General features: G+C 44.3%; 2 protein-coding genes and 1 pseudogene across 3 annotated transcripts; 1 reads left to right on the top strand and 2 right to left on the bottom strand.

The window, feature by feature from the left end:
* LOC142006388 (cytochrome b-c1 complex subunit 7 pseudogene) overlaps positions 1-22,504 on the top strand; it is a 22,892-nt pseudogene extending 388 nt beyond the window's left edge.
* Positions 9,311-57,118, bottom strand: UPF3A (UPF3A regulator of nonsense mediated mRNA decay). Its single transcript, XM_074986206.1, has 10 exons — positions 56,756-57,118; positions 55,237-55,343; positions 46,983-47,089; positions 43,646-43,744; positions 43,405-43,515; positions 33,984-34,039; positions 33,732-33,890; positions 26,621-26,781; positions 19,556-19,850; positions 9,311-9,484 (listed from the first exon to the last, which is right to left on the bottom strand). The coding sequence occupies exons 1-10, from the start codon at positions 57,116-57,118 to the stop codon at positions 9,311-9,313; spliced, it is 1,632 nt and encodes a 543-aa protein (XP_074842307.1).
* Positions 57,119-77,937: 20,819 nt separating this feature from the next.
* CDC16 (cell division cycle 16) lies at positions 77,938-135,376 on the bottom strand. 2 transcript variants are annotated; one of them, XM_074990943.1, is made up of 18 exons: positions 135,203-135,376; positions 132,493-132,547; positions 130,119-130,216; positions 129,266-129,304; positions 126,322-126,456; positions 118,568-118,727; positions 118,030-118,124; positions 116,223-116,356; positions 113,754-113,833; positions 111,659-111,708; positions 108,650-108,723; positions 105,684-105,809; positions 100,466-100,618; positions 98,878-98,941; positions 95,353-95,414; positions 88,718-88,853; positions 86,857-86,947; positions 77,938-79,236 (listed from the first exon to the last, which is right to left on the bottom strand). In XM_074990943.1, the coding sequence occupies exons 1-18, from the start codon at positions 135,248-135,250 to the stop codon at positions 78,971-78,973; spliced, it is 1,866 nt and encodes a 621-aa protein (XP_074847044.1). In that variant the 5' UTR covers positions 135,251-135,376; the 3' UTR covers positions 77,938-78,970. The 2 variants fall into 2 exon arrangements, with proteins under 2 accessions (XP_074847044.1, XP_074847053.1); XM_074990952.1 differs by lacking the exon at positions 135,203-135,376 and adding an exon at positions 134,984-135,167 and having other exon boundaries at positions 77,939-79,236.
* Between the last annotated feature and the right edge of the window lie 8,803 nt (positions 135,377-144,179).

The raw sequence follows: 144,179 nt of genomic DNA, 5'->3' as shown, positions 1-144,179 counted from the left end.
AAAGTTATGATAAAAATCAGTAGAGAGGAAAATCTGAGGCTGAAGAAACACTTTGTTCACTGAATTTCAGTCCAAACAAAAATAAACATATCAAAGTACAAAAAAAAAAAATCCTTGCCATGCCATGCAGTGCTCCCTTTCAGCACAGACAGTGTCGTGTTCTCAGGGGTTCCTCGCAGGATGGCAGACTGCCTTGCCCAGGTGAGTGCCTGTGCTTATTGTCTTGCGCGTGTGACGAATCTGAAGAATTATTTCTTACGAGTTAGGCATGCATGCATTCGCAACAACGCAGTGTCCTATTTGCCACGTGGCAAGTAGCGAACTTACTGGACATCATGGGCTTAACGGCTTTCAATCCGTTGTCTGTGACAGAGGGGCTGAAAATGAACATTGACAAATCCATAGTTGGCATCAGTGGCATGCCCGTGTGTTTAGTGGTGTTAAACATAGACATTTGTGAGTATTGTTTGAGAGGGAAGCTTGGGAATTGAAAAAGTGTTCTTTTGGTGCACGGTTCTGCAGTATACACCGCAGTGCCAGGGCTCTGACAGTACTAAACTTTTGTTGAATTTTTAGATGAAGTATTCTCAATTTATTCTTTTAGGTTCTCATGATGTCACAGCATTAACTATTTCACTGGGTATTAAAATAACAAATTATTTAGATTAAGGATTATAATATGAAGATCTGCACACTATTGTTGTTACCTCATAGTGCTTTCAGAATATCACCATTCACCCACACTGTTGAAGACAGATCTAAATTAGGGCTGTGAAGCAATTAAAAAAATAATTACAATTAATCACGAGGATGCAGGGGTTCCCTCATCCCCAGTTGGGGTCCCCGCTGATCTGGGACTGCCAGTGGGGCTCCCCAGCCAGTTTCCAGCTGCGGGCTGCCCCGAACATGGGTCCCCATGGCTGTGGGACTCCATGCTCCAGCGGGCTTCCAGCTGCCGGGCTGCACTCCAGCTAGCATCATGTGACTGCGGGGCTGCCACTGGGGCTCTGTATCTCAGCAGCTTGGAGATGCTGGGCTGCTGGGAGTCTCTCCACACGGGATTCCTGCAGCTGCAGGACCCCGGCTGGAGGCAGTCCGCAGCTGGGAACCAGCTGGGACACAGAGCAGCCCCAGCTGTGGGACACGTCCAGGGGCAGCCCGGGCAGCCCAGGCAGCCTTGCAGCCACAGGTCCTTGGCTTGGGACAGCCCCGCAGCTGAAAGCTGCACCAGCAGCCCCAGTGACCTGGGCAGGGAACCCCAGCAGCCCAGGGCTGGGAGCCAGCTGGGGCACGGAGCTCCACCTGCCAGCACGCTTTAAAGAAGGGCTGTCAATTAACTCTCCTGCAATTAACATGTTAATTTTTTAATGTGTTAAATGTACCTTGTGTTAATTGCAGGCATTAACGTGAGTAAACTGACAGTACTAATTTAAATCAAAAGATCGTAGCAGACCCCAGGCAGCCTATCAGTAAGGTTTGCTTCACTTGAGCCATGTCTACACTAGCCAGCTATTTTGAAAGAGCTGGCCCAACTTCGAAATAGCGGCCGGCGCGTCTACATGTGCCGGGTGCTATTTTGAAGTTGAAATTGATGTAAGGCGGCGAGACATCGAAATCGCTATCCCCATCAGAAGATGGGAATAGCGCCCTACTTCAACGTCCAGTGTCTAAGTGGGGCATGTGTAGATGATCCGCATCCCGCTATGTCAAAATAGCAGGGTCCTCCATGGCAGCCATCAGCTGAGGGGTTGGAAGATGCTCTGTCCAGCTCCCTGGGCTCTATGGTCGCCGCGCGCAGCAGCCCTTAAAGTCCACGCCGCCAGATTTCCTGTAGCAGGAAGCTGAGAGTGTGCAGGCAGTAGCACAGACACATGCACAGCCTGCAAACTCTCTAGACACCCTGATCCCTCACCCAGCACCCATGGCAGCCAGCCAGCCCTCTGAGTGCCCCCAGGGCACACCCCCCAAGGGGACCCAGGGTCCCCAGCTGTGCAGCCAGAGGGGGAAGAGGCAGTAGGGCCCCTCCTGGTCGGACACCAAGATCTGGGACCTGCTGAGGTTTTGGGGCAAGGAGGAGGTGCTCCAGGTAATGGGGAGCAAGTGGTGGAACGCAGACACGTTCACCCAGCTGGTCGAGGGCCTGGCTGCCCGGGGTCACCCTGTCCGCACTCCTGACCATGTCAGGAGTAAGGTCAAGGAGCTGTGGCAGGGTTACGCCCGGGCCTGGGACACGGCCAGCCGCTTTGGGGCCACCTCTGCCGCTTGCCCCTTTTACAGGGAGCTCAGGGAGATCCTGGGCCCCCAGTACACCTCCTCTCCCCCGGCCACCCTTGACACCTTGGCCGATGAGCCCCAGCAGGCCCCGGAGCTGGAGTCCGGCCCAGAGGCCAGCCCTGCACCCTAGCGGCCCCCAGAGGAGGCCACCCCTGGGGCGGAGGAGGAGGGCTCCAGTGATGGGGGGGCTCCTCATCGACCTCCCCTCCCGCAGCTCCAGCAGGGTGTCCGCCTGCCGGATGTCCCCCGACCATGCGACTGGACCGTCAGGTATGTATCCCAGAGGCACACACCCCCGGGTTAAGGGGCAGGGGCAAGAGACACTACCAGGGTCCCACATACACCCAGCTGACCCTGGCCCACCATGGCCCAGCCGGACCACAGCCCCAGGACAGCAGCGGCACAGCCCCCAGGACAGCACCACGCCCCATCTTGGGAGTAGGGAGGAGCAGAACCCCTGAAGGGGGTCACCTACAGGGGGGACACCACACCCATCATTATCCCTGGGGGACAGAGGATGGGGACCCAGCAGTGGAGGGGTAGGGGGCACGAGCCACAGGTTAAGGCCCAGACTAACGTCTGTCTTCGCTCTTCCCTGCTCTTTTCCACAGCCGCGCTATCTGAGGGCCACGACAGCATGGGCGCTGCATGCATTGTACCAGACAGCCCACCTGGGACATTGCGCCGTGGCAGCCAGTGAACAGAGCAGGGACTGGCCCCAGGATGAGCCTGCCACTGCTGGAGCCAGCTGCGGGCAGCCACTGACCCCCAGCTCCTCGCCACCCCCTGGTGCCAGGTGGAGGTGTCAGAACGCTGCCTGCAAGTGGAGGAGCGCTGGCTCCACTTGCAGGAGAGAGCGCTGGCCTGGCGCCAGGAGTCTTGGGGGTCCTTCAGGAGGATCTTTGAGCGGATGCTGCTCCCTGCTGCCGTCCCTCCCAGCCGCTCTCCACCTGCCCTGGAGCCTGCTGAGGAGGAAGACTGCACGGCGCAGGAGCTGGCCTGGCCATACCTGCTGGTCCTCCCGGCCCCCACCCAGCCTTGATGGGGCCTCCAGCCCAGACATGGGTCACGCCCCCCATGCCAGGCGCTAGACAGTAGGGGGAAGGGGGCCAAGGACTGGGCCCCCCGGGCCCCCCCCATTATTATTGTAAATAGTTGCTTTTTCCCACCCCCCTTTAGTAGCTGTCCCCCCCCATGTACAGAGTTCCCCCATTCATGTTTACAAAGTTCATTGTTTTTTGTTGGGTTTCAATAATGTTTGCTTTATTTAAAACAAAACAAACGTGTCATGTGCTCTCAGGGCACAGTAGTGTGGGCGTGGGGGCTGTGTAGTGTATTGTGGGTGGTGGGGGGCGGTGGGTGGCTCACCAGGCTGGTGCTGCCAGTGCTTATCCCGCAGCCTGGTTGAAAGGGGCCCGCAGGGCCTCCTGGACCCAGATCCCCTCATGGTTGGCTTGGCGGCTCAGGGCGACGGCTGGCTGGGGGTAGGCCATGCCAGCCTCCACAGCCCAACCCTGCACAAACGCCTCCCCCCTTGCTCTCCACCAGGTTGGGGAGTGCACAGCACACGCCCAAAACCTGGGGGATGCTGGGGAGCCCCACGTCCAGGCGGGTGAGGAGGCACCTCCAGTGGCCTTTGAGGTGGCCGAAAGTCCTCTCGACCACCTGGTGCACGTGGTTCAGGTGGGTGTTGAACCGCTCCTGGCTGGCGCTGAGGTGGCCCGTGTAGGGGCGCATGAGCTAGGGCTGGAGGGGGTAGGCAGCATCCGCCACGAGGCAGAGGGGCACAGTGGTGTCCCCGAGAGGGATCTCCCATTGGGGGATGTAGGTCTGTGCCTCCAGCTGGCGGCACAGGCCCAAGTTCCTAAAAACCCAGGTGTCGTGGGTGCTGCCAGGCCAGCCAACATATAAGTCCTGGAAGCGGCCCCGGCTGTCCACCATGGCCTGGAGGACCACCAAGTGGTATCCCTTCCTGTTCACCATGCATCCTCTGCTGTGCTCTGGGACACAGATGGGGATGTGGGTCCCATCCAGTGCCCCAAAGCAACTGGGGAACCCCATGCCAGCAAACCCTGCGATGGCTGCATCCAGGTCCCCGAGCCACAGGAGCCTGTGGAGCAGCAGAGCGTTCAGCGCACAGACCACCTGCAGGGGGAGGACATGGGCACCTGTGAGGGGTGTGCAGGGGGTGCCTGGCCCTCCCCCTGGGGTCCACTCTCCCACTGGGGTCCCCTCTCCCCTCCCCCCGGGGTCCTGTCATCTCCATGACGACAGCCCCGACGGTGGCCTTGCCCACACCAAACTGCTGTCCTATGGATCGGTAGCTGTCTGGAGTGGCCAGCTTCCAGACAGCGATGCCGACCCATTTCTCGACAGTGAGGGCACGCCGCATGAGGGTGTCCTGGTGCTGCAGGGCAGGGGTGAGCCACTGGCAGAGCTCCAGGAACATCTGCCAGCTCATCTGGAAATTCCGGAGCCAGCAGTCATCGTCCCACTGCTCGAGGACCAGGCGCTCCCACCACTCCGTGCTGGTGGGGTACCTCCATTGCCGGCAGTGCACCTGGCGGGGGTGGGGGGGCTGGGAGGGCCACATGATGGTCTGGGAAGGCTCCTTCATCCCCCGAGGAGGACGGCTGATCTTCCAGGAGGTGCTGGGCAGCCTCCTCCGTGGCGCCGAGCAGGGTGGCCACTGCCTCGGAGACAGCCCTGTGGGCTTCTGGCTGCTGCTGGGGGTCCATGCCACGTGCACGGGGTCTGCAACTGGTTGTCAGCTCTGTGGACCTGTGCTGGGCAGGCCGAGTGTGTTTGGCAGGGGTCCTTTAAGAGAGCAGCTTGCTGTTGCCCTGGAAGGGCTAGTCTGCCCTGTGACCCTGTCCGCAGGTTTTCCTAGTCCTTTTATTCCGATAGGGGCTGCTTTTGTGTGTAGACAATCCCCTGCGGGGCCCATTTTGACGTAGCACTTTCGTACGTCGACAGCACCAGCCCTGGAGGATGTGTGGGCACTACGCATCAAAATAGCTTATTTTGATTTTCACATCCCAGTGTAGACATAGCCTTGATGTCTGCCCATCTCCTCCATCCATGCGCTAAAAGCAGTCAAGCTAAAGAAGCACAGTGGGGCACAGGAGTGTCCCTGAGGTGAAGCCAAGCCCAAGAAGACCAAAGACCTTGCATGGTCCTATTTTCAAACTGCTCTGAGTGGCATCTCATGTCGGTGGATCCCTATTTGGTGGATCTTGGAAGAGTACTACCATCTCTTCTCCAGCCCGAAATCTGGCCTCCTGCTCACTACAACTGAATTTTAGGTTCTCTTCTCATGACATCCGCTTACCACATATTGTTAAGCGTTCTATCTTCGTTAGCGTAATCATGCAGGGAAATGGCTAATTACAAAACCTGTTTAAATCCTTTGTTTATAAAATTTAAAACATCAACAGGGTTGGTAAAAAATTGAAAAACGAAGACAAAAAAACCCCCCAAAATAATGTGGGAAGCCATTTATAAATCAAAGGAAAAGAGAATACAATGAAGGCCATTCTCTCCCTGACTCCAGATCTCACCAAAAAGGCAACTGGTTATCTGAACTTCAACATATTGGTATAGGAACAAGTTCAGCAAAATTAATTTGCATCTTACAATATAAAAGGCTTTTTCTAAGGAGTGCTTGCTTGACATGATTTATGTGGCTTCCTTTCATTAGAATGGGTTCTGGTCATAGCCTGCAAAACCTCCCTCCCCGGTCCAAAATCTCTTGGAGTTCCCTTCTCTTCTTGGGCCGTTGGTATTTGGTTATAATCATTAAAGCCCGTTAGCCATTTTGCAGTTAAGATTACTATGTACAGCACAAAAAAGCTGTGACAGTTTTGTAGGTACAAATATGTGGAATCCTGCATGAATACAAAATTGGTATCCGCAACTGCAAAAATCGTATGTGGAGATCCACATCCACAGATGCGAATACCTGATGATATAAAGCAGGTATTTGGTGATTTTCAAGGTTCTAGGCACAAAATTTGTGCCTGCTAAATGAGCCATGGATATCTGCATCCATGGATGCAGAAACCCATGGTTATCTGTGGATTTGCTGGGCTCTACAAATATGATATTGTGAGGATAGTGGAACCTAGTTCTGGTTCTATTCATGTGGATAACAGAAGGATCTTATAATTCACTAGCTCAGGGTGGCTAACCAGATAGAAACTAAGAGCCAAAATGGCTGTGGATAGAGTGCAAAGAGCCATGTATTATATATTTATTTTTATATATCTACATAGAAAGATAGATGGGTAGATAGTACACAAAATATAGTGATAAAAATAACATTACAGGACCTGAACCTAGAGAGGAACCCTTCAGCCTGCTCACCGGCTGGAACTGTGCCCCCCACCCGCCCCCGGATTCTCTTGCACCCACCTGTCCCTGGGACTCACTCGGTCCCACTGTCCACAAGTCTTGACAGACAGGCAACACAGGCTGTGCCACAGATCCACACAGCATCACTCCCCTTCCTGTAGCCTCCATGCTGCTGCTCCCACACCAGCAGAGTAGGAAGTAAGGAGCAAGGAAAAGGCAGCAATTACTGTGCCCCAGGCAGGCGACCCACCCAGCGCCTCTCCAGCCCAGACTGCCGTGAGCCCCAGCAAGGTCACCCCTAGGAAGCGTGAGCTGGGATGGGGTTAGCAGCCTCAGAGCACACTGCAGAACATCAAAACCTCCTCCCACTGCCTCTCGCAACCTCATCCCCATAGCTAAGTGGAAGCGGAGATTGCTTCCACCCCATAACAGTCCCATTACCACCGCAGCCCCCGAGGCCAGGGAAAGAGAAGCAGGGACCTGGATCCTAGTCCACAGCCCAACATGGGGCCCCAATCCCATTGCGTCAGTGCTACCCACAGCTGCTTAAGTCTCCATGTCCCTGTGGACAGACAGCGGGGAGAGAGACTTAAGAACTCTGGGCTGGACCCAGAGTGCATCACATCTGTGCTTGGCGCTGTCTACAATGCGAGTTTGACCCCCAGTCCCCACCGCTCCTCATTAGTGTCACCCTCTCTCCAGTCATCTCTCCACTCTCACAATCAGCAGCCACCAACTCACTCAATCTCCTAATAATGTCCCTCTTCTAGTTCCCTAATAATCCCCCAATATCACAATTCCCTCATATCACCTGTCTGTATCTCCTACTAATCCTGCTTGCCCTCAGTATTCCACTCCCTAGTAATCCCCTATCTCTCCAACACCATCTCTCAAACACCCCTTCACTCACTCCTGACCAATTCCCTGCTCTGGCCCCAGGACTGCCACTGTCTATCCCCCTTCCCCCACCTGCATCTCAGACACAAAAAGAATAAAAAACTACGGCTCATTTGCAGCCTTGGCTGGCCTGTACCACACAGCGGCTGGGCAGGGCAGGGTAGAGGCGGTGTCTGCGCAGATGGAAGGAAAGGTGAAGGTTAAAGGCAGAGTGTACTACCTTGACAGGAACATGGTCACATCCAACAGCTCCCTAGCAGGCTGCACGCATCCTCGTGGTCCTAATGCTACTGACATCTCCGGTGCTATGCCTGCTGCTCAGGGCTTAGGTCCGTTCCCAAGATAAGTTAAACGTGCACCTGGCTCCAAATTAGCAAGAGCTGTCTTTCTTTAAGTAAAGAGCCACATGTGACTCCAGAACCACAGGTTGGCCGCCCCTGATTTAGTGGCATACTAGCTTCCTTGGTATCATTAGTGTACTAGGCAAAAGAGTTGAGGAAGATCATTTCTCAGGTCAAGATGTTTTTTTACTTTTTATTATGTTTAACATCTGGGAAAACACAACAATTTTTTTCAGTTTAGAACAGTCGGATATTACAGTTTATAATAAAATGTTCAAACCAGGATGTCAAAAATAAACAAATATCTTAATATTTAACTTCACTGATAATGCAGGTCTTGGTTTCAGACAACTGAGAAGTGCATCAGTTGAAAAGACAACTAGCCATGAACCACATTTTGCCTTTGGATGGACATGTAGCTGTCTCCCATGACACTGGGAGTCATATGCATTCATCAGAGGGTGGAATTTGATATAAGTCTGCAAAATGAAATGTTGGAGCTCCTATGTGCGGGTTTTTCAAAACAATTATATTTTATAACATAGGTATCATAGATATTCCAAATCTGGCAAATGCAACTTATGTGAAACATTTAACATAAAAAGTAATCACTGTACGACTGCTTTTTAAAAAGTCAGTACCAAAGGCAACACAACAAATGCAAAGTTTAGTAAAACCAGATATAGTATTTAAGCACAGAGATTTGCAATAGCTTTTTCTGTTTTAAACACAAGAATATTTTAGAACATAAAAGGCAAAAGTGGTAAAGAAAATGATCAGTTTTCTAACATACTGTAGCTTTAATTCACACTTACCTGACACTACAGTTAATTGAAAAACAGTGTAAACACAATGAGGTATGGATACCAACAAACAGTGGCAAACGATGGGCCCAATCCTGTAAATGCTACTGGAAACAGTGATTCTGCTGGATGTCGTCCCTTTGACTTCAATAAGTCAAATAAGTCCCTTTGACCCTCCCTATGTAATAAGTATTATGCCTGTTGGTGTTTGCAGAAGAGGGTCCTCTGTAGTTACTGCCATTCACAGAACCCATTTAAAGTGCCTCAGATTTCAAACTGATGCAGATCTACATATCTTTATTCCTCTCAATTTAATAAGCTAGACTAAGTGAAATATTTTCTGACAGGCTTTATATAAATATTAGTTTAAAACTAAAAGAGCTTTTCTAGCTAAAGGTAACTTGTAAAATACTGGATCAGTATTGAACTAGTTAAAGAGTATTTTATTCTGTTTTTTTCTAGAAAAGCAACTCAATTTCATTTGTTATATTTTATCTTTCTCTGATCATTTTATTCATTTTAAAGAAAAAGATGTATTATAATTTTATTGGTCCAATCTGTGGAATTTTGAAGTGGCCTTATATATTTTATGCAGAAATTAAACCTTAAATTAATTTTTTCACAATTTTTCTACCCGTTGTTTCATTCTTCCTCTTCACTCTTTTCAGAACCCCCTCCAGTTGAATTATCTACCTCATACTTTCTATCACAAGTATCTTCAGAGGACTTCCCACTGCAGTCATAGATCTTACTTGTAGATCCCATATGAGTTCGAATGCGAGCTCCTGGCTGGTATAACTGCATGGCTGGACGATCCTAGAAAGAAGTACATAAGGTTAACTTTTTGATAGAAGTATTGTTTATTCACATACGGGAATATGAAAGTGACTAACTTGAGTTTATGTAGCTAGTGAATTTTGTGTTAAATTATCTGCAGTTCGTAAGAACTAGTGTAAAAAGTTGGAATGTAATGACAACAGATTTTGTGTTTATTATCCACCTCTTTTATAACACTATTCTTGGGAGCCAAGACTTTTGAGTAAAATATAACAGTGGGAAACGCAGGATGGGTATATTGCATTTAATTTAAACTTGGAGAAAAATGATCAGGCAGATGTTATAACAAATGCCAAAAGAATTCTGTGGTAAATTTTGATTCAATCTACAGTACCAGCTGGGAAGGGACAATGATAGGTGCCAAGTTCACTTATGGCCCTATACACAAATCTCAGGTAATAAATACAGATATAATAAAATAAAGCTAATCTGGGGAAACCAGAACAATGAGGGCTTGGTAAAACTAGAGTAGTGAATTGCAAATAGAATTCAGCATATAAGCTCCTGTTGCTCCACCCTCATTGATGTGTGTTTATAGAGCAATATTAACCTACTCAGCCATGTGGGCATGAATGACACTGTAAGGCATGACATGGAACAGATCAAGAGTGACTACAGGGCTCCGGGAGTATGGGTGAAGGAGTGTGGAGTGCAGATAGTATTCTCCTCAGTCCTTCTGGCCAGAGGTAGGAGCCCAGGCAGAGATAGGTGCATCCTGGAGGTGAATGCCTGGCTGTGAAGATGGTGTCACTAGGACGGCTTTGGCTTCCTTGACCATGGATACTCTTCCAAGAACAACTGATAAGCAGAAATGCGGTTCATCTTTCTAGGAATGGGAAGACCATATTTGGAAGTAGACTGGCTAACCCAGTGAGGGGGGCTTTAAACTAGATTCGATGGGGGCAGGTGACCAAAAGTCCACAGCTAAGAAAACAACATGGAGACCTAGGAAATGGGCCAGAAATGGGCGGGAACATGGGCTATAACAACAGAGAAAAAAGAGGGACTAGGCAGAACTGAGAAGCAAAATCAAATCACTCTTAGATGCCTATATACAAATGCAAGAAGTATGGGAAATAAGCAGGAAGAACTCGAAGTCCTAATAAATAAACAAAACTATGACATAGCTGGTATCACAGAGGCTTACTGGGATAATACACCTGATTGGAATATTGGTATAGAAGGGTACAGCTTACTTAGGAAGGATAGGTAGGGTAAACAGGGAGGATGTGTTGCCTTATATATTAAAAATGTACACACCTGGACTGAGGTGGAGATGAACATAGCAGATGGAAGCACTGAGAGTCTTTGGGTTAAGTTAAAATGGGTACAAAAACAAGGGTGATGTTATGCTAGGGATCTACTACAGACCAGCTACCCAGGTAAGAAGTGGCTGAGGCTTTTTCTAAGCAACTAACAAAATCATCCAAAGCGCAGGATTTGGTGGTAATGGGGGACCTGAACTATGCAGACATATATTAGGAAACTAACACAGCGAGGCACAGACTATCCAATAAGTTCCTGGGCTCCACTGAAGACAATTTTTTTTCCAGAAGGTGGAAAAAGCTACTAGGGGAAAAGCTGTTCTAGACTTGATTTTAACAAATAGGGAGGAACTGGTTGAGAATTTGAAAGTGGAAGGCACCCTGGGAGAAAGTGACCATGAGATCATACAGTACATGATTCTAACAAGTGGCAGAAGGGAGAACAGCAAAATAGAGATCATGAATTTCAAGAAGGCAAATCTTGGTAAACTCAGAGAGCCGGTAGGTAAGGTCCCATGGGCAGCATGACTAAAAGAGAAAAAAATTGAAGAGAGTTGGCAATTTTTCAGTGGAACATTATTAAAGGCCCAAAAGCAAGCTATTCCACAGTGTAGGAAAGATAGAAAGTATGGCAAAAGACTGCCTTGGCTTAACCAGGAGATCTTGCATGATTTCAAAAATAAAAAGGAATAATTTAAAAAGTGGAAAATAGGACAAATTACAAAGGATGAATATAAGCAAACAATACAGATTTGCAGGAGAACGATCAGAAAGGCAAAGGCACAAAATGAGCTCAAGCTAGCTAGAGACACAAAGGGTAACAAGAAGACATTCTATAAATATATTAGAAATAGGAGGAAGAAGGAGGACAGAGTAGGCCCACTGCACAGTGAGGGAGAAACAATATCAGGAAACCTGGAAATGGCAGAGGTGCTTAATGACTTCTTTGTTTCGGTCTTTACCAAGAAGTCTGATGAAGGAATGCCTAACATATTGAATGCTAGAGGGAAGGGGATAGGTTTAGAAGACAAAATAAAAAAGGAACAAGTTAAACATTACTTGCATAAGTTAGATTTCTGCAAGTCACCAGAGCCTGATTAAATGCATCCTAGAATACTCAAGAAGCTGACAGAGGAGGTATCTGAGCCTTTAGCTACAATTTGTGAAAAGTTATGGAAGTCCAGACAGATTCCAGAAGACTAGAAAAGGTCAAATATAGTGCCCACGTATGAAAAAGGGAATAAGAATGACCCAGGAAACTACAGACCAGTTGGTTTAACTTCTGTGCCTTGAAAGATAATGGAGCAAGTATTTAAGGAATTTATCTGCAAACATCTGAAAGAAAATAATGTGATAGGTAACATACAGCATGGATTTATAAAGAACAAATCATGCCAGACCAATCTGATAGCTTTTGATAGAATAACAAGTCTTGTGGGATAAGGGAGAAGCGGCAGATATGGTGTACCTAGACTTTAGTAAGGCATTTGATATGGTCTCACACAATCTTTATCAATAAACTAGGCAAATACAACTTAGATGGGGACTATCTAAGGTTGGCTGGCCAACCCTTCTCAGATAGTAGTTTTTAACATGCTGGAAGGGCATAACAAGTGGGGTTCCACAGGGGTCTGTTTTAGGATTGTTTCTGTTCAGTATCTCCATCAATGATTTAAATATTGGTATAGAGAGTATGCTTAGTAAATCTGCAGATGATACCAAACTGGGAGGGGTTGCAAGTGGTTTGGAGGATAGGATCATAATACCAGATGATCTGGACAAACTGGAGAACTGGGCTGAGGTAAACAGGATGAAGCTTAACAAGGACAAATGCAAAGTACTCCACCTAGGAAGGAATAATCACTTTCACACGTACAGAATGGGAAGAGACTCTCTAGCAAGGAGTAATGCAGAAAGAGACCTAGGGGTCACAAGCTAAATATGAGTCAACAGTATGACGCTGTTTTACAAAAAGCAAACATGATTCTGAAAGGCATTAACAGGAGTATAGTTAGCAAGACCCGAGAAGTCATTCTTTCACTCTACTCAGTGCTCATTAGGCCTCAATTGAAGTATTGTGTCCAGTTTTGAGCACCACATTTCAAGAGGGATATGGAGAAATTGGTGAACGTCCAGAGAAGAGCAACAAGAATGATTAAAGGTTTCGAGAACATGAACTGTGAGGAAAGACTGAAAGAACTGAGCTTGTTTAGTTTAGAAAAGAGAAGACTTAGAGAAGACATGACCACTGTTTATAAGTACTTAAAAGAGGGTTACGAGGAGGGGGGAGAAAAATTGTTCTCCTTGGCCTCTGAGGATAGGACAAGAAGCAATGGGCTTAAACTGCAGCAAGGCAGGTTTAGGTTGGATGTTAGGAAAAATTTCCTAACTGTCAGGGTGCTTAAATGCTGGAATAAATTGCCTAGGGAGGCTGTAGGCTCTCCATCACTGGAGATAATTTAAGAGCAGGTTAGACAGACATCTATTAGGGATGGTCTATATGGTACCTGGGTCTGCGTGAGGCCAGGGGACTGGACTCGATTACCTCTCGAGGTCCCTTCCAATTCTAGGTTTCTATGATTCTAACCTATGAACTATTAATATATTTAAACAGGGGATGCAAAATGTAAGCCATCCATTCGGTAGTCATATCCCCAACGCTGCCATACTCCACTCTCATAGGGCTTGTCTATACTTACCCTTAGCTTTAAAGGGGGCATGTTAATCAGGGCGACAAGAGACTACTAATGAAGTACTGTGGTGAATACGCAGCACTTCATTAGGCTAATCCTTCCCCTCGGCAACTCTGAAGCTTCAAACTTTGAAGTGCCCGTGGCTACGTGCATTCCATCACTCTGAAGTTTGAAGCTTCAAAGTTGCTGCGGGGGAAGAAGAGCCTAATGAAGTGCTGTGTATTCACTCCAGCACTTCATTAGTAATCTCCTGTTGCCCTGATTTAATTGCTCCCTTCAAAACTGTGGGCAAGTTTAGACCCAGCCATATTCATGTAGACTGGATACCACCCAATGGCTACGTCTACACGTGAAGCCTACATCGAAGTAGCCTATTTCGATGTGGCGACATTGAAATAGGCTATTTCAATGAATAACGTCTACACGTCCTCCAGGGCTGGCAACGTCGATGTTGAACATCGACGTTGCGCAGCACCACATCGAAATAGGCGCTGCAAGGGAACGTCTACACGCCAAAGTAGCACACATTGAAATAAGGGTGCCAGGCACAGCTGCAGACAGGGTCACAGGGCGGACTCAACAGCAAGCCGCTCCCTTAAAGGGCCCCTCCCAGACACAGTTGCACTAAACAACACAAGATACACAGAGCCGACAACTGGTTGCAGACCCTGTGCATGCAGCATGGATCCCCAGCTGCAACAGCAGCAGCCAGAAGCCCTGGGCTAAGGGCTGCTGCACACGGTGACCATAGAGCCCCGAAGGGGCTGGAGAGAGAGCGTCTCTCAACCCCTCAGCTGATGGCCGCCATGGCGGACCCCGCTATTTCGAAGTTGCGGGACGCGCAATGACTACACGGTCCCTACTTCGACGTTGAACGTCGAAGTAGGGTGCTATTCCCATCCCCTCATGGGGTTAGCGGCTTCGACGTCTCGCCGCCTAACATCGATGTTAACATCGAAATAGCACCCAACACATGTAGCCGTGACGGGCGCTATTTCGAAGTTAGTGCCGCTACTTCGAAGTAGCGTGCACGTGTAGACACGGCTAATGTGAATCAGGAAACAAAAACAAACACAAAGAAAGAGGCTAATTGTACAGGCATCATGACTAAATCTATCAAAAACTTGCTGATCTGAATACCAAAGAGCAGCCAGTTCATGAGAGAAAAGCAACTGAAACTTATTGTGAACGGTTACTGTTTAAAAGCCTCTGCCTATTGAGGCTATTTATTTTAACTTTCATAAATATTAGACTTTAATGTTATGGAGAGATCATATTTAACAACTGCATGAAAGTGTAAGGTTCAGTCTAAAAAATGACATGGAATAGGCAATTTTTAAAAAAAAGGTAGAGCACTAAATTCCGTTCCATCTCAATCCTTATTTTTTTCACTCCCCTCTTATAATTTTCAGTCCTTTTGAGCTTGTTTTTTATCTTCTTTTCCCTTTCACAAACACATCCTTCATTATCAGCTCTTCTCTTCCCCCTTTCTTGCTTGAATTTCAGCCTTGTTTCACTTTGCTTTCCCTTTATTTTCTGTTTTTTTAGATAAGGCATCAGACTTTTTATTTAGGATGTTTAATAACAGGTTGCCATAGTAAGTGCTTTGTGGCGATACAAGCAGCCATATCAACATGCTGTTTATCTCTCTTCATCACATCCAGCCAGTCAACACCTATCATGCAGTCCTAAACCCTGTGATCAGCAATGAACATAGAACCCACTAGAACAGGGGTCAGCAATCTTTCCCTTTTGACCTTTATGTACGGTCCGAGTGTCGATGATACTTTTTACATCACTAACAGTCCTACATACAACAGCTTCATTAATAAATAAATTAAGATGCAGAGCTTTACTATCAGTGCATGAAAACTGGCTGGTGCGCTGCTTTTGGCACGTGCTGGAGGTTGCAGACCCTTGCACTAGAAGATGACATGGTCTCACACACTAAGCACATTACATGCACCAGCGTGCTAGTGAGCAGCAGTGTTCCCTGTGAACTGAGCGCTTGGGCTGCTGTCCAGGAGAGATTCAGGTGCTGCCAAGTTGATTAGCAGAGTGCCCACAGCAGCAGCATGTTCTTCTATTGGTGGTGCGCATGCTTTGGTGCACAGAACAACATTTATTATGGCTGCAGATGTAAAAAGTTAGAGGGAACACCGGCCTGCACACTGGGCCTGAGACCTATGGCTCACCAGGATGGTGCAGGGTCTGTTGCCAGACGCTCGTGGTCAGACCCAGCTCTGCCAGCAGTCACATTCACACATACCCAGCACTGACGAGGTGCTACGTGGCATTCAAAGTGTTTCACCAAGAGCAGCGGGTACCTGATATCACCCCCTGCACATACACCCAGCTCTGCAAGGGGCCCTCCCACAGGCAGTGCCAGCTGCTGGAAACACATCAAGTGGGCTGCCGGTCACATGCTTCCCTCCATCTCAGGGGAGGGGAAGCATGGCTGAGCAGGGAACCCCCCCCACCCACTGGGCACAGGCCCCTTTTTCCTGCCAGCCCCAGCTGGGGCTCCCATCTGGATCCCCTACCCTCCACCCCAGGGCACTGCCCCCAACACACCAATCAGAGCTTATAAGGAGCCTGCTACCCAGCCTGCACATGGTGTATGACCCCAAAACCCCAGCCAAGGGGGAACCCCATGTGACTTTGAGGGTCTCCTCTCCCCACTTGTGACATTACCCTGCAATGTGTCCGACCATCTATGTGGCAACTGGGCCCTCCTTAAAGGGACAGGACAGCTGGGAGCCAACGGAGCAGCTCAGGCTTTGGGAGCAGTCCATGAGAGGGGGACTTGCAATCTGGGGTTTGGAGATGACCCTGTAGTGGGGGATGCTGCTGTTTGTGACCTGGGGGCTGGGCCTGGGCAGGAGAGGGGGCTGTGCGCGGGCCTGACATTGTGGCCCTGCAAATAACCCCTCTGACGCCATCACAGCCTTGTATATATAAATGTTAGAGCAGAGTGCCCTGCCTCTCCTTTCCTTCCGTTTTTCCAGGTAACTCCAGCCTCCCAGTAGTTTTTGGCTTCAATTGTCCTCTTTAAATGGCAGCACACAGATCTACATCTGGTTTTCCTGCAGAAACGATCAGTGGCCTCTCAAAGACATCAAAGAGTGGTGGGGCTTGAATTAGATAGGTTTCTTTGAAAGAGTTAAATTGCCAGGGAGAACTATGGCTCCTGTTGACCCCCCAATCCATCAGCCACTTGAGGCCCTTGCCTGTAACTCTCCTTCAACAGAAAAAAATATTAGGTGATGAGCTTTAGTGGGAAACACCCACTTCTTCAGATATGGAAAACTCTGAGAATCAAGATCAGAAGAAGTGGGTCTGTCCCATGAAAGCTCATCACCTAATACATTATTTTGTTAGTCTTTAAAGTGCTACAGGACTGCTACAGACTAACACCGCTATCTCTTTGTGGCTACTCTCCTCTGAAAGAGTTGTGACATGTTTACAGATGATTAAGAGCACTCCAGTAAATGCAGCAGCTCCAGCAGCAGAGGCACCACTCTTTGGAGAGCTGTGTGAGCAGTGCAAACTCCTGGCTGCATGAGGAGCAGAGAGATGGGGCTGAGCTCCTCGAAGCTTGGATGGAGGACGGGTGGGGCTGAGCTTCCAGCATGTGCCAATGAAAAGCGGGTCACAAGCAGCTCTTGGCATGCATGCTGGGGGTTGCTGACCCTGCACTAGAAACATTAAAATAAAGGTTAAGTCAGGACTTTTATAATCACAGATTCTCTTTATCCACCAGATTCCAAGCTCATCACACTGAAACTTGGCATAAATAGAGTTTGCTAATTGGGCATTTCATTTTTTATTAAATGGTTTAAACCATGGTTTCCCAAACTGGGGGGGGGGGCATGAAGAAATTCCAGGGGGAGCAAAAGGCGACCCGCCCCCCCCCCGACTCTTCCCCCCACACTTTGCTTCTGGCGCTCAGCCCCTGCCATTTTACGTGGGTGACCCAGCGCAGCTGCTATAAAAAGCAGGCAGCAGGTGAAGACCCACATGCTAAGGTGAATGAGTGTGGGTTGAGGGCGGGGGAGGAGGATGGGGTTAGATAGGGGACTAGGGGTGCCTGGCTCAGGTAAGGTGGATGGGGATGGAGTAAGAGCAGGGGGCTTGTGATGCCTGGCTTTGTGGGCGAGAAGGGGCTCAGGCAGTTGGCTGGCTTGCAGGACTCACAGGGCTTGGGCGGCTGGCTCTGGCACTGCAGGGCTCTGGTGGCTCGGGCTGGTGGGTGGGTGGCTGGCCCCAGCATCGTGAGGCTTGGGCAGGTGACTCGGGCAGCTAGCCTGCGGCTGGCCCCAGCGGCTGGCAGTCAGTGAGCGGACAGGCCCCAGTGGTGCCAGGCTGAGGCGGGCAGCTCTGGCAGTGCAGGTCTGAGGAGGGTGGGCGACTGGCGCGGGCAGCTCTAGCAGCTGGCACAGGGGTCAGGCAGCTGGCCAACTGGGGCTGCTAAAAAGGGGGTTGGATGATGGGAAAGAAGAGGCAGGGGGCATGGGGGTTTCTTGAAAATCAAAAGGGGGAGCATGATGCCGAAGTTTGGGAACCACTGGTTTAAACCAATTTAGTATTATGTAGTGTATTTAGACTGAGGTTCAGACAACTGCTAGAGAAGGGATACTCCTTGCCTGCTCTGCAACAGCACAGCTCCCTCCGGAGGTACACTGTCTTGGTGACCTTGCCTTTGCTTAGTTTGAAAATTCCCCTTCAGAAGAGGTGCACTTAACAGAGGGGTTTTCCACACAGGGCAGTGTCAACCATCTTGTATGGAAAACTATACGATTAGAATGGACGAGGTCAACAATAGCAACTCCTGCTTAGAAATCCTCTTACATATCCTCTGAAATCACAAAGCCCAAGCAGTCAGACAGAGCCTCCACATATTTCAAGATAAAGACAAGGTCTTCTTTATCTGAGGATAGAATGAATAAAAACTGCAAGATCTACTTTCCTACCTTCTGTAGTAAAAATGTCTAAATACAGTAGTCCCTTGAGTTACATGAGGGTTGTGTTCCCACACACCCTCGCTTAACTTGAATTTCGTGTAAGTTGAGGAGCGCCTTTTTTCCTGGCAAAACACATGTTCTGCAGCTGGGGGAAGCCACAGAAAGGTAAATTCTGGGTTGTGGGGGCAGGTGGGGAGGGTTAAGCCTGGCAGTGGATTGGGGCCATGGAAGTGGGATGAGGGGGTTAAGCCTGGGGTGAGTTAGGGCTGCATGGGGGGCAGGAGGCGGAATTGAGCTGGAGCCGTGCAGGAGGTGAGGGGATGAGCCGGAGCAGCACATGGGGGTTTGAACCAGAGCGGGGCAGTTGAGCCAGAGCCACACACGGGGTTGGTTAGCCGGAGCCATGTGCAAGGAGGGGTTGAACTGGGGCAGGAGGGGTTGAGTCTGAGCCATGCGCAGGAAGGCTGAACTGGGGCTGGCGGGGGTTGAACCACAGCCACATGTGGGTGATGAGCCAGAGCCATGGGGGGTTGAACTGGGGCTGGGGGTGATGAACCAGGGCCACATTGGGAGCTGGGGGGCATTGAGCCAGTGCCAGGGGGAGTGGGATTTTGAGTTGTGCTTAACTCACGTTAATGTGAGGTAGGCGCAACTCAAAATTGCACATTTCAAGGTTTTACTGTATACCCATTTCTGGAGGAACTATTTATTCACTTTTACTTTGGAATATGAATAACTGTAAATCTGATTGTAATCTGTCTAACCAGCAACAATTCCACTTAAAATAAATTCACTTTTAAAAGACTAGTGGGACAAAGTTTTTAATCTCTACTAGAGGTTACCCATGATATAACTTTTTAAATGCTCAAAAATGCCGGGCTTCCAAGGTTAATGTTCTAAGGGAAATTCCAAATATTGTATGTATGTATGACCAGAGAAGACAAATTCTATTGTCTTAAATAATTTTAAGAAATCTGGGTTTTCCTGAAAATCAAATAAAGAATTGGTTTTCTTGGGGGGGGGGGGGGGGGGAGGAAATCCATCTTTATGCTGAGATTGTAAAAGTAAAACCTGTGGCCTTGAGGTATATTTTACTAATGAAAGATTATCCTAAATGAATAAAAGAACCTTATTTCTTATGCGCTCCTTTTTGGATGCCATGTCATCACACTTGTCCTCTTTACCCAGTTTGTCTACGGCCTCCACAGTGAAGCTGTAGTTGTAGTTCCCTTTCTTCCCTCTGTCTTGGCTGTATCCTTTCCCCCATTTCAGCTCTTCTTCATTCCTTCTCATAAACTTATCAAACTCATAGTGCCCTCTGTGCTTTCTGCCATCATCCAACCGGTATCTTTGTCTTTCAAGTTCTTTTTCTCGAAATCTTCTCTCCAAATCCATTTGTTCTTTATCACTATCATTTTGTGACCTGTGTGTGTTTAAACAAAAAAGAAGCCCAAACAAACAATTAAAACAATCTCTGCTTGAAATCAAGTCTTCCACTGACTTCAATAGGCTGTAGATAAGACCCCCAATCACACTGCATTTTCTTTTATTAAAAAAGAGATTCAATTTTGTTAAAGGTTTTGAACACTATAAATTCAGCTCCCTGTTGTGCATTCAGTTCAAATGGAAGCAGGATGATATTTCACAAACTAAGTTTTCCAATGACTTGAAAAAAATTGTATTTACTTCAGAACTGTTTTGGAAGATCATTCACTGACCCTTATTTGCATCTGAAATCACCATATAAATACTGTTCTTGATGTTAAATGATACACATCAGAAAGCAGGATGATCAATGGGGAGTACACAAGGGGTCACACACACCCTCTCCTAGTGTCCATCCCCCTGCACTCACTGAAAGAGGCAGGTGGGGATGAGTGGGGAGGGGAAGAGTGGAGCAAAGGTGGGAAGAGGCAGGACATGGGTGGAGCAGGGGTTGGGCATAGCACATGACCAGTGCCCGAACAGAGCCTCTCTCATCAGTCACCGCCGTAAGAAAAGGGTACACGGTCAGGTCCAAAGAGCCTGATCCTGTTAAGACTTAAGCACATGAATAATCCTACAGACTTCAGTGGGAGTGCTAATGACATGAAGTAACTTTGCAGGCTCAAGACCTTAATTTTATGGTTCCAACCAAGAGAAATTATTCACAGCTCTTGCAACAGATGGGAGGCATTAAGTGTTGCTGCTCCACTCTTCATTTACACTTATGTGCCTAGATCATGTACCCTGCCACTCCATTTTTATTCAGGTGAAAAAACATTACCTTGTCACTTAATTTACCTGGTACTTAATTTATACTATATACTAAATAATTTCTATTATAAATAAACTGTTTGCAACATTTTACTCTAAAGATGGTATAATTCTCTGTACTTTTATTCATTTCATTGTTCTTGTTTAGTAACCAGATGGCTCCCTCATAACATCAAGCAGTAAATTATGGAAAAGATTGCAGAACAATTTCATCTAATTATAAAAAAAGGAGATAGTAATTATTTCAAATTTTTATTATATGAAATAAAAAATGAATCATTCAAATTTAAATGGGAATCTACAATTTTGCCAGCCTCTGACATTTTAGCCTGTGACAAGGGAAATGCTAATCAGCACACAAAATGGATACAAGAATCTGTAGATTTGTCACTGTCACTGTTTATTAGCAACTGTTTGTTCATTGACTTGACTGAATATGAACAAGTTTTCTAAGTTTCCACACCACTTTTTCTTGCAAGTCATGGAATAGTGAAAGTTTTCAGACTCTGCCATGTAGTTATCTGCTGACTGGCTTTTCTTTTATTTAAAAAGAGGTGTGGGGGGTTTCCATATCTGCAATGACAGTAGAGAGTTCACATTAATTGAGGTTGCTCAGCAGTTTGCAGGACTGGGCCCCGTGTCACCGTATTACACTTCCAGAGTGGAAGGAAAACAACAGCTCACACTGAGTCATACCAAACCCCATGTTTGCTGATGGGGAGGGGAGCCAAGGGGGCAAAGCGGGCAGTTTCACAAAGGCCTGGCGTTTCAAAGGGTCCCGGAGCTCTGGCGACAGCTACTTTGGCAGGGGAGGTGGCCGGAGCTCTGAGCCCCTTTGAACTGCCACAGCAGTGCTACGCCATTGTTCCATGTGGCTGTGAGGTGGGAGGAAGGAGCCTAGTGCTGCAATCTGAGAGATGCTAAGGCTGACTGCCCTAGGTCTGCCATTTCCATCATGGGCCCCTACCCTTCCGGGGGTGTGGAGCTGGGCCCTTCCTCCCACCTTGTCGCGGGATCCACAGTGGCTGTCAGCCCCACTACCAGAACCTTTCACAATTACAGAGATACTAAAACATGGGATACACTTCTAAATATGTATATTGCTATTAAATATTACTTTAGTTCTCCAGTTTAAGACTAACTATGCCTATTTTGTTTCCTCTGTCTTCTCAGCTTTCAAGTGTAAATGTGTAACCATATGCACCGACTCCCATGAAGGGCCTGAACTCCCACCCAAGATTGGGAGAACACTCCATGTGCATGACCCTTACCATAAGCTGGAAGAAAACTTTCAGTGAGATCCTGTAGCACCTGCTTGGCTCTCTGCTTCCTACTCTGCTGCAGGAATGAAGCTGGCAGAGTGGAGTTGCCTAAAAGTGGTTCATGGGTCCACAGTTCATGGGGACAGAAAATTCAAGCTCGGTACTGGCAGATGTAGCTCTATTCGTGGGGCAATTATGTGCTATTACATGAATAATTAATAAGCCATGCATATTTTTATTTTTTGTGCAGAAAAAAGTTTCTGCTGGAATGTTGCTGCAGTTCTGCTTTTGCAAACCAGAGAATGCTGTAAAAACAGACTGCAACAGAAGCTCCTGGCAAGCCCCAGTCAAAGAGAAAGAGCCTGCAGAGTAGTGATGAGCAACCTGGGCTAGCAAGTAGGCCACATAAGTGACTCTCCTTCATCTCAGTGGGCCACCAAATTGTCATAATCAAGACAGTCTCGAAGCATAGGGTAGATGTGCCAACTGCACTTTTGTATCTAGAATTTGCAGGATATGCCAACTGAACTGTAGCAGAGCTTTGACTGGATGCAGAGGGAGTTAAGTACATGGCTCGTATAGTCAATGTTGTGTGCAATCATCACCTACCTTACTTCATGTGCCCTTGGCTTTGTGTGTGGCATGTTAAGAATACCAGTAGGAAAAAAAAACCACACAAATTGAAACCAGCCAAATCTGACAACACCGCACATGGGAAATGGTCAACAAAACATCTCGTGGGCCACACAGCCCATGGACTGCAGATTGTCCACCACCACCTTCTTTGCAGAGGGCCAGCTCAGGAGACAGAGGCTATGGGGAGACAGATAGCATGAGATACTAGGTGGTGGGGATCAGATACTGGCTCAGTGGGGGAAGGCAGACTGGAGCAAAGGCTGAATGGGAGTGGAGGTACAAAGAATGGGGGAGGGAGTAAAGAGCTACATATGGCCTGTGTCAGCAACATACCAGAACCTTTCACAATTACAGAGATATTAAAACATGGCACACACTTCTAAATATGTGTCTTACATAATCTAGGGTTACCATACCTGAACCTTCAAAAGTAGGACACCCCTCAGAGGGAGTGTATCTGTATCAGTATCTACCAACTCACTTTGTATTAGCGTACTACATATACTATAACCTTAGACTGGATTCAGGTAACAGAGTTCTATTTCCAATAAGTAACCTTGTGCTAATAACTTTTATCTCTCTGAGCCTTAGTTTTATTGAACAAGGATAATGATAGTCACTTACTTTGTATGGAGCTTTGAGATCAACAGACAAGAAGTGCTCCCTAAACAGTAGGTATTATTAAAACATGTAGGCTATTCATGATGTACCATTTCTTCAGCTAGTTAGCTCAACATATCTGTCTTGTTCAGTCACTGAACAAATTCTTTTTACTCTTCTATATGCCATTACGAGAACATTTAACCCTTTGCATCGCCAAGAAGCACATCCCTAAAAATCCCAGTGCTAGAGTTACATTTGCGCTTTCTTGCATAATGCTTCAAGAAAAGAAATGTTTACTTACTTCTCATAACTGTTGTTCTTCAAGAGGTATTACTTGTGTCCCGTTCAAGTAGGTGTGTGTACGCTGCATGCACAGTCATTGGAAGGTTTTCCCATAGTAGCACCATTCAGGCTGTCTGTGGAGTCCTCTGGAGTTGCGCCTTTATGGCAGCAAATGTCAGACACTGCCAACCTGCCACCTCTTCAGTTGCTTCTTGTCAGAACCCCAACAGAGAGGAAGGCACATGGGTCTTAGAATGGACATGAGCAACACATCTCAAAGAACAACTGTTACAAGAAGGCAAGTAAACATTTTTCTTCTTCAAGTGCTTCCTCATGTCGATTCCAGGTAGGTGACTCCCAAGCTTCATCTGGGAGATGGGTTTGCAGTTAATGGAACTGCAGATTGAAGCACCACTCTATGGAATGTTGCATCATCCCTGTCATTCTGGGTAATGGCATAATGAGAAGTGAAAGTGTGAACCAAGAACTGAGTCACCACCATGAAGATCTCTTGGGCCAAGATGTGGGCCAGGACACTGCCAAGGAGGCCTGTGCCAGTCATCAAGGTATGGGAAGACCTGCACCTGCCTTCTTCTCAGGACGGTGGCTTCTACTGCCACGTGATAAACACTTGAGGGGGGTGCTGACTGACCAAAAGGGATGACCGTTAACTGGAAATGTTTGCGGTTCACTACAACATGGAGAAAGCATCTATAGCCTTCTAGCTTACAAGGCATAGTAGTTTAATTAGGGTCTTGATATGGCCCAGGCAATTTAACAGAGTTGAGTTAATTGAGAGAGCATTTATTTATTTAAGGCAGGCAAACTACTTGCAACTTTTTTTTCCCTTTCCTCTGTTTTTTTTTTTCTCCTTTGTTCCAAGAGCTTCAAACTGGAAAGAGCCCACAGGATGATTGTCCTATATGAACTGCTTTGAAGCAAAACTGTTTGCACTTGTTTGCCTTATCCATTTAAAAAGTCAAAAAGCCCACACCTCTCTGGGTCAAATCTCTCATGTAAATATCAAGTCACACACTGTAGGCATATCCACCCAAGATAGGGCTGTTACCTCAAGATGCAGCTAGAGATGCTTAGGAACATCAAAAACCCCTTGTAGGTAACAGCCATCCCGCTAATTACATAACATTAAGGCTGAGGTTGTGGCATAGTTTTTAGAACATCTTGTAGTTTTTCTTAAAAATATGCTTACATTGGTGTGACCTGAACCATGGAGCAAAGCTGTCTTGGAGCCCCAAGGCTTGGGACGTTCTCTGGGAAGTGGTAAGGTACGTTCTTCTGACACAACGGACTAGGAGACCCTGGAGTGTGCACCCTGGGCCTGGTGCTATGTCCCTGGGATCCAGAATAGCCACTGCACAGGCCCATGCCCCTGCTCACACCACAGCAACATCCTCACCACTGCTCCAACCGATGCTGATTATGCCCAGAACATTAGAACTCAGTCTATGAGTACGGTGACAGAAAAAACAGCAAAACAGTGAGGAGAGCTTCTGCAGATCTGTATTTTGTGAAGGGACTGGAGCTTATTCCATCATAACAAGAAAGCTCCAGCCCCATCTGAAGTCCCATCAATCATGAAAAAAATCCCAAGTGTTGGCAACACTGAAGGACAGTCCACAGAATGTGGTGGCATCCCGCCCCACAGATGCTCCTTCTGGGCTGCTTTAGAGACTGGGGGCAAGAGAGGTCACAGAAATGTCATAGATCCATTGACCATTTTTCTCAAGAGAGGTCACAGCTGGATTTCAAGTTCCCGGAACTCTGAATTTTCACAGCTGGCCATGGAGGACTCCTGTAGTTTTTGCAGAAGTTAGAAATATAATCATCATTATAGAGGAATCAAAAATATTGATTTTTTTGTTGAATTGTGCATGAAGAAATGTATTTCTAAAGCTATTAAATACTCATGAAAATGCCAGTTGTCAGATATCAAAAATAATAGATGTGTCTGCCATATTGTTAAATGACATGATATTAGCTTGTCCTGCCACGTGATACAATTTCCTTCGATTCAGACTGGATCGGACGAAGTTGTATTCTATCATTAATTTCAGCTTAAGTTTCTATGTAAATATTTCACAAGGCTTAATAGCAGATCTTTATAATAATAAAGTATCTAACAGATAGTATGAAAAACCATGTGCCATTTACATGTAGAACATCAGAGCTGTGAAGAAGACAAAATTGCAAATTTGTCAGTGCATTGCTAAGATGTTTTAAAACACAGTCTCCTTTGATGAATGCACATAACTCCTACTTAGGTTATATATACGATTGTTTCATATAACTAAAATTATAGGATGAAATTATGGCTTTTATTTGATTATACAACAAAAGAAAGTGGATATTATTAATATGTCATGAATATTACTGCTATTATATACAGAGCAAACCTTCCTGTCAGTCCATTTCAGTGGAAATAAAAATATTCTGCTGTGTGAAGATGGAACAAGGTGCTAGCTGAGCCTGCCTTGTAGGACTTTCCAGCAATAATGACAAGTGCTTGAACACTGTAGTGAAAGAGCAGTAGACTTTCACACTTACATAGCACCTTTCAAACAGGTACAGGTTGAACTTCTCTTGTCTGGCACCCTTGGGACCTGACCGGCGCTGGACGAGAAAATTTGCTGGACAATGGGAGGTCAATATTTTCTTGCACATTACCAACACTTCCACTGCTTACGGGGCTTTAGAAGGCATTTCGGGATAAATTACACCTAAACAACAGCACAGAACACTGAGAACCAGGACTAGAGGCTGTAAACAAAGTTTATGGAATCATGCGAAACTTGGCCACACCCATGATAAGTGGTCATCCAGTTAACTAAAATCGAGGCGTAATATGGAGTTTGCTGGTCGAGAGAGTTCCAGGTTACAGAGGTTCAACCTGTACATCAAAAGCACTTTACAGACATTAATTAGTTATGCCATGGAAGGTAAGCTGTTACTACATCTATTTTACAAATAGGAAAACTGAGGGAAAAAAAAGTAGATGGCTACATTGACAAAGCAAAAATCTGTCCCTGTGCTGAAATCTGCACAAGGATAATGCACCACTTAAGTTCCACTGAAAACCTCACAATAGGGCTGTTCAGGATCCAAGCTGCAACTCCACAAGATACACAGTACTTACTTTTCCTTAGATTCCTTTGGTGAACCTTCCAATGGCTTGGATTTTATACTCCCAGATCCAGGTGACTTCTCCCATTTGCTTTCTTCAATATCAGCTTCTTCTCCTTTTTCCTTATTCATTTCACTGACCAGGTCATCTCCTTTTTCAGGCTTTTTAAGAAGCTACAAAATAAATGTTTACATTAAGGAATAAGTGTTTATGCATCTTTAGACTTTTCTACAATTTCTTATTATAACATACCAATATATACCAGCTAATGCTAATTCATAAGATCTATTTCATCCAGATTTTATTTTAGTGATTCAAATTTTTTTCACAGCTCATTAAAATAGACATTGGAAAGGCAGTTTGCCCATATTAATGGATGACTAGTGCACAATACAAACCATGCAGCTGCAACCTTTAAAATGTGACTTCATAAAAACCACTGACATATGCATGCTTACCAACTTTCTTACCTTGGGTATTAGCTATAAATAATTACAGCGTAGATCAGAGAGACGCAAAAGACTGTATGTGTTGATATCATGCCATAAGAGGGCCTAATCTTATTACCATTGAAATTACAGGTTGAATTTCTCTAATCCAGAACACTCTCGTCTGGCAACATGTGTAATCCAGAATGATTTTTGTTAGTCAGATGACCACTTTTCATGGGTGTGGCCAGGTTTTCTGTGGGCCCAAAAAGTTTGTTTACAGCCATCAGCCCTGGCTCTTAGCATTCTGTGCTGTTATTTAGGTGTCTACTCCTAAATGCCTTCTAAGAGCCCAGTAAGCAGTGGAAGAGTTGGTATTGTGCTAGACAATATTGACTTCCTGTGATCCAGCAAATTCTCTCATCTAGCACTGGTCAGTTCCCGAGGGTGCCAGATGAAAGAGGTTCAACCTGTAACTTATTTATTTATTTAAAATATTTGTTTGTATCCTACCTCTCTATTTAAAATATTCAATGCAGCTTAAAATTTTTTAAAAAACAATATAAATCCATATAAAAAATTAGAAGTATGAAAACACAAAGGACATAAAACTCACTATGACATCTCAAGAGGAGGGACACACACACAGACTCAAACACCAATAAAAGCACAAATAAAAAGGTGGCTTTAGCCTGATGCCAAAACATTGCTAGCACGGGCACCATGAGAATATCCTGGGGAAGAAAATTCCAGAGCTTTGGAGCAAAAGCTGAGAAGGTCCTCCTTCAAGTAGATATTAATTTTATCTCCCTAAGTGGGGGAACACTGAGCAGAGCTTCCCCAGCTGACCTCAACCCCTGGGCAGGTTCATATGGGAGAAGAAGATCCTTTAGATACCCTGGGCCGAACCCATTTAGGGCTTTATAGGTCATAATCAAGACCTTAAATTGTGCCTGGAAACATACTGGAAGCCAATGCAGCTGCCACAGACCCAGCATAATGGGCTCTGCATAATAACTATTTGTTAAAACTCAAGCAGCTGTATTCTGGACAAATTAAAGTTTCTGAAGTCTCTTTAGAGTCTGTCCCAAATAAAACACATTGCAGTTATCCATTCAGGGTCTAAAAAGAACATGGATAACTGTAGCCAAGTCATGGTTATCCAGGAAGGGCTGCAGCTGGTAGATCAGACAAAGCTGCCCAAAAGCACTCCTAGGCACCGAAGAAATTTGATTCTCCAGGCTGTGTACCGGTTCTTTCAGGGAAAGAGTAAGCCCATCTAGAACAAAAAAGCAGTCAACTAGCACTTTAAAGACTAACAAAATAATTTAGTAGGTGAGCTTTCGTGGGACAGACCCACTTCTTCAGACCACAGCTGTACCAGAACAGACTCAATATTTAAGGCACAGAGAACCAAAAACAGTAATCAAAGTTGACAAATCAGAAAAAAATTATCAAGGTGAGCAAATCAGAGAGCAGAGGGGTGGGGGGTGAGTCAAGAATTAGATTAAGCCAAGTACGCCAGGTACTGAACATTCCTGAACACATGGCCTCCAGATCCATAAGACCAGGAAATAGCAAAATTACCATAATACTTCAAAGAATGCAGGATCATTCTTCACTTCTCTAGATAATTTATAAAATCTGGGAACATATGAGCAGGTTGAGACATACTAGTGTATAGTGCCCCAATAACAACTATGTAGCTGAAACCAGACAATCACTATCCCCTCAAATGAACTCATTCAGGACACTAATAAAAGATGAAAATACCACATCACCTGCAAGTGAACAGTTTTCACAGAGCAATCACTCTGTATCTGACACACTAGCTGTCATACACAGGAAGCCTGCTCTATACTTTCAGAAGACAGACCTTGGAACTTAAATTCATAATTTTGCTAGAAACTAAATATTATGGCCTGACTACAGATACTATGGTAATAAACCATAAATCCAACATAACTCCGTAACAACTCCCTGCCCCGCCAGCACTTGCCTACTCCTCCTTTCCCTATGTAGCTACAGGGGAGTTACCAGGCCACTTCACCTTGAATGAGTCCTTGAAATATTGGGCAACTACTTATGCTTAAACAATCTGTTCCACCTTATATTTAACTGTTACTCTGAGTATGTTTCCCAGACATGAAGAAGATCTGTACATAAGCTCAAAGGCAAATCTTTTGTCAAGGCTGTGTCTACACTTGCATTCCTCTTTCAAAAGAGGAATGCAAATGAGGGAAATCAAAAATGCAGATGAGGCATTGATTTACATATCTCATGCTTTATTTGCATAATCTCTTTTCAGAAGGGGTTCTTTTAAAAGAAAAAAAGCAGCGTAGACGAGGCTCTTTTGAAAATAAACTCCATCTTCAAAAGAACCCTTCGTCCTAAAACAAAATAGGAAGAAGGGTTCTTTCTAAGGTGGGGTTTATTTCCGAAAGAACCCCAACTACAATGCTTTTTCTTCTTTCAAAAGAATCTCTTCCGAAAAGAGATTATGCAAATGAAGGAAAAGATATGTAAATCAGTGCCCCATTTGTATTCCTCTTTCAAAAGAGGAATTCAAGTATAGACACAGCACAACAGAAGTTGGTCCAATAAAAGATACTACTTCATGCATCTTGTCTTCAAACATAGCTACATTCCTCTTATGATATCCCAGGTTACTTGTACTACTAGTGGTACCTTTCAAAGCTCTATTGTCATGCGCATATGAGTAATATGTTGTTACTTTTCACATAACACATTTTGGAGTTATTTGCAGTTATTTTCTTTTCCTTGCCATGTGAAGATGTAGAATGTGTTTCTTGTCTTGTTGCCCACATATGCATAATTAGCAATGCTGGTACATTCTTAACTATACACCAATTTACTTCTTCAAAGCTTCCTGAGGTGATGCGTGAGAGCACACAAGGTGTCGCATGCACTCCCCAGCAACCATCCACTCCAATTCCCATTCACCATCAGTACAACACCATTTCTGGTGAGTGTGGGGATGGTCCTGCCCCTCCGCTGGAGTAGTGTGGCCTGAGTGCAATGTGAGCTAGAGCAGCTTGTGTTGTTCTCCGGCCAGACCTAGTCGCTTGGGGGAAGGGATGGGACCACGCCCGCACTCACCAGAAGCGGCATGGCGCTTCCACAGGAAGAGGTGAGCGGGACAGGACAGGGGCAGGGTAGAGCAATGGCAAGAAGGGGACGAAGTTGGGGCACAAGGGCTATGTCTACACGTGCACGCTACATCGAAATAGCTTATTTCGATGTAGCAACATCGAAATAGTCTATTTCGATGAATAACGTCTACACGTCCTCCAGGGCTGGCAACGTCGACGTTCAACTTCGACGTTGGGCAGCACCACATCGAAATAGGCGCTGCGAGGGAACGTCTACACGCCAAAGTAGCACACATAGAAATAAGGGTGCCAGGAACAGCTGCAGACAGGGTCACAGGGCGGACTCAACAGCAAGCCGCTCCCTTAAAGGGCCCCTCCCAGACACAGTTGCACTAAACAACACAAGATCCACAGAGCCGACAACTGGTTGCAGACCCTGTGCATGCAGCATGGATCCCCAGCTGCGGCAGTGTAGCCAGACAGCCGGCCCCCTCTCAGACCAGCATTGCTGGGAAAACAAGGGAGCCAAGACAACAGGGCACTTAACGTAAATTCCAGCACAGCCTTTGAGGCTGTGAGAAAGCACAGGTGCTGCTACAATGTGCCTCTGGGAACATACACAACGATTAGGCTCACAGCAGACAGAGGAGCTGTGACAGACATGGCTCTTAGCCCCTACTAATAACTTGATGCGCACACACACTAACATCCCAGGTAGGAAATAGTTACCCTAATAAAAGGACTGTCCAGTAGTCGAAACTTATTGTTCCTCTCCCTTGCAAGTGTAAATTAAGTTCACACTACTCTTGCAAGAGCTGGCGTCACCCAGACAGACCAGCCCCAATTTGGCATAAGAAAGGAGAAAGAGAATACCGGACTACAGAGGTATAAGTATGGGACCAACAGCACCATAATTTTTGAGTGCTTTTCACTATCTATCTTCTGGTCAGATAAGTGACAGCCTCCCAAGGCTTCTGCAGCAAAAGGGGTCCCTAAGCCTTGTCCCTTATTCGTCTTTCTGCGGAACTGAGTGACCGATCCTGGCTTGGCACCGCTGGAATCGAGAGATGCAAGGAGGGTAAGAAGCACCCACACCTGATCTCCTATCTTTAGTGTACACATATTTTGAAATAGACCTCTATACTTTGTTTTTTTTTTTTCTCTTCTTTGGGATCGTGGCTTCAGTTTTGTAACTTGTTAGCTGTGTCTACACGTGCACGCTACTTCGAAGTAGCGGCACTAACTTCGAAATAGCGCCCGTCGCAGCTACATGCGTCGGGCGCTATTTCGAAGTTAACTTCAACGTTAGGCGGCGAGACGTCGAAGTCGCTAACCTCATGAGGGGATAGGAATAGCGCACTACTTCGACGTTCAACGTCGAAGTAGGGACCGTGTAGACGATCCGCGTCCTGCAACGTCGAAATTGCTGGGTCCTCCATGGCGGCCATCAGCTGGGGGGTTGAGAGATGCTCTCTCTCCAGCCCCTGCGGGGCTCTATGGTCACCGTGGGCAGCAGCCCTTAGCCCAGGGCTTCTGGCTGCTTCTGCGGCAGCTGGGGATCCATGCTGCAGGCACAGGGTCTGCAACCAGTTGTCAGCTCTGTGTATCTTGTGTTGTTTAGTGCAACTGTGTCTGGGAGGGGCCCTTTAAGGGAGCAGCTTGCTGTTGAGTCCGCCCTGTGACCCTGTCTGCAGCTGTGCCTGGCACCCTTATTTCGATGTGTGCTACTTTGGCGTGTAGACGTACCCTCGCAGCGCCTATTTCGATGTGGTGCCGCGCAACGTCGAAGTTGAACATCGACGTTGCCAGCCCTGGAGGACGTGTAGACGTTATTCATTGAAATAGCCTATTTCGATGTTGCTACATCGAAATAAGCTATTTCGATGTTGGCTTCACATGTAGCCGTAGCCGTTTGTGTGTGTAACATCTATACATTTAAATAAGTAGGCACTAGCAATTTTGTAACCACATTATTAGAATCTGGTTTAATAAATTTTGGTGACCGTTTATGCACAAGCCTGACTGTTGTTTCCCTCGGTTCCTGTAAAGCAGCCAACACAATCAAAGAACCTCAGCCGTTTTGGCTGTAAAGCCTGGCCATTAGGTGAGAGTACTAAGAGCCTAGCGTTGAGTTGTGCCGCCTCCACGGGGCAAACTCTTGGGGTGCCTGTCAGTCAATCCTGACTGCCCGCCGCGAAGGGACAGTGAGTCCTAGCGGTTGAAGTCACGGATGGTGTGAAATGGGCATAGCTGGCACCTCACCAAACATCCTTGGCCATCGGCTAACAGGCAGCAGCAGCCAGAAGCCCTGGGCTAAGGGCTGCTGCACACGATGACCATAGAGCCCCGCAGGGGCTGGAGAGAGAGCGTCTCTCAACCCCTCAGCTGATGGCCGCCATGGCAGACCCCGCTATTTCGATGGTGCGGGACGCAGATCATCTACATGCGCCCTCCTTCGACGTTCAACTTCGAAGTAGGGCGCTATTCCCATCCCTTCATGGGGTTAGCGACTTCGACGTCTCGCCACCTAACGTCGATTTCAACTTCGAAATAGCGCCCAACAAGTGTAGCTGTGACGGGCGCTATTTCGAAGTTGGCGCCACTACTTCGAAGTAGCGTGCATGTGTAGACACGGCCAAGGGGATGCAGGGGGGAAGGCACATGGCAATAATACCAAGTTACTTGTATATTTATATTAAATCAGAAAATTGTTCTACTATAGAGAGCTGTAAATCAGCTTATATAAGGTCATACTATTAAATTTAAATATATCTTTTCAGCACATGTAAAGTTTAGTATAGGTCTCTAATTCCTCTGCTTACAATCTAATCTGTTCCACATTAGTTACATTGGATGCAATGCTTCATTCATTCCTTTTGCTGAATACCAAGTAGTTAATGAGATTACAGTGTCTTGTTGAGACATATGTAAAAATTAACTCATATTAAAATACATTTTTAAAAATAGAGACAATATAATAAAACATGATTAGACTATGGAGCTGATAGGAAATACGATACTTCTCAATGAATCTAAAGAATGGTTTAGATCGCAAACATGATGGATCCAGAAATGGATCATTCTGCTGTCAAGGGGAAGGCTCAGATTTTAAACCAGTGGAGGTTCTGGTCAAACTCTTCTAAGGTGTAACTCCACTGAGGCCAATAAAATTATGGATTAATCAGGCCCTCAGTCAACAAAAGGGGGTAAAAAACTCTTAGCTCATGAATGACAGAGGGAAAAAAGGGTAAGTCACATTACAAGCACAAATGCTCTGTAGTGGAAAACGTAGAAATCACGTATGAATCCAGAAGTCTTTCAGCCTTCATCCTGGGGTTCCACGATATGGCTATATTATGAGCAAAAAGCAACATTATAGGAACAAAATCAGAAAAATAGTAGTTAAAAAAGGATATTAAAAATCTCATAATCCTAACTTTCCCTGCCTCCTGGACAAATTTCTAATCATGGGACTAAGTTAAATCTTCCTGTATTCTGCCTGATTGATATGAGTATTTTGGAAGTTAGTGGGAGACAGAATAGTATCACATGAATAATAATTTTATCTTTTCTTAAAAGTACCTTGATCCTTATTTCTTTTTCAGCAATTTTCTTTTGCTTCTCTGCTTCTTTTCTCTTACGTCTTTCTTCTTCTCTGCGCTTTCTTTTCTCTTCCTCTCGCAGACGTTTCTTTTCCAATTCTCTCCTCCTTCGTTCTTCCCTTTTTTCTTCCCGTATCCTCTGAAAAATTGCAGAATTGTTTACATAATTTTTTCAAATGCAAAACATACTTGAAAAGTAAAAGTTGAGCTTCAGTTAAAAGTCTGGACCCACCTGTTTTTCTAATTTTCTATTTTTAATATATTCCAAAAGAGGTGTTGTTCTTCTAGCTAAAATACAAAAAATTTGTGATGTAGTGTTCAACTCCTAAAACATGTTCTTGTTTCTTTACTATAAGTATTTATCCTTTCTTTTAAGCTTAACTGTAAGGGAGGTAGTGATATGTAACACTTTAGTCAGGCAATGTATGTAAATTGGAAACTGCCCCCATCTCTTTATTCAGAAAGGATCCCTGGCTTTGCATCACTAAAGAGCCTAGATGGAAGAGAGCCAGAGTTATTTTCTGCAATTATTTAATCCTTGAATCATAACAATATATTTTAATTTTCATGAAATACATTTTCTTGCTGGTCACAAAAGTATTATTTATTAAAAGGAAACACACATGTTCAGAATTTACTCTTAAATTTTAACACTGTATACCAGCACATGGCTGCCCAGCTATTCCTGTAATACCATCACCATGGTCAGTGGTCAGCAACCAAAAGAGCAAAAGCAATACTTTTTAAATTCCATAAAAATATCAGTAATTTAAGAGCTGCAATGCATGTGAATATGAGATAGTTCTTAATAAATAACCTCAAACCATACTTTTTGTAACTCCTATTTTAAGAAGAGTGCACACACTGATACGTAATGTGATACATATTTAGTACAGGAAGTTCACCATTTATAAAGAATAATCAGGAGGGTGTTTTTTTTTTTTTTAAACATTGCAATTATAGCTTTGTAGTGTCATGAGCCACAAAGAAGTCCTTAAAGAGCCACGTGGCTCTGGAGCTGCAGGTTGCAGACCCCCGACCATGGTCATATACAGTACTTTTCATTCACAGATCTCAAAGTATTTACAAAGGTAGTATCATCATCCTCTTTTTACTGACACTCACTTTTAAGCTTTATTGATGACAGATTTATTTAGTGTCCTTACTAATATTCTTCCCACCTCATTCCTAATTTATCCTTACCTTTGCTGTGCTCCAAATATTTTTGTCAATTTTTAACACACGCCTACTACTTAAGCAAGTATCAGTGCCCATGCAGCAGTGTGAGAGCGCCAAAGGGATTTATGGTGTAAAAGCATGGGCAATTTAAGAAACAACAGCGATCAAAATAGATTGCTTAGTTTTATATCTCCAAAAAAGAGAATTGTATACAGTTAAATTACTCCTAGTCAATTGTAAGAGCTAGTGGATGTGTACATGATCGTAAGCGGTCCCTTGGAGAAGTGGACACATATATCATGTCATTCTGCAAAGCCTTTCTTCGAATAACCAATGAAAATAATAGTATTGTTAAGATTAAAATATATTTTGAAACAGTTATAATAGTATGCAGTACAAAATAACATTACTTGAGTTTTTTTGAGAAAATAAGCTTTATTAATCAGAATAAGAAGTTTTCAGTAGAAGTGGTCATTTCCTTCTCTCTTGCCTGTGACAGTGTCCTGAGTGTGTAGTTTCCCACTTCTACTCAGCATCAGTCGTGGCAAACATTGTCATCAGTCATTCCTTTCAGAAAAGGACTAAAGAGGACTGATTCACTTTGAATCTGTCAACAATACTCCTTAATCACTAGAGGCCAAAAACTGAAACACTTTTACTTAAAATTTGTACTTATGCTTTTTTTGCTCTACTATCGTCTGTAAAAACCATCTTATTTTGGCAGTTCACCTATCATTAAACACCACCACTGCCCCCAAACCTCCAGTAAGGCTGAATCTAGTGACTAGCTAAGGGGTTAGTGCCATGCAGCAGATCCAAATCTGATTTCCCCTTCTGGATTTTCATGTCCTGTGGTTCTAAGCCAGAGCTGGACAATAAGTGGAATACCTTGCAATACTTAAGAACTAACCTTTCCTAAGACTAGAAACTAAGAGCAAGAATTAAATCTGGGTTTCCTGCACAGCAGTGAAAATGTACTAATCAAAAGACTTACCTCAGTGCAAAAGACATGTTGTTCATGTCCATTCCAAACCAGGTGCACACTGGTGCATGCCTGGCTGCCAGAAAGCTTTTTGCCCTATCCAGTAGCCACCAGGTCAGAGCGGTGCCTCCTGGAGTGCTGCCAATATGGCGACCAACATATGCACTGCCTGCCCCACCCCCGGCTCAGTTCCTCCTTGCCAGCTACTCTGACAGTGGGGAAGACAAGAGGGTTTTGGAATGGACATGAACAACATCTCGAAGAACATCAGTTACGGAACAGGTAACAGTCTTTTCTTCTTCGAGTGACCATTCATGTGCATTCCAAAACTGGGTGAATACAAGCAAAAGGTCTAGGAGGCGGGGTTGGAGCCCCACAAGGAATGTAGGACAGCCCTGCCCACCGCAACATCCTCCCTAGCCTGCTGCGTCAGTGCATAATGGGTCATAAATATATGAACTGAGGACCAGGTGGCTTCCCTGCAGATATCCTGGATAGGGACATGGGCTAAATATGCCTCAGAGAATGCGTGCGCTATAGCAGAGTGAGCCCTAATCGGCAGAAGGGGATCCGCCCCCCAGCTTGTAGCATTCTTTAATGAAGGTCACTATGCAGGAGATGATCTGCTGGGACGGGACTGGCAGGCCCTTTGTTTTATCTGCCACGACCATGAAAAGCTGCTATGACTTCCTGATGGGTTTGGTCCTATTCATACAGAAGGTGAAAGCCCTTCTGACATCCAAGGTATGTCTCTAGAGCTGTGTCTACACGTGCATGCTACTTCGAAGTAGCGGCACTAACTTCGAAATAGTGCCCGTCGTGGCTACACGCGTCGGGCGCTATTTCGAAGTTAACTTTGATGTTAGGCGGCGAGACGTTGAAGTCGCTAACCTCATGAGGGGATCGGAATAGCGCCCTACTTCGACGTTGAACGTCGAAGTAGGGACCGTGTAGACGATCCGCGTCCCGCAACGTCGAAATTGCCGGGTCCTCCATGGCGGCCATCAGCTGGGGGGTTGAGAGATGCTCTCTCTCCAGCCCCTGCGGGGCTCTATGGTCACCGTGGGCAGCAGCCCTTAGCCCAGGGCTTCTGGCTGCTGCTGCGGCAGCTGGGGATCCATGCTGCAGGCACAGGGTCTGCAACCAGTTGTCGGCTCTGTGGATCTTGTGTTGTTTAGTGCAACTGTGTCTGGGAGGGGCCCTTTAAGGGAGCGGCTTGCTGTTGAGTCCGCCCTGTGACCTTGTCTGCAGCTGTGCCTGGCACCCTTATTTCGATGTGTGCTACTTTGGCGTGTAGACGTTCCCTCGCAGCGCCTATTTCGATGTGGTGCCGCGCAACGTCGAAGTTGAACATTGACGTTGCCAGCCCTGGAGGACGTGTAGACGTTATTCATCGAAATAGCCTATTTCGATGTTGGCTTCACGTGTAGACGTAGCCTAGGAGAGGCATGAGGATTTGGGTTAAAAAAAAAAAAAAACAGCAGGGAAATATTCTGGTTGACTTGGAAAGAGGGGACCAGCTTTGGTAAGAATGCTGGAGCGGGGGCTCAGTCTCACCTTGTCCTTGTGGAACACCATACAAAGAGGGTGCACGCTCAGTGTCCTCAACTCAGATATCCTCCTGGCCAAGGTTATGGCCACCAAGAATGCTGTTTTGTAACTTAGAAACAGTGGGGAACAGGAAGCAAATGTTTGAAGGGAGCTCCCATAAATGTTCACAGCAGCAGATAAAGATCCCATACAGGAAAAGGGGCCTGCACCTGCGGTTTGATCCTTTCCAAGCCTTTCATAAGTCTTTTAACCACCGGCTCTGAGAAAACTGAGGCTATTTCAGGGCCGAGATGAAAGGCTGAGATGGCTGTCAAATGCACTTTGATGGAGGGTAATGACAGTCCTTCCTGATTTAAATGCCACAAGTAGTCCACAAATCACTGGTATGGAGGCCTGTAACAGGGACAGCTCCCTCTGAGATACCCAAATAGAAAACCTTTTCCATCCGGCCACATAGACCACCCTTGCGGAGTTTCCTACTAGTCAACACCACCTTCCTTACAGGGCGTGGGCATGAGAGCTTCACAGCCTTTACCATGGAGCTTCCAAGCCACGAAGTGCAGGGAGCGAAGGCTTGGGTACTGCAATCACCCCTCCTGTGTCAACAGGTCTGAGCGTAATGGGAGTGTCATTGGTTTGCAGATTGCTACTTCCAGGAGGACCGAGTATCAGTGCTGCTGGGACCATGCTGGAGCCAGCAGGATAACAGATGCCTGATCTGACCAAATTTTGAGGCAGACCTTGTGGACGAGTGGAATTGGAGGGAAAGTGCATAGCAACAGGCCAGACCAGCGAATGCTGAATGCATCTGCCCAGGAACGCGGACTCCAGTTGCAGAAAGAACAAAATGTCCAGCACTTTGCATTGACATGCAAGGCAAATAGGTCCACTTGGGGATGCCCTCACTTTTGGAAAACCGCGTGCAGCACATCTGGGTGTAACGACCATTCGTGGCTCATGAAGAACCTGCTCAGGAGGTCCGCCAGTGAGCTGTGGGCTCCTGGGAGGTAATAGGCCCACAGAAGTACCTGATGTTGAATGCACAATTCCTAGAGCCTGAGGGCCTTGTGACACTAGGGGAGAGGAGCGTACACCCGTTTGTTTATACAGTACATTGCTGTCATGTTGTCTGTGCTCACTGACATGCAAAGTCCTTCTAAACTGCCCTAAAACACCTCGCATGCGAGCCTGATAGCTCTGAGCTCCTGAATGTTTATGTGGAGCTGGAGGTGCACTCTGTTCCAAAAAGCCTGAGTTCGATGTTCCCCCAAATGCATCCCTCATCCCAGGTCCAAGGTGTTCATTACCAGGGAGAGACAGGGTTGCAGGGGCTGAAGGGAACTCACGCGCAAACCGTTTGTGCATCTAGCCATCAGTGCAGGATTGACAAAATATGTGGTGACACCGTTACCAACACATCTATGTCATTTCTGACAGAGTGGAACATTGAGGCAAGCCACAGCTGAAGAAGGTGCATTTGGAGCCTGGCGTGCTGGACTACGAACATGCACGCTGCCATGTGACCCAGCAACCTCATGTGGTACCTGGCTGTCATGGCAGGGAACCTGATTACATCATGGATAAGAGATGCCATGGCCTGAAGTCTGCTGTCTGGCTGAAGAGTCCTGACACACACCTTGTCCAGGACGGCCCCCACAAACTCCACTGTCCGAGAGGGAACCAAAACCGACTTTGCCTTGTTGATGAGGAGGCTGAGACTGACAAATGTTTGGCAGATCACCTGCACACACTGGTACACTTGGTCCTGCGGGCGGCCCCTTAAGCAACCTATCATCCAGCTGTATGCCATGCCTGCATAGGAAGGCCACCACCATCGCCATACATTTGGTAAAGACCCTCAGGGCAGAGGACAGACCGAACAGAAGGACCATGAATCGATAATGTCCCCTGCCTGCCATTAACAGAAGAAACCTCCTGTTTCATGTAGGATAAATTGCTATGCGAAAATACATGTCTTGTAAGTCAAGAGCAGCAAACCAATCCCCTTGTTCTAGCATTGGGATGATGAGACCCAAGGATGTCATATGAAACCTTATCTTTTTTATGAACCCTGTTCAGGTCTCCCAAGTCCAATATAGGCCTTAACCCAACTTTTGACTTTGAAATTTAGAAATGTCGGGAATAAAACTCCTGCTCCTGAAATTGGTCCAGGACCTCTTCTATAGCACCCCGCTGAAGGAGGGATTGTATCTTCTGCCTGAGCAGACTCTCATGAGAAGGGTCCTTGAAGATGGACAGGGAGGGGAGTTGGGGAGTGGGTATGAAGAAAACTGCATGGCATATCCCCTTTCTACCACGCGTAGGACCCAACGGTCTGAAGTTATGTTGCACCAAGCAGGGTAGAAAGGGGATAGGCAGAAGGAGAATAAGGGGCGTGCTGGAATTGCGATGGAAATTGGCGTGCCACTCCCGACTGCACCATCAAAATGCTTGTTTTGACCTGGGTGGGGGTTTCTGATGACCCTGTCCTTGGGTCTGGTGGCCAGGGCACCTGCTGCCTGTGCAGTTCCTCCTCCTCCTCCTAGTATCCCTATGGTGTTGGCAGAACTGTCTAGCAGGAGGACAAGGGGTAAAGTGCCTGTGTTGGGTCGACGGAGTGTGACGGTCCAACAACTGTAAAGTGGCCCTCGAATCTTTCAGACTGTGAAGCCTTTTATTGGTCTTTTCCAGAAACAACAAAGGGCCTTTGAAGGGAAGGTCCTGTCTGGTCGGTTGGATCTCATATGGGAGGCCGGACACTTGTGGCCATGCACCCCCTACACATGGCCACCTCTGAGGCCATAATCCAGGTAGCTGCATCTGCTGCATTCAATGCCACCTGCAGCGCTGCTTGGGATATGAGTTTGTCTTCCCCCACCACTGCCGTAAACTCTGGCTTGGCCTTGGGAGGAACCAGCTCTCAGAAGTCAGACAGGGAACTGACACTATTATACACATATTTGCTAACCAGGGCCTGCTGGCTAGCAATCCACAACTGCAAACCCCCCCGTTGAATAAACCTTCCTGCCAGCAAGGTCCAGGCATTGGCTTCTCTGTTCTTTGGGGAGGGCCTGTCTCTCTCTATGCATCGCTGCATTGATCACTAGGGAGTCTGGGGAAGGATGACTAAAAAGATGTTCATTTCCTTGGGAAGGGACAAAAAATACGTTTTGTTCCTCCATGCCATGGGCAAGGCAGAGGCCAGCATTTGCCAAACCATTCTTGCGGCACTGACAACTGTTTTAATGATGATGCGCAGGGCCACCCTCGTAGTACCCAAGGAAGATAGGATGTCTGTTACACGGTCCATCTCATCTCTAACCTCCTCTGCCTGGATACCCAGGGCTTAGGCCACACGGTGTAATAAATGTTGAAAAGCCCTGCCATCCTCCAGAACTGGGCATGCCAAGGACCCCGCCACTGCTTCATCTGGGGAAGAGGAGGTACAAATGTCCACCACATCAGTTTGTAACAGTAAAACTGGCAGGCCCAAGTCCCCTGCCTGAAGTCCTGATACCACCTGCGGTACCTGAGACATGGTGCCTGACACCAATGTAACACATTAGGCACCGGGCAGACTGCACCAAGGTCACATCTTGGGATGGCACCTGGCCTGGTGATGCCAGCAACAATGGTGCCAGGGGCCCCAGCATCGATGAAGGTAGTGCCCATAATGGCCATGACGGCGACCCCACCGGCGCTGATCATGCTGGGAGCAGTGATGCTGCAAGTGCCGATGAGGAAGCCTCCAACCTGAAGGGTGGATCCTGCAGCTCTTTCAGTGGAGGTGTAACCAGTGATGCCAACGGCGTTGAGTGCAACACGTGGGTGGCTGCCAGAACCCTACAAGGGAGTCCTACAGCTTGCCCCTGTGCTTCATGAAATGCCTAAAGGGTCCAAAAAGGACATTGCACTGCTCCCTGTATGTCTGTCGGCCACCTGTTGTCATCCGAACTTTGGTTCCCATGCCTATGACAGCTACGATGCAATGACTGTGTGCTCCCACTACGTGCTGAGCTGCAGTAAAGAGTCTCATTCCGATGCTAATGCCGATGGCGACTCCAATGCGGAAGACCATGACGGCACCGTAGTCACAGTGCCTGCACCAACCTCTGCTGGACTGGCGCCTGTGCCACTGCCGCCAAACATGTTATGTGAAATGGAGTTATTGTTGGTGCCTAGGCTATTGAAACTCCTCCAGCACCAGAAAAGATGATGATGTCAACAGGGAAGGCACCCTGGGTCTGCAGCAGCACTGTGGGCAGCACCTCCCGCAAGGCATACTTTCCTCCAGTGGCAATGGGCCCGGCACTGTTATCTGTAGTAAGCTTGGCACCACATTAAATGCCTACAGCATCAAGGGCAGTCTGGGTGAAAGTGGGCTCCTGCCTTGTGTCGGCGTCAAGGCGCATACCCCATGCTTTGGTCTGTGGTGCAACAGAGCAGATGCCTTGGGGACATCCCAGCACTTTGCCCTCGAAAAGGATCAGACCCTATCATGCCTCTTTTTTTTCCAAGGCACCAGGGACTGGCTCTTATCGGGCCTTGAAGCGCTAGGCGCCTACATCTGTTCACAACACCATGAGTCATTGGATGGCACTGACCCTGACAACGGTGCCAGTGCACTCTGCACTGATGAGGCTCCTCTCCAAGCCCCCACTGGGGACAAGTCTCCATGTAGAACTGTCTGCTTGAGGAGGACTTTAAGTCACTGCATTCTGTCTTTCAGAGTTCTGGGCTCAACGGTTTTGCAGGTAGAGCAACAATCTTCCGGTTTCCCCTCACCCAGACAGCTCGGACAAGTCTGGTGTGGGTCACTTTTGGCCATCTGCTTGCCACATTTGGAGCAGTTTTTAAAACCTGGAGAGCCAAGCATCCCCTGGTGTAGAGGCGCTGATGGGCAGAAACGCCTGCCTTGGCTCTCAAAGCAACTGAACGGTAACAACTAAATACTATGAACTATTTTCAACTACTTACAAACTATTTACATTATAAACAACGGCTACCAGCTAATAACTAGAGAAAGAGAAGAGAGTTCCAGCAATCGACAGCACAGTGAGAAAGAACTGAGCAGGGGGCACGTTGGGGGGGGTGCATATATTGGTCGTCATACTGGTGCCACTCCAGGGCAAAAAGCTGCCTATGGCAAAAAGCTTTCCTGCAACTGGGCGTGCGCCCCAGCACACACCCAGTTTGGAATACATGAGTAATCACTCGAAGAAGAACAAATTTGTTTCCCAAAAGCTGATTTGCCAATAGGAAAAATATAATGAAGTGAGAAAAGGCATAAATACTTTTTTTTTTTTTTTTTGCTTTGCAGTATCCCCCATGAACTATAAAGTTATATGTATTAATAATGCTCACATTGTTGAAACCAGAACAATGAAATCCAAATATATTTTAATCTGGAAGAGCTCAGTCTTGATTTGATGGGTACAGATGCTGCTCTAGAATTTGAAAATCAAGCTGCCCATATAAACAAGGTTTAATTCAAGATTTGATTATTTTTCAGGCACTCTGAGATGATCTTGATAGGGTATTTCACCTTTCATCACACATCACTCAGGATCCTGAATGAGCTTGAGTGCAGTACTGAGGCTCTTGCTCATTCTTTTAGTTTGGATTATCATTTTTTGTTCTTTTACCGTCTTTCAACAATTAACTCATAGACTATTCCTTTATAAATATTAAGGATCAGTTTCTGAAGCCACTGTATATACAGAACATATGAGTTCCATGCATCCAGAACCAGCAGAAGTGTGCCACTTGAGGTAGCTATAGGCATCATTCCAATGGAAAATGAGAAATAAATTGAAATAAATATACTCTCAATCAGTGCCAGACAGAATGTGGGAGCCCCTGCTGGTAGTACACCAAAAAATATGAAAAAAGCATAATTTTAAAATTATCAGGAATGGGGGAAAAAGTCAACAAAACAGACCAATGAGTTCCCTTGTTTTTGCTTCGATCTCTCCCAAGAGAATCTCAGGATTAGCACAGATTTTCTCTTCATCAGCACAGTAACTTTCTAAGAATTTCCTGTATTCTGGATCTGTGAAAACATTTTTTAAAAAAATGTTAAGCTATTGATGTTCTGCAACATCATATAGAAATTAGTATCTTAAGTTATTAATAATAAACAGAGTGGCTTTTCTATGGTGGGATCAATAAAATGTATTTACCATCTTCAATACTTCCAGTTTTTGCATCTTTTTTCTTCAGCTTCTTTTTTGAAATCTTTTGGAATGGAGCAAATTCCACCACAGCAGGATATTCCAAGCCTTAGGAGAGAGATCAAATGCTCAATTTCTAGACAGGGAAATATTTGAAAAATCTCACTGTTAAATTACATCAGCACACAACACTGGCCTAACTCTGACATAAGTGACGAGTGCTTTTCAAAAACCCACACTAAAGAGAGAAATAATACATACTACCATGAAATACCTACTGAGTAAAATAAATGCATGTGTATTTGAATTACACACTTGGATTTCAAATACTGTTGTTACAAGTACTAGAACAAATACCTGTCCTTACTTTGTTTTGCTGTCCCTATCAGGATTGTCATAATTAAAATAGATCATAGTTGCATATCATCCCGTTCTTTTATCATTCAAAGCTTGAGTATAAATCTATAAATTTTCACTGAATCAACCAACTGACATATGAATGCTCATCCAAACAAATATACCAAACTAACAGCTTTTGCTATTCTGGAAACAAATATAGAACAATTGAGAGATAAGATGGGTGAGGTAAGATCTTTGGCTGGACAAACTTTTGTTGGCAAAGAATCCGGCAAGACTTTAAAAAGAGCTCTGTGTAGCTCTAAATATCATCTCTTTCAATAACAGAAATTGGTCCAATAAAAGATACTACCTCACTCACACTGTCTGTTCAATAGCCTGGGATCAACAAGGCTATAACCCTGCATAAAACAATTGAGATATTTCTATAAAGTTTAGTTCATGATAAAGGGAATGACACCTCTATTTAAATCTAGCAACATGTAAAGCTGTGTGAAATTCAGTCATTTTAGTTTACGTGGGTTTGTGCAAACCTTCTTTTTTCACTTGTCTGGGTTCTCAGTCCATAACTTCTGTTCTAATACTGGGGTTAAAATAAACTCGAAAACCTTAAAGAAAAAATGATGAGACAACATATATCTGTAGTCAAAAGCATATGAAACTTTTGAGTGTTGCCAACTTTTCACAAAAAAAGAAAAAAAAATCAGCCGAAGTGTATCTAGAAGTTGGCCAAGTTCACTTCAAAGCTGACTATGTTCACTGGAAACTAGGTTGAGGCTTCCCAAAAAGCACCCAGCTGGAGGGAAAGATACAATTTTTGTCATGTTTAAAATACTCTCAAACTCTGAGAAGTGCTAACACCTCCCAACTTTGGAACCAGGGCTTGAAATTTGGTAGGGGTTTAAGCTCATATCAGGAATGTGCTTTTTCGCCATCCTTGTGAAAATCCCCCAAATTTAATGAAGTTATATGCCTCTAAAATATCTCAGCTGGTATGAGTCAAGGGTTTGGCAGCTATAGTATCCAGAGATTCTGTCTCCACTGATCATGTTCCTTCCATGATGGCTCCTATGTGCTAACCTGCCTTTGCTTGTGCCACCCCACCAAGTAAGCATGTTCTATCCCATAGGGGTTGCACAGGACTTTTCCTGCAACTGCTCTCCCATGGCCACTGTGTCACCCAGCACCAGAACTGAGAGTAGGGTGGTGGCATTTAATTTGGCATCCAAAATTGTCAAGTCTGTGTATAGAATAGATGTGAACAGATGTGATCCTGTTACTGAAGATTGTTGTAAGGGGGTCATTTCCTAACTTTTGAATATTTGACTGCTCAAAGACTTGGCAATTTTGGCTTCCATTCCCCATGTGTATAATGGGATAAAAATAATACCACTTTATCTCCCAGCCATACTGTAAAGATCAATTCACTAATGTTTGTGAAGCATTCAGATACTATGCTGATGAGCTCCATAGACAAACAAAGAGGAAATTGATAGGGTTGGGATGGTGTTGTAAATAAAGCACATGACCACATGCTAAATGATAATAGAAAAAGCCATTCAGTATCTACCCACTTGGCTATGTCTGCACAGCAGCCTTATTTCAAAATAAGCTATTCCAGAACAACTATTGCGAAATTGTATCAGAGAAGTAGCCGTGTTAGTCTTTAGCTTTGAGAACAACAAGAAGTCCTGTGGCACATTATAGACTAACAGATATTTTGGAGCATAAGCTTTCGTGGGCAAAGACTTGCTTCATTGTGAAATTGCTATTTCAAAAGAAGGCTGCTATACACCACAATGTATTTCAAAATAGCACTTAGCTATTTTAAAATACATAGTGAGCACATCATCAACATCAGCATTTATTTTGAAATAGCACCTATTTCGACATACCTGTTACAAAAATAGGTGCTGTTAAGACAGGGAACAGCATGTATCCTGAAACAGCTATTTCTAAATAAGCGCTAACCGGCAACTTAACAGTGCCTATTTTGAAACAGTTATTTCAAAATAGACACTATTCCTCCCGGATACGTCTACATTGGCCCCCTCCTTTTGGGAGGGACATGGTAATGAGGCAGTTTGGAAAATGATAAGGAGGTGCTGACATGAATATGCAGTGCCTCACTAGCATAATGGCGGGCACATGCAATTCCAAAGCGCTGCTTTCAGAATGCATGCTGCCCCTGTAGACGGAGGCCTTTCAAAAGGACCCCCCAACTTTGAAAACTCCTTCTTCCTAAAACCAAATAGGAAGAAGCAGCTTTTGAAGTCTGGGGGGTGTCCTCTTGAAAGGTCCGAATCTTCATAGGCAGCATGTGTTCCGAAAGAAGCACTTTTGAACTGCATGTGGCTGCCATTATGCTTATGAGGCCACCATTATGCTAATGAGGCACTGCATATTCATGACAGTGCCTCATTAGCATCATCCCAAGTGCCTCATTACCATGCCCCTTCCGAAAGGACAGGGCTAGTGTAGATGTAGCTCTGCCATGAGGTTTACCAAGTTTGAAATAACACACCCACTATTTCGAAATAGTGTGTATAGTGTAGACAAACAGCAAAGTTATTTAAAAATAACAGCTATTATCTTGAAATAACTTGGTTGTGTGACTGGACACTTAGTGAGCACCACCATTTGAAGTACCAAATGAGGCAGGAGCTCTGTGGAAAAAAACAGTAGATGACCATGTAAATAAAGACAATATCATATGCACAAAAAAGCAAAATTAAGACTAACCAGGCATATTTAAATTTGGCATATCTTAACTTTTGAGTGCTTGACTTTGCAGTCTTGATGCTCTTTTAAATATTTTAGTACGTAGCTGTTTATACCGAGTAAAGATTTTCAAAATACTTACTCTTCTGAAGTAAGCAAGCAAGCATCGACACAGGATAAAGGTTTATACAAGTTGATTCCAGAAAAAATAAATTATGTAATAAATAGATTGCACTATGATTTCTTTTAAAAATGTAAACTGTCCAACCTTTATTATCAATGAAGACATAGCCATCAAAGCGATCTCTAAAAAGAAGGATGTCATCAGGATTTCTAAAATTAATGTATGCTCTTGAGAAGAGATGAGGATAAAGACTGAAACAAGAAAATTTGATTTTCTGTTATTTATCGTGCTCAGGAATGAAAAAAGTAAAATTAGAAAAAATCCTGTCATAATTCTCATCTCTCTTGTGAAATTATTGCATTAAACTTGCATATTACAGAACACAATTTTTCCACACACACTTAGCAAATCACAGGATCCAAACAAAACACAACTGATTTCTGGATATTCCATATCCTGGGAAATATAGATTTTAATACTGAATTAAGAGACAAATATCTCTTTTTTCAAATCTTGGACCGCATGTTTCCATTTTGTGCCCCCTTAGAGCCATAAGGCTCACTTTCCAAAGATGGTGACATACGAGCACTGACTAGTGGGTACTTTTTGAGCATGCTGAGGAAGTTCTTTGCTTCTGATATTGGTCACAGGGAGACTAGATTGATTGGTGGTTCCCAAACTACCACTTTGAATCTAAAAACATCTTTAAAGAAAGACTGAATATTTTGATAAACAGCAAGAATATATCCTGAGACATATATAAAATTAAAACAAATGATATTATCTTTGACAGACATGTACAAGTCCAAGGAGGCAATTTATATTTATGGTCAACACCCAAACACTTCCACTAGCAGAATGAGTGGTTACTGACCTGATAACAACTCTGTTCTTTGAGATGTTGTTTGTCTGTGCAGAAACCAACAATTACTGGAGGAGGTTTAGGCACTGCAAGAAGTACTGCTCCAAGAGACCACAGCAACAGAACCCTACAACCACCTGACTGGTTCACACCAGTTATTTAAACCAGAAAGTTGCCCAAAAGAGATTTCTGACCAACAACACAGGCTCCAGCTCACTACTGATACAGACCCGGCCTTCCCTCATCTTACCCTTGATTTTTGCCTTCAACCCTAGCCCAGCTGGATTTTGGCATCCATCTCCTCTCAGGCTGCTAAGCGCATTCAGTTCCAGAACAGTTTCACCCTCATATTTGTCTCCTGACTTGGCTTGATAGCCTTGTCTCCTGCCTTCGACCCAGCTCAACGGCCTATGCCATAACCACTACAATTAAACAGACCTGTCTATGTCAATATGGACCTATCAGGATCAGTGCAACCATATGTTACCCAATTTTGCATAACACTCTTGGACTCAAGCAAAGTAGTGGAAATGTGTGCATATATGAGGACTCAATACCACAGTACGAGGAAGGTGTTTTGTAATGATCCCAGATTCATGCCTTCTCAGACGACGAGGCTGGGAAGTTTGTATTATCTTTGGTACCAAACAATTCTATTATGACATTTTTGCCAGAGAGAAATTCTGGTGAGTAAGGGCACTTCAAAGTTGCACAGGTACTTTGAAGTGTCTGTGGCTACATGACATGCTGGAGCTTCGAAGTGTGCAACTTCAAAGTTGCCGCAGGGAGAATTAACCTAATGAGGTGCTGCATATTCATCACAGAACTTCATTATTACTTCCCCCTCAGGGTGATTACTATGCCCCCTTCAAAGAAAGGGGGCATACACACATCCTTTGTGTATTTGTTCAGTCTTCTGAGGTCTGTGTTAGGATCCCTTCTGGGGGAGGATAGAGGGTGGATAAAGATACACTGGGAGGAGAAGCTTCTCCCCTCCATTCCAGCAGTAACTCCTCTAGGTCTCCTACAATAACAGAAAAGTCACAATTTTCCTTTGGTTGATTTTCATGAACAAGGTCCGTGAAGAGAGATTGAGTACTGGGGGTTGGGGGTAGAGACGGAAAGTAAGGACTGCAATTGGATGGAATAGTCATGGCAGATAACTTCCAGCACCCATTTTTATGTTGTTATTGCAGGTCACATCTAATTGAAAGGAAGAAAGCTGGCAAACAAAGGTAGGGTCTGGGGATGGCTCTTGTGTAATTGTGGCTCTCAACCATTTAATGAAATCTGCTATCTGGAAGTAGTCTGACCAAAGCTGAGGAAGATGATGGTCTCTTCCAAGAAACTTTGGCTTCTTCCAGGGGAAGTAGAGGAGGAGATGACAGTTTCAAAAGCCTATTGTTGAAGATTAGGAGGTATTTTCTACTTTGAGAGCCTCTGATATCTAAAGGGGTTACAATCTGGGGGTGAGGTACAGATGCCCAAAGAACAGGATATAGACCTGAAACATGTAACAGAATGCAGTGCATCATCCATGTCTGAGCTGAGGAAATCTCTGCCCCTGAAAGGCAAATCCTCAGTTGCACTCTAGACTTTTCATGGAATGCCAGAAGCTTACAAACTACAACACTCTGTACATGGTCATTAAGATGGCTATGGATCTAGCTGCCATGTCTAATGAATTTATTGTTGGCCTGCTGTAGTGTTTTAGCTGTTTAATGACCCTCTTGATACTTTTCAACTTCTGTTTGGAATTCTGAGCTTCATTAGCTAGAGAGCTTACTTTTTATCCCAAGCAATATAGATATATTTTGCAAATAAGGCCTGATAATTAGCAATCCATAGCTATAGTGATACCAACAAATAGGCACTTCTTCCAAATAAAGCTTGGTCCCTGTCTTTCGAAGTACACATAGACCTCTTATCTTTTCACGGACTCGAAAGCCGCCTAATAAATTATTTTGTTAGTCTTTAAAGTGCTACTTTACTGCTTTTTGTTTTGATAGTATATAGACTAGTACAGCTTTCTCTCTGTTACTAATCAACAAACCCTGTGTAGGATGAAAATAAAATTGTTCAAATCTCTTTGGGGTACCTGATATTTATTTTCTCTTCTCTTAGTCATAGGAAGCAGAATAACTGGTACTTGCCTTAGGCTCTTGGCTTGATCAATGATACCCCTTTTAATTGGTAGAGGCATCCTAGTATGAGCAAGGGAATGTAGCATATCAAAATGACCAACTTTTACTTCTATTTCTGAGGTCTCTATCTCAAGAATATCTGTACTGTGGAAGAGTAGCTTCTGACATGCTCCAAAGACATCATGAGATAATATAGGAAGTAAAGAGATGGCCTTGCTAGGAGAGGATGAAGATAGGTGCCTGAGATAATAAAAAGATTATTTAGGAGTTATTAGTGCCTACTCCTCTGTCATCTGCTGTTCTTACATATCTGTGGATATATGTCTGGCAAGACATACAAGATGTGACCAAAGCCACTTACTATTCCTTCAGTGTTAAGAAGGAGACTAGGTCCTGGGAGCTCAGGATTGTAGTCCCCAGTAAGCCTGATAGGACTAATGTGGTGCATTGTATTTGTACCTCCGGTTCACATACAGTTGACACAGCCATTGCTATAACTGAGGTGGAGATTTTTCAGACTCTGAAGAGTCTCAGTTCTACAGAATGAGGGATGTACTTACATATTCCAAAATAGAATCAGATGATAAAATCTTACACTGTTTATGCTGATGTCAATACTAATGGTGATAACAACATTGATTTTGGTGTCTGCCCACAACCTGTATTTTCAGGCATGGATTCTGAAAACCTTCATAGACTTTAAGGCCTGCAGGGATCACCAGATCAGACCAGGTTAGTCAATTATTTTTTGTCAAGGTCCAAGTTTCTTGATCAAGGTATAGTCAAGATCGGGATTTTACAAGGAAACATTTTTCACACTGCATTAACAATAATGATAACAGTAAGTGAACAAAAACATCCTGGGTATAGTTACTTTACTGAGTTTTGCCAAAAAAACTGGTCAAACACCCACACACAAAATGCACTTGTCAATGGTTTGTTGACAAAACTCAGCACTTTCGCCGGCAGCGTTCTGTCTCTTAGCCATGAAGCATGATGCTGCTGTCAACAGATTCTGTTGACAAAGAAGCTGCATGGACGCTCTGGGGGTCCTTCTCTCGACTTCTGTTGAGAGAGCAGCTGGGCAGTCCTGCTGCTCTATCGACAGAGCGGAGCGCTCCTCCGATTGGCTTTTGTGTGTGTCCGTACTCTGTCAACAGAAATTTTGTTGCGAAATCTCCTCCGACGGTGACTTCTGGTGACAGAGTGCTGTAGTGGAACTGTAGCCCCTGTGTTCCATTCAAAAGTGTCTGAGGCTGCTTCTACAATCACCCTCTCCGGTCAGAAGTGGCATGGTAATGAGGCAATTTGAAGCAGGCTAATGAGGTGCTAATGTGCACATTCAGCACCTCATTAGCAGAATGGCAGCCCCCAAATTTCAAAGGTCAGACTTTGAATTGCAGATTGACAGTGTAGATGAGGGCAGCTTCGAAATAAGCACCCTACTTCGACATTCCATTAGTCCCACAAAACTAGATCGGAGTAAGGGAATGTTGAAGATAGGAATAAGGGGATTTCAAAGTTGCCGGGGTCCTTTCGAAAAGGAGCCCCATCTGCACGAGCTGCGCGGTGGCAAGCTGCAGCAATTTCGAAGTGCTGCGGCTGCTGGCATGCTAATGAGGTGCTGAATATGTATTTCAGCACTTCATTAGTAAACTTCAAAATGGCCATTTTCATGGCCATTTCGAAGTTTTGGGCTAGTGTAGACGTAGTCACTCATACACTGACTCCAACAACTGCAACTACGCCAAAGTATCACAGTTCCATAGGAGATTAGACTAACACTTCCACTGCTCACTGGTCTCTCAGGGGACATTTGGGGTAAATTACAACTAAACAACACAAACACTGAGAGCCAGGACGGGTGGCTGTCAAGAAACCTCAGGACTACAGAAAACTTGGCCACACCCATAATAATGTTGTCTGGCTAACTAAAAACATGTTGAATTATGGAGGTTGCTCGATGAGAGAGGGCCCGATTACAGAGCTTCAACCTGTATCTGCCCAAACCCCATATTAGAGTTTGAGCAGCCTAGAATGAAGGCTGAATAACTGAAAATAATAAAACTACTCTACATTAATTTACAGTAGGCCTAGCACTTAATTCATTAAAAATGTCAAACTGCTACACTTAAAAATTACAAGTCTGAAGCAACCACACAAGTGAGATTACGGAAAGAAAATCTTGCAGTTGGGAACTATTTCCTCTCTTTGTAGTCTCAGATGATAGTTCAATATGTCATTGGCTCAGAATTTCAACAGTCATTGCCATTGAGCAGTGCTCCGTTATAGCCAGAGGTGTGGACACGCTACAGATAACTTTCTAAAAAGAAAATATCAGCTGTGCACAGCTATACACTGCACATTCTATTAATCTGAGGTACATACCCAGGTACTACTGCTTCATGGCAATGATGAGCATGTTTGGGTTGCATTAATTGCACACTTCCCTTTCTGAAATTTGTTAGCCAGTCAATAGCCGTGTCTACATGTGCACGCTACTTCGAAATAGCGGCACTAACTTCGAAATAGTGCCCGTCACGGCTACACGTGTTGGGCGCTATTTCGATGTTAACATCGACGTTAGGCGGTGAGACGTCGAAGCCGCTAACCCCATGAGGGGATGGGAATAGCACCCTACTTCGAAGTTGAACGTCGAAGTAGGGCACATGTAGATGATCCGCGTCCCGCACCATCGAAATAGCGGGGTCTGCCATGGCGGCCATCAGCTGAGGGGTTGAGAGACGCTCTCTCTCCAGCCCCTGCGGGGCACTATGGTCACCATGTGCAGCAGCCCTTAGCCCAGGGCTTCTGGCTGCTGCTGCTGCAGCTGGGGATCCATGCTGCATGCACAGGGTCTGCAACCAGTTGTCGGCTCTGTGGATCTTGTGTTGTTTAGTGCAACTGTGTCTGGGAGGGGCCCTTTAAGGGAGCGGCTTGCTGTTGAGTCCGCCCTGTGACCCTGTCTGCAGCTGTGCCTGGCACCCTTATTTCGATGTGTGCTACTGTGGCATGTAGACGTTCCCTCGCAGTGCCTATTTCCATGTGGTGCTGCCCAACGTCGATGTTGAACGTCGACGTTGCCAGCCCTGGAGGACGTGTAGACGTTATTCATCGAAATAGCCTATTTCGATGTCGCTACATCGAAATAAGCTACTTCGATGTAGGCTTCACGTGTAGACGTAGCTAATGTTATCTTAATATTTGTGGCACCATAAATATTAAATAAAAGTATTAACAACTTCAGTTTATATTGCTTGTTAACCTTCTTATTATTTAATTACTTTAGAAATTTCTAACAAAATAATTAGTAACATATTAGCTGTCAACACTGATTTTCAATGAATTTTGGAGCACAGGGGAACTTCCTGAAAACTGGAAGAACGCTAACGTGCCAATTTGAAAAAAAAAAGTTATATGGGATGATTCAGGTAATTTTGGGCTTGTCAACCTGACATCAATCCTGGGTAAGATAATTCAGTGCCTGATAGTGGAGTTGATTAATAAAGAATTTAAGAAGAACAAAATTATTAATGCAAATCACCAGGGACTTATGGAAAACAGACCCTGCCAAACTAACAATACATTTTTGATGAGATTACAAGTTTGATTAAAAAAGTTAAAGTAAACTCTTTCATATCTGGCAGCCTTGGGAACAGGAAGTTGCCAGATACTCAAATATTCTGGATAATAGAGAGATATACCCAGCAACACTTAACACTAAAGAAAAACAAGATTAGATTTTAAGAAACAAACAAAACTAAATGCAAAGTACTTCATTTGACAACCGTAGTAGTATTGTACACTGTAAACTTATACTGTATTTGCTGTATTTATTTGTGCTTACTTTTGCTATACTGTACTTATGGAAATCATAACTAACATTTACTTCTGGTTAAAATGCTAGTTATTTGAGAGTTCTGGATGATATAAAAGTTTACTGTAGTAAGTTTAATTCAATATACTTTAAATTTCTGTAAGGCATTTGACTTGGTATCAAGCAACATTTTGCTTAAATAATATATCTACTATATATTTTAGAGTATGTCTCTCTGTTTGCAGTGCTATGTTTGCTCAAGAACTCCTCTTAAATCATAAGCACTATGACTAGAAAACAAACTGTATAGTGAAAGACACAAAGAACTCAATATACTAAACTTAACAAGGAGAAGCATAAAGGATTGCTTGATCACAGTCCAGAAGTTCCTACACAAGAAACAAATATTTAATAATGGATCTTTCAGTTCAGCAGGGAAATGTGTAACATGTTTCAATGGCAAATTAAAACTGGAAATAAAGTGTAAATTCCTAAAACACAAGAATAATTAACCATTGGAACAATTTAACCAAAGTCATAGTGGGATTCTCTCTCACTAACAATTTTCAAATCAAGATTGAACATTTCTCTAAAGGATACATTCTAGGACAGGCATGTCTTATACATTCACCATGTGCGGTGAATAGGACACTGTGTTGTGGTGAATGCGGCTCTTAGAACCTTTAAAAATGGCTCGTCTTGACAGACGCACACAGGGAGTGTTGGCTGCCTGTCCCAAATGTGCCGCACCACTTGGTGGGAGAAGCATGTGGCAGCAGTCCCAGTGACTCTGGTGAGTCACCAGCATTGAATTAGAAAGGGGTTCTGGGAGTGCCTGGCTCTGGAGGAGGGGCAGGGCATTTTTTTTAGAGAGGGGTCTGGGTGGTGCCTGCCTCTGGGGAAGTGACAGGGCATGTGTTTGCAGCAGGGGGGTGGGAAATGTGAAGAATATGGAAAGATGAGAACCACAGCGTGGCGATCTTTGAATTCCTATTGGACACTGCTGTTTTAGAATTATTCTGGGGAAGTTTTATGGCTGGTATTATACGGGAGTCACAATACAGCAAGTGTTATTCAAGAGTTCCTTTCAGCCTCGGAAACTATAAGTTAAATGGGATGCTATTCTTGAGTGCTCAGGTGTATAAATTTACAATTAGTTTTTGTGAGCCTGCATGTAAATAAAACTTGACTGCTTAAAAACCTGTAGAAAGCAATGATATGTGAACAATGAAGAAGTTAATTCATTTGAAATTCAAATAAACATTCATGGAAAAATGCCTATAGTATTTACCTAGCTTAATACCAAAAAAGAAACTAAGTCACACAATGATGCAAAAAGTTTAGGAAGATATCCATTCTACCTTATCAGTGAAAAATAGCATGCATATAGGTGTGTGTGTGCATAAACACACATTACCTATCTATCTAACTAAGGCAAAAAAGATAAAGGCAACATATGTAATATATACATTTGTTATCTGACTACGCCCAGGGTTCCTTAGTGAGCTAGGCTGCTTAGAAACCCATAAAAAGTATCTCTTTCCTTCTTAGTGCTGATAAACAGCTTCTCCTTACCTGGGATCAGCTGTGCAAAATTCAAAATAATCGTGTGCTGGTAGTGGATGCAACTGCTCTTCTAGTTGCTCCTTGGTTAGACTAGGAGGAAGCCGACGAATAACTACCTGTAAAATGACAGAGTTAAAAGTGAAGATGCATTTACTACTCATTAAATATTATCAAAATAGTAAATGCATTACACCACATCTTTCTGAAAACTCTCTTTAGAACTAAGAATATCAATGGGATGCAGTCTTACCATATACCCCTACATTAGGACACAGTTTCTGTCAAATACAGATGAGAGAATGATAGCTAATATAACTGTAGGAAATCTGAAATATTCTACCGTAGAATTTAGGAATATCTATAGTTGAAATTATAATAAAAATATTAAAATTATGGAAAATCAAATTAAGTGACTCAATATACACAATGCTTTCTCTCTTTATAAAACTATTCAGCTTGAAGTAACTTTTTCATAACACTTTTGCTGCAAGAATTAAATAAATACATACTATATGTGGCCTACTGTCAGGCACCATTTAATTGCATAAAATAGTTAGGAATACAGGTTGCACGAAAACATATAGATGGGGAGCTGAGAGGTCAGGTTTCATATATTTCATTCCCAGATCTTTTTCACTGACTTTCTGTGCCACAGTTTCCCAATTTGTAAGGAATTTTGTGAAAATTGCTTGTAAAGGGCTCAGATGAAAGATGTTTCATGACAAATAGCAAAGTTGATGCTGTGGTACTTCGAAAGCACCTTTTCCCTGGACATATTTCCCAGTCCTCTGCCACAGCATTTGTCATCCTTGATTTTTAACTCACAGAATGTGACTAGGCAAGCAGACTTGCAGTAATAATTGCTTATAATTCAAACCATTTTACAAAAGTGGCTCGACATCCTTGGTCCTGTTTTGCAGGTGGGTAAACTGAGGCACCAAGTATGCTCCAACTACAAGCCATGCTTCTTACTCAACATGATGGTAAGTCTTTGGGATATAAAACCTACCCCCATTCTAAATATAACATCCTAGATCTTCTGCCAATCATTGAACATTATCAAAACAAAAAGCAAGAAGAGGGTCTGTCCTACAAAAGCTCACCTAATAAACTATTTTGCTAGTCTTTAAAGTGCTACTTGACTGCTTTTTGTTTTGATATTGTATAGACTAGCACGCCTCCCTCTCTGTTATCATTGAACATTATGTATTACCACTGCACCACCCTAAATCCCTGTTCCCTTCTCTGCTTTCCTCCCCCAGGTAACACCCCATTGCTACCCCAGGCATGTCCCTCTTCTTCATTCCCACAGGCAAATACCTCACCTCTCCATCCTCCTCTCAGACAAACCTCCCACCCTCCCCTCGTCACTGCCCACCTACCCCGGCCCCAGGCACATCCCCCGCTTCTCTCCGCGCTCCCCTCTGACAAACCTCCCCCGCCCCTCCCCGCAAGTCCCGCTCCCTACCCCGGCCCCGCCCCCACCGCGCCGCGCGCTGTCCCTGGTGCTGACGCGCCGGCCGCTCACCTTGCTCAGCGCCGCCCTCTTCTCCTCCCGCTGCCTGCCCAGGGCCGGCTGAGGCGCCGGGGGCGGCCCCGGGGGTGGCGGGGGGGTGGCGGGCTCCCTGCGCGGGGAGTCCCGCCGGAGCGGGGTCTCCATGGTCCACTTCTCCCGGCCGCCCCCGCGCGTCAACACCGGCCCAGTCTCCCGCTCCGACCTCATGCAACCGCCGCCGCCCGACGCAGCGGCAGCTCGCGAGAGCAGCGGCGTCTCGCGAGATTTCCCCCCGGTGGCTGGAGAGGCCGGCGCGGGCTGCCGGAGCGGCACGTGCGGGGGGCGTGGCCCGTAGCGCTGGTGAGGGGCCGGGCCCCCGAGGCTGGCCCCAGGCATTGTCCGTGCGTCACGTGTCTGTCTCGCGGCCTTCGCCCTATGGCGGCTGGATGACTCCGTGCAGCCGTTGCGCCGACCCTTTTGTCTCACCTCCCCGGAGGCGTCCTGACGGCGGCGCCCTCGGGGCTGAGCGCGAACGGGGTGTATCGGAGGCTGCTCACCGGGCGTGGCTGACGGGTCTCGCAGGGCTTGGGCCCTCAGGCTGGAGCATGGCGGGGGGAAGCTTGGGGTGTGTGGGAGGGGGGAGGTCGGCGAGGAGCAAATGCCACTGCAGCCCCGGGAAGGAACTGCGAAGAAAAAACGTAGGGAGCATGAGCCGCTTGTTTCACATGCTTATTAAGGAGGAAGACACAGTGCTGACGGTTGGGAATTGCCCCACACTTTGTAAACTTCGCTCTGTAAGAGGAGGATGGCACCCAAACAACCTAAACTCGGCACCGTAGGGACATTGTGCGGGGCAAATATATGGGGGAAAGACCTAAAGTGAGTTCAATGTGAGACGACAATGGCTTTGGTGATCACCATGTGATTGGCATGTAGCATCACAGAGGGCTGGGTTAGGGTTCATTTGATGTCTTAACTGAACTTTAACATGCTTGAATATGTTTGCTGTGCTTTGACCCATATTAAGGTAGAAATGTAACCTAAATGCTGAATTTCCTGGTTTTGTAAGGTTTAGGTTTGGAATAATTACAACATAATTGAAATCAATGTTCTTTCTGAATCTGTCCCGCACAGGGGCTCAGGACTGCCCTGCATGGAGCTGCCATGGGTGGGAGAAAGGCCGAGCTGGGACCAGAGCAGAGATAAGAGCCTATGGGCCTAGCAGCAGCCCTAAAGAAATCCAACTGTTTGCAGTACTCATCAGCTGAGCTGGATTGGAAACCACTGCAGTTTACACTCGTCCCTTGTTTAATGATTACTTGACTTACAAGTACTCACTAAAACAAGGGAGACACATACCTACCAATGGTCACTAGACAAGTGAACTGCCCCTGCTAATACAAGCCAGCCCCTGGCAAAGGGCTGCAAGACCAACAGCCCTGTGGCAGGCTCCCTGGCAGGGGATGGGGGGAGAGTTTGAGAGCCCCATGGGGATCCACAGCCCCCCAGCTGGCTGTGCTCCAGCTGCTGGATCCCCAGCAGGGGGTGGAGAGACTGGCAGCCCTGTGGCTGGCTACGCTCCAGCTGTGGGGTTGCTGGCAGGGGATGCGGGGGGTGAGTTTGGTAGCCCTGTGGGGTCCCCAGCAGGGGCTGGAGCAGAGAAACTGGCAGCCCTGGGGAGGCAGCCCCATGGCTGGCTCCGCTGGAGCCACAGCGTTCCAGACATTGGGGGAAGGTGGTGGGTAGCAAGAGTAGCAACCCCGTGGCTGGCTCTGCTCCAGCTGCAGTGTCCCTGGTCAGGGCACGGGAAGACCCACAGCCCTGCAGCTGGAGCCCAGCTGGCCGCGGGGTCCCTGGCTGGAGTTTGGGGAAATCTGCAGCCTCCCGCCCCAACATTCCCACAGCTCCCTGCACAACTCCCAACCAGCCTGCTCCCAACACCCCCGCCCCCCCCATCCTGTTCAGTTCCAAACCCCCTAACCCCCCTCCAGGTACTTCTGGTGCAGGCAGGAGGAGCAAGCGGCTACCTGGGCTGCCTACAGGTTTTAACCTACTCTCCCTCCCACTCATGTCCCCAAACTGCGCCCAGCCTTTAACCCCCTCCTAACCCCAGGTTCAGTTACTTTTCAAAAGCAGTGCCAGCTGATGCCCCTCCCAGCACTTGGAACCAATCAGAGTCTTTTTCAAGTATTTTAATAGGAATTTAGTGTCCCTCTTACGAGTTTTTGCCTACGAGCAAAAAGTTAGGAACCAGTTTTGCTTGTATAGCAAGATATGAGTGTACCTCTTCATTGGCCACCTCAGCCACAAGTGAATTGAGTGCTAGATGTGTAGATAGAAATTCATAACCCTTTGAGGGGACATTATATTGATGACCTGCCCTTTTGCAGCTTGTGCAGATTGCAGCTGGAGTTTGCCACACCATTCTTGCAGGTGCTATGATAGCTCCATTGATGAAGCAGTTCTATCTTAATTGATGAGGATATGTACAAGATGTCAGTTAATTCATGTTGATTTTTGGCACCTCTCCCAGGGCAAATTTGAGTTTTGGAACTACCCTTTTAAACAAGTCCTAGAAATGAGTAAAGTCTTCTGCAGTGGTGGGGGTTGGGGGGGGTTTGCGGGGTGTAATAGCCTCACCAGGGGAGGACAATGAATTATTGATAGGTCTTCCTGCTCTGCCATTGATACCTCCCATGCCTCAGTTACTGCTGTCTGAGAGGGCGGAGGCCATGATCTGGTATTGTTCCTACAGGGACTATAATGTCTGCTTTGATGGCTTTTGTAAGAGCCCAGTACGTCCAAAAGCCAGAAAAAAGAGTGGGTGTCCATACCATGGTGGAATATAGTCATACGTGTATCTTGACCGTGATGATCTTTCAAGTATTTGAAAAGAGTGGTGAGGAGAAAACACTTCTATCTTATCATCAGTCAAAAAGTCTCAGGGTACTGGAGATAGTTGCTGGTGTGGCACCACTGTAGGCAAAAGGTTGGGATAGAAGAAACTAGTAAGTCTTTTGTTATGAATAAAGTGTTGTGGTGCCAAGGTGCCTGGAAGCTGTCAGTGCCAATGCCAGTTTTATGGAAGGTGCAGCATGGGTCAGAGCCAATGTAGAACATCTGCACCAGTATGTTAGCAGCACCAGGCTGTGATGTGGGAGGCACAGTGGTTATCGGTGCCACCGGTGTGATGGCAGAGGTGGACAGCTTATATGCAATAGTGTTGGTATCAGAGAGGTAGGTGCCAATGGTGGCTGCTGCACCAGTTCTTAAAGTGCCTGTAGGTGCTCTGTCTCAGGGTGACTTAGCAAGTGACCACTTTTTTTCTGGTGTGCTCTCTTTGGCGTGGTAAAGCTGTTCATTTTAACTGGCTGTTGAGATTTTAAGGTATGTCTGCACTACTCTATGGGTGTTTCTATACTTGGAACTAACTTTGAACTTCAAAGTTAGGCACTACATCAAAGTAGCCAGCAGAGAGTCTACATACATTTTCCTTTACTGCGAAGTTAACTTCGTAGGGAGCCCAACGTCGAAGTCCTTACTCCATTTCCAGGAATGGAATAGGACCCTACTTCAAAGCAAGGTGTGTGTAGACTCTCTACTTTGAAGAAAGCAACTTCAAAGTTATTTTTGAAGTGTAGACACAGCCTAAGTCATGAAGGGAGTAGGGACCTTTGTCAGGAAGCTCCTTCTGGTCCTGGGTCAGAATCTGGTCTCAGTGACTTTTCTATTCATGTAAGTTTCAACCTCCAGTCCCTATCTTTTTGTGTCCTAGCCTTTAACTTAGAGCAATGGGCCCATTGCTGGGAACATGAGATTTGTCCAGACACATTCAGTGTGCCTGATGGAGACTGTCGTAGGCTGCCTGCAGGTCGAACCTCTTTTGAAACCCAGTGAACCAGGCATTTTCATAACCAAAAGTAAACTGGCCATGGGGAAAGCTAAGGACAATTTTTTTTAAAAGGGCAACGCTAAACTGAAACCTGAACTGACAGTCTAGAATTTATCTGACAAAACACAGAGGGTTATTTGCCTCGTGTTATAACTGGGATTCTTCAAGACGTGTACATGTGGATATTCCACTCCAAGTGACTGTGTATTTCATCACTGTTGATTGCAAATCTTTGGTAGCAGTTTGAGGTCAGGGTGTGCGTGCACAGTTGGTGTCATGCGAATCTGTTTGATGCACTCACATCCCAACCTACCTCAATTCCTTCTCTACTGTAGAGCTAAGGATGCAGCCCCTATTCTTGCCCTGGAGCAGAAAAGGTGGCCTTTTCAGTTCTGCAGTGTGGCAAACAGGTCCATGGTTGGTGAACCCCAGACTGTGAACACGTGTTGTACCGCTGTTGGGTTGAGCTTCCATTTATGTTTGTCTGAAAAGCTTCTCTTGAAAATGTTGGTAGAAGTGTTCTGGCAGCCAGGGAGGTAGGTAGCTGAAATGTCTATGCCAGGGGTCAGCAACCCCCAGCACGGGTGCCACGGGTGGTATGCAAACCAATATTCATTGGCATGCAAGATGGGAGTTCAGCCTTGCCCCTCCTCCCCCATGCAGCCAAGAGCTTGCTCAAAGCCATGTTGGCTGTGGTTTAACAAAAGACCAGCTAATGCTACCAACCATGACTTAAATGTTAAAGCTCTGCATCTTTATTTACTAATGAAGCTGTTGTAGGTAGGACTATTAGTGACTTTAAAACTGGCACTTGTATTGTACGTAGAAGTCAAAGGGTCAAACTTGGCACTCCACCTCAAAAGGGTTGCTGACCCCGGTCTGTGCAATGTTGAATGGAGCAGTTCTATAGTTTGAGGTCCTCTATGCATAAAGAGGGAGTAGGCACCCCCTCATCCGTTGATGTAAAAAGTACATGCTGCTATTTTGTCTGTCAGGACACACATTGTCATCTGCCTTATGAAGGGGAGGAAGTGAAGGCACGCATACCTGACTGCCCTGAGTCCTAGGAGGTTGATGTGCAGATGGGACTCAGTCCAGAACCATTTGCCCAGTGATCTAGATGTGCTCCCCAGCCCGTGAGGGAGTCACCTTTAACAAGTGTCGTCGTCATCTTGAGGGTTTGGTAAAAGGAGATACCTGAATGTATTTACCCTTTTTGTCCACCATTGTAGGGAGTTTAGAGCACTTGAAAGGTGGAGTTACCATCAAGTTGAGGTTGTGCTTGGCCAGATTTACTGTGATGAGCACCACTGTAGACACAGCATGTAGACCCTCCTGTGGCTCATCACATAGGTGGTGGCAGCCACGTGGCCAAGAAGTTGGAGGCACACTCTGGATTCTACCCTGGGGCAGATAGAAATTGTTGATGTGAGAAATCTGGCGGTTGGGAGAAAGGCCCTTGCAATTGTTGAGTCCCAGAGAGCTCCAGTGACCTTCAGTCAGTAAGACAGAATGAGAGTGGACTTCTTGGTATTGAGCTGGAGCCTAGAGTGTGAAAGAGAGAGATGGTAGCTCATGTGGCCTTTGGTGAAGCAATCTTTGAGGTAAGGAAAGAGTAAAAATCCTTTGCTTGTGGAGATGAGCCATGATCACTGGGAGAGTTTTAGAAAACACTCGATGCTGTGAAGGGACCAAAAGGGAGCACACCATTGGTAGTGCTTGTGTCCCACTGTGAAATGGAGAAGAGGTCTGTGTGCTGGATGTACTGTAATGTGGAAATATGCATTTTGAAGATGGAGAGCTCAAAACCAATCCCCTTTTTCCAGCACAGGTGTTACCATGTCCAGAGTGAACATCCTGAATCTTTGGGGATATACTAACTTTTTGAATAATCACAGATCTAGGATGGTCTGCCATCCTTTGTTTTTCTTTTCGATCAGATAATAGTGAGAGTAGAACCTTTTCCTCTGTGCTCTGGTGGAAGAGGTTCTATGGTGTGTACTTGGAGTAGGTGTGTTACCTCTATCCAAAGTAGGTGCTTGTGAGTGATCCCTTAGGTAAAAGGAATAGGGTAGCTGGCTTGCACTCTCTAGTGACCAACAATCTTGTGTGATGTGTTGCCAACCATGGAGGAATCACTTGGGGCAGTGACCAAATAAGAGTGATCACCCGGACCCTTGACTAAGCCTTCATTATTGAGGTTTGCTGCCCTATGAGCCTGATCTTGGTTGGTCTATCTACATCTAAACTCTCTCTCTTGCTGTTCCTTGCCATATTTTAGGACCTTGACTGCTGGCAGCCATAAGGTTGGGAGAGAGAGCACTGGTAGGACTGATATTTCTTCTTCTGAGGGGGTGGGGCATGTATATTTCCAGTGTCCATAGGGTGGCCCTGGAGTCCTTCCTAGTGTGGACGACAATCAGTTTTGGATGGATTTGTAAGTCTTTTGCGATGCATGAAGAAGTGAGCTATGATGCTGATGCATAACTACCACAGAGGCTGTTGTGCAGGCTGTCATCTGTCACATTCAGTGGTGCCTGCAGGTTTATCTTGGAGACAAAGTATCCCTGCTACAAGGTCAGACTTGTAGTCAGCTCTCTGGTGTTCAGGAAAAGAAGAGGCAAAATCAAGCAATTTGGCATAGTTATCAAAATTGTAACTTGCGAGTAGAGCAGCATAGATGGTGATGCAGAATTGCAAGGTGGAGATAAAAACCTTGTGGGGTAGGAGGTTGAGCAATTTGGAGTCCCTGTCCTGTGGGGTGGATCTGCCGTGAGGTTGTTTGACCCTGTGATTTGCGATGTCAACTACCAGGGAGTTGGGTTAAGGCTGGGAGAATAGGAAGATCATGCCCTTGGCCAGGATGTAGTATTTTCTTTCTGCTCTCTTGCATGTGGGGGCATGGAAGTGGGTGTCTGCCAAACAGGGTTGGCAGGATCTAGTATGGCTTCATTTATTGGCAGGGCAATCTTGGATGATGCCAAAGGTTGAAAAATCTTGAGCAGTTTATGTTGATTTGCTTTTCCTCTTCCAGGGAGATGTCTTGAAAAGCACTTGTTTGAATAACTCTTAGCTTCATCAGAAGAGGAAGAAGAGTTGTGCTTGAGTGACTCTGTGTCAAGGTCATCTTCTGGTTACCTTGAAGTGGAAGCTATATGAGTTTGGTGGAGAATGAGTCTGTGCCCTGGCAGTAAGGAGGTGCAGGAGCAATGTGATCTGTAGGGTCACCATGCATCCCAGGATGGCCACTGCATAGGGTATGGCATATGTGGTGGTATTCAAAGCAGAGCAAACCATGTCAATTGGAGTGGCTCTGGATGAGTAACCAGTCACTGTGGTTTTTTAGGTTGTGGTAGGGGAGGGGCATGGAGTGAGAAGATAAACTCTTTCTTGTCACTGCTGGAGAACATTGAATATTCTGTGGAAGAAATTGAGTTATTATGGAGCTTTTGGTGCTGAGGAGATGCTGCTCTGGCACCAAGGCAAAGATGATGTCTTGTGCTGTCAGAAATTGTTGTGGTGCTGAGCGATGCCGCACCTAGGGTCTGTCAGTAGGTGCCGGATGTTTAGGTGCCTTGTGTTTAGGAAGAGCAGGTGCCAGCAGGCCCGTCCTGGTGCCATCAGTTGTTGCTGGGTAGTGGTGAGTCAGTGCCAAGGTGGTCTCCTGTGCTAACTTTAACATTGTGTTTGTCTTCTCATGAGAGTGTTGAGCAGTACTGCTGCTTGAACCTCTCAAATCTGGCACCCTCGGGACCTGACTGGTGCCGCAGGAGAGAATTTTTCAGACTGTGGAGGTCAATGTTGTTTAGCAGCATTACCTACACTTTCACTGCTTACTGGGGTCTTGGAAAATATTTAGGTGTAAAGAACAGCCAAATAACAGTACAGAAGACTGAGAGTCAGAACGGGTGTCTGTAAACAAACTTTATGGGACCATGAGAAACTTGACTGCACCCATCATGAGTGGTCATCCAGCTAACTAAAATCATGCCAGATTACAGATGTGACCAGATCAGAGAATTTTGGATGAAAGAGGTTCAACCTATAGTTGGTTCTGACTGTGAAGAACATAATTTAAGAGGGGATTGAGGATCACCCATCTCTGATGTAGGTTGGAAAGATTTCTCCATTAGTATAATTTTTAGGTGTTCTTGGTCATGATAACTCCTGGCTTTAATATTATTGCGGAGGATGCATTTTGCAGGAATGTGTGCATCGCCGAGGCATTTAATAGAGGGTTGTCTGTCTGACTGTGGCGTGAACTCCTTACTGGAGCTGCACTTTTTGAATCCGGGGAGCATGGCATGTGCAGAGCCAGTTCATAAGGTCACTGTCAAAGGAGAATGATAATGGGGAAGAAATTAAATAGAATTTTTTAATAGTAAAGATGAAGACAGTTTTTTACAGGAAGGGGAGAACTTGGATGTATTTTTAACTTTATATTTGTTCCTCTAAATTAAAGAGGAGGTGTAACACTGCTCTGAGTTTGGCTTTTAGCCATGGACAGTGCCGAAAGAACTGTGGGGGTCAGGATACACATTTGCCAAACAGATTCGCACATTGCCACAAGATATGAACTGTGCACGCACGTCCCAAACAGGCACTGCTACCACCGATCTCAGATCAATGGTGCTGGGACACACCATCATCTAGAATGGAACACCTACAGGGACAGCACTTGAAGAATGAAAAGGTCTTCAGTGGCAGTGATGAGCCCTGCCTCGGGCTGTGGACAGTTGAGAAGAAACACAATAGTTCACGTACCAACAGCGTGTGAAGCAGGCACCATGCGTGCGTGCCTCCTACAATCACTGCTGCAAAATTCTCTGATTGAGGGGGCAGGGACGCATCATGACCTGGAATGGAACACCCATAGATTGGGACATTCAAAGAACTTTTGATCGCTACAGAATTTCCCTCTGCATTACAAATTGGGTATCTTGCAAGAAGTATGGTACATAACCACTTCTGTAGTCATAGCCCCAGCAGCAGAATCCAGCGTATCCACGTGAGCCTGCATAGCTGATTGAGACCAGGCAGCCTTCCAGAACAAAGGACAACAGCTCCCTAGACCTTTCCAGCAATTCGTTTGCAGGCTGAGATTGCCATCCACTTACAATAGTTACAGTAAGCAATGTATAGCTGTAAACTCATCACAGGATACATCCTTCTTCCAGAAAGGTTAAGTTTTTTGGGGGGGTCTTTTTCCTTGGGGATGGCTGTTGTCCAATCTTGACTACTCTGCTCATTCATCATGGCCACTACTAGTGTATCTAGCATGCCATGTACGTAAATACTGCTTATACCTCCTGATGTGGAACCTGGTAACCATGTTCTGTTCATTTGGCCACGAGGGGAGTGGGTGAAGCAGCTAGCCCTAGGCTTTTGGTAGACTGCATGAGTTTCATTCATGGGAAGAGTTAGTCTGTTAGTCTATAAGGTGCCACAAGGCTTCTAATTGTTCTCGAAGCTACAGACTAACACGGCTACCTCTCTGATATTTATGGGAAGAGTTCTTTCCTGCCCCAGCCTGGTGCAAAACATCGGTTTTGGGGTATTTTCAGTCAATCTTTTGAGTTCTTAGTATCATCTGGTACAAGGGAGGATGCCTCTGGTACGAGAGCTTTATCTGGTGAACAGGATGTTTTACGGAGAGGCAGGAAAGAAACCTCCCAAGGTTGGTCCTGCAGTACTGGGATAGACTACTGCTCTGAAGTGAGTAGAAGTCAGTCCAGTAATAGTCCATAGATTGATTGGTATTGTTACAGGCCACTCAATACCAGTAGCCAACAGCTCTCTCCTACAGGATCTGCTCCTGTGAGAGTGGCAATGTTGGTTTGGATAATGGAGCATCCTCCAGAGCAGGGGTGAGCAAACTTTTTACATTTAGCCCCGCTTTTTGTCCCTGCAATTAGCAGCCCCCATCTCATGTAATCCAGATGGAAATTTTCGTTATGTTCATATGAAAGAATACCACTCTTGGCATATACAAAATAAGTATACCAAAGAATGTAAAAAAAACCCTTATTGGTATAAAATGTGAATGCACGTACATAAATAGTAAGACATTTCAATATTTTTAATGATAGATGAGTCTGAGATTCAGCAGCTGAAAGTGCTGCACTTCCCTTAGGAAATTCAGTGCCCCCGCCTCAGAAGGGGGCACATCCTGGTTCCAGCATATCCAGCATGGTCACTGATAAAACGAGAATACCTGGATCAGTTGTGCTCGGCTCAAATGTCCCAATCCGTCACTCCGTCCTTCTCAAATTTCTGTCAGTAAGTAGAACAAGACCTGTATGAAGCCCTGGACTCTTGGGGACAAAACTCACGGACCCAACTCAGATTTGGATGAAGTGGAATACAGTCTGAAAACCAAGGTGGCACTGTTCTGAAGGTGAATGTGGTGGGCTCTTGGAGATGAAACGACCATGATCTATTCTGGGAATGCAGCTGAAGAGGAATCATGGTCACCTTCCTACCTGGTAGTACCATGCAAAAAGCGAAGCCGGTACCAGAACAGGAAACTGAAGAAAGCAGAACTGTACTGGGTATATGGTTGCTGGGCCAAGAGTAGAGTGTGAGCTATATGCTTCCCAACTCAATGAGACAAACTGTTCATTGAAAAAAAGCTGTTAATAGGAAAATTTACACACACACAAAACAAAACCTAACGAAAAGAAAAACATCTACAGGATCACCTAGTAACAATCCCAAAGTATCACACTTAACTTTGAATGCTGCTTTTCAATTTCTTGCAAGCATCAGAAAAGTTATACCCATGTGCATTATCATTTGTACCTTTAGCTCACTGCCCTGCCTGCCCCAATATTGCTTATACATGTTGATTACAGAACAGTGGATGGATGTGTATCTGCATAAGGGAGAGGAGGAACATCTGTCTAATCATGAAGGGTCTATAGAGTGAGTGGGTGCTGGAGAGAGGTGGGTAGCAAGTGAGTGTGTTTGTATGGATGGGTTAATGGAGGTGATCAGCAAAGTTGATGGTCTGTGTGAATAGTGATGAGTTTACCGAAAACAAAACTTAATAGAAGCCAGTTTAAGATTTATAGCAGCTGTATTTCCAGATTTTTTTAATAAAAATCCTTCCAAATGACTTATTCATTTGAAATATTTTTGGAACATGGCTTTACTTTGCATAAAATCGTACTTCAGTAATTCCACATATGGTTAAAAACACAGTTATCCAGCATCCAAAGCACTTGTTAAAAGTCCCCTGTGACAACATTCTAAGTTTATTGTATAAGAGACACTTCTAGGGAAAATGGTTTTACCAAGTATTCCCAATCTCTGTTTCCACACAATTGGTAGCCAATTACAGCAGCAGCACTAGCTTCTGACAAAGTCTGAGGGTCTTGGCTCACCTTGGGAAAGCAGCCTCTGCTGCCCTGATGTAAAGTGCTCTTGCTATTTTGAAAAAAATCACAGCTGAGAAGAAACATCAGCCTACAGTAGAGAAAAGTAACTTAGTTGACACTTAAAGTAGGAGAGGAACTGAACATTCTACTACAGCCTCCCTTAGAACACACTGTTTAAAGTATCAGAGGATAGCAATGTTAGTCTGTAGCTTCATAAATAACAAGCAGTCCCGTAGAGATTAACAAATTTATTAGGTCATGAGCTTTCGTGGGTAAGACCCACTTTCTTGCATGAAAATAAAGTAGAAAAAAACATTTCTACTGTATTTTCATGTGAATATGGGTGTCTTATCCACAATAGCTCATGACCTAATGTATTTGTTCATCTCTAAGGTGCTACAGGACTGCTAGTTATTTTTAAAATATGCATGTGACGTTGAGGCTATGAACTCTTCCTTTCTGACTTACGAACTCCCAGTAAGAAATAGCTCAGAAAGCTAAGGCTTTTTTGTAGGGTTGTCAACCAATTAACAATAATTTTTAATCATGCTGTTAAACAATAGATTATTTATGTAACATTTTTGGATGTTTTCTACATTTTCAAATATTATTTCAATTACAACAAAGTACACAGTGTATAGTGCTCTCTTTATTAGAAATATTTGCACTAAAAATAGTATTTCAGTTCCCCCATTAAAAGAACTCCAGGGCAATCTCATCATGAAAGATATTACAAATGTAGAATTATGTACAGAAAATATCTGCATTCAAAAATACACTAACACTCTACAGCCTGCAAGTCAGACAAGATCATTTACATTTGCAGAAAACAATGCTGCCCTCTTCTTGTTTACAGTGTCACCTGAAAGTGAAATCAGGCATTTGCATGGCATTGTTGTACCCAACATTGCAAAATATTTATGTACCAGATGCATTGAAGACTCAGATGTCTCTTCACACTTCAGTTGTCATTCCAGAGGGCACGTGTCCATGCTGCTAACAGGGTTTGCTTAAAGATTCAAAGCAGCATGGACCAATGCAAGTTCGTTTTCAACATCTGAATCAGATGCCACCAGCAGATGATTTTCTTGTTGGTGGTTCAAGTTCTGTAGTTTCTGCATCAGAGTGTGCTCTTTTAAGACTTGCAAAAGCACATTCCAAACTTTGTACCTCAGAATTTGGAAATCATTTCAGTCTTAAACCTTCAGAGCTGTAGCTATCGTTAGGCATCTCACATTAGTACCTTCGTTTTGTCAAAGCTGCAGTGAAAAAGTTCATTTTAAGAACCACAGCTGGGTCATCATCCAAGATTGCCATAACATGAAATATATTGCAGAAAGCAAGTGAAACACAGAGTAGGAGACAATTCTGTCCCGAGGAGTGGCATCACAAATTTAATTAGCACTTTTTTTTTTAAATAAGCACCATCAGCATGAAAGTGTATCCTCTGGCATGGTGGTCAAAGCAGAAAGGCATATGAATGTTTAGCACCTCTAAAATGTAAATACCTCATTATGCATACTATAAAAGTGCCGTGGGAATGCCTCACTCTCAGCTGACATTGTAAATAAGAAGCAAGCATCTGTTACAACTGTAGACAAACTTGGTTTTCGTGGCAAATGCCTGAACATGAAGTAGGACTGAGTGGACTTGTAAGTGCTAAAGTTTTACTTTGTTTTTAAGTGTAGTTACATGATTTACATTCATAACTTGCATTTTCATGCTAAAGAGATTGCATTATACTATTCCTATGAAATAAATGGAAAAATTCTGTTTATCATTTTTACAGTTCAAATTTTTGTGATAAAAATATAAAATGAGTACCAACCACTTTGTATTCTGTGTTCCAATTAAACAGAAAAACATCCAGACATTTTATAAATTTAATTTGGCATTCTATTGTGTAGCAGTGTGATAACTGCCATTAATTGCAATTTTTGAAATGATGTTTTTTAATCGTATGATTGACAGCTTTTTTAAAAAATGTGACTATTGCCCAGGTTGTATTAAAAACTTTCACTTTTCAGCCTCACCCATTCAGCCAAACAAAACTACAAACAAAATCCCCAGTTTTCTTCCTTCACTTCTTCCAACCACTTCTCTCCAAATGGAGTCTAGTAGACTAGTTATGCCTTGTAACACATCTTGATCGATTTTAACTGTTCAAGCCAATATGTTTTGTGGAAAGCAAGGTCCAGGCCTCAATGCTCCTTCCCCGGAATGCCCAACAAACAGGTTAGTCCTGTCTATCTGAACTGAGGAGTTACGTCTACACTTAGCCTCATTAGCATGCCACTGCCCACGGCACTTCAAAATTGCTGCTTTTTGCTCCCACTGATAAGAATAAGGGGATTTCAAAGTTGGTGGGGTCCTTTTGAAAAGGACCCCCATCTGGACAAGCCGTGTGGGAGCAAAACGTGGCGATTTTGAAGTGCTATGGCTGGCTGCATGCTAATGGGGTGCTGAATGTGCATTTCAGCACCTCATTAGTATTCTTCAAAACGGTCATTAACATGACTATTTCCAAGTTTTCTGTAAGTGTAGACGTGGCCATGAGGTGATACACAGTTTCTAGGTATGGAAGAAATAAGAACTATCAACCCTTTCTGCAACAGGCACTCCCAGAATATAAACCTTTTCTATGTGGTACCCTAGCTATATGGTTTCCATATCCAATTCCCCCTGAGCAGAGGCTCTAAGATGTTTTCAACAGGCCAATTGACTAGCCCAATCTGACTCAAACTTCTGGAATCTTCCTCTCATGACATCCAGGATTTACAAAACCTGTGTGCGCAACCTGAACAAGAATAATCTGTACCTCCCTTTAAGCTACCAGTAGAGGTGGTGCTAAAGATATGAGCAGACCCCCCCCTCCTGCCCCCAGAGGAAGATGCCCTGCAAGGAGTTTCAAAGGGTATCAGACACAAAGGATTGCTTTCCCACATACTTTGTCTAACTGGGTCTACCATGCTCCCTTATTTGTTGAGAATGGGAGTTTGTCACAATTACAATGACTGGCGATACTCTGGTTAGATATGCTGAGTACAAGCTTGTGCCACCACATCTTCACTACTGTTGTTACCAGTGCTAGCTGCATGGTTATATCTGTCATGCTACAATCATACTTGAATTTTGGAGTGGGGACACATGCTAAGAAAACCGCATGAGGGCAAAAAACATCTCTCTAGATTTAGTGTTTAAAGAAATAAAAGAAACATTCTCTTCAAAAGCAACAGAAAAGGGAAAAAAGCTACCCACAGCAAAAAGGTCCAAAAGCCAATCTATTGCTCAGAGATGTGACAATATCTAGCATATGTAATCAGTGTTTTTCATCTGTAGATCTCAATGCTCTTTACAAAAGTAGGTTAAGTACCAATATCCTCAACTTTACCAAGTACTATGGAAAGATCAAGCCCCAATATATACTGCATTCCACAAATAGCACTAATAATAGTCTTGCAGTGTTTGTTCCTTTTGGGGAATTGCCTCACATCTTCCTTTGCTAACTATGAAACATATGTGGGGTGGTTTTACTACTTTTTTCCCCAAAAGCACCGTCAGAAATGATTGCTTTATTCCAACATACTGTTTACTGTAGCTTGTAAAACAGATTTATAATTGATATCAGATTAATTTTTAGGCCTATTACTTGATTCCAATGACTAAAAAGTAAATTAATCACCTTTCTTCCTGAAGAAATACATGTAATGTACATTTGCTGGTTCCTGAGCATTAAGTACACCAAAGCATCTGGATTGCTGCACTGTTTTTCTTCACTTAATGCAAATTTTCAGTTTTATATATTATCAAAAACAAAACTTTAAACTGAGCCAAGGTTACTTGAACTTAATTCACAAAACACAGGGAAGTTCAAGTTAAAAGCTATTCTGAATTCAACTCCCCTCACCCTGCATGCAAATATCCACAATTTTAAGGCAAACCAGGAGGGAAGCTTATGCAAAACAGTGTTCACTTTAAGCAGGAGCACAGGAAGGCCCTACTCAGTTTATTGGATGGAGAAATAATTCCTGTTCATAAAAAAGAGAAGTTACTCACCGATAGTAACGATGGTTCTTCGAGATGTGTCCCTGTGGGTGCTCCACAATAGGTGTCGGGCTCGCCCGGCGCCGCAGATCGGAAATCTTCCAGCAGTTTCTCCTGGATCGTGCATGCGCCAGCGCGTGCTGCCCCCCCGTGCGCCCCCAGCCGCATGCACGATCCGGTCCCTGCCAGTTCCTTGACCAACCGCCTTGGATGCTCCTGAAAAACACTAGACAGAGATCCGAAGCGGGGAGGATGGGCAGGTGGTGGAGCACCCACGGGGACACATCTCGAAGAACCATCGTTACTACAGGTGAGTAACTTCTCTTTCTTCTTCGAGTGGTCCCCGTGGGTGCTCCACAATCGGTGACTACCCAGCAGTAACCCAAGTAAGGAGGTGGGTAATCGGTTTATGTGCAGCTTGCCCCCGAGAGGACTGCTGTCAACAGACAGGTATCCTCTCAGAATACCCAAGGCAGGGCATAATGCTTGGCGAAGGTGTCACTGGATGACCAGGTCACCACTCTACAGATGTCTGTTAACGCGATGCCCTTGAATAAGGCTGTTGACACCGCCACCGCCCTGGTGGAGTGAGCCCTGGGCGGGGCCAGCAAAGGAGTCTTTCGAAGTTCGAAGCACATTGTTATTCAGTGCACAATGTGCTTTGAGATTCTCTGGGAAGAGAGACCTTCTCCTTTTGACCCAGGAGCGAGAGAGACTAGAAGCCTGTCTGTTTTCCAGAAGGACTTAGTTCCATCTGTGTAGAAGGCCAACGCCCTCCTCACATTTAGGAGATGCAGGCGTGCCTCCTTGCCAGAGCTGTGAGGCTTCGGGTAAAACGAGGGTAAAACTATTGGCTCATTAAGATTGGACTCCGGAGAGACTTTTTTTGGAACAAAGGCTGGGTGCAGCCTTAAGGTTACCGCCTCCTTTGAGAATACCGTGCAGTGCGGCGTTGCCATCACTGCTGCGAGCTCACTCACCCTGCTGGCTGACATAGTTGCAAGGAGGAAGGTTGTTTTTATCGTAAGGAGACGTATGGGAACTGTGGCTAATGGTTCAAAAGGTGGACCCGATAGCGTGCTGAGCACCAAGCCCAAATTCCACGATGGTGGAAGCGGTTTCCGAGGGGGGTACAGGTTTACCAGCCCCTTCAAGAACCTGGTAACGATAGGATGGGCGAATACCATGGGCCCTTCCTCTGTATGCCGAAAAGGCTGATATAGTGGCGAGGTGGACCTTTAGCGAGGATAGAGAAAGCCCGCCTCTCTTGAGGTCCAATAAGTATTCTAATATTACAGGTATAGGAACATCAAGGGGAGCTAACTGCTTGGTGGAACACCAGGCTGTGAAACGAGTCCATTTGTGCTTGTAAGTCCTCCTGGTGGAGGTCCTTCGGCTACATTCCAGGACTTGTTGTGCTCCCTCCGTACATGTGCTCTTTAAGGAGCTGAGCCATGGATTAGCCATGCTTGTAGGTGCAGACCTTAAGGGTGCGGGTGCACTATGGACCCTTGAGCCCGCGGGAGTAAGTCCGGTGCCACTGGTAGAGGGAGCGGTGGGCGGTCCGACATGCGCAGAAGCAAGGGAAACCATTGCTGCCGATCCCAAGCGGGACTATAAGTATCGTGCGAGCTCTCTCCCTTCTGGCTTTGTGCAAGACCTTACAGATAAGCACTGCGGCGGAAACGCATAAAGTAGGGAGCCCTTCCATGAAAAACATGAATGCGTCCCCCAGGGACCCCCGCCCCACTCCTGCTCTGGAGCAGTGCTGGGGACACTTTTTTTTTTTTTTTTTGTACTGGGTGGCAAACAGATCGATCTGGGGAAACCCTCATGTACGAAAAATGCGCTGTAGCAGATCGGAGTGGATCTGCCATTCATGCATGATTGCGAAGCGCCTGCTCAGCTGGTCTGCATTCACGTTGTGCGCGCCCGGCAAGTACAAGGCTTTCAACGTTATGTTGTTGGCGATGCACCGATTTCACAATCGGAGTGCTTCCGCACATAGGGCACGGGATCATGCTCCTCCTCATCGATTGATGTAGACCATAGTGGAGGTATTGTCGGTATTGAATCCCGACTACTTTGCCATGCAGGTAATCTCAAAAATGTTTGCAGGCGTTGAACACTGCTCTGAGCTCCAGTATGGATATGTGCAGTGTCTGTTCCACAGGGGACCATAGCCCTTGCGTTACCTTGTCGCCGATGTGCGCTCCCCATCCCATGTGGGAGGCGTCGGTAGTAAGAAAAATAGAAATTTGTGGTTGGTGAAAAGGCACCCCCACTAGCAGATTCTCGGGGTTTTCCCACTACACCAGGGATCTGCGCACCTCTGTTGTGGGCGACACCACCCTGTGGACAGTGTGGGATGCCGGTTTGTAAACGCTCGCCAGCCAATGCTACGGGCTTGACATGTGCAACCTGGCATTCTGTACCACAAACGTCGCTGCTGCCATATGGCCCAGCAGCTGTAGGCACAGTAAGATCAGCACCGTGGGGCTGTATGTAATGACTTGCACCAGCGAACTGATTGCGCGCAAGTGGGCGTCGGGTAGGTACACCCTTGCTGTGATAGAGTTTATGCGTGCCCCTATGAACTCTATATGTTGTGTGGGTTCGGACTTTGCGAGGTTGATGACTAGGCCCAGCGAAGAAACGTGTCCGCTGTGACGCGTATCATGCGTGAGACCTCTGCCTTCGAGGTCCCTTTTAGCAGGCAGTCGCCCAGATATGGGGAAAAATAAACACCCCCTGTCTGTGCAGGTAGGCTAACACCACTACCGGGTTTTGTTAAGACTCTGGGGGCCGAGGAGAGGCCAAACGGAAGAACCTGTGCTGGAAGCGCTCCTGGCCGACCGTGAAGCGGAGGAAGCGTCTGTGTGCCGGGTGGATTGTTACATGAAAGTAAGCATCTTGTAAGTTGAGTGCTGCAACCCAGTCTCCATCGTCCAGTGCCATGAGTATCAAGGCAACTGTGATCATCCGAAACCGTTGCTTGCGCAAGTAACGGTTGAGGCCCTGAAGATCTAAGATGGGCCTCCGGTGTCCCGTTTTCTTCTCTGATAGGAAGTAGCATGAATAAAAACCTTCCCCTGGAATTATTCCGGCACTCTTTCCACCGCACTTGTGAACATAAGATGGGTCACCTTCTGCTTGAGCCTCGCCTCGTGGCAGCACCCCTGAGGTGAGGCCTGGTGGGAGGCTTCGTCGGTGGAAGCGACTGGGAGGAGATCGCGCAACCGTGGCTATGATCTCCAGCACCCATATGTCTGTGGTGATCTTTTGCCATTGGGAGTGGAACGGTCTGAGGCGATGATGGAACATGAGATGAGAGTGGCATTGAGCGAGGGTATTGATAGTGCAGCCCCCAACATACCCATCAAACTTGTTGTCTTTGAGGCCTGACCCGAGGGCATACGGCTTTGTTGAGAACGTCGCCTAGGGGTTCTGTACTGTTGCCGCTATTGATAGCGCCCGTGGCCGTAGCCCTGTTGATATTGAGCACGCTGTGGTTGTAAGCGTAGCGTCTTTGCTGAGGATAAAATTTTTCCCTCCTGTATGGGGGAGTATAAATGCCCAAGCTTCTACGTGTAGCTCTCGAGTCCTTACTGGAGTGAGGGACCGAGTCGGTTGAGTCTGCAAAACAGCTTTTGTGTATCAAAGGGAAGGTCCATGATCTTCGCCTGTAGGTCCCTCGAGATACCCGACGTCTAGGGCCAGGATTCTCTATGCACGACCACTGCTGTAGCCATTGAGTGTGCCGCCGTGTCCGCCACGTCCAGGGCGATCTGGACTCCCGTCTGCGATGCTGCATAGCCCTCTTGAACAATCGCCTTTAACACTGGCTTTTTGTCTTCCAGGAGTGAATCCATGAGGGGAGTAAGCCCAGAGTAAATATCAAAATTATGGTTTGCTAGGTGTGCCCATAATTTGCCATTCTCAATAGCAGGATAGGAGAGGAATATACCTTCCTGCCAAACAGCTCTAGCTTCTTAGCATCTTTGTCTGATCCCCCGATTTGTACTGAGAAGTCTTTGACCTCTGCTGGGACGACCCGACCACCAAAGAATTTGGTTGTGGGTGACTGAAGAGGAACTTCATGCCCTCTGCCGGGACGAAGTATTTCTTATCTGCTCTCCCATTCGCAGGCGGAACAGAGGCCGGAGTCTGCCATATAGTAATGGCTGACTCCAGAATGGCTTCGTCCAGCGGAATAGCAATTTTGGATGAAGCCGGGGGGTCTCAGATTTTTCAGGAGTTTGTGATATTTCTCCTGCACCTCTGCCGTTTAAATGTCATGCGTGAAAGCCACCCTTTAAAACAGCTCCTGAAACTGTTTAAGGTCATCCCGGGGAGAGACATCCCCGGGGGCCATGGCCTCGTCTGGGGAGGTTGAGGAGGAACCCCTAAGGTAAACCTCCCTTGAACCCACGGGTTCCTGCGGGCGATGACACACTTGCTCGCTGGAGGATTGTGAAGGAAAGTCTCGGGGTTCTAAATTTAACTCCCCTTGAGACAACTGTGTTTCCGTCCCCGATTGGGAGCGCCCACGGGGGTATTGAGCGGCCGGGGGTGGGGACCTGCCCCTGGGTGCAGGCCTGTGGTTTGTCTGTGTTCAGCCTGATAGGGACGACCATGGCAGCATGGCAAGGGTCCGGAGATGGAGACCTGGACCACTCCGCTGGACCTGTGTACCCCCCGCTGTCTGGGAGAGCGAGACCTCCGCAGCGACACCGATAGAGGTGAAACTGGCTTGTGACAGTACTCCAGGGGGATCCAATCCCAGAAAATGGTGAAGGTGGCCCAAGCCGTGGTGACATCGGTTGGAGGAATGGAGAAGGTGGTTTTTTGTTTTTGCTTTTTTTTTTGTTTCTTTTTCCCCTGATGGGCCGGTGGAGACACAGGCCTTCGGTGCGGCGTGTGTATCACAGGGGAGGGCTTGGTGCTAACAGCAGCGCAGCCCTGTCCAGAAATGGACTGCGGTGCCGGGTTTTTGATGTTGCCTTGCCCTCCGCTGCGGGGCCAGCACCACCCCCTCCCCTGCGGGGAATCTCGGCCCCGCTGTTAGCACCGCGCTCGGCACCGTCAGCTGCGGTGCTGCGCAGGTATCCCCCTCCAGTGCTTGCAGGCTCTGTGCCTGGCACCCGTGCACCGCTGGTGCCGCGGGGGTCTGTGCCGCCTGTGATGGTGCCGCCGCCTGAGTATGCGGCCGGTAGCTGTGTGCTCCGCTCGTCCTGCTCGCTGCAGATGCACGGCAAGGATCGAGCCAGGGAGAGTTCCCTCCGTTTCTGCACCAGGGGTGGGGGGGGAGGGTCAGAGCACAGTGAGAACGCGGCCGGGTAGCCTGCAATTCCCACAGGCGTCGGATGCCTTCGCTGTGCCCCACGGAGGCCGGCATAGCTTCACAGCATGACTCACGCTGTGTAAAACCTGAAGAGGCCATTGTGGTGAGTCCTTTATTGTTAAGAGGGTACTTAGCACTTAATCTGTGCCTTTCCTCCTCAAAGAGTGATCACCGGCCTGCGGCAGCGGGAGGCCTAATGGCCTTTCACGTCCGCTCTGTTCTTCTCCGCTCCTCTCTTTTTCCTTTTTTTTTTTTTTTTGCTGGTATTCTCTTTGTCTTTGCTTTCTCTCTTCTTTTTTTTTTTTTGTTTAATAACCGAAAAACAACAAATTACACATGGAAAAAAACCACTAAGTAATCTGACTCTGACCTCAGCCTGAGCGGATTCCGTCTGCAGCCGATGGCGGTTGAGAAGGAACTGGAGGGGACCGGATCGTGCATGTGGCCAGGGGTGCGCAGGGGGGCGGTGCGCGCCGGCGCATGCGCGATCCAGGAGAAACTGCTGGAAGATTTCCGATCTGCAGTGCCGGGCAAGCCCGACACCTATTGTGGAGCACCCATGGGGACCACTCGAAGAAGAACACAAAGTTGTTAAAGTTGAAATAGTGACACACAGAAGCAGATTAAAAATAAAATACCACAGGCTTAGCAAATTTTTTTCAATACTGTACACGTATCAGTTATTCCTATACTTTGCCTTAATAATCAAATGAAATGCAAAGAGAATTTCTATAGCCTTATAATCAGCACATTCTGACTAACTTATAATTAAGCTAACCGTGACAGCTCAAGGATGTCAATGATTTCAGAAAATTATATTAGATGCATTTATTAAAATATTTATGATACTCCCAATACTTGCACCTTTCACATTTGTCACCTGATCAGATGCCCTAAAGCAATTCTGCTTATAGTTACCTTCCAGTAGCACAGAACAGATTGCAAAACAAGATGCAACGATTATCAAAAATAGACCACAAAACAGAACCCATACTATCCAGTACCCATGCTGAAAAAGATTTGACATGAATTTAATGAATAAGCAAATCAGGTTCAACTGATAAAAAAACTGCTTTCTACAAATGCATGTAGAATCTGAACAAAATAATGGGCATTGCAATTGTTTCCTGTCTTAAAAGAACAAAATATATTAACAAACCTCTACAGTTATTTTTGGCCTAAGGCAAAATGTTCCTCACAGATACAATGAAAATTCAGAAATCACAATAATACAATAGTAAGCCTTGGCTACTTAATTTGATGAATACTGTACACTTTCATTTTCAGGACATATTTTAAAGTTTCACAGTCAAGAGCAGACACAGGGTACAGGAACCAGTTCTAAAAACATTAAACATGAGTTACACTTTTATGCCATTATGTGAGATTGTTTTGTAGGATAACAACATTGGAATAGTCTGTTGGTAATGAATATGTTGTAAGTCTTAAGGCAGATATCACACTTCTCCGGTGCTGAGTAGTTGGGATTTGTATAAAAATAGCAAATTCCTGAATTCATGGGAAGGCAACCAAAAAGCTAAATCAAAACATAAAACATTTTGACAAAATGAGATCTGTACCAGGATTAGTCATGAACTATGGTCTGACATGGATGTTTCTAACATCATATCACTTTCATTCATTTCAATCTCAAAGGTTTCTTCTAATGGACGACTAGTATCATTCGTTTTCCTTTGATTTGATGTTTCCAGTGTCACAATACCAGCTTCATCAAGTGTTTGTCTTTCTATATCAAATTCCCTGAAATCCCAGGGAGGTGAAATAATGTTCTTCAATGTCTTCATGGTGTGTACATCAAAGTCATAACATCTTAATTTGTCCTTAATTTCTGTTCCTGAATATAAATAAAATAAACATGGTTATTATGAAATCATTTATATAAAATGTATATAAAAAACAAAGAGTTTTAATTACTGTCCAAGTGATCATTCCCAAGAATTCCCATTTCAAAAATACTAAGTTTACCAGCAAATAATCATGCCTCTTACACATACACAGACCACTCACAAGAAAGTCAATATGTTTTATGCTTTGACCACTAGTACCAGTGCAAGAAGCCACCAATAGTAGTCAATCCCATTTTAAAAATACCCAGGGTATCCCAACATATTCAGCTTCACTTTTACTAGAAGACATCTTTCTGTCAAATTAATTTCTGTCTGGTTCCCCGAATAGTTGCTTAAATCAGTTTTAACCACAGATAGCTCAATTATTCCAGACTTGTAGCTTTTAGTAAATAACTGTATAGCACAGTGTGGGGCAAAATACGGCCCAGAAAACTTCTGGATCTTGCCCACCATGATATTCTGGGCTGCCAATGTCCTGCAGCCCAACAGGACCCTTGGGCAGGCTCCCTGCTGGCTGCACCCCCACGTTGCTCAAAGAAGCCAGCTGCTGGAAACAGCATGTGCATCTCTGTGCGGTGCAACTTTGGAGGTGAGGAGTGTTTCTGTGTGCCGCCTCCACCTCTACACAATCCTCACAGCTCCCACTAACCAGAAGATGGCCAGTGGGAACTACCTGGGCTGTGCCTGTGGGTGCATGCAGCACATGGAGACCATTCCCCCACAGGAGCATGCTGTGCTGCCATGCATATGCTGGCCCCATTAGCCAATGGTTTTGAGCACCGTGTGGAGGCACTACAGGTAGGGATCCTCTCCAAGGATCCTGCTGGCTGGGAGTTGCTAACAGCAGAGGTGGCCAGCCCAGAAAGCCTTTTAATCCAACCCACCCCTGTGCATGGAGCAACGCTGAGGAGGTCAGAAGAGGCTCTGAGCAGTGTCCCCACCCCAGCAAAATCTCCCAACTCTCACTGGCCAGTTTCCAGTCAAAAGAAGCTGAGAGATTTTACTAGGGGCAGAGGCAGCATGCAAAGACTCCCCTGAAGCACAGAGAGCCACATGGAGTGAGTGGTATACAGCTGCTAGCAAGCCTACAAGCTTGCCTGAGAGTGCTGCTGGCCAGGAGCTGGTTAGGTAAATGCTGCCTCTGGCTCTCCTTCCCTTCACTCCAACTCCCTCCCAGACTCTGCATCCCTCCCCTAGGTCACAATCCTCTCCTGCATCTACACTCCTTCCTGGACTCTGCACCTAACCCATTGCCTCAGGTCACCACCCAAACCCTCTGCACTCTCCTCAGGTCACAATTCCCAACCGTCCCCAAGGCCGGAATTATCTCCTACACCCATATCCCCTCAGACCCTGCCCCCTCAATCCTCAGCCCCAGGTCAAAACACTCTCCCCTTTGCCCAAACTCCCTCTCTGAACTCCCATTCTCTCCTGCACCCCAATTCCCTACCCCAAGCCTCCTTTTGCACTCCATCACAGACCCTGCACCCCCTCCATAGAAAAGTTTGACACTTGACCACTCACCAAAATCTTGGAGTGCCCCCGCCCTTCACAAGGTTATTGCCCACCCCAGGCCTACAGTAAGCCCCTCCTTGCCAGAGCCTGCACTGGGCACTCCACACCCTCCCAGACCTAGATCCCCTGTCGCAGGTCACAATCTCCTCCTGTCCAAGGTCACAACACAAACCCTCTGTACCCTCTCCTGAACCCCTGCCCACAAGCCCCTCCCAGACCCAGAAACAGAAAATATCTGCGACTAGGAAGTTGTGTCCTATTGCATCAGTATCTCAAACTTTGCCAGTATGTGGGCTAACCTTCCTATTTTTTAATTAGGAGAATGGTGGTTTATGTACTGCTTCTACAGTGGATAAGTGTGATACTTATTTACTACCACAAAGACATATTAGCCAGAGATTCCCTACAGAAACTTACCTGATGTATCATTTGTGAGCAACTCCTACAGATATTACTCCTAAATATTGATCATTCACCCTTTAATTTTAAGCTGCCACAAGCACCTTTATTTAAAGAAACAGTGTCTGTTGCTAATAAATGTATTTTCTGTTTATTTTCTGGGGGTTTTTTTCCTATCCTTTATCGTCACACAACTACATGTTTGCAGTGGGAATAGGAGCTCCAGGTCCGTCAGCCAAACAGGTACCATGCGTACAGGTGGAGATGGTTGACGGCGGCTTGGCACATCGAGCTGTTCTGTTGAGTGAGGAGCACTGGAACAGGAAGGAAGTGGTGAGGAGGAGGCCTGGAGAGAAGCAGTGGGTAGGAGAACCAAGTTAGTCTGGGCCATGTGGGTGCTAGGAGGATGACCTGAGCTCCATCCCGCCTTATCTTGGCTATCACCCTGTGAATGGGGGTGTTGGTAGAAATGCATACATTAAAAGATGCATTCATGTGATGTTGAATGCATCCTCTAGACAGTTGCGGCCCAATCCATGTCGGGAGCAAAATAGGGGGCAGAGAGCGTTGGCAGCTGTGGCAAACAGGTCTATCGTCGGGAAACCCCACTTGCAGAAAACATGGCAGATGGAGGACTTGTTGATTTCCCACTCATGGTCTGCTGAAAAGATGTGACTGAATTGTCTGCCTGTATGTTGATCTTGCCTGGGATGTAAGCCGTGACAATGTTGATCTGACAGGGGATACACCACTCCCAGAGTAGTATTGCTTCCTGGCAGAGTTGTTTCGAGTATAGCCCACCTGATTTGTTTTATATAAAGCATGACTGTCATACTGTCTGTAAGTACACGTACTGTAGAGTGCATGCACATGTACCAAACTGCGGTCAACTCTAGGAGATTGATGTGTTGCACTCACTTATTTAGGGACCATGTATTCTGGACTACTTGGTCCATGAGATGAGCACCCCATCCCAAGAGGGAGGCATCCAATTTGATTGTGAGTGTGGGAGGGGTCTCTGGAAAGGCACTCCTACGCACACATTCCTGGGTTGCACCCACCACCAGTTGAGGGAGCTCCTGACCTTGGCTGAAACGTTCAGTGTCTTGTTCAGCAGCCGCAGGTGGAGCCTGAATACCACTCTGAACCATGCCTGCATAGGTCTCTTTCATAAATGTGTGTGTGGCACCACTGATATCGCTGCTGACCTAGGAGGCATAGGCATTGCCTGGCGAGTATGGTCAGTGAAAGCTGCAGACCAGTGAGAAGGTCTTGTATCATCTTCAGCCTCTGTGGTGGAAGAGAGGTTGTAGCAATCTGGCAGTCTAGGAGTGTCCCTATGAATTCAAGTCTTGGGGTCAGTGTAAGGTTGCACTTTTGAAGTTTGTGCACAGGCCGAGGCTGGAGAAAAGTGCATCCTGGTGAATGACATTGCTTGCTTGTTCTGCACCCAGGATTGACACTTTATTGGGCAAGTGTCTCGACGGGGAATGGGGTTGGAGCTTGGAGATAAATGGGATCATATAGCCTGTTTGTACAATCTCCAGGACCCATTGATCATTCGTGATGGTTTGCCATGCAGGGTGGAATGCTGCTAGCTTCAAGCCAAAGATGGTGTGTGGCTCTATCTGGGGCCCATGATTTAAGGGGGCTGTCCAACTCTTGACCAAAACTTCAAAATAACTGGTGTGACGGGGCCTGGTGAGTCAGGGACTGGGCTGAAGATTGCGTCCTCCTAGGCTGCTTCTGGGATCGCCTATTATTGAATTGCCTGTTATTAAAGATTGGTGCCTTGTATCTGTAGTTGGATTGTCAGTTTTGAGGCTGTCTGGTGTAAGCCCAGAGTTACACTTCATTCTCTGATGGAGTGTAAAGTCTCATTAGTACTCTCAGCAAAGAGTGACAGAGAGGTGGCCGTGTTAGTCTGTACTCTATCAAAACAAAAAAGCAGTCATTTAGCACTTTAAAGACTAACAAAATAATTTATTAGGTGATGAGCTTTCCTGGGACAGATCCACTTCTTCAGATCAGGGCCATACCAGAACAGAACCAATATATAAAGCACAGAGGTCCAAAAACTGTTATCAAGGTTGACAAATCAGAAAAATTGTTAAGGTTGGCAAATCAGAAAAGCAGAGGAATGGGGTGGTGGGGGAGTTAAGAGTTAGATAAAACATCAAAGTATGTGAAAGCCCTTATAATGGGTCAGGTAATTGCTGTCCCCATTCAAACCACATGTTAATCTGTCGAATTTGAATATGACTGTCAGTTCTGAGCATTCCTTTTGTAAATGGTTGTTAAAGTCCCTTTTCAGTGCAACACAAACTTTCAGGTCTTTAACAGAATGGCCCACTCCATTAAAGTGCTGGCTGACAGGGTTGTGTATTTGGGGAGTTTTGATGTCTGCTCTATGCCCATTCATTCTTTGGGAAAGAGTGTTTGCAGTCTGTCCTATATACATGGTGCGTGGGCATTGTTGGCATATATGATGTTAGTTGAAGAACAGGAGAATGTGCCCATGATTCTGTAATTAACATGGTTAGGTCCAGTGATGGTATCTCCAGAATAGATATGTGGACAAAGTTGGCAACAGGGCTTTCAGCAAAGAGGTGTCACATCGCAAAGGGCAGGTCTTCCACCATCGCCTGAACCCCTTTGGGGAACGCAGACATTTGTAGCCAGGACACTCACCTGATGACTACTGTGGAAGCTAGGGACCTGGCTGCAGTATCTGCTGGGTCTAATGCAGATTGCAGGGTGTTTTGGCAATTAGACAGCCTTCACTCATGACCACCTGGCATTCTGCTTTTTTTTTTTTTTTTTTTTTAAAATCAGGAATTGCATCAGAGAAGGTATAGAGCTGGTCAAAAACGTGATGAGTATATTTGGCTAGCAGCGCCATATAATTGGCACTTCGAAGTTGTAGGCTGGCTGAGAAGTATGCTTTCTCCTCTGTTGGGTCCAGCTTTCTCCAGTTTTCGTCTCCAGGGCTGACCCTGTAAGTGTGTTGCTTTTCTCTCTGATTTACTGCATCCACTATCAATGAGTTGCAGTGCAGGTGAGAGAAAAGGAATTCTGCAGTTGAGGGGACAACAAGCACTTGTGCTCTAGCCTCTTTGAGGTGGGCATGATTGAGGCTGGGGTATTCCAGAGGTGTTTGGCTGGATCTAGCAAGCCTCATTAATTTGAATTGCAAGTCTGTTATGTGTAGATAGCTGGAAAATGTTTGTTAACTTCTGTTTGAAGTCCCCTGATGTTGGAAGGGGTATTTTGAGTGTCTGTGACTCTCCTAAAGAGGTCCTGAAAGAACTTGGAATTGTCAGCTGAGGTGGCAAGTTGTACCACCGAAGCAGTCGAAGATGGAGAGGACAGGTGTGAAACAAGGGGAGAGGGTGAGCAGTCCTCCCCACTTGAATGTGAGGCACATTCTTCAATATCAGATAGCTTTGACTTGGCAGACAACTGCTTGCTGGTGCAGGGTCTACTCCTCAGCACCAGGAACGCTTGTAGCAGCGGCTGTGGTCAAGGCTGCCCCCAGTGGTCCCAATACAGCCAGCTGGGTAGCATAGGTGGGGGTGCCCAGTGATGTTGCCAGTTTTATGGCTGTGGTGGCTTAGGATGTCTCCTTGTACTTCTCGATGGAAGCATGTACTCCTCTGAATCTGAGGAACTAGAAAAACTAGTTGCCGGAGTGTCAGAATAGGAGAGTTTTGAGCTATGTAAAGAACTCCCAGTTAACAGAGGAGTGCTTGGAATGGAGTACATAAACAGCTTCTAAGACAAAGTGTAAGGCAGGAATGGGGGCATGGGCGTGGGTGGGAAGAGTGTGAGGGAATCGGTACCAGAGCCCCCTGCACCATCAGTCCTGAGAGGAGAGAAGCCGTAGTAGTGGATGACAGAGTTTTGGTGCGCTTCTCCGGCACTGGCTTCTCAGCGCTTCTTCCTGCACAGGCTGGAGAAGTGAAAGCAGACACCCGTGGGCGCTGGTCAATTACCAGCTTTGTCTGCTGAGCTGAGGCAGACGGCTTGTCAGAGAGCCTCACTGCTTTAGATAAGGAGGGTTTGGACCTCTCCTTCTCTTGCTTCTTTGGCAAGGACACCTGGCCTCCCTTAACGGCAGGGAGAGAGGCAGCACAGCGTTTTGAGGCGGTCCCTTGCACTCTCAGGAACACAGAGCCCGACAAGGCATATGATCTCTTCTTGCCTGTGCGCGATTTCCCCCTCTTTGTAGGCCTGTCAATACTCTTGACCCCCTGTGGGCTGCACCTGAGTGGGGAGTCCATTTGCTCTGCAGGAGCCAAAGCCTGCTCCAACAGCCAGATGCGGAGCTGCTGCTCTCTGGCTCTGCGAGATGGTTTTGAAAGGCTCCTGAAGTGAGGACAGCCTTTGGTTTTGTGCTGGTGTCCCAAACATGGTACACAGTATGAGTGGCCTTCTGACAGAGGGACTGAGATGCCACATGAAGAAACCGGGCATGAGTGAGCAGCTGGCTGCGCTTACCAGTGGAGCCAGCAAACCGCCAGGGCTGCTTAAGGAGAAGCCTTGTCAGCAGCTTCTCCTGTTGTCAGTTTCTTTCCTTTTTTTTCCCCAAAGCTTTCAAAGTCTGTTTGAAGTTTACAGAGTCTGTTCAAAGACTCTTCTACTTATCTCAATTGATTGTTTGTCTGTCTGTCTGTTCAGGGCTCATGGAGCAAGAGGGAAATTCCCGTGGGAGAAGAACTGAGGTGAGGGACTGCCCATGTGCTGTCTGCACATGCACAGTAGCTGTCACAGGCGTCTCAAGCCTGTGCTCTGCATGCGTAGGCAGTCAGATGAGGGGCACTGCTATGAAAATCTTCGGCCTGTTGGCACAGTGGTGCTGACACTCCTAAGGTGGAGCACCCACAGGGACCTTCAAAGAAGAACCTGGTGTCCTGTGACCATCAGTTCAAATAGGTTCCAGGTCAGTAATGAGGGAAAAAAATTACCACCCAAAAGCTGGTTGGTGATCCGAGTTGGTAGCCCCAATCCTTTTCTTAGCGGACAGGTGTCCATATTAAACCCTCCCCACCCCATTATTAGTGACACTCATAATGAAAGACTGGAGTGTTCAAAGACTAAATGAACAGAGTAGCTGAACTGTGTGTTCATCCTTTAGAGATGGTCCATTCTCAGTCAGACAGCAAGCAGTCTGAACACATATTCCAGTCTTCTCTTCTTACCCCTCCCTGTATTTCCAATCTCAAAGATCTCTGAAGTTTAAAGTATCTTGAGTCCTGTCTTTGTTGTCAATTATTTTGTATAATGGCATGTATATTGGGGGTGCTATGTATGATTTTTAAAAGTAGATGCTAAAATAAACTGCCCTAGAAGCCATTATTTATGGTATCAATGGTATCATGGTATCAATGACTAGTTTCTCCAGATACTGCCAAGATTCAACCAGTTAATATTGGAGTAAACATGTCTTCCAAAATGGAATAGTGAAGTCTTTAATGTCTTCCATGTGAAAAAAATCTTGTCCCAGATTTATTTTCCTTTTTGATTCTAACATAAGATTCTTCCCACTGAATTTAAATGAAATCTCTCAAGTGAGTACCTAGATATAAATTTTTATGGGTTTCTATTCTACATGTAACATTAGAGGATCTTTTATGTGATAAACAATTTTTTTTTACTATTCATAATTTTACTACATATAGGGACATACTTACCAATGTAAGCTTCAGAATCACCAATATACATTTCTATGCAATGCCCAAGCATGGTGACTGAAAATGTGTCATCCCTCCTAAGACCAAGGGCCTGTTAAAAAGAGAAAAGGAAAAAAACAGCATACGAAATATTCAATAGGAACAACATATCACAACAACTTCATTCAGTTTTTTTCCCCTGTATTTTAGTTATTACTGCAGATTGCTATTACAGAAGAACAGTCTTCACTATAAAATGAGGCTCCCCTTCCAACAAAGGAAGAAGAAAACCTGCTGTTCCTTTAACTGACAAAATGATTAACAGAAACCAAAATTAGTTACCCTATACTCACCTTCAGTCTAGCACTAACATTTGCACACCAAGGAACAGCACAACCTTTCATATACCATGAAGGAAGATGGATTAATAAAATATAATAATTACAGCTTCCACAGTAAGAATCTTTTAGCAGATTTGTTCATGTTTCTATAGCTAGTTGGAAAATACAGATTCAAACTAAAATTTATATTTAGATAAGCTGAAGCTGAGCATATGTATCGCTAACACTGGGGTCAAAAGCACTGTATGGATGTTATTCCCAAACCAAGCATTTAAAAAAAAACTCTGGAAAATCAGTTTTAAAATTATACTTAGAAGAAATCCAAACATGTTAAGGTGTTGGAATCCTTATACTTAAACAATTTTCACTCTACCCTGCAGTGATACTGTAGTTACTTTACACTGCAGTAGTATTTGTGGTCACAGACTAGATTAGACTGATTTTTAAATCCACAGGTCTTTCAATTTTTTTTCTTCTCCGTGTCACTACAAGAATGAAGGAGGTAGCTTGTTTAGAACCTAATTTCTTGAAAGGTAAATTATACCATATCCCAGTGATTTCTAACCATCTGGGCTACGTCTACACGTGCACCCAACTTCGAAATAGCTTATTTCGATGTTGCGACATCGAAATAGGCTATTTCGATGAATAACGTCTACACGTCCTCCAGGGCTGGCAACGTCGATGTTCAACTTCGACGTTGCTCAGCCCAACATCGAAATAGGCACAGCGAGGGAACGTCTACACGCCAAAGTAGCACACATCGAAATAAGGGAGCCAGGCACAGCTGCAGACAGGGTCATGGGGCGGACTCAACAGCAAGTCGCTCCCTTAAAGGGCCCCTCCCAGACACACTTTCATTAAACAGTGCAAGATACACAGAGCCAACAACTAGTTGCAGACCCTGTATATGCAGCACGGACCCCCAGCTGCAGCAGCAGCAGCCAGAAGCCCTGGGCTAAGGGCTGCTGCCCACGGTGACCACAGAGCCCCGCAAGGGCTGGAGAGAGAGTATCTCTCAACCCCCCAGCTGATGGCCGCCATGGAGGACCCCGCTATTTCGATGTTGCGGGACGCGGATCGTCTACACGTCCCTACTTCGATGTTGAACATCGAAGTAGGGCGCTATTCCCATCCCCTCATGGGGTTAGCGACTTCGACGTCTCGCCGCCTAACGTCGATTTCAACTTCGAAATAGCGCCCAACACGTGTAGACGTGACGGGCGCTATTTCGAAGTTACTGCCGCTACTTCGAAGTAGCGTGCACGTGTAGACGCAGCCCTGGTGTATTTGAAGAATCTATGTTATTCACTTATTAGGATAATCTGAGACACAAAGGACTGAGGCATGCTACATTTCTTAAGGGATCCTTCTAAAATTATTTTAATGTAATTCAAGTGTTTTACATGCAAGTGCTCAAAAAATTTATTCAAAGAATAAATGCTCTAAGTTTGGGATATATACAGTGCACTTCTCACACATAAGACAATTAATTTGTTTTAGGTACACAAATAAACTGTAAGCCACTCCTGTATACATACCGTATGAAAATAGTCAATTGCACTTTCAAAATTGCCCATTAGACTATGTATGTATCCAATGGCAGAGTATGTAGAAGCATTTTGAGGAATCAATACTAGAGCTTGGCGATGGTATTCTAATGCTTCTTCATATTTCCTGTTAAGTTTAAATATAGAATACATATTAGTAAGTTCTCTGGTGCAAGTGCTGTCATTGTATTATGTGTGTATTGTGACTAGCAAATGAGACCCATGTCTAGCTAAGGTCTTCAGGTGGCTCTGCAATAAAAAACATTAAATAATAAATTATTGCTTCAAACTTGCTAGATTACAGAAGGACTAAACCTTTGTGAATCTCAGAAGCCAAATTTTCCCTTCAATACCATACCCTTCACATTTAAGATCAAAAAACATTTGAAGTGCATAAAATATCATCATGAAAAGGGTACTTTATGATTTGTTTCATATGCCAATGCAAGTCTGGCATGGAAGATGGGCCAACTATTACCACTTCTGTCCTCACTGAATCCAGGAAGATAGGTCTTGGAACCCAAGACGAGTGCGGCACCTCCATGCTGAAGCTTGTTAGGGCCCTCTGACTCTGTCAGCATGGTTGAAATGGGAAGTGCTAATGACGGTCCTTGGCCATTGAAGTGGGAGGTGCCGGGATATTGGAGACTTCAGGGAGCACTGGTGCCAGGATGACTCTTTGGCTCCAACCCTAGGACCAGTGTTCCCCGTAAGCTGAGCGCTTGGGTGGACACCCAGGATAGATTCAGGTGCCACCCAGCTGATCAGCAGAGTGCTCAGAGCCGCCAGTAATGTATTTCTATTGGTGATGCACATAACAAAATGTATTCCCCCATTCATGGAAAAAATTAGAGGGAACGCTGCCTGGGATCGAAGGTGGTGCACTATGCTCTGAAGCAGCTGGTGCTAAATCCTGTCTCTGAAGCTGAACAGCAGATTGCATGAGGACTTGCTTCAGGCAAAAGTCCTGCTCCTTTCTGGTGCGTGTTTTAAAGGTATTGCAGATTTTGAACCTGTCTGCCTGATGAGCTTCCCCCAGGCACTAGAGGCACAAGTTGTGGAGGGTGGCTTGTAGGCATAGATTTTAAGCAAGACCTGCAATACTCTTTCATATCCAGACTCCAGACTCCAAGGCGGACCCAGGCAGGAAGAGATATCCCATTCACCTCCTGCCTTATGAGAACACTAACTGCTAACTATAACTATTCACAAACTAGAAACAATAGGTAGATGTGGCACTTGTAATGCAAGAGAGCCACAGTTGCAACAGTTCTCACTGGTACCATCACAAGGATCAGATCAGCAGAGTCATATAAAATCAAAAATTATTAGAACTGGAAGGGATCTCAAGAGGCCCCTGAGTCCAGTCCCCTGCAATGCACTGCACTGATGCCACTCTAGGAGGTTCCACAGCCAAACCAATGTGTAGTCACCAGGATAAAACTTTGTGACAGCCATACATGCAGCATACACACACCCTAATTGAAATAGATACAAGCATGCACTTGAACAGAGCATTAATCAACTTAAATACTTTTCTATTATGAGCCATATGAGGATTTTCAGGATATTTTAAATGAAATATGAAAAAGCATAAGCTATTACTTACTTTGCTTCTGAACACTTTAGGCACAGTAAATGCCCTGACTTACATGTAGGTTACGTTCCCGGGCAACCATGTGTAAGTCGAATTTTGCACAAGTCAGGGGAGCCTGGTCAGTTTCCTGGCTCCTGTGAATGCTGAGAGCCATGAACCACATGGCAGCCCTGGCTCCCAGCCCCCGCACCTGGGAGTCAGGAAACCAATCAGCACAGCAGCGATGGTGTTTCCTAGCTCTCGCAAGTGGAGGGGAGCCAGTAGCCGCCTTGTTCCTGGCTCCCCGCCACTCACACTTTTGACTTGCATGAATCCAACGCTCAAGTCAAAATCATGTAAACAGGGGTTTTACTGTACATCCCATAATTCAGTTCAATACCAGACATCATTTCTGGAAACTAAAATTAATCGAGAATCAAATTATGGACAGCATACTCTTATAACCGGCAGTCCTGGGACCAGGAGGTTGCTGGATATTCAAATACTCTGGATAATAGTATAGGTATTAAGAAACAAACAAAATTGTATGCAAAGTACTTTATTTACCAACAGTAGTATTGTACACTGTAAATTTATACTATATCTGCTGTATTTATTTGTATTTACTTTCACCATACTGTACTCATGGAAAATGTAACTACAATTTACTTCTGGTTTAAATGCTGCTTATGGTTATTTCAGAGTTCTGGATGACAGAATGCTGGATATGAAAGAGTTTACTGTATTGCAATCATTCATTTAGAACCCAAGAAACATACAAAAGCACACATGCTTACAGCTGGCATGCATTCATCACCTGATGTCATTACTACAATAATCGCAAGTTACAATAATTAAAACTCATCTATTCAGAAAAATCTTGTATCTGTTTTCATGGCTAATTCTAGTTTCAATTACATAAAACTACATCATCAAAATAGAAAAATGTAAAGTTGTCAAATGCTAGAGAATTAACAATTACAGTAAAAGCAGCGTTACCCAGCCCATTAACAGGCACATCTAGCTGGGACCAGTGGAGCAGGGACAGCCACCAGCTGCCAAGCCAGGGCTGGCCATCAGCTGCCCAGCTGGGATCAGCCAGAGCAGGTCTGGTGGAGCAGAGCCAGCAGCTCCAGCTCCAACAGCCGGCATATTTCATTATCCAGCGACCACCATTCCCCAGGGATGCTGGATAATGAATTCTGAAACGTACGTGTAAAATTTGTTTGTTATGAAACCGAGCCTGCCACGCTATACAATACTCATAGCTACTCTAGCACATAGCATTTCACTGTAACGTGTCAACTTAATTTTAAACTGAATTCTTTTTTCCATTAAAATGTGTCACATTGTTTAGAAAAATGTCTTAAATACATGCACATTTGAACAAATACATGCACATTTGAACAAAGATACAGTACTGGCAACTCTAAATATGATGTAAATATTTTCCTCTCTTTTATTGCAGGAAATGTAACAAAAATGTTCAGTGAAACAAGGATTTTGGAAAAAAAACCCTATAATTATACTAATGAATAGGTTTTTTTTTTTTTTTTTTTTTTTTTATCAGTTTGACTTTTTCTTTTGGCAAAGCAGACAGGTATTACACAGAAATTATAACTTCCTAAAGAAAATAAATATTAACTGGCAGCTCTTGTAAAAGGTGTAATTACCACTAAAACCAAAAGCAGCAGAACTGGGTCAGAATGTCGCTCTACTTTAAGCTGCTTTCAAATTAGTGATACTTAAACACAAAAACTATAAACCACATGGCCAAATAAGGAATTTTAGCACAGTTCATAAGTAACAGAACAAAATTACATTTAACTATTAAAACCAGATTTGAATACATTTCAGGACTGCAAACATTTTTATTACATGCATTGTTTATTAAAGTATTACGCTGATTATTCTGTCATGGTCATAATCTGAAGAAAATATGGACTAAATTTACCATCAAAAACACGTTATAAAAATTAAATATCTTTTAAAGATGGTCTGTTGCTGATGTATAGTTGAGAAAAATATGCTTTTTTTCTTTAAACTGTCCTTGGGTTTATGTCTGTTTTGCACATTATTCTGTAATGCAGTCAGAAAAACATTCTTATTTTGGTTCACAGTGAATCTGCCCTAAGCTTCTAGAGTGCAGTGTCCAACATGGTCACCATTTGTCCCACGTGGCGAACGGGACAATGCAGTGTGGCAACTGGCTCTGCAGCTGCATGCAGCTCCTCCTAGAGCTGCACGCAAGTGCTTCCTGCTTGTGCACATGCCCCATCCCTGATGGGAGAAGCACATTGAGAGAGTCTAGCAGACCTAAGCCATTTTGCCAGCCCTGTTAGCGGCCCCAGCTCCAGCAGCAGCCCCAACCACTCTGTTGGCCCCAGCGGCAGCCCCAGCTCCAGCAGCTCCAACTGCAGCCTCAGCAATGGCCCTAAGCTGCTCAACTGGCCCAGGTGGCAGCCCCAAGCTGCTGTGGCAGCTCTGGAAGCCCCTGCCAGCTGAGTTTTTCAGGGGCTGGCCCCTCAGAGGCTACATGTGCTGGAGGAGCTGGCCCCTGGCAAATGATATTCTTGGGGGCTGGCCCCTCAGAGGCAACAAGCGTCAGTTGTCTCCCTTCACAAAGCACGTGGCCTGGGGGAGCCACAGTCCCAGCAGTGACCTGTTGGATGCATTTTCACTGGGGTCGAAGTAGCTGAGCAACCTGTTGACATGGCACAATCAGCTGTGTGCTCCCAAAGCTCATTTGGTAAGGGTGCTTCAGCTTCTGGAGCCTACCAACTGTTTGGTTTTCTTGCCCCTGGAATTCCCTACTTTTCCTCCTTTCCTTAAGAACAATACAAAGTCTTTCCCTAATTGCATGGAGCCTGTTTTCCACTTGGGCATCATGGGTACATGATATAGTCAGCGGGGTGTATTTTCACAGGGGGAAGAGTAGTTGAGCAACTTGTTGACATGGTACAGTCAGTGGGGTGCTCCCAGAAGAAGGCCCTTTTAAACTGCTCATCCCATCCCCTCAGGCACCTCTTCTATACCAGGGCACCAGAGCCCAACACTTCCTGTGTGCTTCCACCTCCTTCCCAGCACCTCTGGAGCATCATAAATCACCTGGTTCTTGTTCTGTCCCTGCTTTTCCCCCTCCCTCCCAGAGTTGAGGCACTGTGAACCAGCTGTTCAAGCTCTGGGAGGGAGGAAGGAAGAGGAGTGGGGACAGAGCACATATCAGGTGATTCTTGGGACTCCAAAAGCCCTGAGAGGGAGGGGCAGGAAGCAGAAAGTGCAGGTTTCTGATGCCCCAGTATGTGAGAGGTGCTGAGGGGCGTAGCCACAGGTGGAACCCCAGTGTGTCAAATGCTGCGGGACCCCACTGAGATGGAGGGCCACTCACGTGGCCCACACACCATTCTTAGATGTCCACCACTCACATGAAGTCTTAGTCTAAACAAGCAGCAAGTCCAAGAAGAACAAGTTTTCTATAACATACCAGGTAAATGTACAGTAAAGTCTCAGAGTACACAAACTCAGTACGTGACCCCACTCTTACGCAGCTGACCCCGATTCCTATAGTAAACCCTGTGCCGCAATTTCCAGTTGTGCTTAGCTCGCTCCCCCCCACCCTGGCTCAACCCCCCTCAGCTCCACACAGCCCCAGCTCCGCTCACCACCCATGCATAGCTCCTGCTCATCCCCATCCCCACCTCTGGCTCCAGCTCACCACCCCCCAGGGGCAACTCTGGCTCAACCTCCCTGACCCTAGTTCAAAACCCCTGCCAGCTCATCACCTGCACATAGCTCCAGCTCACCCCCGCCCCTAGTTTAAACCACCCGTATGCAGCTCTGATTCAAGCTGCCTCTTTCCACCCCCCAGCCTCCCGCCCCACACAGCTCCAGGTCAACACACCATCCCCGGTTCACTCCCACTGCCGGCTCACCAACCACGCCTGGCTCTGGTTCCGGCTCAAACCCCATCCCCCGCAGCCCGGCTCACCACCCAAGCAGGGCTCCAGCTCACCACCCCAACACACAGATCCGGCTCAATTCCACACCTCACCCCCCTGCAGTCCTAACCCACCTCTGGTTTAACCACCCCCCTGCCCACCTCCCACAGCCCCAACCCACCATTAAGCTTCACCCTCCCCAACTGCCCCCACCCCAGGACTCACCTTTCTGCTGCTTCCCCCGCTGCAGAACATGTGTTCTGCCAGGGAAAAAGCCAGACCCCCACTTATGCGAAATCTGAGTTTACGCGAGGGCACACAGAACGGAACCCTTGTGTACTCTGAGACCTTACTGTACATGGAGATATACCTATCTATATACATATCTCATAGAGCTGGAAGGGACCTTGAGAGGTCTTCAAACTCCAGTCTCCTGCACTCACTATCACCACCCCTCACAATTTGCTTTTTTAAATATAACCTCACCCAGAAACTTGAAAGCCCCACTCAAGGATTGAACTCACAACCCTGGGTTTACAAGGCTAATGCGCTAACCACTGAGTAATCCCTCCCTCTACAACCTGGAGATACAGTAGATCCCCGACTTATGCAGAGGTTACGTTCTTGGCAACTCCGATAAAGTTGTATATTCAGGTAACTTGGGGAGACAAGAAACTGATCAGCACAGCAGCGTTGGTCAATTTCCCATCTCCCTTGAGCAGCAGGGAGCTGAGAGACAGGGTCCAGCTCCCCACTGCTCACAGGAGACAGGAAACTGACCAGCACAAGCACTGGTCACTTTCCTGGCTCCCACTGTGAGGCAACAGCCTGGCTCCCAGCTTCCCTCTGCTGGCTGAAGCTGGCAGAGGGGAACCGGAAGCCAGACTGCCGCCTGGTTCCTGCAGACTGGCAAACCGCTTCTGTCAGGATACGTGCAACTCGAACTGTATATATATCTCGTTGAACTGGAAGGGACCTCAAGAGGTCACCAAGTCCAGCCCCCTGCACTCCCAGCAGGACCTATCACCACCCCGACAGTTTTTTTTAATCTAACCTGCCCCAGAACCTCAGAAGGCTGCTCCCACTTAAAACACTTCACATTCTCCACTTACTTGAGCTTTCTGCACACATGCCCCAAGTTGTTCAATAAAGGTTCCCATTTGTCAACTGTGACCTGCAGAATAATGCAAACAATTATATCAACCTCATCTCTTAACTAAACTGTGTGTGTTCAATTATAGGTTGAACTTCTCTAGTCCAGTGCTCTCTACATCCATGATCTAGCATCCTTTGTTAGGTGGATGAACACTTACCATGGGTGTTGTCGGGTTTCCCGTGATCCCATAAAGTTTGTTTAAAGCCACCAGTCTTGGCTCTCAGTGTTCTCTGCTGTTATTTAGCTGCAATTTACCTCTAAATGTCTTAGGAGAACAGTGAACAGTGGAAGCGCTAGTAATGCTGCTAGACAATACTGACCTCCAGTGGTCTGGCAAATTCTCTCTTTAGACACCTTTCAGGTCCCAAGGGTGTCTAATGAGAGAGGTTCAATATGTACTACAGAAAAATAAGCATATGAATGAAAAAGGAAGTAAAGGCATGAATGAAAATTCAGAAACAGGCACTTAAAATTCCCTTTACATTAAACTGTTAACTACTTATAATTTTTTGGGAAAAACAAACAAATATGTTGGACAATGAAACCATATACTTATTCAAGCAAATCTTCTTCCCCAGTTTAATTATCTTTCCTGCATTCATCAAGTTCCCAGCCTGGTTAAGTAGCCTTAAAGACTGCAGTGGTAACATTTATTTGGACATGTGGCAAACACAAAAATGTTATCTTTACCTTACAAATTCAACAATCAGCTATGCATTTTCAAATTTAACCACATGCTATTTATTAGCACAACTGGGTCCATCACTAAGCAGTGCAGAAATGACACTCAGTAAAACTAGACCTTGACAGCAAGATTGCAAATACGAAACATCCCATTTGGCTTCATCCCTTTTCTTCCACGGTCTAAATGCATCTGTTCTGAAATAATAAGTCAATTTACTTCCCACATAAAAGCCAGTATCTAAGCTGCCAAAATCCTTTCCTTAAAAGCAGAAAATCTGTAAGAGCTCATTTAGATACAGGTTTTTGTTTTATCTTTATGAGAGTAGTTAATGTAAACCTTTACTTGGTATTTCAATTTTTCTTTTCATATCATAATTATTTTTGATTATATATTTTAAACACTTGCCTGTTTATAATTCCCCACCCCCAAAAATTAAACCTCACAACACAGGCCCCAGTCCTGCAGCACACACCTAAATGTAAGCCCTAGTCGACATGAAGTCATAACAGTTCAGCCAAAACTGTTAATTTTATACTGATTTAGTTAAACCACAGCAACTCCATATACAAATTTTCTATTTAAATCCAGCTTTATCATTTGAATGGTGTTGGCAAATTTAGGTCTTATCTCTATTATGAAGTCATAGCAGTATAACTGTTTTTTTCTCCAACAAAAAATCCCTAGCATCCATACACATACCATCTATTTTTGGTTTATATCAGGTTGTCTATCAAAATTAATCTAATTGGAATTGACTAAACTATTTTGGTACTGTTACGTTGTAAAAAAAAAAAAAAAAGTTTGGAGATGTATCCTTGTGCTGGTACAGGGGTCTGCAACCTGCAGCTCTTTAAGGACTTCCTTGTGGCTCCCAGTGCCATAATTGCAAAGCAAAAAAAAAACAAAACCTGATTATCTGATAATCAGTGAATGATTAAAAGCCCAACAATGCACAACTCATATCTAAATAAACTATATGCAATCTTGAAACATTGGATAACTCCTCCTTTAAGATGGGCAGTTCATTGTGGGATATAATACTGTATCTGTGTTTCCTTTGAAAAGGAAAAGGAAGCTTGCAGTATTCCTGGTGTGAAGGGCCACACACATTTCAAGAAAGCAAAACTGAAATTAAATGTGAGGAAAACCTGGCATAATTAAAATAGGTTCAGGAGTGAGAGTTGGGAATATAGTGGTACAAACACTGTGAGGAAATAGCATATGTAAAATGTTTGTGAATGTCCTGCAGTAAACATGTATCGTATTACATATCATTGTGTGTGCACTGTTCTTGAAATAGGAGTTACAAAAAGTAAGGTTTGATGTTATTTATTACGGACCATCTTGTATAGTCACATGAATTGCAGCTCTTGAATGAGGTCTTTTTTTACCGACTTTGAAAAAAAAATGGCTCTTCTTGCTATTTTGGTTGCAGACCCCTGTGCTGGTACAAGTAAGTGCAAGCTGAACCAATACAAGCTAATTTTATTTTGCACACAAGTAGTTTAAATAAACTCATGTAACTTCTACTGGTGTTACTTCTATATGTAAACCTATCAAAACCACATGAATAAACATAAGCATCTGTGCAAATGCTTGCAGGAGCAGATCCCTAATGATTAAATGTTGCCTCATGGAAAATTCAGAGAAGTTGAAATAAATCTGCCTATGCAGTTTTTCCTTCCTCTCTCAATTACAAGATATATTCATATAAATACAGATTGTGTGTCTGAAAAGTCACCTGGTTCTTACTTATTATTCGTCTTTTAAAACAAGTAACTATAACACCAGAAAAGACTAATGATCCATCTGTTTTAGCATCCTATAATACAGAAGACTGTCAATTCATTACAATAACGTTACCTGGGCTGCACGTCACCAGCAACCCAGACCTCAATCTCATGGATGTTCTGGAGCACTGCCAGGTGGTTGCCCCAGTGTTCACATGGCTGGGTGGCTGTCAGGGATGCTGGAGCTTGCCGGACTGGCTGGCTGCCCCAGATCGGGGCTACTGACCCCAAAGGGCTCACCAGGAACTCCAAACTCCTGACTCCAGTGGGCCAGCCAGCAGCCTGGACCCCAACCCCACAGTGCAAAGTAGCAGGGCAGCCTGGACGCCATTGCCCCAGGCTGCTAGGAACCTGGAGGACTATGGCACACAGACTGGCCTTCGATGCTCAGCTGAGCTGGACTGCAGCTGTGTGCTGACTGCATCACATGCGGTCTGCAGGTTGAAAACTCCTACTGTAGATATTAGATGCCTCTGAAGAAGGGATAACGTTGCCATAAACATAAAAGACTAACATCTGGAGGGAGATTTCTTTCTGATCGTAGAGTTTAACTTATGCTCTTAAGCATCACAAGAAGCACTGTAACTTTACCATAAAGACTATAACTATCGCATGGGGAGGAGTGCAGTCTAACAATGAAGGCACACAAGTGGGAGTCAGATCTGGATTGTGCTCCCAGTTATGACACAGGCACATAGGACTACATTTTAAATCTGTTGCTTTTTAATTTCATTTGAAGGTTTGTTGTTCTAGGTATTATGGAAAAGGGTAAAAAGGAACATCTGGTAAGCATGACGTATAATATGAAAATTCTGGATGGCAGAACTTAATGATAATGGACAAAGATTTTAAGTAACAGTCTACGTTATCAGGGAGGACAGTATCTCAGAATGTACTGCATTTATTCTAAGTTTCCAGTTACATATGGCAATGTAACAGGAGGACCTGTAGTTTTAATAAATGGTTCATTTACATAAAATTATATATGCATTAATTAAAAAATTACCTCATTTCCAATAGCTTTAATTTTCTCTAAAGCATCAAGGAACCACTTTTCTGCAGTTTTCCAGCTAAAATAAGAAAAAAAAAACTTTACTGGAATTACCAACAAAGTATCTATAAAACAGTTGTCATTCAAAAGTCCACTCCTAATGACATAACTCAGTGTTTCTCAAACTGTTGGTCATGACCCCATTTGAATGGGGTTACCAGGGCTGTCTTACAATTGCTGGAATCTGGGACTGAAGCCTGAATTCCACTGCCCAGGGCAGAAGCCAAAGACATACAGCTTCAGTCCTGGCCAGCAGAGCTCAGGTTGCAAACTCTCTGCCTGGGGCTGAAGCCCTTGAGCATCAGCTCTTGACCTCCTGCCCAGACCTCTGACACTTCGGTTTTGACCACCACATCGAGGGCAGGAGAGCTTGGGAGAGCTTAGGCTTTGGTCCCTGCTCCTGGGTTGTGAAGTAATTTTTGTTGGCAGAAGGGCATCATGGTGCAGTGAATTCAAGAGCCCCTGACATATCCAAATAAGCAGCATTGGAAAGAAAAAAGTTAACTTTTGTAATATTTATGCAGAGATAATTTTATTCACATTAATTAAATGTGCTGAGTGACAAACACCTTACACACAAAAATGGTTGATCATAAAGAAAAATCTACACAGCAAAAATTAAAACGGAGTGCAGCCCAGAAACGGATGTTAAATGCTCCCAATAACCAGGCTATGGATCACAAACAACCAAAACCATATTACACCTTTTAAAAAGCTGTTCCCCTCTCTCTGGAATCATCTTGGTACTTTGTGGTTTGCCAAAAAACGAAGAATGTTGCTTTTATGATGTTAAAGATAGTATTTGAACCATATGGTATCTTCTGTGCCTGTGAATATCTCATGTGATGCCTGGCTGTTCTATATACAGTAGACCCCTAACTTACACGATTTTAACTTACGTGTTTCTTAAAATAATGCAAGTCGAAATCATGAGTGGCGGTAAGTGGGAACCAGCCATCAGCCCGGCTCCCAGCTCCCCTCCAGAAACTGAACCGTGCAGCAGCATGGGTCAGTTTCCTGCCTCCTGCAAGCAGAGGGGAGCTGGGAGCCAGGCTACCACCTGGTTCCCAGCTCCCTGCCATTCACTGGAGTCAGGAAGCTGACCAGCACTGCTGTACCTGGCTCTGGGCTCCCTGCTGTTCATAGGAGCAAGGAGCCAGGCGCAGCCAGGACCAGGGACCTGAATGTGGCAGGGACCGTCCCCCACTTGGTCCCAACTTATGCAAAATTTGACTTACGCGTGGTTGCCTAGGAATGCAACCTATGCAAAGTCAGGGGTCTCCTGAATGTGTAACCCCCAAGTATAAATTATTTTCTGACTCAGTCCCTTAATACATCCAACCAGATAAAATTCCCCTTTAGAAGAGAAACTAATTTGGCAAGTAAGATTTCAGAGCCAATACCAACTAGAATCATAAGCAATTTCTTATTCTGTAGCTCAAAATAAGCCCTTTAACAGAAACAAAATATGTTACTTTATTACACTTAGGAAAAGAATATACACTAATAGTAACTTCTTTTTTATCTCCTTTTCCAAACTTACTCTCCATTTTGAAATGCAACCACTCCAACCTCATGCATAACAAAAGGATCCTCAGGTGCAATGCTTAAGGCTTGGCTGAAAAATCTTTCAGCTAATTTTGAATTGTTAGTCAAGCCATATTCTAGTCCAATATAGAGCATCGGCAAATGACATCTATAAAAAAAGAAAAAAAAAGTTTCATATACTTATTTACTTATATGAAAATATTCTGATTTCCAGAATGCTTAAAAACATTTAAATTTAAATTATATGTTATTTTATAGGTGTAGCTTAAATTAAAAAACACTTTAAACAGAAAAAACTTTAAAAGAACAGTTACTTACCTGATAGTGACTGTGGTTCTTTGACATGTTCTCATGCAGATCTCACTGATACTACCCATGTGCCCCAGTATAAGATTTAAAAACATTTTCACTAGCAGTATCCATGGGTAACACATGTACCCTTTGATCCCCGCACCACCCCAACACACACACCCAGGGCATAAAGGGCACAGTGACAACCACCATGACTCATTTCCTTCACTGACCAAAATCCTCATTCATAAGACTCTGAGTTGCAGAGATGGGTTGTGGGATGCATATGTGCAGAACTTTTTGCAGAACAGCAGCCCCTTTCTTTATTGTTTGAGCTACGGCACAGATGACTCCACTTACGGTGATAAGATAGCACTCATCTTTAAAGACCTGGGAGCTAAGAGTTATATGGAAAAAAGATTGTAAAAGTTCTTCCAAAATGGGCATCAGATCTTGAACTGGTGACTAACAATAACGTTTTGTAAATACATGAGATGAAGACCAGTTAGACATTCTACATATTTCCTACTTTAGAACCTGACTTAATATGCTATTTATGTATGTACCATGCATGCTGGGGGAGCAAACTTGGATGTCTGATGGAGGACTCTTCTTACTAATATCATAAGCAGTTCTAATACAATTGGACACCCATTTTGAAAGTCTTTATAATGAAACAATCATCCCTTTTCATTTACCACTGCAAGCAACAAAAAGTCATGAAAATTTATAAAAAGATCTAGCTCTCTCTAGATAATATAATAGCAGTCTTCTCAATTCTGAAGTATGCCACTTAGATTCAAAAGGTGAAGAACAAGATTTTTGAAAAAAGTTGACAAATGAATGGGTATGAAAATCTGATAATACCTCAGCAATAAATGATGGATGCAGTCTCATAGTTACCCTAGCCATATGGAAAACCGTACATTAGGGCTTGTAATCTGCTTCGTCTACAAGATGACGTAATTGCCACCAAAAATGCTACTTTCAGTGGTAGCAGAGCAACTGCATAATTTGATAGAGGTTCAAAGGAGGTGAGGGGAAACCCTAAGCAAAAGAGCACTAAATTTAAGTCCTATATTGATTTTTCTCACGGGAAGAAAAACATGGAGAAGTCCATCCATAAATTTATTTACAGATGGAAGAGAAAAAAATTGTACCTCCTATTGGAGGATGGAATGCAGATACGGAATGGAATGCAGCCAAATGGATTTTGATTGAAGTGATAGTGCCAAGTGCTTTAAGGATAAGAGTTAATCTAATATTATTGGAATAGTACATTGACATTGAATTACACATGAGTCATCTTAACTTCAGTACCCAGAAAAATAATGGAGCAATAAGTCTGCAACACCTACCAGATAAGAAGGTGATAAGTAAAAGTCAATGTGGATTTGTCAAGAACACATCATATCAAACCACCATCGCCTTCACCCCCAGGTTGTCTTTCCTCCAGATTAAACAAATCCAGTTCTTTCAGCCTTCTTCTCATAGGTCACATTTCCTAGATTATCTATCATTTTTGCTACTCTCATCTGGACTTTCTCCCATTTGTCCACATCCTTCCCGAAATGAGGCACCTGGTACTGAACATGGTAGTCCAGCTGAGACCTTAGCTATGTCTACACTAGCCAAAAACTTCGGAATGGCCATGCAAATAGCCATTTCAAAGTTTGCTAATGAAGCGCTGAAATACATATTCAGCACCTCATTAGAATGCAGGCTGCTGCGGCACTTCGAAATTGACAGCAGATAGGAATAAGGGGACTTCAAAGTAGCCGGGGTCCTTTCGAAAAGGAGCCCCATCTGGACGAGCCACACAGTGGTGAGCCGCGTCAATTCGAAGTGCTGCGGCCGCCCGCATTCTAATGAGGCACTGAATATGTATTTCAGCACTTCATTAGTAAACTTCGAAATGGCCACTTCCATGGCCATTCCGAAGTTTTTGGCTAGTGTAGACACGGCCCTTATATTAGAATTACTCCCTGTGTCTTGCTTACGACACTCCTGCTACCACTTAGGTAATATTTGATTTTTTTTTCCAACAGCGTTACGCTATTGACTCATTGTTAGCATATGATGCACTATAACCTCTAAATTCCTTTCTGCAATACTCCTTCCTAAGCAGTCATTTCCCATTTTGCATGTGTGCAAATGTTTATTCCTGCCTAAGAGGAGTATTTTGCATTTTTCTTTATTGAATTTGGTCCCATTTATTTCACATCATTTCTCCAGTTTGTCCATATAATTTTGAATTTTAATCTTGCCCTCCAAGGACTTGCAACCCCTTCCAGCTTGGTATCATCCATAAACGTTAAGCATACTTTCTGTGCCATTATCTAAATTGTTTATGAAGATAGTCCACAGAATTGGACCCTTGACCAATCCCTATGGGACCCGGCTTGGTATGCCCTTCCAGCATGTTGGTAAACCACTGATAAATAGTCTCTGGAAACAATTTTTCAACTTGGTACACACCTACCTCATGCTATATTCTCTAGTTTATGAGATCATGTAAGACCGAAACAAAACCCTTATTAAAATCAAGATGTATCACATCAACCACTCCCTCCCCCACAGTCTACAATGCTTGTTAATGTCACCTTTCTTGTGACAGGAGAACGGGAGAGATAAGCTGTGGAAACAGAAGCCTCTGTATCAAGTTCATGATCTGAGTCAGACACAGCTCTCCTGGACCTTTTCACAAAAAAAAGCTTCAGTATGAACTGCCTCTACTTTTGTGCTTGCTTCTTGAAGGACTTGCAAATCACACACTTAGCAACAATGTGTTGCTCAACCAGGCAGTAAAGGCATACATTTTAGGTATCTATCAGAGGAACAAATCCCCTATAGAGGGACTTTACTCATAGCTCAGAGATCTGGGATTTGCCATAAACTGCTCTTTTCACAAGTATTGTAAACAAGCTAACGAACAATAACCAAAGAGATAGCTGTGCTAGTCTATATACTATCAAAACAAAAAAAGCAGTCCAGTAGCACTTTAAAGACTAACAAAATAATTTATTAAGTGATGAGCTTTCATGGGACTGATCCACTTATTCAGATCATAGCCATACCAGAACAGACTCAATATTTAAGGCACAGAGAACCAAAAATAGTAATCAAGGTTGACAAATCATATCAAGGTGAGCAGACCAGATAGCAGAAGGGCAGAAGGGGGGCGGGGAATCAAGAATTAGATAAAGCAAAGTAGGTAAAAGAGTTCTTATAAAGACACAGATAATTGCCATCCCAGTTCAAACCACATGTTAACGTGTCAAACTTGAATACAAGAGAGAGTTCACCAGCCTCCCTTTCCAAACGGCTATTAAAGTTCCAGACATTATAATCAAACCAGCTGACGAAGGGGGTGCTGTTGTCGTCATGAATAAGTCAGACTATGAACAGGAGGCAGCCAGACAACTCTCCAACACCACATTTTACAGACCTCTCTCCTCTGATCCCACTTTGGAATTCCAAAAAAATTACAACTACTTAAGGAACTCCCTGCTGAAACTTGGGACCTTATTCACTCAGACGCACCATCTGAGCCCCAGGCTGGATTATTCTATTTACTTCTCAAAATCCACAAACCTGGAAACTCCAGACACTCTATCATTTCGGGTATTGGCACCCTTACCATCAGACTATCCAGTTATGTGGACTCCCTCCTCAAACCCTAGGCCACCAACACTCCCAGCTCTCTCCGAGATACCACTGACTTTCTGAGGAAATTACAAAACATCGGAAAAGTTCCTGACAACAGCATCCTTGCCACCATGGATGTAGAGGCTCTGTACACTAATATACCACATGAAGATGGATTACAAGCGATAAGGAATACTATCCTTGATGTCACCACAGCCAACCTGGTGTCCGACCTCTGTAACTTTGTTCTCACCCACAATTATTTCCGATTTGGGGACAATTTATACCTCCAGGTTAGTGGAACCGCTGTGGGTACCTGCATGGCCCCACAATATGCTAATATATTTATGGCTGTGCTGGAACAACAATTCCTCAGCTCTCGTCCCCTATTGCCCCTCCTTTACTTACGATACATTGACAACATCTTTATGATTTGGACCCATGGTACAGAGACTCTGGAAGAATTCCACAGAGACTTTAACAATCTGCACCCCACCATCAACTTATGCCTTGACTACTCCATGTGAGATAAACATTTCCTGGACACTACAGTACAAATCAAGGATGGCCTGATCGGTACCACACTCTACCAGAAACCCACTGATTGCTATACTTACCTACACGCCTCTAGCTTCCATCCTGCATACACAACTAGATCCATTGTTTACAGTCAAGCCCTTAGGTACAATCACATTTGCTCTGATCCTACTGACAGAGACTGAAAACTACAAGATCTCTACCAAATATCCATAAACCTGAATTACCCACCAGGAGAAATAAAAAAACAAATCACCTCTATTTACTTATCTCCATTCTAAGAACTGACCGTTTATTCCTACCCTTTGTTTCCTATCTCTTAACTAGTTACTGATCTAAGGGAGGGCCTTCGCTCTTTTCTCATTATAGTTTATTTTGCTTAAGAGCCTTTGGTGAGGAACCTTGTCAAAAGATTTCTGAAAAACTAAGTACATTCTATCCACTGGATCCTCCTTGTCCACGTGTTTGTTGATCCCTTCAGAGAATTCTAGTAGATTGTTGAGGCAATTTTCCTTTACAAAAAACATGTTGACTTTTCCCCAACAAATCATGTTTTCTATGTGTCTGATAATTCTATTCTTTACTAGTAGTTTCAATCATCAGTTTGCTTGGTACTGAAGTTTCCCTTTGAGTAAAATATAATTTTTACTGATGAAATAACTTATGTAGATTAATAAATGAATATTCATAAGTGGAAAGGTTTTAAGCTGAATTTCATCCAATGCAAAATGACATACCCTTTCATCAGCTGTGCTGCAGTGAAGTAAGCAGCCATTGCTTGATCATGCTCACTTTCAACTGCAAATGAATGTCCGTATGCTATCCAAGCTGGTCCATAGGTTCTCTCAAGTGTAGTGGCTTTGCTGAAACACACATACACACAGAGTAGACCAAAAAAATTTAAAAGTACATCTGAAATACATTATAGTCATTTTAATAAAACACTTAAGCAATAAGTCTGCAGAAGTATAAACATCCTGTGTATTCATACATATATTTAATAAATTTGTACTAATCTAATAGTGTCTAAAGAAATTTGATTCTAAAAGTTTATCAAACTGGTGAAATCATAGCTTTTGACACAGCTTACTTCACATTAAGAGAATGTATTCATTTTCTCAACTGAACTATATTATTTAGACAGTGTTGTTAAGTGTATGCAGTGAAACACCAAAGATAAACTGACAAACTAAATTCTTACTGCAAGGAACTAACAACTTGAGTATGAATGCATGCAAAAATAGTATTGGGTTTTTTTTTAAAACAAAGCTATACATAAAATAAATCTTAAAGCAAAGATACCAACAAAAAGCCAAAAGAATACCAATCATATTAGAAAATCCATCTCCATTCATGCAGTGTAATGTTACCCATTGTGACAGGTTTAGGTCAGAGGGCTAGCTTGGAAGGGGAGAGAGGAGCAGCGGAACTGTGAAAACAGCTGAGAAGGGGCTGCTATAAATCTATTAGGACCAGCTGAACTCACTTGAGGCTGCCAGGTGACCTTTAAAAAGCCTTCTTTGGTGGGAGATGGGGAAAAGAGCGGAAAAGGAAGTTGGAGTGAGGTGAGGAACCAACAACAGATACAGTGAGAGTTAGAAAGCTGAGAAGAATGCAAACATTGTCAGAGAAAGCAGGGGAGGGGAACAGTTCCCACAGAGACTGTTTGGTCTCTCCTCCTGCAAGATGACCACATGCTGGAGAGGACTTCTCATCCAACTCAGGCAGACCAAGGGCCCCTACCCCAGCCCTCTTCAGACAAGGGACAGAAATCCAAATTGCAGCTAGGACACATGGGGCCAAATCACAGTACCCAGATTACCTGTGGGGCTGTGAGAAGAAAAGGGGTAAGAGCCCAGGAGCGAGACTGACCCTGCCACAACATGTAAAAGCAGAAAATGGTAATATCATATTATGAAGTTTTTAAGCTGTCTTTAGGCCATGTCTACACTAGCACTATGCTGGCAAAACTTCTGTCACTCAGGGATGTGAAAGAACCTACTCCTGAACAATGCCAAGTTTTGTTGGCATAGGCACAACTTTGCACATCATAAGTCAGCAGATAAGTAAGTAAGTAAGGCAGCTCTCCTTGCAACGTAGCAACAACCACACATTAAGCAGGTTTTATTACAATGATAGGAGAGCACTCTCCCAACAGCGTAATACAGCTGTGCTGCTATAAACTAGTACAGGTTCCAACTCTGAAAACCAGTATTCTCTGGTCTGGCAACATCCCTAGTCTGGCAGGACGAGAGAAGTCCCTGGACTAGAGGGCCTGGGCAGGAGGGCACCCAAGCTGGCCTCCCAGCAGCCCCACAGGAGGCAGTGGGGTCAGAGCCAGAGGTGGTGTTCCCTGGAAGCCCCGCGGGAGCCAGGGCACCAACATCTCCCAGCAGCCCCGCAGGGGACTGAGGCTGGAGCACCAGCACCCCCTCGCAGCACTGCGCATAGCTGGGGCTGGAGCCAGTGTGCTGGTATCCTCCCACCACCAGCCTCACGTAGAGCTATGGCCAGGGTCCTGGCATCCTCTGGCGCAGAGCCAGGAGGCTGGCGTCCCCCAGCATGGAGCCAGGGCTTGCGAGCTGACATCCCCTGGCAGTCCAGCATTGAGTCAGAATCTGGGGAGCCAGATGCCCTGCCTGGAGCTAGGGAGCCCACTGCAGCAAGTAAGCAGTGGGCAGCCCGGGACAGGGAGCCATTCACCTCTCTTGATCCAGAAAAATCCCTTGTTGAGACCACTGAGGTCCTGAGGGAGCCAGACCAGGAAAGTGCAACCTGTAAGTGTAGACATAAGCAACGTTTCCACACCAAGACTATATGACTGCAAAGTCTAGGCTGGGTTAAGATAAACCTATTATTCTCGATTCCAGATAGCAACCCTGCCTGGGGGCCGGGGGAGACAATTCATTGATGGAACATCACCAAAAAGCCATGAAGACTGCAATTTAGGGTCATCAGCTTTGATCATCTGCCAACTACTGAGTCACATCCCGAATCTCTGCTCACAAAAGGGGACAAGCATGACTGGAGTGTCTCAATTTCAACATACATCACAGAAACTCAGGCCCTATATAAAAGTAGAGACTCTGTGAAAGGGGCCAGCCATCACCACAAGACAGACACAAAGGAGATAGGGAACTGGATGGACTCTGCCCAGCTTGAAACACTGACAAATTTCTGACTCACAGCAGTGGTAAAAATCAGAGTAGGTGAAGGTGCATCTCAGAACTTATATTTTTAAAAAAATCTGTAATGCTCACGTGCTTTAAAAATAAATTGAGAATTTGCTGAGTCTGTGTTCCTTGTTTTCTTGCCACTTTGTACCCAAAGAGATTAAATTAGAAACATAGGAATGCCCAGAGCTCAGCTTGTAGCGTGCAGATGAAAGTATCCCACATCCCAAGAAAAAAAGTATAGACAAAACGATTCACATGCACCGACATTTAGCAACAAGGCTGTGTCAACACAACCTTGTTGCTATAAGCTGTGTAAGATAGACACATACTTAGACTAGACTAAGGGGACATAAAACAGCCAGGATTCCTAGGTTTTTGTATTTATTTACAATGAAATCTCATGTAATGCTTTTATAGTTAAACTATTCTTTATTTTGAAAATTAAACCCTGAATAAAACTGACCTAACAAATCATAAGCAATATACTAACAAAGCTAATATAACTGTATATGAAGTTAAGCTTTTACCTGAGGTATCTTCTGGCATGTTCATTCTTGTGGCCAACCATGAGATAGTAACATCCTACTGCAAACCATGAGACCTAAACATCAATTTCAAAATAACAATACTAAGAGTAGAGGAGATGACAAAAATGACTCAGACAAATAATGATACAAAACAGGGAACAAACAGCATTCAAAGAAGTTACAATATTTTGCTTAAAGTCATCACTCTCAGAGTTTTAAATTATCATAGCAGCATTGATTCACATAGCTAGCTGTTTCCACTAAAAACAAATTGGTAACTCATCCATTTAAAGCCTCATTTAAAATAGGGCTCAAAATGAATTAAGGTCCTCTGTTTACATACAGAAGAGCTGAAAAGAAAACCTTCATGTTCAGACTAGCCCTCAGAAAAAATGGAAAAGAGGGGGGAAATTCTGAGTGTATTGTTTTCCTCCCAGCCATTATAATTAGATGAAAGATTTACAGCGTGATATTCAAAGGCACCAACTGCAAATTATTTTCAATGACTATTAAGCACCTAACTAAAGTCAACACAATCCAGAGGGGTAGCTGAGTTAGTCTGTATCTTCAAAAACAACAAGAAGTCCTGTGGCATGAAGTGGGTCTTTGCCCACAAAAGCTCATGCTCCAAAATATGTTAGTCTATAAGGTGCCACAGGACTTCTTGTTGTTACCACAATCCAGTCAGTCTCAGCAGACAAACACAAGTAAGCCCAATGCAGAGCAAGGAACATCATATGTGTAACTGTATTTCCATTACAGTGATGCACTGAAGGCAAACCCAGTTTAACAGGACACTTTTCATTAATTTACTCTTGCAACAGGTGATAGTTGTAAAAACAGAGAGCTACTGTAGCCTTATCTACTTTTCACTTCCTTGCAAGGTTGCGAGTGGGAAGACATGAGAGAAGTTCATGTACACAGAACCATGGCAGTAGTGGGTGTTGAGCTCCCCACCTTCCCACTTTGTCCCAGTTATTTTTAGTAAAAGTCAGGGATAGATCATAGGCTTCTGTGAAGTTTTATTTATTACCCATGACCTCTCTGTGACTTTTACTAAAAATTACCATGACAGAATTTCAACTTTAGGAATGAGACATGTTATGACAGGAGTGTCAGTACTTAACAGCCTTAGTGCTCACTATCCCAGAGTAAGCCAGATTACCTGATTCCATAACAGGAATCTGCAATGCTACTATTTGCAGTTCTGTTCATATACATGCAAAACTACTCCCCCACTCTGGAGCATATATCTAATGCCTGCTTTGAAAGGACTGCTTTCCAATCCATGTTTAATTACTGTCATAGCTCTGGGCCTGCTTCCTTCTGACAGCAGCTGAGAATTTCAGAGGGCCCCTCCGTGACCCACAGTGGCTGGGAGTTACAGGGGACACCTGCTATGGCCAGGCGTGGCAGGGCTGGGAACTGCAGAGCTGTATCAGCTGACAGCTCCAGTTCCATGGCTGAAGCAGAAAAGGTAATGGAAATCTCTGGAAGATGGCTTCTGTGACGTAACCTTAAACTTTACTCACTGCAAAATGTAACCCCTTTCAACATGGCTTCCCACATCCCGATTCTAGAAAAAACAGTAATTCAAGTTGATGTCAATGACATACAAACTTATTTCCCAATAGTCTCAGAGAGGTAGGTAGCCATCTTAGCCTGTACCTTCACAAAACAAAACAAAAACAGTCCTGTAGAACCTTAAAGACTAACAATATTATTTATTAGGTGATGAGCTTTGGTGGGACAGACAATTCTTCAGACACAGAGAAAAAGAACTGATAGATAGGGTGATGCTATATCCCCCAGCCATATATGGGACATAGGGGCATCCTAGCTAAAATGCGACGGATGGTCACTCTACCTGCTGTGGGGGTTGGGAGGAGCAGCTGCGGTTCTCAGATGCCCCATGACTGCAGGAAGGCTGGTGGGAGACACACCAATCAGGCTCTCACGCACCAGGGGAAGCTGGGCAGCAGCCGCAAGGGTCTGGCTCCCAGCTCCACCCACCCGGTTGCACAGGTCTGGTTTCCCCAGTAGGAGGAAGCCAGGGGGCAGCCACATGGTCCAGCTCCCCCAGCTGGGGGAAGCCAGGCAGCAGCCACCTCCTAAAAAAGGGGAATATGAGAAAATTAGCCCCTTTTGCAGAATAAATTGGGACACTGGGATGGCACCCAAAATATGAGGTTGTCCTGCCCAAAACAAGACAGATGATCATCCTATTGACAGAAAAAGAAAATGGAAGAAATAATCCTGATGACATTTATCTCTCTGTTATCAGTTATTCTCCAGATCTGAAGAAGTGGGTCTGTCCCACCTAATATATAAACAGTTAATTTTTTAAAGTGATACAGGACTGCATTTCTAATTTCTCAATGAATGAGAATGTTCTTGAAATAAAGCCCAAGGATTAATAGTCTGATTTATCTTAAAAATGAGACATTATTGCAGACAAGAATTATAAAGGAGCACACAATACAATATTGTCCCAGGGAGGGCAACCAAGAAAGCCTTCAACTCACTCATTCTTTTACAGAAGTAGTTGCGACTAAAATTATAATGTAGTGATAGCCAGAAAAAAACGCAGTCTCACCAACATAAAATATTGAAGGAATGTCAATTATTAAATATTTCTGAACATGCCTGCTGCAAATAATTTGAAACACTGAAACAAGACATTTTTAGTTACTCAAGCTAAAATAGTAATGACAGTAAAAGTAAAATGATCTTTTTTTAAATTTATATGGAATACCTGTTTTCATTACCTCCATCAGCACTAAATTCTACAAGTTTTATATATTTTATACGAAGAAATATTTTTTATTCTAAATGAACTGTCAATTTAAAAAATATGGGACAGCACAAAAAAAATTAAATATTTTCATCAAATCACTTCCTGAGTCTGAAATTCTGGTTGCTCAAACAGATTATTAAATAACAATTTCTTTTGATTTTACTTATGCAAAGCAGAAAGAACAAATTGTATTGGATCTTATAACAACTTACAGGATTATTTGGGTACAAATCCACCAATTTATGAGAAAGATAGAATAGCTCTGTATGGGTGAAAAAAAAAACACATCAAACCACTAATAGACATTTCGGCCAAGACATTTTTCCAAAGTAGTACTAAATCATCTTATATTACAAACTGCAAATTAGCACACACTTAAAGAAGGGAATGCTTGAGGACAACATACTTAATATAAATTTATGTTTATATATTAACTTTTTCCAAAATTTGAAATGTTGGATTATTCATATTTATTTTGCATTTTAACAATAAAAAATAATGTTTTGTGAAGGGAAGGGTATGTGAGAGAAAGTGAGCTATCTTTGAAAAGCCCAGTCTAAATGCCTCAGTATCTTTAAAGCAACTTAGAATTCCAGCCAATACACATGGCAGTGGTCACCATCAGATGACGGGATACTGGGCTAGGTGGACCATTGGTCTGACCCAGCCTGGCCCTTCTTATATGGCAGTGAAAAGTACAGTATATATATTTATTGCTACATTTACATTTCCAAATGGCTTGCAAAATACATGAAAAACTAAAAAGTTCATCTGCCTGTAACTAAAAATAACTAACTATGCTGGTTTCTTTCTACTAGGAACTTTGATAACGCGGACTTAAAGCTTCAGAAATGTTGCTTCAAAACTAATACAGTATAATAAAGTATACTGGAAAATAAATACTAAAAAAGTTACAAAAATTGAAACTGGAGTTTCTACCTTTTTGATAAAAAGATGCTAATCAATAAAGTTTGCAAAAATGTTTGTTGTCATCACTGAATTACTTTGAGAAATCAAACAGTTCTCTGACAATAAAACTTATGTGGTATAACAAGAAATCACAACACATTTTGCATACTGTGTCAGAGCATAATGTTAGTTTTCCAGACTAAGTACATAAAGTATAGTGCTTCTTCATTATAATACTCTTTGACATAAGACATACTGTTTGCAATATGCCTCAAGTTTTATTTTAAAAAAAAAGTTGGCTCAAGACATACTTGTAGACAAAGAAAAGACCACAGGGGGAAAAATGGGTTTTTCAAAAATGGATGACTATATTGAAACTGCAAAATCAGAAAAAGCACACCTAGTGGACAAAAAACACAAATTAGCACATGAAGGACTTGCCTAGATGGAGAGTGAGCATACAACAAGATGGGATGTAATTCCACAGTACTTTAGTATACTGAGCACTAACTAGTCATGCAGATCCTGATACTGTGAAGTAAAAGTTCTCATTCCAAACAGGGGTAGACTAAAATGCACTAGGAAACTTTTAATGCATTTTTCATAGAGCAAGTTAGTACACAGCACACTCCTGTGCTGGAGATTTATGCCCCAAAATACCATGAACTAGCTATCCTCTAATGGCCCACTTGTGCCAGCATCTCCCAAACTGTTGTCCATTTGACAAACTGCAAGTCATTTGATGATGGCTTCTCAGTCTCATTTCCAGCTGTTTCCAAAGACCTCCAAGCTCTTCTTTGGAAAGCGTATGCATGCCTGTCCAAGCAGCTGGAAATAAGGAGTAGATAATACGCTACTGTTGTAGTTGCCACAGGGATGCTAAGTACTCATGAACAGCATTTCACTGAAAGGGGACAGGATCTATATAATTGCAAATGGGACAGGAGGTAGCTTGTGAAAAGCACTGTTAAGATGAAATATCTGTTTCATTGCTGAAAACAGAAGTTACATTTGCCAAGCTGTTGAACACACGGCAGAAATTAAACAATAATAGGTTGGCTCACAGTAGTAACTCATGGGCTAACACAGCCAAAGCAATAAGACACAGAAGACTGAAAGGGTACAGGAGAATCATTTATGTGCATTCTCTTCCCCCTGCAGCTCCCCAAATCCTTACTGTGAGGGTTCTTCCCTCCCCATTTACAGCCATCCTACGGAAACCGCACGTATAGAATTATATTTCGTGCTGGTTCAAATTTAAGAGCTGTTGAGCAATCCTGGTTTAATTTTTAGAGGCTACTCTAAAAATGGCAAGAAAATATCTTAAGTGTCCTTTAAAACTAAAAATTCATATTTGACTCTAGTCAGATTACAAGTTTAGTCAATAACATTTCCTACCATTTGCTTTATTCAGCTCCACGAGTGTCCCTATATGCACAGGTAAACAGTTTGCATGGAAAGGATCTTTTTCCATTACTCTAAAATACAAAACATCAAAGATTTTTAAAAAATATGTTGTTAAAATAATTTATTTGAGTTGGAGACAAATTATTATTATATTAGCTATAATAAAAATTATCTCTTCACAAGTGGTCATTCCCTAGTAGCATAAGAAAGCCTAATCACAAAACAGAATTGTTAGAATTAATTTAACTAATCACATGAATTAACAAGAAACTCTGAAAAATGGAACAGATATTAGGAAAACAATATAATTTGCACAGTATTTTTCTGCACTTAGTTACCAAATTAATACAATGTATGTATTTTTTGTCTTTCCATCTGTAGGACCCATTAGCTCTGACTGGAACATGAGAAACCTTAGTATTTTCCCCTTTATTCTCTGTCCTCCTCAAAAGGTCTTGTATCACAATCACCACCACACTGGTAAACAGGGATGTATAGCACCTTGCCACCAAGTCCCTCATATCTCAGGAATTATTTCTCTATTCTACCCACTGAAAAAAGGGAAACCCCATGTTTCAAGTTGCAACAGATTATTTTTCTTTATTTAAATATCTGACAGCATGGGAAATGCTCTAAAGCTGCATTTAATATCTCTAAAACATCCCAGTCTTGCACTGTAGGAAGCCCAACATTTTGCAGGGATCACAGAATCACAGGGCTGGAAGGGACCTCAGGAGGTCATCTAGTCCAGCCACCTGCTTCAAGAAGGATCAACCACTACTAAGTCATCCCAGCCAGGACCTTGTCCAGCCAGGACTTAAAAACCTCAAGGGATGGAGAATCCCCCACCTCTCTAGGCAACACATTCCAATGCTTCACCACCTGCCTGGTGAAGTAGTTTTTCCTAATATCTAACCTACACCTTTCCCTCTTTAACTTCAGACCATTACTCCTTGTTCTGCCATCTGACACCACTGAGAACAGTTTCTCACCCTCCTTTTTAGAGCTCCCCTTCAGGAAGTTCAAGGCTGCTATTAAATCACCTCTAAGTCTTCTCTTCTGTAAACTAAACAAGCTCAAATCCCTCAGCCTATCCTCATGGGTCTTGTGCTCCAGACCCTTAATCATTTGTGTTGCCCTTCGCTGAACCTGCTCTAGCAAATCCACATCCTTTTTATACTGGGGGGCCCAAAACTGGACACAATATTTCAGATGTGGCCTCACCAGTGCCGAATAACGAGGAATAACTACTTCTCTAGATCTGCTCAAAATGCTCCTCCTAATGCACCCCAGTATGCCGTTAACTTCTTGGCTACAAGGGCACACTGTTTACTCATATCTGGATGCAGACTTCTGAGGAAAATTCCCATCAAAAAGACTCAAGAATTTCTCACAACTCTCCTTCTTACAAAGTGCAGCTGGACAAATCCCTGTGGAGTTGATAAAATATCCTTATTTTGAGAGGTGTGATGGATGGAAAGAAAATGAACACAAGGAATGAAATCCTGGCTCCAGTGAACGCAATAGGATCTTTGCTATTTGCATCCATGGGTCTATGGTTTTATTCCAGGTGCTTTTTACACTTCCTAACAGGGTATAATATTATGTCTCTGAAGTATTCCCAAGCCTTGCTACTATTGAACTCAAAGTTGTATCCTATATGGTTGTGTCTTGGCTTTGTTTAGCCACCCAAAATATTTACTATATTTTAAAATAAAAAGGTAAAACTTCCAAACCTGCATTTTATAAGACCAATATTTCAGAGCACTCACCTGGAAGTAATGTAAGCTATGTCTACACTAGAAGCATTTGTCCGACAGAAGTTACTGATGACAGAGAAATTCCGTCAGAACCTGTTGACAGGTTGCATCTACACACAACTTGCTCTATCAACAGAGAACTGCCAGATTGCACTGCCCTCTGGTGCCAGAAAGTGTAATGGCAGCTCTGCAAAGATGGCTGCCTGGCAACCGGAAGCCATCTCTTTCGCAGAAGTGTCCACACTGAACTTCTGTCGACAGATTGTTATGCCTCAAATGTTTGAGGGATGATACTGTTGAGGCAAATGCAGAGTTCTGACAAAACTCTGTCAACAGAACGCTTTAAGTGTGTAGACGCTCCCTGAGTTATGTCGACAAAGGCCCCTTCTGTCAACAAAACTCTCTAGTATAGACCCAGCTGTAGAGTTTACCATAAAACAGCATTACACACTTTCTAAGTAATGGGCTCTGTGCCACATAATTTAAAAAAAAGTACTTTCACAACACAACCAACTTCACTGCAATTATTAGAGTCAACTGAATGCTTACTATAGTTCAGACAATATTAGTCTGCAAAATATACAACTGAATCAATAATATATTTGGGTGAACTTATGCTTACACAGAGTTTATTTCTGCATACCAACAGAAAAGTGGCAAAATGAACTTTCAAATAAATATCAAAGTTGCCTGTACTTACACCGAAGTAAGCTTGTAGCACATTTTGAAGTCACAATTATAATAATGCCTTTCAGCTAAGGAAACTACTACATCCAGATTGTCCTGAAGACCATCTACAGATTCAGGAATTATTGTCTCACTTGGCTTATTATACTGAAAAACAAAATTGTAACATGAATAAGATAGAACAATCCAAGCGTTGTTCCATCAATATTTGTTTTTAATTCTGAAAATAATTTAAAGACCAATGCATTTTCTGAACTTCATATTTTCACTCCATATACAGTAAACTCTGTCTTAACCAATATTCTATCATCCGGAATGCTCAAATAACTGGCATTTTAACCATAAGTAAATTTTAGTTATGTTTTCCACAACTACAGTATAGCAAAATTAAATACAGGAAATACAGTATAAGTTTACAGTGAACAGTATTACTATTATTGGTAAATAAAGTACTCTGCATACATTTTTGCTTGTTTCTTACTATGTAATCCTGGTTTTCTGTAATATTATATATTGCTAGGTATACCTCTCTACTATCCAGAATATTTGACTATCTGACAATCTCCCCATCCCGGGGCTGCCTGATATGAAAGAGTTTACTGTAAAGGTCTGTATGGACTATAAAACAGTAATTTTTAGTAACATATTTCTTTATGGCACATTTGGCATAACTACCTTTGAAAAATAAAAGACATTTGGATACAGAATTTAAAGAGCAGTATGTCAAAAGTATACAGTGCAGTGTGTGTCATGCTTCATGCTGGCTGTAGCAGTTAGAAGTTACCTGTGTAGTATCCTGACAGGTCTCCTGCTCTGTTAGTGATAATAATTGTTTGGCCACATTAATACTCCCACGCTGTATATTATATCAGCCCTCCACAGATGTCTTATGTGGTAGACTCCAAAGGAGCCCCCAAAGACCACAGAATCAAATAAGAATCAAAGGTACTTGAGCCAGGATTTTTGCCTGACAAGGTGTAATAATAGTTGTCAGCAGACTTTACTGAACCACTATGCATATGTACCCAATAACAATGGGCTTGACTAAAGTCAGTGACACAGAATCCATCACTATCCCCTAGGCTGGACCAAGACAACTCTTTGGGGTACATTTTTATACACAGGTACAAACAAGTTCTATGTCATTCCTGACGTATCAGGTTGCCACCTCCTGTTGCTCAGTTTCCACCTCTTACCTCCTACATGTGGATTCAATCACTATTATGCTCTCAGTTTAGACCCTGTCCTGAACCTAGGTCTGTCTGTTATTTGTGCATGTTGATACCAAAATGTTTCTTCACAATCTGTTCTGTTACAACCACTCTGGAATGTATTCGCAGTTTGTGCCTAGCACTTTTTAGTGTTTTATGCCACTAACCCTGTCTGTTCCCGATTCTATTGGCAAAGCCTCTCTCTTATTCACAGCTTAACATTAGCAAAGTCTTGACCACTCTTGCTTAGGTCTTAGCTCATTGCAGGCATGTACATATAAGCTTATGTTTCAGGCCCCCATCTTAGTACACTGATCAATGCTACAGTGTTACCTCCAGAAAAAAGCAACTTGGAAGGAATACATTTAAAGTCAGCCAGAATTAGACTTTTTCTGTCTAGTAAGACTGTAAAATACATGAAAGAAAATTTCTATGAAATTGTTACACACTTCTATTAATGGAGAGGCATAATAGCATTTAGGTCGTAATACAATCAGAACCACAATAGAATTTTCAAATTATAACATTTCTGAAGCTAAGGACAAAAACAGATTTGTATGATGCTTACATTTGAACTCAAGATTTCCATACGATTAATCAGATTTTTACCTTTTTCAGTTTGTTCTCAAACAGAAAATGAAGCAATTCTTGTTCTTCTTCTGTACACTGTTTACCAAGAGGTAGAGATTCAAGAAGTTCTTTTTCTGTATAAATTTAAAAATATTGAGTTGAACTATGTTTGAAATAAACAAGAGTTGTAATTCAACAAGTTTAAACAAGGTTTTCATTAAAGCCAAAGGCTGTGAAAAACTGATCTCCCTACTATCACCAAAAAATTTCCAGCACAATACATCAAATATTGAGATATATGGAAGTAAATGACTGAATCCTCTTTGTTTTCAGTTCCTTACTTTCCACAATTCCAAATTAAAATTAACATAAAAATGGAGAACCACTCTGTGAGGTAAGGCTGCTCACCGAAATGCAAGATATTGTCTAAAGCAAGAATTCACAACATTTTGGCACCCACCATGTCAAATCTTAACCATTGTTTCCAGACTACTCTAATTTATCTACTGAACAAAATGTATGCTTAAACTGGAGATGATTTCATTTGTATCTGAGAAACAAACACTGCTAGCCAAACCTTCTTGTGCTGTTAGCATATGGTGTGACGTTAAAAGGTCAAATGCTTCAAAGCAGTAAACATCAAGCTTCAAGGCTTCTTTGTAGCTGTATGTTGCCAAGGTTCTATTATCCAGAGCATCGTAGATCTTTCCTCGCAAAAGGCAAATAGAACTCTTGATCTAGTGATGGAAAAGCAGGGCTGGATGTCAGACACTGAATCAATGTATGTAATTTGGTTTTGAGCATAAATGAAATGGACTACCTGAAAAGTAAAAAGCATGTCATATATGATAGAATCTGGTTTTCAAATACTGTCTTGTTATATAACATTGTTACTAATAATCTAAAACCAAAATCAGTGCTACATTAAGCTGCTTACAGCCAATCAAGAACTGGTCGCATACATACCAAAATATGTAGTTTGAATTATTGCATTTTAATGACCCTCAACTCCTCTTGATTAAGGGGAGCATTAATTTTACTACATTGTTTCATACCTGGTAGACAAACTCCCAGGATAAAACTGTTCGTAGGATCAGGGCTGAACCTGCTTGAGTTCATAGCGGTAACGGGAAATTATTTCAGACATAAGAAACAAATCAACCAACTAGAAATGACAAAAGCCAAAAATAATTTTTAAAATATTAAAGAGTGTTGTGTCGGGCAGAGACCAATCATGCAAAAGTTTATTCCAAAATGTGATTTCTTAAGAAACTTATGGGATGAGTAAAAATAGGGGATTAAAATGGAAAAAGTTGTGCAGCAAGCTTTAACAAAGACTGGAAGGATCATCCCATGGTTAGGGCATGTACTTGTAGATCAGAGTTCAGTTTCCTGCTCTGCCACAGATTGGAGACTTATGACACATCATCACCTTAAACGCATCTACATGGTGGGCTCATCTACACTAACACCTTCCTTCGAAGGAAGGATGGCAATTAGGGTGGTGGGAGTTTACTAATGAAGTGCTGCTGTGCATAGGCAGCACTTAATTAAGCAAATTTCCCCTCGTGGCAACTTCAAAGTTTTAAACTCTGAAGTACTGGCATATGTCTAGCCGCAGATCACCCGCTGGTACTGCAAAGTGCCAGGGCAACTTCGAAGTTTTAAACTCCTTGAGGAGTAAGAGGACTTCGAAGTTGCCGCAGAGGGGGGAGGAGGGGATTTGCTTAATGAGTGCTGCCTATGCACAGCAGCACTTCATTAGTAAACTCCCAACACGCTAATTACCATCCTTCCTTCGAAGGAAAGTGGTAGTGTAGACAAGTTCAGTGAGTAACAGCAAATCTCAGAGCCTGGGTCTACAGACTCAGTCTCAAGGCACTCAAACTATAACACTAAAAATAGCTGTGTACACGCACATTTGGCTGCTACTCAGGTTCTGAAGCCTGCTCCGTTCCTCAAGCTTCAGTCCCCAAGCCCTAGCCTGAGTGTCTACACAGTTATTTTTAGTGCTGTAGTGTCAGAGCCGTAAACCAAAGCTGCAGACCCAGGTTCAGACTCACTGCTGTGGCTGTCACTTACTGTTCAGATGGTCCCCTTGGCTCTGTGTTTCAGTTTCTATCTGAATAAATGGGTACAAAAGTACAGCGGCATGCAGAGGATAAATGCATTAAAGATTTGAGATGTTCAGACACTGAGGTTATTATAATGACTGTTACCAAAACAGCACCTTCCATAATAAATATGGCCCTGCCAAATTCACGGCCTTGAACAAAAGCATCATGGACTGTAAACTCTGGTCTTTTGTGTGCTTTTACCCTATGTGCTATACACATTTCATAGAGGGGAGGCTAGCATTTCTCCAGTTGGGGGTCCTGATCCAAAAAGAAGTTGAAAGGGTGAGTGACAAAGTTATTTTAGAATAGGTGGAAGGAAATCTGCAATATTGCCACCTTTACTTATAATACTGCCTTCAGAGATGGGTGGCCAGAAACAGCAGCTATTGGCCAGGCACACAGCTCCACACACAGCACCCCATCAGTAGCAGTGCAGAAAGAATGCCATACCTGGCAATCTCATACCAGGCCATCATTACCTCTGTGCTGCTAGTGGCCAGCAGCCACCTCTCCAGCTGCCCAGCTCTGAAGACAAAGCCACTGCCAGGAGCACAGAAGCAAGCACCACAACCACAACCCACCCCACCTAATAATTTTGTGATACCCCACAATTCCTTTTTGGATCAGAATCCCTACAACCACACAACCATGAAAATTCAGATTTAAAAGGTGAAATCATGAAATTTATTATTTTTAAAATCATATGACACTGAAACTGACCAAAATGGACTGAAATTGGTAGGGCCCTAGTAATAAGCCTAACCAAAAGAGTGCTGAGTTATCAAGTGCTAAGAAGCCAGAATATAATTTTCACCTATGTAAATTGTGAATATTATGCACTAGAAAAAAATCAGATAGGTACCAGTGGCTTTCAACTTATTAAGCTCCATAGCTTAAGTAAATATGGAATAACCTTTTTTTTTTTTTTTTTAAATTTTAGTCCTTGCCTAATCTCAAAATTTGCAGAGTTTATGGGAAGGATGGTGTCAAGAAAGTATCATCTCAATCTTCCAGACTTCATTTTTGTGTCTCTCTCTTCCCAATTGTAACAGATTTCTAAGCAGCAGAAAAGTGAAACTGATATGACTTATTTAAGAAAGAATAATCTAAATGTTAAACATATGACTGAGAACTATACCACAACTGTCAAAGTTTTAGACTGCAAAGGACAATCAGATCATCTAATCTGACCTCCTATGTGTCACAGGTCACCAACGCCATGTAGCCCTTAGATGGCAAACCCAAAAACTAAAATTAGACCAACGTATGATTAGAGCCCAAATAATATTAACTTTTCAGTTTCACTTCCTATTTTAGGAAGAAGAGTTCTTTTGATGATGGGGTTTATTTTTGAAAGAGCCTCATCTATACTGCTTTTTCCCTCTCAAAAGAATCTCTTCTGAAAAGAGATTATGCAAATGAAGCACAAGATATGTAAATCAGTGCCTCATTTGCATTTTCAATTTCCTTGATTTGCGTTTCTCTTTTGAAAAAGAAATGCAAGTGCAGATGTAGCCCTGTTGTTTTACACTTTAAATTCACATGCTATCTTAATCCAAATAAACATTCGAGTGGAGTCAAGCAACACCTCATTCACACAAGCATTGAAGAGATTAAGGCAAAGTCTACACTAAAGTTAGGTCAATTTATATCATTCAGAGGGATGAAAAAATACACCTTTGCATGATGTAATCAAGTTAACTTAACCCCTGATGTAGACAGTATTAGGTGATGGAAAAATTCTCCAGCCACCTAGCTACATAGATGTACTCTGACTTCTATACTTGGAAGGGCAGCTCCAGTCAAGCCAAAGGGACTGTGCATGGGTGGTGGTCAAATTCCACACCTGCCCGAGGCCTGCAGTTATTTTTTTTTGCGGGGGTGGGAGGAGAGGCAAGCACAGAGCCTGTCTCCTCAGATTATGCCCACGCCTAACTAAACTAACTACAATGATGGATGAACCCTCTCATCGCGGTAGTGAGTGCCTACACTGAATTCTGTAGTAGTGCAGTTGCAGTTGTGCTATAAAATTTCCCAGTGAAGACATGACTAGTACGTGTCGGGATGGACTAGGCCCTGAGGACGTTCCTGGCTGCCTCGTGGCCCTGCCACGTAACCCCAGAAAAAAGGTGATAACTGGGAGGCCTCTCTATTCAGAGTGGGAAGCAGCTGGAGTCCAGCAGGATAGTGGAAGAACTACAGGGCCAGTGCAAATTTAACTACTTGCTAGAGCTGCAGCAGCATGGCTGATTTGTGACTGGCTGAGGGAGCTGAAAGACCTCCGAGAAAGTAGTGCTGTCAGAATCTGGGGATAGCAAGAATGAACCCAGACCAGGTTGCAGGGCCTACACCAGGAAACATGCCCAGTGGCATGGGTGAAGACAGCTCACAATCTGTGGAAGTGCCTTCAGGGAATTAGAGAAGTGGCTGTTGCTGTGTCCCTTATCTATCTACTGGGTCCCTGGGCTGAGATCTGGGGTAGTAGGCAGGCCCAGGTTCCCTCCCTCAACCCCCTCATTATTCACTGGGACAAGTGGCCTGGATACTGAGGCACCTCAGAGGTGAGTAACTGTAGCAGCCCAGCTGAAGAGCCACAAACTGAGTCCAGAAAAGCTCTGAGAGGCTGAATATATTGTCTTCAGGGGAGGAGCCCTGGGGCACTGCTCTACTCTAGAGCAGGGACAGAGTGAGACGCATTATAGAGGGCACTGAGAAAAGCCCCTGCTGGACTTGTACCACAAGAGAGGGTTTGTTTTGTTTTTATCTCATAGGCCTGGCCTACATTAGGAGATAAGGTCAAACTTAGCTGACTTATGTCGATTCTCTAAGCAATTAATCCACACTGCAGGGTTCGTTTCCCCGACTTTAAGGGCTATGGTCAACTTCAGTACTTCTGCTTTTGAGGAGGAGTAACACCAAAATCAACCTTATGTGGTTGACTTCAGGGTAGTGCTGAAATTCTTGACCTCCTGGAGGTGTCCCATAGTGCCTCAATGTGACCACTCTGGCCACCACTTTCAGTTCCACTATTCTCCTGGTAAGCAGGAAACTGCCTGGGAAAGTTTGAATTTTATTTCCTCTTTGGCCAGCATGGCAAGGAGAGGAAGCAGTACACCACAGCAGCACATCTGATCATGAATTCCAAGGGTCACAGACAAGTTCCAGTGTGGAATGTGCAGGAGATCCAGGACCTTACTGCTGTTTTGGGAGGAATGAAGCAGTACTAGCAGAACTATAAAGCAGCAAAAGAAACTCAGACTTCTAAGTCAAGATCTTATATAGCATGGTAGAAAAAGCATACACCAGGGACACCCAGCAGTGCTGTATGAAAATAAAGAGCTCAGGCAGGCGTACCACAAGACAAGGAAAGCCAACGGACATTCCAAGTAGTCACTGCAAACATGCCACTTCTATGAGCAGCTGAATGAGTCTGGGGATAACTCCAAAGAAATTCCTCAGGCAGCCTCTGGCAACAGAGGGGAATAGATGTTGGATGAGGAAGAGGAGGATGATGACAATGGTCAGCAGGCAAACAGAGTAGCTGCTCTAACTGACACCCAGGAACTTTATTTAACTTTGGATCTCCTCCCCTCCTACCAGGACGTTTCACAGATGGACCCTGATGGCAGAGAGGGCACCTCGGGTGAGGTCTTATTTTTAATCATGCCACAAATGGGTTAAGGCAATTGGGCACTAAGTGGCGGGTGCTATACCTGCATAGTCCGGGCCCCTCAGAACAACTTGTTTATGTATCTGGGGATGGTGCAGCAATTCTCCCTGAACATCTCCATAAAGTCCTCAGATAGGTGCTCTTTAATCCTTCTCACAAGGTTTCTGGGAAGGCCTGCCTTATTCTGACCTCCACAATAGGACACCTTTCCATGCCAAGCCACCAGTAAGTAATCTGGCATCACTGCTTCCCAGAGCAGTGCAGAATACCGACCAGCCTTCTGGCCACATTCAGTCAGCATCCGTTCCTTATCAATGTATGTTATTCTAAGCAGGCTGATACCTCACATTGCAACCTAGAAGACAGAGGGGAAGGAGCATTAAGTTTTGACAGTACAAGCTGCTCTGCCATGCTTGGACTACTCCCCCATCCCAAGGCTCATGAGGGAAGGGAAACCTTCACAGTCCCAGCAGAACATGGAGGAGAAGCAAACAGCATCCGCCAGATCCACACACTGCCCTGATAGCACATGCTACACTGCTATGCCTGCCCTGCCCCACCACTCCCTTTCCCCAGGCTCCTAGAGAAAGGGAAACTCTCATTGCCCCAGCCTGGGGATAAGGGGAACATGTGGTGACTACAACTGCCACAGACTACAAAGTCACCATGACCCCGCCCCACCCCCAACCCTTGATTTGCAGGAGAGCAAGGGGTAATCTGGATCTCCTAGGATGAATACTGGCAGCTCCACATCTCCAATAGTGATCTTCTGGTCTGGGAAGAAAGTTCCATTCTGCAGTTTTCTGAACAGACCAGAGTTTCCGAAGATGTGCATGTCAAGCACCTTTCCCAATCATCCCACACTGACGTCGAAACGTCCCTTGTGATTCACCACTGCCTGCAACCCTATGGAGAAGTACCCCTTGAGGTTTACGTACTCTGTGGCAAGGTGGTCTGATACCAAGATAAGGATGTGCATTCCATCTATTGCCCCACTGCAATTAGGGAACCCAACTGCAGCAAAACTATCCACTATGTCTTGCAGATTTCCAAGAGTCACCGTCCAGAAGGGTATTGATTGGCTTGGCTACCTGTAGCCTCCACTGTAGACTTACCCACTCCAAAATGAGTGCCCACTGACTGACAGTTGTCTGGCTGTGCAAGCTTTCACAGAGCTAATGAAACTCACTTCTGAACTGTTCCAGCAGGTCTTACTTTGGTACCGCTGTGCTTGAGAGCAGGGGAAAGAAATTTGGAAAGTTCCACGCAAGTGGCCTTGTGTATATGGAAGCTTTGTAGCTACTGTTGATTATCCCATGCATGCAGAACAATGCAGTCCCACCAGTCTGACCTAGTTTCACAGTACCAGAACCGGTGCTCCTCTGTGTACAAAGCATCAAGTGCAGCCAACATCTCCTCATTCCTCCTCTCCAGTGTTCCCATATGTTCGTGTACTCTTCAGAGTATTCATTGCTCTGACGGCTGCATAAGCTCTGCACATACCGCAGAACAATGTGGGAAGTACTCACAATATTTCCCACTACAGTTTGAAGCTCATCAGACTCCATTCTAGCCTTGCACTAGTGTATGCACAGATATCCAGTGAAAAAAGGGTGCAAAAACACTTTGTTGTTTTTTCCAAAGGGAAGGGGAGGAGAGAAGTGCACTATGGGAGGCTGATGACACATACCCAGAACACACCTGCACCACTGTTTTCTCCCATCAGACACTAGGAGCTTAACCCACACTGCAAATTAGCAGAAGGAACTGTGGGATAGGTTCATTACTGACAAAGTCAAAGCTGCCCACTCTAATGGGGACATATTCTATCTACTTCATGTGCCAGTGTGGACATGTACCCTCGGCTTTACAAAATTGGGTGCCTTAAAGAAAAAAAAAAAGAAAAAGACAACACACATAACCTTAAAAATTGGACCTAATATCCTAGTGTAGATGTACCGATACCGTGTGTGCTAACAGCCTTCTGACCAAGTCAAAGACCCACCACAAACATGTGGACAGACTGTGCAGGCAAGGATACTCACGAGAGTTTGGTGTAACCCTATTACACAGCATTAACACCTCTGTAAATTACTTAAAGGGCAGAAAAAGTTCATTTCCTTATTGTTATTTAATTCCAAGAATCTGCAATCTAAACAAAAGAGATGATAGTATACATTGTCAAGGCTAAATCCATATCTGGAAAACCTAGAATGTATTTATTTTAAAAGAGATTCCTTTATGCAAACTTCCTAGAAATTCTCAATCATTAATTCTGAGCAGGCATTTGCATAACACTTAACAGTGAAACCAGAATTATGGTTTAACGTAGACAAAAATCAAGGCAGGCAGTAATACAGCTTTATGACCAAATGGAAAAATACAATACTTCTGGAATAAATATTCTTTGTCCTGTAACAAAAGTCAAACACACATCAAACTTCAAGCTTTGATGTTATTGACCTTATTTTCCGATTAAACCCCGTATACTATGGACATTTTTCTTCAACTAGGAAAACAACAGGTTTTGAAAATACTACCTACAGAGGATTGTGACATCTCCCAATCACTGTCTTTCAATCCACTTTCATCCTTCAAGTATTTTTCAAACAGTCTTTTGTTGATTGGCTCTTCCATGTCAAGAATATCAAGGGCCTGTTGATGCTCTTTTGCTGCATACTATGGAGAAAAACAAGGGTGAAGACATTAAGCATTTAAAATTAAAACACCAATAACTAAACCATGTCAAATAAAAAAAAGATATAGAAGGTGGTATACCTGTATTTCTTTGGTATATCAGTTTATCATCATAATCTAACAATCCGTAAATGGTAGCATATTAAATATTTCAGCATTGTTCAATCAAACAACACTTAGAAAATAAGTATAGAGTGAATGCAGAACGATCACACTTCTCAGCACTATGTAATCAATGGAAGCATACAAACATATCTTTAAACCAATTACAATAGGACTATGTTTTGTTACAATCCATCAAAATACAGGCTGTTTCATTTATTTTTCTCATTTTCCAGACAATTTCATTTCTTTGGCTTGTGTGACAGAGTAGTTGTCTGGCACAGATATAGAAGGGTTAAAAACAGCCCTGGACTGTCCTTGCAGCCAATCAGAGCAAGGAAGGCTGTATAAAAGATGGCTGGCGAGAGTGAAGACATTGTTGCTTTAGCCCTGGAGGGAGAGGGACCTAGCTACCTGATAGAGTTGGGTACCATGGACAAAGCAGTGCTAGGGAAAGGCCAAGTGAGCTGTGGCCAGGCAAGCCTCACGCTGCAGGGCCTGAGACAAGGCCTGAGGGTACAAGAGCAGCAGAGAGGCAGCCATGGAAGTAGACGGCAGCAGGTCCAACCCCCTTGCCAATGAGGAGTGGCCACCTCAGACTGCAGTTTGCCACCAAGGTAAGGGGCTAGATCTGTGGTTCCCAACCTTTTCAGTAACACAGCAGAGTTAAATTAGACAATTCCACAGCACACCTACTTTTCTCAGCTGAAATGACTGCTCCTAAATGTCACATTTACTATAGTTATGGTCTCACTAAAGAGGTTTGCCATACAGTAGTGCATACAACAAGCTAAACAAGGAACAAATGCACTAATATTTCAAATCCACCACAGAAAACACCATCTTTGACAGGTCAAATAAAAGGTGGACAAGTGAGTGCATGCCGTGCTAGGGATAGTGAATAATTGAGTAATTGCTGAAAATTTCAGTGGTTATGCGATTATTCATAGGGGTGGGAGAAGGCAGCTCCAGAAAGCAGCTTCCCTCCCTGCCAGCCTGTTGAAGCTGGGATGTGGCATTTAATATGCATCCCAGCTCCAACAGACTCCTGCACTCCTGCCCCTCCTTCCCACAGTGTGGGAGCATGGGTCAGATGGGCTTTCTGCCACCTCTTTCAGGCTGGGAAGTAGCATTTCAACTGCCTTCCAGCACATATGATCTCCTGCCAGGTTGGAATTTCCCCATACAGAGACTGTGCAAAGAGCCACTACAGGGGAAAATTGACCAACCCTGTGCCAGCTGAGACTCAGGCAGCCTTGACTGCCATCAGGCCATCAACTTCCCCCTCCCCTGTGGTGGCTCTGCAAACAGCTAAGGTGAGGGGAAACTGATGAAGTTTCAAGGCACACTTGGACAGTTCTCCTGGCATCACTGGGTTAGATGAAGACTGGCAGTGGATCATTGAGGCAAGGTGAGTATATGGGACGTGAAGTTCCCTGGGAGGGGAGGACCCCAGAATATGGGGCACTGCAGTAGGGCAGTAGCCTCAGGGAAGGGCTCTGTGGTCAGAGAGGGACATGGGTCCTGGTGGAGAAACTGATAGAAAACATCAGGTAAGACACCAGCAAGGAGAGGGCATTTCGGAGGCTGAAGAGCTAATTCCCTGAGCAGCCGGCAGGAGGCACATGCAGTTACAGTTTGTGTTTGGATAGCACTTTGCATCCAGGAAGAACCCAAAGCATACTGCCAACTATATAATTATAGAACCAATAAAAAAAGCTCAGTGGAGCAGAAGTCAGTAACCAATCTGTATACACCACACTGTATGTTACTAGGGAGAAGACACATTCTGGGGATGAACACCTTACTCCAAAGGAAGTACCCTTTAGATCTTTAGCACCTATGCTGAGCAGGCAGACGTGTGTTATTTTCTGGTCTCATTCAGAAGACCCTCAAGGAGCTTCCTGCACACTTGGGCTACGACTACACAACAGCCTAAATTCAAAATAAGCTACACAATTTGCACTACACAAATTGCATAGCTTATCTCAAGTCAATTTCAAAAGAGTCTAAACAGCGCCACACGTTGAAATAAAGCACTATTTTGAAGCACCCTTACTCCTCCTGCAACAAGGAGTACATGGACGCCAAAACAGAGATCCTGTTATTTTGAAAAATATTTCAAAATGACAGGCACGTCGCATAAACACAGGATACCGAAACAACTCCTGCCGTGTAGCTATAACCCTGGAGAGCAGCTAAGCTGACAGCAATGGCCAGAGTGGGCAATGTGGGACACATCCAGGAGTCCAAGTATGTCAAATTTCACAACACTATGTCTGAACTACTCTAAGCTCGACCATGCAAGGTTGAATTTGGTGTTACGCCTTGTGAAAAGTAGGAGTACAAAATTCAACCACAGTAGCCCTAAAAGTGGAAGGAATGGGGCCCATAGTGTGGAATGATTCTTTACAAATTCAACATAAGTTCCCTAAATTTAAATTAATCTCCTAGCGTAGGCCAAGCCACAGCAAGTGGTATGAAGCTCATATTACAAGGATGATGAGACAACTTCTGTCAAAAGATGTGAAGCTATAGCTCCAGTGACTATAAGCTTTTTAATAGCAAAAATATAGTCCTCTAAGTATCCCCTACTAGCATAAAATCTTACTTTTGTGGGTTACATATTTACACAGCATGCTTTATTTAGTTTGATTTTATCAAATATAAACCAAAAATGTATACTTACATGACATCGAGCAGCAAGGTATCGACATGCTTCATATAACTAAGAGAAACAAAGAATTTGAAATATACTTAAGGGAAGCTACAAGCAAAATTCTGTGGTATTAATACCAAAAAGCTGTCATTTCATTTCTTTCTTACTACCTTGAATCACTCTCTCAAGTCTCTAACTCTTGATATAGACAGTAAACAAGAACAATCTCAATCCACCTGTCTCCTTAACTCTACCTAATCCATACTCTTTTCCTATCTCTCTTCCCTTTATACAAAAACACAGTATAATACTATAATTTGTTTCATTCCTTGTTTTTTTTATTTTAGTCCTAGGGTCCGTCAAACTACTAGACTTCTTTGAATCACTCTTCTTTACTTCCTTCGGCATGCTTCAACCTTTCCACCTCAACAACACTTCCCTGTCAAATTCGCTAGTGACCTTCTAGTCCATTTTTTTTCTTCTTTATTTATTTTGAAGTTCTCCAACACTTGTGGCACTCTCCTCTTTCGATTTCCACATCTTTAGTTACAGTGGGAGGCGAACTAGAACAGTATACAGTCCTTTCCCCAATCCTATTGATCTCTTCACAGGTCAGCCCTTGGCTCTTTTCTCTTTCATATGCATCATTGTCTCACTCTGACCTTACTCCATCTCAACATTTGTAGTCTAGCTATATGAACTTGTGGTAATGTCTGTTTATCTTGTATCCTGTTATGAAGTTTATGCAACTACTTTTCCTTTAAATTTGACTTTTTAGTTCTAAGGGTATAGAACCATTAAGCACAGTTCACATACTATTTAGCACCAAGTAGAGCACTATGGCTCTAAATAAATAAATAATTTCTTGTTTGAAATTACTTACCTTATCTAGTTTGCGTGATCGAAGGGCATGTGCTGCCCTATGATATTGAGCTGTCAGGTAGAGACACTGGGCCAGCCAATAGATGTCCTGAGGTTCCTCTAAAAATATATAACCCCATTAAGTATAAACAACTTACTTTTATCATACTTTTGTATGTCATAGACTAGTGTTTCTCAACCTTAATTTATAAAGTACCCCTTTAAAAATATATATAAGTACCCTCTGACTTCTCTTGCATACCACTGGTTGAGAAACTTGTTCCTAAGGTAATCTGAGGTCTTGAAACCAGTGTCATTCAACCTTCCCAGATTACTGTAACCTTTTCGTGAGTTAGATTTGTTCTGTATACCACCAAGTTACACCTCACTTAAAAAGTAGTTACAAAAAACATGCAAAAATATTACAGAAAACTACTACTGAAAACTTGCCGTCTTTCTACCACCTTATTATTAAATAAATGAATTGAAATAGAAATATTGTACTTACATTTCAGCATAAGGCATATGAAGCAATAGAAACAAGTAATTGTCTGAATGTACTTTTAGATTGTACTGATTTTACTAAGGGTTTTTTATGCAGCCTGTTGTAAACTAGGTAACTATCTATATGAGTTTGATACACCCCTTGGAAAACTGCAGTGTACCACTAGCTGAGAAACACTGGCATAGATATTTTCAGGTCATTTAAAAAGATGCCAATATACTGCTCTTCCTGAGACTAGTAACCTCAATGAATCAGGCCAAAACTAAAATACATCTTTTTGGACATCTAAGAAAAAAATTTAAGACTGACATCAAGCTCTAATACTACAACTGTATGCGCTATCACCTGCAAACAAGGATATGAAAGAACTACCATGACTCTGCATACTATACAGAGAGGAAATACAATTGACATGGAAAAGAAAAATACAGCATATGTATACACAGGAGACTCCAGACTTTGAATGCAGTAACAGGAGAAAATACTTTTAAACTTCCCCTCCCCTCAAAGTTTCTGTGAAAATTAGGGGCTACAAAAGCAAAATGTTATCTTCAAGTTCTGGATATATGACAGTGGGGCTGTGGCCCCAATCCCAAAACATATGCATGTGTTTAACTTTGCATGTGAGCAATCACAGCTTAAGGATCAGGCACTCAGTAAGTAATAAGGCCATTGCAAAACAAATGTAAAAAGGTAAAGAAATACTTCAAAAACCTGAACCCAGATAAATAATTTAGCTGAGGTGACATGCATCTATCAAAAACTACATTTAAAAAGTCATGATGCACAAGAGACTCTTCAATATTGAAGAAAAGCAAAAACGATTCCAAAAGAAAGAAAAGTTACTCTACTACTGACTACCCCAGAGCCATCCTGTCCATAGGATGATCTGGGGCAGCAGACCCAGGCACTGTGCTTTGGAGAACCTCGTGGGGCCCAGATTGGCTTGGGGGAATATCACAGCATCTGGCACAGTAGTAGGGGTCAGGTCCATTTCTGCACTCAACAGCAGTGGTGGAAGCTGCAGGAAGCAAAACAACCTAGCCCCCACCTTGCAAGCACCATGTCACCACAACTGTAGAAAGTGGAACAACCTGGACCTAGCTCACTTCACTGGGGCTAGGTCACTCTGTTTCGTGCTGCTGTGGTGGAAAGGGGCAATCCCTGCTGCCAGCGCTAGGCGCCCCCAGTAATCACCAAGGCCATACAACTTCGGAGAAGAGGCTTAAAGGAAGGGGTGCAATGTGGGGCAGGAAGGAGAGGAGCAGCGATGGAAGAGGCAAGGCAGATCGGGGGACAGGAGAGGAAGGGAGGGAACAGAGCAGAGGTGGGGCCTGGGCAGAGCTTGGCAGAGCTTGGCCTGGACCCTGCACCATCAAGGGATGGCCATGACTTCCCCATAAATACAATGGACTAAGCACTAGGAAAGGTACTGCAGGAAACAATCTTGCAGTGGCAGTGAACTGGACTAAACTATTTAAAATAATGCCTTTTTTATCTCAGGTTTTAAGACTCTGCGAAAAGGTTATTACAAGCAATAGTAATTTCTATGAGTGGAGGAAGTTAACCCCCCATGCCCTTCCAAGCCCTAAAAGACAGACTGTTTTTCAACATGAGTAAGAGGCTTAGTTCCTGAATTAACAGAGTACAAATTTCAAGCACAAGAGTTAAATGCGCATGAAAGCTGTACTGCAGTCTATCTGTTCTAGCAGGGCAAAAATCCAAAGTTCTACTTGGGTAGATGGTACTCAAAGGAAATTCACAATAATAGTACATATAAAATGTAACCTCAAGAATATACAAGAAGGTGAAAAAAAAACCTGTCACTGGCAAACGTTATCGTGAAACTAATGTTTTAAATTAAGTGGAATAAAATGTAAGGATTACTTACCATGAGACAGAGAAGCAACTTTATCTGCCCAAAATAAAGCACTTTGATATTGTTGCTGGAAAAGAATGTTAGTAATGTTAGGATTTGTTTGGTTTGCTATTATAGATTGTGCCTCCCTGGTCTGGCACTCTCGTGACCTAATGAGTCCCAAATGAGGGAATCTGCTGGATCAGGGGAGGTCTCCTTCTGATGGCTCCACTACCGCCCCCACTCCCGGCACCTCCTGCCCCAGCCAGGCTGCAGGACACGGACCCAACAACAGAAGAATATTGTTTTAATATAATGGAGATCCAATGCCACAGATAAGATTTGCTGGGTTGTAGATGTTGCCAGACAAGAGTTGCGGATTAGAGAGGTTCAAACTGTACTTTCACATAATCATTAAACTCACAGACCACATTCATCTCTTACCTAACTGCTGACAATACCAAGTGTATGCCCCACAACTTATATAACCTAATGCTGAAACATGGCATATTGGATCTCTCAAAATACACCTACACATCTTTCTTTTGTTAATACAGACCAGGGGTCTGGCAGAGAAGCTTACTCTCCCCAAAGGGGCACAGCTACCCAAACCTTCCCCACTTCTCAGGTCTGAAAGATGCTCCTATTAAACCCTCCAATATTCAATATAGATGCACTTCAAGTAAATGCAGTTGGACTGCATACAGAATTCTTAGTGGCTACTGCTAGTCCAGGGGGTCAGAGTTACGGTTGAGTGAGTATGTATCTTAACTCTATTTCCTGGGGGCAGGGCTGGGCTGGTGGTGGTGGTGGCTTGCGGCTATTTTGTGTTTAGCCACTGGAACATTTAAAAAATTGCCATGTGGCTCCCAAAGAAAAAAAGTTGGACACCCCAGCCTTATGCATTACAAAAACTGCTTCCTGGTCTTTTATATTCGTAGTGATCCCAAGCAAGCCACTTAATAGTCTCTGGCAGTAATTTTCGCACGCCCCCACCACCCCACTTTTGTTCCCCTTCTCTTCTATGTAGCTGATTTCCCAGTTTTCATTTTTGTTGTTTGTGACTGGCCCCCAGTCCCTGAGTGTGGGGTTTAAGTTGGGAGCAAGGGGGAGGGGAACGGTCTGAGGAGTCTTTCCCCACCACAACTCAGATTTTGAATAGCCTTGGGTCACCAAATCTTCCTGAATTTGTCAAAATTGGTCCCCATCTGGAAAAGGTTGGCAACCGCTGCCATGCATGTTTCCAGATCGGGGACACCTAGATTAAGGAGATTCAAATGTACAGCCTTGACAAACCTACTGTAAAGTGGGTGCCCAACTGGTTGGAAAATTATATATGCAGAATGGTTATCAATGGATTACAGTAAAATTTGAAGGACCTGTTGAGCAGGTCCACACTCATTCTAGTCCAATATCTTCATAAATTACTTGGATAATGCTACAGAGAATACACTTTATGATCTCAATCTTGGAAGGGTTGCAAGTGCTTTGGAGAACAAGATTAGAATACCAAAAGATCTTGACAAACTGCAGTAATGGTCTGAAATGAACAGGATGAAATTCAAATGTATGCAAATTCAAACGTAAAGTGAATGTAAAATACTACACTCAAGGAGGAACAGTCAATGCACAAACATAAAAATGATACTTGTCTGTGAAGAAATACTGCAGAAAAACATCTGTGGTGACAGTGGATCAAAAATAAAGTATGAGTCAACAAAATAAAACTTGCCAAAAGAAAACAAAACACATACACATCACACCAGCAAGTGTTTTGGAACTAAGACACAAGAAATAGTTCTGCTATTTTACTCAGGACTGATCAGAACTCAGGTGGAGTACTGTATTCATTTTGAACAGCATACTTTGGGCAAGATGTGGACTATTTATAGAAAATCTAGACCACTACAAAGGTGATTAAAGGTCTAGAAAACATAAGCACAAAGAAAAGACAGAAAAAATCGGTTTGTTTAGTTTCAACAGAAGATTGAGGGCGGAAGTCTTCAAGTACATAAACAGTTGTTGTGTGAAGATGATATATTGCTCTCTTCAATCACTGAAGTCAGCATAAGAAGAAATAGAATTAAGATGCTGCAAGCAAGGTTTAAATCGGACATTAAGAAAGATTTCCTAAATGTAAAGGAGTTATGCACTAGAAAAAATTACCTATGGAATTTATGACTCTCCATCACTGGAGGACCATAAATGCAGGTTGGAGAAATGCCTATCTGGAATAAACTAAGTAATCCTTAGTTCTGCTTCTGAGCCAGGGGACTTGACTAGCAGACCGGTCAAGACCCCTTCCACTACTACACTTCCGTGATTTAACTTATCTTTACACCTCTCCTGTCAGACAGGTGGATGGACACCATTTTACAGACAAGGAGCTGAGCACAAAGTGCTTAAGACTAATGGCCTGCTCATCCCGGCATCCAATTTGAAACAAATCAGACCTGACTCTCCCCAAAGGCCTTTGGCTTAGCGGGCAGCTCATCCCGCACAAGCACTACTCCACCGACCGCACCTGCGAGCCGTGGAACGGCTGGTGCAGCTCACCGGCCCACACACTTCGGGGCAGAGGCAGCCACAGTATCCAGTTCTCCAGGGCTGCCTTTGGCGCCCTCCGCCGGGAGACCGCCCTGCATCCCCATCCTGCTGGCTGTCCACGCGCCCTCTCGGCTCGCAGCAGGCGGGCAGCGCCCACCCCGTCAGCGTGTTACACCCCGGGCTGCTGCCCCCTCACTTGGTCTATGTACTGCCGGACCCGCTTCCTCAGGCGCTCCAGGTTCATCTCCCCGCGCACGCGCCGGCTGGGCTCAGGATGCTCCGCGCGCACCGCTGGCTCAGGTAACGGTCACGCTGTCACGCGCCGGGCACCCTGGGCTCTCCGGCCGGTTTCGATGTCCAGCCAACAGTGCCCTACGCACGGTAACGTTCCCCCCGACTTCCGGTGTTCGCTTCGAAGTCACTCCGTCCAGGAACACCACCCCCGCGCGGATGGTTCCTAGGCGGAGGGCGGAGCTCTGTGCTTCTGTGGCGTGTTATTCTGTAGCTGAGAGGCGCAGAGGTGGGTCAATGCTTGTCACGTTTCTGAAGGCGCCAGCTCTTGGAGTCATGTTATTAAGCCCAGCAACGAGTGAACTCAGCCCCGCAGCCCTAAAATCGTGACCCAATGTGCCCTCAGGGCTAAGACACAACTGACTTTTCTGTTTGCAGAAAACCAAACACCCCGGCCTGGCCTTGCCCTGCCCCGGCGCTGAGGCCACGCTCTGGGCTCGCTTCGTTCCCGTCCTTCACTTGCTCATTTGCACCAAGCTGTGGCAGGGGGTTGGGGTGCGGGAGGGATGGAGGGAGGGCTCAACTCGAGGTGCGGGCTATGGGGTGGGACCAGAGATGAGGAGTTTGGGCTACAGGAGAGGGCTGCTGGCTGCGGCTAAAGAATGGTGGTTGGGAGCACAGCAGGGAGATCCAGGCTAAGGCAGCGATTTGGGGTGTAAGAGGGGTTTTGGATTGCAGGTTCCTGATGGCGCTCCCCTCAGGCAGCTCCCAGAAGCTGCAACACATCTCTATTGCTCTCAGGCAGCTCCATGCACCGCCCCTGCCTGCAAGCACTGACGCTGCAGAGCCCATTGACCACGCTTCCTGGCCAATGTGAGCTGTAGAGCTGGCACTCAGAGTGGGGGTGGTTTGTAGAGGTCTGCCTAGGAGCCAAAGGGAAATGCCAGCAGTTTCCTGCAAATGGAGCAGAGCAGGGCAGGATGCTGCCTGACTCATTGGCTGTGTCTACACTAGCCCCCACCTTTCAAAAGGGGGATGCTAATGAGACAGTTCGGCAGATGCTAATGAGGCACTGCCATGAATATGCAGCTCCTCAATAGCATAATGGCGGCTGCAGCAATTCGAAAGTGCCACTTTCAAATCATGCACCGCCCATGTCGATGTAGTCATTTCAAAAGGACCCCCTTGACTTTGAAAGCCCCTTATTGCTAAAAACCAAATAGGAATAAGGGGCTTTTCCAGTCCAGGGGGTCCTTTTGAAAGGACCCCGTCTACACGGATGGCGCGTAATTCGAAAGCGGCACTTTTGAATCACCGTGGCCACCACTATTCTAATGAGGCGCTACATATTTATTGTAGCACCTCATTAGCACCCCCCTTTTGAAAGGCAAGGGCTAGTGTAGACATAGCATCTATGAGCAGCTAACCAGACTTTTAGCAGCCCCCTCAGCAGTGCTGACTAGAGCTGCCAGGGTCTATTTTCAATTGGACATTCCAATTAAAAAGTGGATACCTGGCAACCCTAAACTGAAGAGAAGTGGAAAGCTTACAAAGCATGGTGGTGATATTAGTGGTGTTATAATTTCTTTAAAAGCCTGACGGGAGGGAGGGAGGTGGGTTGAATGCTTGGGGTTTGCAGGATACAGCAACTTACAAGATATTAATAGGGGATTTCTCTGCTGCCTCTTCTATTACCCCACATGAGGAAGTCTGGGCTGCCCCACTGGGCCAAGTATCACGCAATTTAAAAGGTCCAGGGAATGCCAAGTAAGGACTGAAATCCTCCCTCAGCAATAACATATTTGTACTACCTGCTGTGTATAAGGTATTAATGCATCACCACCTATGGTGTTATTATTTAACCTGAAATATGAGCCACTAACTCCAAAAGCAGTGAAAATGGAAACGTAAATTTGGGTTCACACATGTCTCAATACTGAAAGAGCAACTAGTCTATGTAGCAAGTGGCAAGCTGTGGTTGGGAATTTGAAGCAAAATATTTTCTTGGTATTATGTCAAGTGTGCCATAAAAGTGTGACAGGAAATATTTTTTCAAAAGAATGCCATAGTATTAGGACAAATCTGGAAAATGGTAAGACCATGATGCAAATTTCCTCATAGTGACTGCAGTGTTGTAAATGTGCAAATACCAGTAAACCATAATAGCAGAATTATATCCTTTAGACAGCATGTTGGAGTGTAATTCCATGTTTTGTGTTTTGAGAAAGTCTAGCATAGTAGCTGAGAAAAAGTGCAGAAGTACAAAGCAAAACCATAAGTCTTCATATGTGCAGTTCCTCCTGTATGTTTCATATTCAAAATAAAATAGAACAAGTGACTTACAGTGTGTTTTCAAAAACAGTATGACTTAATACATAGGAAATACAGATGCACTACATCTAAAAACCTACTTAATCATGCAATGAATGAAATGTGTATTTGATGTGTATACCAGACACCAAAATGAAGTAGAGCACAGATTGCATACTAGTAAAATTCTCAGATGTCTTTCAATGCCTGGGTTAGCACAAAGAAGGAAGCTATTTTAAGGTAAAACAATCAGTAACTCTGTTCATCCATCCTCTAACCCCTTCCCAGAACATTTGCTCTAAAAGATTTTAAAAATATGTAAAAAGATAATATTGAAAAGCTGGAGATTATTAAAAGAGTAAACCAGTCTAGAGAATGAGTTACGGAGTGGAAGACCTAAACATTGAGCGACATAGACTGTAACAGAAATACCCAATAAAATCTGTTGAAAAGGGAGCAGTTAAACTTTTGCAAGCACAAATATTCTCATGGTTAGGTGCAAGCAGCACTTGTGTTTCAGTGTGTAAAGTTAGATGAGTCAAGTTCTAAATTAATTATTTTAATGCGCCATTTGTGCTTGATAAATTCAAGTGACTCCATGTTTGTTGAGTCTTTGGTATTAAATAGGTTTCTAGGGGTTTATATAGCCCTGAAGTTATAACTCCTAGGCCATGTCTACGCTTGGGCAAAACTTTGAAATGGACATGCTCATGGCCAAATTGGAGAATACTAATGAGGCATTGAAATGAATATTCAGTGCCTCATTAACATGCTGCCAGCCACGACACTTTGAAAGCTCCTCGTTTCACTCACAAGCGGCTTGTCTACAGGGGGTCATTTTCTAAAGGACTCTGCAAACATCAAAATCCCTTTATTCCTATCAGTAAGCAACTTTGAAGTTATTTTTGTAGTGTAGACACAGCCCCACTATTTTAGTTTGGGGGCACGTATACAATAAGTTTTTCAGAGAGCAAGGCATACACATAAATGACTTTTAAAACATCAAAACTTAGTTTTTCAGAAGGTATTTGTTGGCCAAATAAGCCTTACTTGTTGATCTAGGTCACAATCAAAGAAGTAGATGAAATACTCACTTTGCACTATAAAGTTAATCTAAGCAGGTGGGTGAAAATAACAACCTGGCAACTCATTCAGTACAACTCTATATTAACAATAAGCCTTTCAGAGAAATGTTGGAAAATACCTTTGTTAGAAGTTGGAAGATGGCTCAAAATAGGCATTTGAGTAGTTGGATATGCTGATCACAATCATTCAGGTTTAACATATTATGATTTAAGCAAAGCAAAATTGACAAAGATACCAGAGAGGAGGTCTCTGTCTAAAAATAGTTAAGGTGACAAGCAAAACTAGATATGCTTGCAAGAAAGATGAGGTTTTTTTGGGCTTTCTCTGTCCTCAGTGTATTATTTTTATTTTTCTTGGCACTCTCAACCAGCAAAATTTGCTTCTACTTCTGTTGTAATTTCTTTACTGAAACATGACAATCTATATCTTCCAAATCGCAAAAAAGTACTAGAAACATTTATATGTGCATTTTCTCCTGTATGTTCCCATTTATTATGTTTTCAGATATTTTTCCTGAGAAAAAGGGTTGCAATTTGTTAGGGAATTCAACATTTTAATTTCCAACTGAAATAAAGTCTCTTGGGCTGGGCCCAATAAATTTTGTTCTTGTATTGTATGAATTGTAACAGTACACAGTACATGCATTCTGCATGTAAAGAGATGTCTATTAAAATAACCTGCTGTAAATTCACTTCTGCTAGTGACACACTGTTAGAGGTCTGTCTTAACAGCTGTCTTAACTATGGCCCTACCAAATTCACAGCCATGAAAAATGTATCTGGTCTTTTGCATGTTTTTACCCTATGCTATACAGATTTCAAAGGGAAAACCAATATTTCTGAAACTGAGGATCTTGATACAAAAGGGCAGTGCAGTGGGCTCAAGATTATTTTGGGGAGTTGGTATTGGCACACTTCTGCACTACCTTCACAGCTGGGCAGGTAGAGAGAGAGGGCAGTTGCCCAGGTACCAGGCTCTGAAGGCAGCGCCCTGTCAAGGAGCAGCACAGAGGTAAGAGTGGCAATATCATACTGTGCCATCCTCACTTCTGTGTGTCTGCTGCTGATGGTGGCTCTGTTTTGCTCCTGGACAGCTGCCACTGCTCTCCAGGTGCCCATCTCTGAATGCAGCGCTGTTGCTAGCAGCAATGTAGAAGTAACAGTAGCAGTACTGCAACCCACTCTACAATAACCTAGTGACACCCTGCTCAACTCCATTTATGGGTCAGGACCCTACACTTACAGCACCATGAAATTTCACATGTAAATAGCTTGTGATGGGGCAGTTGTACAACACTGGTCCATCAGGGGTTAAAACTGCCCTGGGTGAAGGCTGGGGCTAGGACCCAAACAGGAGAGGGCTAAAGACAACCAATCAGGGCCTGGCTAGGTCCCTGTAAGAAGGGCTCCAGGAGAGGAGGAGCTCACTCTTGAACCAACTGTGAAGCAAGAGACCTGGCTGTATGGGAAGCTAGAGGGGGTACCTATTCGAACAGAGCAGAGCTGTGCTAGGGAAGGGTAAGCAGAGCTGAGGAGCATTGGCCTGGCAAACCCCCAGGCTAAGGCCTTGTGTTTAAAGCCTGAGGGGTAGTAGGGCAGCAGGGAAGCGGCCAGGGCAGGAGAAAGCGGCACATTCGCAACTCCTTGCCAGCAACGAGCGGCCGTTTCAGACTGCAGTTTGCCCCTGAGGCAGGGGCTAGATGAGTGCCCCTTCCTTCACAGTACTGACTGCAGCCGTGCCCCTGCATGCTGGGGTCTTCGCCTGCCAGGGAACCCCAGCTCCCTATACCCACCTTGCCTTAGTGTCCCATTGTCAGTCGTAGAATCCAGACTGGCAAGGGGACACTGAGGCAGGGTGGGTGTAGGGAATGGGGTTCCCTGGGAGGAGAAGACCCCACAGTGTAGAGGCACAGCTGCAGTCAGTACGGTGAAAGAAGGGGCACTGTGAGCCAGGGGGACAGGGGACCTGCTGAGTGGTGAAGATGCTAATAAGAGGCAGGTAACCAATAGGCAAAGGCCAGCAGAGGGTGGGCCGAAGAAGATCTAATTCCCAGACTGGCCAGCAGGAGGCACTGTAGCAGTGAGTCACAACCTTCTATCTAGCTAAGATTATGTAGTTACAATGAAGAGGATTAATTTTCCATCTATACCACTATTGCCTAAAGCAGGGGTGAGCAAGTTTAGGTTGTGACCCCCTTTTTGGCCCTGCAATTAGCCAGGGTCACCCCAACCTGTGGGAAGACCACAGGAAGGTGTGCGGGTATGGGGAGCTTAGGAAGTGGGTGCTTGGCGGCACCAGAGGGTACCCCAAAGGGGGAAGGGTGCTCAGGGGAGACAACCCCAGGAGGTACCTTTGGAACTCAGGAATTCGCCAGCTGCCCCACTGATTGACTCATGGCCTCTGCACATGCTGTGGCCCGGTGGCTGCGGGGGTGTTCCCTTGGCGATGCAGCGGCCGTGTGGGTGAAATCAGAGAGCTGGGGAGGCAGTGAACACTGCCCGGAGGTACACATGTGAAGATACACATCTCGTAGAACTAGAAGGGACCTCTGGGGGTCATCGAGTCCAGTCCCCTGCCCTCTTGGCAGGACCAAACACCATCTTCTTTCTGTTTTGTTTTGGTTTTTTTTAATCTATTTGCCCCAGATCCCTAAATGGCCCCCTCAGGGATTGAACTCACAACCCTGGGCTTAGCAGGCCAATGCTCAAACCAAGGTTGGGGAGCCGATCGCACTTCAACCCCCCCTCCCTTACAAAATGTCATGCCCCCCCGAGTCCCCTCCCCCAATTTGCACACCCGTGATCTAGGCCAAAGTTGAGGACTTAAAAATCTTGATGTTTGCTTCGTAGAACTCTTGACCCAACTAAAGAGCTCCTGTTGAATCAGATGTAAGATTTTAAAGGTGATCTTCTCCTGCCCTCTAGTGTCTGAGAGCTTCTCAGTTGCTTTACGCTGCAGCTTTTTGTGCTTTACAGTGTTTTGCCTGATTTTCAGAACACTTGTTAGTCTTGTGTCAGTTGGCTGATTGCTGGTCCTTCTGCCTCTCTGCACCAATGATTATTAGAAACTTAACCAAAATATTAGTTTGTAAGAGAAAATTACACCGGACAATTAATTTGTGCTCTGATCATTCACGATTAGTAAGCTTGAGTTAGAAAGGATGTGAGCCCCTTTTAACATACAACTCACCACTGTGTGATATATTTTCATTTCTCTCTTTTTTCACTTTTTGGAAGCCAGTGGTTCTAATTGGTATATCGAGTTTTATTATGAATTTTCCATGTGTCTCATGATCTAGTGACAAGAAAAGCTGGTCATGGTGTGCAGCATAGGCAACAGACAGATGTCAGAGGTACAAGAGGATAGCTGTATCTTAATTACATCTAAGGAGCAGTTGAGGTATTCTGTAGTCAAAACTCATATTTAAAAGGGAGAATCCCAATGGTGAAGCTGTTATTTATCTAGTAAGATGTAGCTTGGTGGCTACTGGGGATGGGGGAAATATGGGCTCTCTAATGGGACCACTGGATGCTTAAGGTGCTAACCGAACAAAATTCAAAGCTGACTACATGTTGAATCTCTCTGATCTGGTGCTCTCTCATCCAGTAGAATCTGTAGTTCAGCATTGTTATAGTCAGCCAGAGAGCCACTTGTTATGGGTGTAGTTGAGTTTCCTGTGGTCCCATAAAATTTGTTTACAGCCACCAGTCCTGGTTCTCAATGTTCTCTGCTATTATTAGTTGTAATTTGCCCCTAAATGTCTTCTAAGAGCCTAGTAAGCAATGGAAGTGCTGGTAATGCTGCTTGACAATATTGACTTCAAGTGGTTCAGCAAATTCTGTTGTTCAGCACCAGTCAGGTCCCGAGGATGGCGGATGAGAAAGGTTGAAATAATGTGGGGAGTATGTTAAGTCTCACAGGCATGACAGCGGGTGTGGCTGGTGCTTGGAAGGTTTTGAGTTCAGTCCTTGAGAAAGCCATTTAGGGGTGTGGGCCAAATGGATTTTTAAAAAAATCTGTCAGGGATGGTGCTTGGTCCTTCCAAGAGGGCAGGAGACTAGACTCAATGACCTCTCCAGGTCTCTCCCAGTTCTATCAGATACGATATGCTAAGCTCTCCAGACAGTGGCCACACCTATACTCCACCCTGCTCTGCCCGAGCCCCCCCAGCCTAGGCTCTGTCCACTCCCTGCTGTCTCCCTCTTCTCTTCCCTCCCCCGTTTGCTGACCTCTGCTTGCCTAATCCCTGCAGTCAAATGTGGTAAATGACATTTGGAAAAAAAAAAACCAAACAAACGTCTCTTCTCTTCTAAATGTTTTCTTTAAAAAAAATGGAGCACATTTTTCACTGCATGCAAAACCTGGACGTGCAGATTGTACCTAATTAAAAGCACTAAAGTTGGGAATATCAGATGTCAGTCACAGGTTATCTGTTACACCCAGAAGCTTGTTGGAGATTTATTTACCAAAACTTCGTATGAATGGCAAGTCGGTTGTCCAGCTGAACACAGCGTTAAACATTATGCAATACCTGATGCAGCTCTTCTTTGTTTTACATTTTCTTATTCGTATCAGAGACAGAGCCGTGTTAGTCTGACTCATGCATCTGACGAAGTGGGTCTTTGCCCACGAAAGCTTGTGCTCCAAAATATCTGTTAGTCTGTTAGGTGCCACAGGACTTCTTGTTATTTTCTTATTCAGTGATTCTAAGCTGATTTTATATATTAAATGTACCCTTAATGGGTGTGTCTACAGTAGGAGCTAACTTTGAAGTTAACTTTGCAGTTAGGGGCTACTTCAAAGTAGCCTGCAGAGTGTCTACGCATGTTTTCCCTTACTTCAAAATTAACTTTGAAGTAAGGGAGTCCAACTTCAAAGTGCTTACTCCATTCCTGGAAATGGAGTAGTGCCCTACTTTGAAGTGTAACTTTGAAGTAGGGTGTGTGTAGATGCTCAACTTCAAGGTCTGTTTCTTCAAAGTTGTACTTCAAAGTAAGCATGTTTGTAGTTATTTTGTAGCGTAAACATGGCCAAGGATTCATAAAGTTATCATTCCAAATTACATATTTTACACACTGACACAAAGACATTATTGTAAAATAATCAGAGCGTGTGTGTGGTTTATTGTGTTCATATCAAAGTTCATTGCTTTTAGAAAAAGTGAGCACTAACTTATTTTGTGCGATCTCCATGATGGAAGATATGTTTATGACATTTCATCATATGTTTATGTTAAAATATGTTTCCAAAGACTTTAGGCATAACAAAGGATTTTGTATCTTAGTAGGTACTGATTCAAGGAATTTGAAGTAAAGAAAAGAAAACTCATTTGTCCAGCTATCTGGAAGAAAAGGGATGTTGTCCCTTTAAGAGTTCTCTGCAATGGGGGATAAGGGTGGAGGATATGGGGTGAAAGGAAATCAGGGATGGACAAGAAGACTTTGGAAGCATTTTTGTACAGTAGTAGTTAAAATTCATATTTTAGATAGGTGTGGGCTTTTAAAGAATTTATGTAATAAACTGTCTGAAGATCATAGAATCATAGA

The sequence above is a fragment of the Carettochelys insculpta genome, chromosome 1, assembly GCF_033958435.1.
Source record: "Carettochelys insculpta isolate YL-2023 chromosome 1, ASM3395843v1, whole genome shotgun sequence".
Lineage (NCBI taxonomy): Eukaryota > Metazoa > Chordata > Testudines > Carettochelyidae > Carettochelys > Carettochelys insculpta.
This window is presented reverse-complemented; position numbering and strand designations above follow the sequence as displayed.

What these genes read in the sequence shown, in the direction of transcription:
- UPF3A (XM_074986206.1), bottom strand. Translation starts at nt 57,118, where the DNA reads ATGCCTGGGGCCAGCCTCGGGGGCCCGGCCCCTCACCAGCGCTACGGG. An exon ending in TGTCTTCATTGATAATAAAG is followed by an intron (nt 43,745 to 46,982) that starts GTTGGACAGTTT and finishes CTCTCTCCTAAG; the next exon opens with GCTTGGAATATCCTGCTGTG. An exon ending in AACTGGAAGTATTGAAGATG is followed by an intron (nt 43,516 to 43,645) that starts GTAAATACATTT and finishes ATGTTTTCACAG; the next exon opens with ATCCAGAATACAGGAAATTC.
- CDC16 (XM_074990943.1), bottom strand. Translation starts at nt 135,250, where the DNA reads ATGAACCTGGAGCGCCTGAGGAAGCGGGTCCGGCAGTACATAGACCAA. An exon ending in ACCTTGCTGCTCGATGTCAT is followed by an intron (nt 126,457 to 129,265) that starts GTAAGTATACAT and finishes TTTTCTCCATAG; the next exon opens with TATGCAGCAAAAGAGCATCA. An exon ending in GCAGCACAGCTGATGAAAGG is followed by an intron (nt 100,619 to 105,683) that starts GTATGTCATTTT and finishes CTTTTTTTATAG; the next exon opens with ATGTCATTTGCCGATGCTCT.